Raw genomic sequence first — 124858 nt, 5'->3', positions numbered from 1 at the left:
TGTCCATTGAGTCAGTGATGCTATCTAACCATCTCATCCTCTGCAGCCCTTTTCTCCTTTCGCTTTCAATCTTTCCCAGCATCAGGGTCTTTTCCAATGAGCTGGCTCTTCACATCAGGTAGCCAAAGTATTGGAGCTTCAGGCTTAGCATCTGTCCTTCCAATGAATATTCTGGGTTGACTTCCTTTAGGATTGATTGGTTTTATCTCCTTGGAAGTCTATAGGACTTTCAGGAGTCTTCTCCAGCACTAGAATTTGAAAGCATCAATTCATCAGTGTTCAGCCTTTTTCATGGTCCAACTCACATCCGTACACAACTACTGATAAAAACATAGCTTTGACTATACAGACCTTTGTTGGCAAAAGGGTGTCTCTTGCTTCTTAATACACTGTCTAGGTTTGTCATAGTTTTCCTTCCAAGAAGCAAGTGTCTTCAAGTTTCGTGGCTGCAGTCACCGTTCACAGTGATTTCAGAGCCCAAGAAAAGAAAATCTGTCACTGCTTCTACTTTTTGTCCTTCTATTTGCTATGAAGTGATGTGATCAGATACTATGATCTTAGTTTTCTTAACGTTAAGTTTCAAGCCAGCTTTTTCACTCTCCTCTTTCACCCTCATCAAGAGATTCTTTAGTTCCCCTTTGCTTTCTGCCATTAGAGTGGCATCATCTGCATATCTGAAGTTGATATTCCTCCTGGCAATCTTGATTCCAGTTTGTGATTCATCCAGCTTAGCATTTCGCATGATGTAAAACGGTGACAATATACAACCTTGTTGTACTCCTTTCCCAATTTTGCACAAATCTGTTGTTCCATGTAAGGTTCTAACTGTTGCTTCTTGACATGCGTACAGGTTTCTCAGGAGACAGGGATATGCCCATCTCTTTAAGGATTTTCCATAGCTTGTTGTGATCCACACAGTTAAAAGCTTTAGGGCAGTCAATGAAGCAGTAGATTTTTTTTGGAATTTCCTTACTCTATGAGCCAATGAATGTTGGCAATTTGATCTCTGGTTCCTCTGCCTTTTCTAAATCCAGCTTGTATATCTGAAAGTTCTTGGTACATGTACTGTTGAAGCCTTGCTTGAAAGATTTTGAGCATAACCTTACTAGCATGGAATATGAGTGCAATTGTCTGGTAGTTTGAACATTCTTTGGCAATGCCCTTCTTTGGGACTGGAATGAAAACTGACCTTTCCTAGTCCTGTGGCATCAGCGGAGTTTTCCAAATTTGCTGGCATATTGAGTGCAGCACTTTCACAGCATCATCTTTTAGGATTTGAAATAGCCCAGTTGGAATTCCATCATCTCCACTAACTTTGTTTGTAGTAACGCTTCCTAAGGCCCATTTGACTTCACACTCCATAATGTCTGGCTCTAGATGAATGACCACTAGACTGGGATAAGCCAGGTTATCCAGTCATTAAGACCTTTTTTATATAGTTCTGTGTATTCTTGCCACCTCTTCTTATTCTCTTCTGCTTCTGTTAGGTCCTTACTGTTTCTGGTAAGGACCAGATATTTTGGATTATTTTCCCATTCAGTAGGCTATCTTTTTGTTTTGTTCATGGTTTCCTTTGCTGTGCAAAAGCTTTTTAGATTGATGTTGTCCTATTTATTTTGGCTTGCTTGAGGAGATGCATCCAAAAAAGTACTGCTAAAACCAACATCAAAGAGCATACTGTCTGTTTTCCTTTAAGAGAAATTTTATAGTGTCAGGTCTCACATTTAGGTCTTTAATCCATTTTGAATTTATTTTTGTATACGGAGTAAGAACGTAGTCCAGGTTGTTTTGCATTTAGCTGTCCAGGTTTCCTGACACCATATATTGAAGATGTTATCTTTTCCCCATTGTATTGTTGCTTACTTTGACTTAAATTATGCGTCCACTTAAGTGTGGGTTTATTTCTGGGCTGTCTATTCTGTTCCATTGACCTATGTGTCTGTTTTTGTGCTAATTCTATACTGTTTTGATGACTGTAGTTTTGAAAGTAGTTTGAAATTGGGGAGTGTTAAACCTCTAGCTTTGTTCTTCTTTCTCCAGACTGTTTTGATTAGAGTATTTTGTGTTTACCTACAAATTTTAGAATTATTTTTTTCTAGCTCTGTGAAAGATGCCTTTGGTATTTTGATAGGGAATGTTGCTGAATCTGCAGATTGTCTTGGATTGTATGATCATTTTAACTATATGAATTCTTCCAATCTGTGAGCATGGTATATATTTCAATTTGTGTTGTCATTTTCTGCCATCAATGTCTTATAGTTTCCAGACTGTAAGTCTTTTACCTCTTTGGTTAGATTTATTCCTAGGTATTTTATTCCTCTTGATGCAACTGCAAATAGTATTGTTTCTTAATTTCTCTGATAGTTCATTATTCATGTATTGAAATACAACAGATTTCTGTAATATTAATTTTGTATCCTGCAACTTAACTGATTGCATATATTAGTCCTAAGACATTTTTGGCTGTCTTTTAATGATTTTTCATATATAAAATCATGTCATCTGCAGACAGGTTTACTGTTTCCTTTCTAATTTGGGTTTCTTTGATGTCTTTTTAAAATTTATTTTTATTTATTTATTTCTGATTGCTGTGGCTAGGACTTACAATACATTAAGATTGTCAGTCAATTCCTGCTAAAAAAAGAGAGACAGAGGCTTCCTTGGTGCTCCAGTGAGTAAGAATCCACCTGCCAATGCAGGAGACACAGGTTTGATCCCTGGTCCGAGGAAGAACCCACATGCCTTGGGGCAACTAGGCCCCTGCACCACCGCTGCTGAGCCCGCACTCAGAGCCCGGGAGCCAGCGCTGCTGAGCCCGCACGCGGAGCCCGGGAGCCACAGCTGCTGAGAAGCCCACAAGCGGAGCCCGGGAGCCACAACTGCTGAGAAGCCCGCACTTGGAGCCCGGGAGCCAGCGCTGCTGAGCCTACGCGCCTGCAGTCTAGTCCACAACAAGAGAAGCCGCTGCAGTGAGAAGCCCAGGCACCTCAACGAAGAGTGGCCCCTGCTTGCTGCAACTGGAGAAAGCCTGTGGGCAGCAACAAAGACTCAGCACAGCTGATAAATACATACATTAATTTTTTAGAAACAGGACAGAAAACCAGTGGGTAATTCTCCTTTCTGAATAATGAATCTGAATTATTCTCTTGAAAAAAATTTCATTGAGTTATTGCCTAATTTGTAGTATTTGAAGATAAATAATCTGGTATACATACAATTAAGATTCCTTAAAAATAAATCCAGAATGTGGCCCAGACTCAAATATAAACTTATTATACGTTTATAAGCGATTGAGTTTATAAGTTATAAGCAATTGAGTTGATCTATTAGAGTCCAAAATACTAAGACAATGTTTTGTGCTCCATGTATATAAAAATCTTAGTTTAAGACTGCTCTGCTATTGCCAACAGCACAGCCCTACAGACGCAGATCTTTTCAAGATCTGACATTCCAGGCATTCAAATACTTCCTACTACACAGAAAAAGGAGTCCCCATTAATGGATCAGTCCATGTTTGAGTTTTTAGGTAACATCAATATAAATAGCCTACATAAAAATTGAGAAGCCCAGCACAAATCTTTATTTCTTCTTCAAAGAAATAAATTCAAGGTTTTACTCTCTGTATAATATATATTCGAGAAGTTATAATCTTTTCTATAATAAACCAATTCTACTTGTTTAACTACTAAAAAGAAATGTATCACTTCAGCACAACAAATACAAAAAGTTCTGAATCAAGACTCAGTAGATAGGTTTTGCTTTAGGCTCTGCCATACCTGTATGACCTTAGGCAAATCATTTAACCTCTGCAGGTTGAGCTCTGACCTGCAGATTTCTGAGGTTTAACAGGATGAGCCTGCAGTTAGGTAAAAGGCCCCTAGATGGTGGTAATGTTCTGAGTTAGGCTTTCTATTTCCCCTCCACCCCATAATTACAGTGAAGTATAAAGGAGTAGGTTAGAAAATTATTTCCTATTAAGTTCTGAAAAAATTCACTGCTAAGGATTCAATTAATGACATTCAAAATAGCACTGAATTATGAATCATATGGTCCAGTTACATTTGATATTAATTAAAAGGAATATACCACTAATGATTATATTAATACCAAATATCTCTTTGTAATTAGCCTATATCATCAGTATTTCCTTCTGGGTATATTTATCTAAGCTTAAGAAGCTAAACAAAAACTAAACAATTATTGTTACGAGTAATGATGCATAACAACCCTATAGAAAAATAAAATTTTTTTCAAATGCCAGTTCTAACAAATTCTGATAAATGTGCTGATCTTTTTCATAATGAACATTTCAGACTATTAAAAACCTGTGATTTCCATGAGCACAAATGACATTAATCTCCCCCCCAGTCATATAAGCTAGAGCATCTTTTAAAGAAATCTGTGGTCTTTTAGTGTTCAAAAGGGTAAGAATAACATATTAAATGACTTCTCTAGTTTAACCCACCAAAGGAAAAGGATTTGGAGATCCTAGTTTGCAGTGGCTTGGATGAACAATATTAGGTTTACAACTAAAATTCCTGAAAAGAGCAAGAGTACATTTCTATTTCTCCACTATGAAATTCACTGAGTATAAAAGTCATGGTCAATCAGTATACAGAATAAGAAAGTACCTAAGAAAACTTACACCATGCTATATTTTTACTTCTCATCAGCCGAGTAGGTAATAAATGACAAGCAAAAAATGTAGCATGATGGAGTGGAAGACATATAACTGCAAATTTTGTTTCAACGAAGTTTTTTGTCAGTAAATTAAAGAGGAAAGATATTTGGACCATAGTGGCTCCAAAATAGTATCACTATTACATGAAAGTTATCCCCATCTATCCAACCAACCAACCAACCAACCAACAAGCCTCTATTGAGCCTATATGGTGCAAACAGCTGGAGATAAAAAGATAAGATATCATCTCCATTCTCAAAAACCTCAGTCTAGTATGTAAGAGAAATGGACTTTGAAAGTTCAGTTCAGTTTATTATAGTGTCAAGTAGATACACACCTATTGCACTTATCATTCTGCTGACAGAGGCCAAAATTTAAGAGGAATATTTTTCTCCAATAAAGCTAAGTTTTCATGGTTTTCGATGTAAGATGTTAAGATTACACAGGCAAAGAAATATACTTCATGCCCTATCCCAGTCCCCCCGAGTCTCACCTTCCTGCTGTTACACAAGCTTGCTGCAAATAGGAATTTAGTTGAGACAATGCTTTAAGCCATCCATTTCTTATGAAATTACTCTTGAGTGATATTTGACCAGTTTTCTTTATTCCATCTTCTATACCCAAAACATGTTAAAAAAAATAGCTCCCATACCCCCAAATCAACTGTAACCATATACTGGGAAATGAACTTTAATCAAAGACAAGGTAAGTCTCTCCTCCATTACAGAACCCCACATGGTGTTCACATAATGGTTTCATCACTTAACTGCCTAACTTTTCAGACAATGGAAACAACAACAAAAGCAAAAAAGTGGCCCAGCATATGAAACTCTTCTCAAAAACAGAAGAAAGTTATGAACATTGTTGGGACAGTGTTTTACATTTCCAATGAAATTCTATTCCATTGATCTGTTTGAAAGATTGTCTTCAACCAATATATTTGGCTTCAGCCCATAAGCTGTAATTGATTCAGTTTCACAATGAACCACTTTTTAGCTTTAAGACTTTCATCTTAAGCCTGGAGTGCGTAACAATGCATAGCAGGAAAGTGGTTTTTTATTTACTCTAAAAACTGCAGGGATGAGCTGGGGGGAGAAGAACAACCCCGAAAGTATTAGCCTTCAGATTCTCAAGTTATTTTTAGCTCTGATTATATTTGGAAGAATGAGCTGCGGGTTTGGCATTGTTTCCCATCTTAACAGTTGCTCTGTATTCTGAGATATATATATGTGATTCATAATGTACCACTGTAACAAGACACAGCTTTTATATATTACTGGGGGTAACGCAAAGAAAATGAATTTTTCTTTGAGTACCAGTAATTGTCAAAAGAATGATTACAGAATCAGAAAATGTGCTTTATAATAACCCTGTTAACATAAGGTATACACAGAGGAAAGAAAGAAGTACTGCAGGTATGTGAAAGAGTTAGTTCTATTAGCAAGGCTTTTCAGGGTGGTTTTGGTTCTTATGCATCAAATTTTAACCACTTTCAGACACTGGGACCAAGGGAAAGCATCTGGCAGCACAGGAGCATTTGGTGACTGTGAGCGGCTTCCCCACATGCTCACCAAGGCTCCACTAGTCAATGAGCTGCTCCCTTCTGAAGCAAGGCTTTGCCCTGGTCATAAGGGTAACGCTCTCAAGCTGCTGGAATTAATTTGAGTGTCAAAAACGAAATTTAGGTTACCAACCATCGCCTGAGAGTTACAGCATGTAGAATAACAAATGTCCTCTTCTAAAACTGAAGCGAAAACGGAAGAAGCACGGTTGCTTTACTTGCGCCGATGAACACAGACGTCCAAGTGCAGTGTTCGCTTTGCGAGTGTCCCAGTGCAGCCCTGTCACCAGACGCTCTGCCGGCGGAGGGTCTGCCTGCCTTGCTCCTGCGTGATGTCCTCCTTGGTAGAAACGTGCGCGTGGGTTTCCATGCACATGTTTCTAATGGGAATGAAAGCTAACTACAAAATCAAGATGTTTTCTGCTTTCAGAAAATTCTAGTATACCGTATACAGCATCGATATTTCTTTCCGTTTAAAAAAATAGTGCAAAAACATATCTGATAGTCAAAGTGAGAGTTCAAGTGAGTTTCTGTGCCAGGGAGCACAGTCAAGCATCACCTTTAGCTAACTTGTAAAAACTGAACGTACGTTTTGGGAAATATTCCAGATTTTCCCATCAGTTCTCCACTCATCCAGTCATCATCGACAGATTCCAGCTCTGTTATTACGTCTCCAGCCTGTAGGAAAACAGGAATTGAAAATAATTATTAAGTTTCTGTTGAGTGCCCACGTTAAGCTGCTTCTCTTCCTCAAACCCCATTCCTCTGTCATTGTTGCCTTTGTTGCATTTCCAGGTTGTATTTTGTGCCCCTCAAATTCACCACTCCTAATCTAAAATTATTCTTTAATAAATAAAAATACCAGCTAACATAGTATATATATATAAAATTTTTCCCCAAATAATAGTTATTTATCAGGCACCCACTACGTGTCAGACACTATTCTGGGCACTGGATACAGCAATGAAGGAAGACCTTATTCCAGAGCTGGGAGACGAATAACTGAGCTAGCAGAGGAGGGCGGAAAGTGTGAGCTGCGCGCACTAGGGCAGTCTGGGGAGGCCTCATCCCAGGCGACGTGCAGAGACCTGGTGGCGCGAGGGGGCTGTATGCTCACTGTACGTGTGCCTTGTCCGTTTCCATGTGCTTTATGGGAGTTCACCCATTTATTTTCTTTTTTATCAAACTAAGAATAGTGAAAGTTAACTCATTTAAACAATACTGCAGTCCTAGAAGTGGTGCTATTATTTCCCCATTTTTGATAAATATTTTTATAGATTTCCTTATTTTATAGAAAAGGAAAACTGAAACTCAGAGGATTATGTGACTTGCTCAGTGCTGCATGTCGGTGAGTGGTAGAAAGAGGATTCAAATCTAGAGTGATTCCCGGGCCTATCCAGGAATCATGATGGATAACCTAATGTTAACCATTAGGCATGAGATCACCACATGATACAGTCTACCTTCTTACTTAGGCAGGCTCTTACTAACATTGCCTTTTCTCAGCCTCCTGAGCATCTTGTGCTCTACATCTATTCTTCCACATAACGCATTCTCCTCTGCCGTTTGGCGCATTCCACTCCTCCGTGGCCTCAATATCACACCGCAGCCTCCCTGTTCCTGACTCAGCACGTGATTGTCTTCACTGGGCTAGTCAAAAGGGCTGGGTGTCTCACTCCTGTGTGAGTTATACCATCTCAACAGATGAGGACATAAGTTTTCAAATTATCTCCTGAAACTATTTTGTTCTTTATGGTTTCTAGCCATTTCCTGGAACCTGAATTAAGATTCTGTAATGGTCCAAGAATACCCTGGCTACTTTTAAGGATATCTTTATCAGATTAAATGGATTTATTTGTAGCCCTAGGACACTGCCCTTTGGAAAACTGGTTTGATTTAAGGCCATTCTTAATGGAAAATGCTGACGATCTAATGTCATTAATTTAGTTTACTCTGCTAAAATGTGTAAAGACTCTGGCATCTAAAGTCTCTGTTCTAAGCTCCTTTTGGTTCCTGAGCTATAATCCTTGACTAAAGCTATTTTTCTTGGCTCTGATTCATACACACATATATGCCACATCTGTTTTCTGAGAGCTAGGACAGTTTTAAAAAAGTTTTACTTACTAATATTCTGTGGATATTGAATAAAATACTAATGATCAACAATACTGAAAATGGTACAGCATCCCTTAACTAAAAGACTCTAGAACTATCTTGCTTACAGTCAGGCATTTGTAAAAATGCCTGAAGACAACCTATTTTCTGGATGATTATACTGACATAACCTAAATGAAGGCCAAAACAATACCCCAAAAGTCTGAATCCAGAGGGTGCACTTGCAGTAACATTATACTTGAGGATAAAAGGAATTAATTTTGAGCCATTGACTTTCAAGATTGAAAAGGACTAGGGCAACAGTTTCTAAACATTTGGATTTTATGGACGAAGAAATTAAAAAGAGAGAAAGAAACATATAGGGTTACCAATTATAATTTTGCATAAGAAATATGTATCATTTACTAGTAATATTTTATAATGGAAATGACATTTTAATATGAAAAAGAAATTCTCAGAAGAAAGTAAACTCCATCACAAAACAGAAAAGTTAGCAACCTTATACTGACATATCTCAGCATGCCCACCTTTCTCCATGACTCCCCTGAAGCCTCCACATCCCCAGCCATCGCCGTTTTCCTCATTTTGTTGTAGACAGGTGTAAACCTAATGTGGGTACCCACTGTCTTAAGTCTCATCTTGTCCAATCACTCCTGGATACTTTAATTCCCTCTGTGGCATCCTTGCTCTGAGTATCTCCAATGATGGGGAATTTCCCACTGCCTGACAACTCTTCTGATAGCATCTGGCCCAATACCACAGTACTACCCTGGGTACTTTCCTCTGAGCACAATCCACCTGTGGATGTGGAAACAGGATCATGCCAGCATTCTGTTTATGATTAAGGTTAGGCTTTCGGCTTCTTAAAAAACCCTCCTCAAAGTAACTTAATCTTCTGGGATCACTACCCTAAAATCTATTCAGTATCTCTGTGGACAAGACTCCAGGGCCTTGTGAGGCACTGCTGCAGAGGCCAGCTGTAGTAGGGGCCACCTGACTTCCCCGCTGATTTCAAGACGTGACAGCAGCAGGCTGCAAGGGCCATGCAAGGGATCATCCCTTCTTTACTTTGGCTGAGCTGCGTGGCATCATGGGATCTTGATTCCTGAACCAGGGGTCGGACATGTGGCCCCTGCGGTGGAAGCACAGAATCTTAACCGGGAGACCACCAGGGAAGTCTGAGGACCATCCTTTACTAGGGCTTCCAGTGAAAGCTCCAGCATTAGTGAGCTCACATGTCATAAGGCTGAGGAATAAGGAATTTGTTTGGCAACTGTGGGTCTAGCAATATCAATAAGACTTTAAGTACCTAAATGATCTGCAAATACACATATGCCCTATTCACTTCTCTAATCTCATCCTTAAGAACGAGGGTCCGAGGTCCTTTCATTCTTGATCAATGATCAATACTCCATGCAAGTGTTCACCCTTCAGTGGAAGACATTTCAAAATTTACAGCTGCTTAATGCAGTTACAGAAAAAGATACACATTCTGACCTTGAAGGAAAGCTCATCTTCATTCTCCCCATGGAAATCATACAAGGCTTTGGCCTTCCTCCCCTTCAGTGATAAAGCAGCCATGCCTTTTGCCTCAGCTATGAAGACACGGAAAATTCAAATACAAAGAAAGACATTGACTAAAACACAAATCAAACATTTTAAGAAATCCCCTTGTCATTTCCAGGACATAATATTTTCAATTAATTTTGAATTTAACTTGCAAAAAGATGAAATATGTACTCTTAGCAGAAACAAAATTATAGAAAATATATTCAGGAGATAAAACTAGCCATTATTGATTAAAGGTATCTTTATCTCTTTTCCCCGCATAACTTCAACAAATTATATGCAGAAAGTTTGCATAACCTTATGAATTAACTTTCAAATACAGGCAAACAACTGAAATGGAGCACAGCCAGAGGGACAAGAAATCTGTATCATTTCAAAGGCCTTGGGGTCCCCTTGGCGGGTAAGAGCCTCCCGGGCAGCAGTGGTACCTGGGCAGGGCCTCACGAAGACGGCGGGGAAGATGCCCTCTCGGTCCCGCAGTCTGCCCTTGTACCAGTCGGAGTCCACTCGCTCCAGAATCAGGATCCGGTCTCCCCTCTTGAAGGATAAGTCCTCAGTGGTCTCTGCCATGAAACTGTGCAGAGCTTCGCACCATTCTCCACAAAGATTGTTCTCCTGTTACAAATCAGTTTGGTAAGAAATGTGAAATTTTATTTCAGATTAATTTTCACAAAGCTTAAAAAGTGGTGGCAAAAAAACTAAGGGGTCATAACATTTCAAAGTCTGAGGGCCACTTGAAATCACTCAATACCTAATGTCACTAATGAGTTTCAGAAATATAAGCTTCCAGTAACTTTTTGCTTAAAATTCTAAATGACACGTGATAAAATTTGTGACTTCTGCATTGTGGTCTATGACATTGTGTGTGCTAAGCCACTTCAAACGTGTCCGACTCTCTGCAACTCCATGGACTGTAGCGTGCCAGGCTCCTCTGTCCATGGGATTCTCCAGGTAAGAATACTGGAGTGGGTTGCCATGCCCTCCTCCAGGGGATCTTCCCGACCCAGGGACTGAACCTGTGTCTTTCTTCTGCCTTGGCGGGCGGGCTCTTTACCACTAGCACCAACTGGGACGCCCATGATCTATGACATTAGTTCCACTAAAAAATTAGAGAAAAGCTTATCGTATTTGTATATAATATTTATGACACTACGAAAACGTTCTGGCAAACAGAATTTTCCTTTTTTCTTTTTTTTTGGCCACACGGTGCAGCTTGTGGGATATTTTTTAATTAATTAATTTTTTATTGAAGGATAATTGCTTTACAAGCTTGTGGGATTTTAATTCCCAGACCAGGGATTGAACCCAGGCTCTTGGTATTGGAAGCCCAGAATCCTAACTACTGGACTTCCAGGGAATTTCCAAGCATATAGTTTTCAGTGAAGCTCTTTACCTAAATTAGGAAGGGTCAGAATGGGCAGTCTGTTAATTCCCAGGTCTTTACCTGGTAACTCAGCAATAAAGGATCTGCCTGCACTGCAGGAGATGTAGGTTCAACCCCTGGGTCAAGAATATCCCTGGAGGAGGAAATGGCAACTCACTTCAGTATTCTTGCCTAGAAAATTCCATGGACAGAGGAGCTTGGTGGGCTACAGCCCGTGGAGTTGCAAAGAGTTGGACACAAGTGCGCACACGACTGAGCAGTGAGCACACCACCTGGCTGAGAGGTTATCGGACCCCACGGCCCAAGTCTCCATCAGTCCACACTTCTAATTTTACAAGTCACGGTTCGCTCCACAGCTGGCAGGGTAACCACCTGGGGTGATGGTTCTTGCTCCAACAAGAATGCTTTTTGCTGCAAATGCATCATAAGAAGGTTCTGCTCTGTGACAAGGATTCTCTGCCAACTCAGATGGGAGCCCTGTGTTCAAGAAGCTCAAGCAGGGAGGCAAGGATTACACTGAGATCAAAAGCTTAGAGCCAGTTCTGTCACTCCCAGTTAACACAGGGCAAGACGTTTCACTAGGCTAAGCCTCAGCTTCATCTCAGGGCTCACGTGGGGTCAAACGAGGTAATGCACGTAGACTGCTCAGCACAGTGCCTGGCACATCTTAAGTTCTCAGCAGTTGATGGCTTCAAAGGAAAACAACAACATAAACAGACAAAAACCCTAACCCTGTCCTCTTGCTCCTGCACTTCAGAAACCAACTCTACAGAAGAGTACTTGTCACTCCTGGGAACTAGGGGCCACCATGCGAACACTTCCTTTCCAAGAACTGTGGTCACTTTCTTTCCTGTTTGACAATCAGTGGGGGGATGAAAGAATTGAGACACAGCCCAGTGACCCCTGACGTTGTGACAAACAATGACCCTGTCAGGCTCACTCTTCTAAAATCTGTCACAAAAAGCGATAGAAGTCACTCACATTCCTGTCCAGTTTGAACTTCTGAAGGCATGCTAAACACTAAACATTTTAATACATTTTTTCTCTCTCCCATTATAAAAATAATACAAATGTTCCTGAACATTTGGCAAGTTCGGAAATGTACGAAGAATGGGAAAAACACCCATCTATCGATAATGTTAACCACCTAGGGAAACTGAATGTTAACAACTTACGTACATTTCCTGCTCATCTTTTTATGCTGTATATTCAGTTTCACTATATGTTTTCCTCCCATGACATTTACTTTACAAATCTAGTTTTTCATGGCCTCAGAACATTTTCCCAATAATGGCCATATTCAGCTTATTTCCAATTTTTTCACATTATAATAACACAACTATGACCACCCTTGTGACTAAAACCTTGTCTCATTTTTCATCTTTAGGGTGAGAGATAAAAACAATGATAATAATAATCTGTACTTTTTCTCTTTTAACAATCACATACCTATAATTACTTGTTTGCTGCTGTTGTATTGAATCTTTGGCTAACTAGATATGTTAAACTGAATTTTACTGTTTCCTTACAAGGCATTTCTTTGATTACTGTAAGGTTAAGTAACTTTCTTGGGGACTTCCCTGGTGGTCCAGTGGTTAAAACTCTGTGCTCCCAACACAGGGAGGGTGGGTTTGAGACCTGGACAGGGAACAAAGGTGAGCAGCCAAAAACAAAACAAAAAAAACAAACCTTTTTTACTATCAGCCACTTATACTATCTCTTTCATGAATATTCCAATAATGTCTCTTTCCTCATTGATTTTTATCAGTGTTTGTATGTTTTTCTAATTCATTTGTATGATGAACTCTATGAGCAAGAAAGGGATTAATCACCTAACTATTTACCTCAAATATCTGCTACATGAATTAAAAAATTAAATACTTTTTTTTGATAATTATGATTTTAATAGTCCTCCCAGAGATAAAACTTGGCTTTCACCACAGTTATCTATTCAAGGAGCCTACCTGAGAATTTGCACCAGAATCTTCTTCTTTGGTCTTTGGTGGTACCTTTGTGCCTATATTTTGAAAGAAAAATCAAAACTTCAGATGTAAAGACCACACTGCACTGGGGAAAATCTTTCGGAGGAAAGTAGAAAGTCTGGGATTCCAGATCAGTCTCTTCACATACTGGGTGCTAGCTTTGCCAGGCCAGTACAAACCACCCTCTCTGGGTCTGTTCTCTTTACTGCAGACTGAAGGAGGAAATGCATTAGCTTATACTCTACAGGCCATTTCTGTTTAAAAGTTGATGATTCTTTTTTTTGCCATCTCTAATATGAAGCTTCCCTGATAGCTAATATGAACGGCTTCCCTGATAGCTCAGTTGGTAAAGAACCCGCCTGCAATGAAGGAGACCCCGGTTCAATTCCTGGGTTGGGAAGATCCCTTGGAGAAGGGAACGGCTACCCACTCCAGTATTCTGGCCTGGAGAATTCCATGGACTGTGTAGCCCATGGGGTCGCAAAGAGTTGGACACGACTGAGAGACTTTAGTAAAAAAAAATATGAAGCTACTGCAAATTACCTAAAACACAAAAACCAGCTCTTAGAAAGACTGCCACAATAATGACTATCCCCAAAATGACGAAGACCATTTAAAAATCATTTTTCCTTCTACCTTAAAAACTATGGCAATATGGATTATTATGCAACTTAAGTATTAACCTATTACCTGGTTTATTTGAATTAGGATAGTACGCAATAAAAAACCATATTCTCAATACTCACTTAAAACATTTGTACCAGAAGTGGGATGATCCTCAATGAGTTCCACAAAGTTAAGGGGGAAGATTCCAGATCTGTCTCCAAGTTCTCCTCTCGCCCACTCATCATTCACATACTCTTTAAGAATAATAATTTCTCCCTCTGAGAAACTTAACTCATCCTTCTGGTCTCCAATATACTCAAATCGAGCAACACACCTTGGGCCTCTGAAGAAAGAAGATCACATTTGTGGGTTAAACTAGGCAGTACTAACTTTCAAAATGCCTGGAAACCCTCATTTAATCTTTCAGTGAATATTTATTTTGTATTTACTTTGGAACAAGATATATTAGGCATAATTTACAATTTCCATGAAAAAGAATAAGCTACATTTCTAAATGACAGTCCTTACTTTGTAGATACGAGCCTATCTCACTCAGAAAGGCTAAAGCCAAGTTTCGAGTACATGCAGAATGCCAGATAGGCAGCTGGTGGTTGGTTTAGGTTGTTGCATCTTTTGATCACCTCTTCATGACAGAATCTCCCCAGTCTCCATGTTTTTGTATCCCTGGGCCACAGTAATCCAGGGCCGAGTCTGAACCCTCTCAGTCATAAACGCACTGAGTTGAGAAGTGTTAACCCTGAGGATCTCAGGGCAAGACATCAAACTTCCATGGCAGAAATGCAATGGGCATCAGCTGGGCAGGGTAGATGCTTAAGACATGTTGAATCAGTGAGTTCTGTATATAGATGAATGGTCTTCAAAACTAGGAGGTTCAAGGAAAACACACTCGGCACATTATCTTATAACATTTAATCTTATACCTAATACTGTTGTTTTAAAATGATTTTTGTATCTCCTTTAAAAAGGCTTCATTTCTGAGAATTGGAACAATCCTTAAATGATCTGCAATTGTGACTGATAATAAGATAAAAACAGAGATGAAACTGCATCCCTCAAAGACATGACTGTGTACCAAACCTTCGATTTGAGGCTTCAGAAAGGAAGTTTCAATGGCAATGACTAAGGAGAGGCAATTGCCTGAAAAGAAAAGGTTGGTACTGGCTGCAATCAAAGTCTGATTTAAGTCAGGTCAATGGATCAACAGCTATGAAAGCCCACTTTAAATTCAACCTGCTGACACAGTAAACACTGCTTAAAAACAGGAGAAAAGCTGAATCTGACACAGAATTGAACTACTGTGGCCTCAGAAGTTTTCTTATTTGTGATAACCTTTGCATTTATTTTCTGAAGTCCTCAGAGAGCATATCTTCTTATGTCTGACCTATTCAAAGACAGGTTTACTGTCTTCAGGAGGTACTGAATTCTATTAATTTGCTCATTTAACTGGAATATAAAGTTGCATTGTGGCAATGTTTTAAATCACAAAGGAGTTACAATGATGCGTAAAAGGATACATAAATTGGTCTTCAAACATAAAAGAAGCCTCCTCCAAATTAACTCCTCCTTTACTTTCTTCTAGGTCCTCTCAAAAACAAAACAATACAAAATACCTAGCAGATCTGCAGACTTCCTGTTTCTATTAGGTTTAAATATTTTCTGTTGTTGGAGGAGGGAGTGGGCTCTTGTCGAACACTCGGAAATGAACTCTCTTAGGAGACACATGTGCTGACAAAGCAAGAAGCTTTGTTGGGAAGGGGCACCCGGGCGGAGAGCAGCAGGGTAAGGAAACCCAGGAGGACTGCTCTGCCACACGGCTGGCAGTCCCAGGTTTTATTGTAATGGGGTGAGTCTCCTGGTTGTCTCCGACTCAGGGTCCTTCCTGGTGGTGTGTGCATTGCTCAGCCAAGATGGATTTCAGCAGGAAGGATTCTGGGAGGTTGGCAGGACATATTATAGGCTGGCATCTCTTCCCTCCTTTTGGCCTCTCCCAAATTCTTCCAGTTAGTTTTATAGGACATACAATGGGCAGGCGTCTCCTCCTTTTTTTGGCCTCTCCCAAATTCTCCTGGTTAGTTTTCATGCTTCTTATTGGGACCTCCTATTGTGAGACAACTTGTTCACGTGGTTATCATCATGCCTGGTCAAGATAGGTGGTTTTGGTCAATGGTTCCCTAACACTATGACAAAAATATTTGAACTTTCTAGAAATCAGTTGGTAGATAAATACCGAAGGCCAACACAAAATGCAATGGATGATGAAACCTGTCTATTCAGACAAGGTTAGGCTATGGGAAGCACCAGGACAGACTGTGGCTGTCTATATGCCCTATATTGGTACAGAGGGTTGCCACTATCAGCATGCTGCAATTTCATCAGAATTTTTAAACAAGTCGTTTTCCTCATTACTAAAAAGACATTCTGAGAATCTGAATAATCATGCATCTGAAGTGTTTAAGATTCTTAATTCTTTATGATATAAATGCTCACATCCTTTGTATTTCATGCAAAAGAACACAAGTAAAACTTACTTAACACAATGAGATGAGATGGATTCCCGTTTCCCATTTCCTCCTGGAACATCAATCTAGTAAAGAGAAAAATCAAGGCAACAATTGTATTAATTCAGATTTTCATAAGATAAATTTAAGGCTAAGTAATTAAGCAATTTACAACGGAGGTTAACCAGTTTAGCTAGGTATTAAATCGACAAAACATACCATAGATGCTAAAAAGGTATGAAATCCAGAATTTGGGTTTTGAAAAAACTCCACAACTTGTGATGTGGCCCTCCTTGTATAGCCAATCAATCTTCTTCTTATTTGCTGGAATAAGCACATTATGTCGTTCCCCCCTAACTGGGGCGCTCTCTCTCATATCCCCTAAATTGAAAACCTCAGGTGGGGAGGGCTTAGCATAGGAACTGGGCATAGGTGCTGTCTAGACACCCAGCCGAAGTGCTGGTTGAATTCTGCAATACTTCCATGACCCCAAATGAAATCCTCTCATCAAACTTGTGATTCTCTCCATTTTCACAACTCTGGGCCACTGTAAGCAGGGAAGGAAGAGAGGACTTAACACTCAGGGAGCATCTAGGGGTGAGCACGTTATATAACACCTCATCTACAAGGCTCAGTAGAGCTAAGTTGTGATGAAATATTTGACCATAATGCACTGTTGGAAAACTACTTAAAGCTTTGAGGTTTACATTAAATAAATCAGTGCCCTTCTTGATGAATTCCAAAAGTTTGAAGTTTTAAAACAATTTTTTAAACTTGCAGGCTTAGAAATAACACACCAATAATGCGGCACATGCAGTGTGACTGATTTCAGTGTGGTAACTGTGCTTTTTAAAGTACTGCTACACTGGGCAGAAGAAAAATGAGGAGGAGTGCTAGAGCCAGCATTGTTCTCAATATTAATTCAGAGAATGTGATTGGATTTCTCCAAATAATCGGGGTATTTATACATCAGACAACTTGTAAGACCCACATTTTGTAATTCAAGAGACTCAATCTCATTTATACTTGAAAAATATAGGTTATCTGTTATGTCTGTTTGCTAAGTTTCTGCTGTAATGGAAAATCATTTGCTTCCCCCTCTCAAATAAGCAGTTAATGCTCAACTATTTCGGTACCAATAAGTTATATCAGCAAATGAGTCATTCTCTTCCCATTGATATAAATGCTCGCGTGGCAGTCTTATTTCATCTCTGTGTTTCTCAGCCACCCAGGCTTAACACTCAGGGCTCTACCACAGGGCTCTGCTTTCACCAGTTAGGCTGTGAGGGTGTGTAGAATCCTGACACTGTAATATAATATTTCCCAGTCAGATTTGAAACTATTAAGTGAGAAACCATTCCCTCCAATGAAAGTACTTTAGTATTGCCAAATTTTTTTTTTTAAAGAAGAATCTTTTAATCTGTTAATTTATGGCTGAACTGGGTCTCTGTGCTGTGCGGGCTCTCGCTAGCTGCAGTGAGTGGGAGCTACTCTCCAGCTGCGGCCCACGGACTCCTCACTGTGCTGGCTTCTCCTGCTGCGGAGCACGGGGCTCGCAAGTGGGCTTCAGCAGTTGGGGCCCGTGGGCTCTCGAGCTTGGCCTTGGTAGTTCGGTGCACTGGCTTAGCTGCCCCAAGGCACATGAGATCTTTCCAGGCCAAGGACTGAACCTTTGTTCCCTGCATTGCAAGGTGGATTCTTAACCACTGGACCATCAGGGAAATCCTATATATATATATATATATATATATATATATTTTTTTTTTAAAGATGGAAATAAATGGGAATGGAAAGAATGAAAGAAATCAATAACAAAAGGCACTCCAAAGAAAAAGAGAAGTGGTACCATAACCTCGGAGAACAAACATTCCTATAGGACAATCCAGTATCATTAATTCTTATTTGCTGAATGTTTCAAAGAATTAACATATACCCTCAAGTGCTTATCAACCCTCCAAGAACAGCCAATTCACCAATGGACCTGCAGTAGCTTTTTACCTTAGGATTTCAGATAGCATTTAAGCATTAAGTTCTAATGCTCCATAATACAGTAATAATTAACCACTATTTAGTTGAAGAAACCTTTATTTCTGAATTTTTCAAACACTAAATGAATTAATGGAAGAGACAGAACCAGAAGCTAAGAATCTAGGCATCTGGTTATTTTTTTCAAACTGTGAATTACATAGACTCCACTGAATATGTGACCAATTTCAACATGCACAACCTACTTACAATCACTTTGACGTAGTTGGCCGGAAATACACCAGTCTGGTTTCTACATTTCCCTCTGTACCAATCTGTGTCTATTTTTTCCAGAAGATAAACAATCTCTCCAGAAGTGAGGCTCAGATCATCAGCTTGCTCTGTACGGTAAAATTATAATGATGTATGATCAGTTACCCTGGTTGCAGAGCTGAATAAAGCAGAGCACAGCACAGATTTACTTCTGTCCACCACGGTGGTACGTTCTACCGATTCTGAGAACAGATTATACTAATTGAATTGACTTTTAAACTATATTTTTTTTCTGGATATTGCTATTATGAGTTTCCCCTTTCAAGATCAAATGAGATATATTTACCAGGCACTGACTGATAGGGAATGGTTAAAAACACACACACACAAAACATTGTGCTTGCCAATGATTCTTCCCGTGCCAATATAAACGTCTGCTGAATATATATTTTAACAGTGAAACAATTTTATAGACACGGTATAATATTCATATGATTCTCAACCATGCTTAAAAATCATTTCAATCTCAAAATACGAAGGGAGTCCTACAGCTCTTTAGCATATAAATTTACTCACACTGAAATAAAAATCAGTCTACCAAGTGGACAAAAGAAAAGTTATAAACAAATCTGGAATTTATTTGAAGCCTTGGATATAAAAGGTACTTAAAAATTGATTACAAAAACATATATTTTCACTTCATCAATAATAGCTGAGCTACATATGTTGGTTTTACAAGCCTTAGCAGAAAAGAACTTCACTTATTAAAGCTGAATTAATTTCATTATGTTGGGAAAGAGTTAAACAGTTTTCAACTGGTAGGCAAGTTGCTATTTGTTCCTGTGTAAGGGAAACACTCTCTCCTCTCTCTCTCTCACAGGGAGTCTCAAAAGCAAAGGTACGCAGGTAAGCTTTCTGGCATGGCCGGGTGCAGTCAACTCTTCCTGAAGGTGGGGTGATGGATAAGATGACCTGTCCAGGGCCCCATCGGTACAGAAAGGGAAGACAGATGTCCTTGAGAGGTTAACCTTGGGAAGATGCCCGATACCGGATCCTAAGGTTCTACCACTGTATCATCTGTGTCCTCACCTGCTGGGAAATCATGAAGAACGATAGCATGAGGGGCACCACTGTCAACAGGCTTCTGAGGGCAGCTTGGGTCCTGAGGGAGAGACAGAGCAGTGAATGGAGTGTGCATGATGGATGCTGGGTTCACTACTCACTTGGAGACCTTTTTTTCCCCTCATTGGGGTCCTCTTGACACAATTACATTATGAGTACAAGATGCAAACCACACAGCTGAGCTAAACAAGAGAATCATGACCAAGTGGAAAAGGTGTGAATCCCTGCTGGAGGAGAAGAGAAATAACCCTCAATTATGATACCCCCCCCCGCGCAGAGTCGGACATGACTGAGGCGACTTAGCAGCAGCGGCAGCAGCAGCAGCAGCAGCCAGCATTTTCCTTAAACTGAGACAGTAAACAAAAGGAAATTAAACTTCAGCTTTTGTTGGTTGTTTTTTGTTTTTTAAAGCAGTATCTATTCTACCCTGAGGTAGTCATTTTTACCTCTTTACCTTTCAGGGATCGCTTTTTCCATAAACTATGATCAGGACTAAACCTAAAGAACAAGACCTTAAAAGTACTCTCTTCATTAAGATGGAAAAAGAAGGAAGTTCTGCAATTTACACGCTTGCCTTTTATAATGAAAAGAGCTAACGACTTTTACCAAAGTATAATTCACAAAAAGTAAAATCCATTTCATTTATTACCACTTAACTGAATGTCTTCCCTAATTTGAAAGCCAATGCTACCTCCCATGCCTAGTCTGGATTTTCTATTTAATCTGAATGGTTTATTCAATAGTAATTCTAAGTAAATTAGCAAAGAGAAGTCAATATTCTCCACCCATCTAACCAGCTGCTTAGACTGGCCAGAGGAGAAGCCAAATTTGAAGAGTGCCTGTTTCTCAATGACAAGCACTTGTCATCCACACCGTCTTCATCATCCAATCTGACTGATGGATATTATTTGGAATTATGACTTTATTTGATTCTTAAATGAAAGTGACTTTTTGCGCCTTTCTCGTCTCTTCCTTCCTCTAATGGCTCCTGCCCACCAGGGCCTGCCCCTCTCCTGACCATGGTGTTCAGACCTCAGGGGTCGTGGTCCACTCCCTCCACGTCCGCCCTGCAGCTCCTTTGCACAGCTCTTTTCTGAATCAACTGTAAGGCAGCTGCGGAGGCACGCTGCCTCCTCTCATGTCAGCTGAACATAATACAGGAAGGGCTAAGGCAGCTTGGTGTATTAGTTTACCAAAGCAACACCAACATTTTCTTAGAGGCTGCTTAGTGCTTTTTCTTAAATAAATGGGCATAATGGGAATTTCAGGGATTGTGGAAAGGAACTATGAGATATGTCAAGCCTGGAGGGGCTTTAAAAATTACTATTTACCCAATTTAGTATATGTGTGGTTTTCATTTTTTTCTGATTTACGTCTGTAGACAAAGGGATGACTGCTCCAATAGATGGTGTTAGGCTAGATGGCTTTACATCTGGAAAAAGTGAAATCAGAGGCCTACCCCACACCAAACATAAACATGGGCCTGCAGAAGGACCGAGGCCTACACACCAGCCAAACAGGGTAGAAGTGGGACAGGAGGCAGCCTGTGCCTCCTGCGCCCCCTCCCTGCCTCCTGTGCACGGCTGTCCCTTTGATGCTGCTCATCACCTTGGCCTGGCAGGTGAAGGGTGAGAGGGCAGGTGAACGGGGCTGGCCACAGAGGCAGGAACAACTCAGGGGTAGGAACACACCATTAGAGTGGGTATCCGGGAGGAAAATCTAACATATTTCAAAGTTCTTTCTAGTATGACTATAATAGCTAATACTAATGAGTAATGAGAATAGTTAATATACACTGTTTGCCCACTATGCACTATTCACTATACTAAGCACTTATAGGTGCTAAATTACCTAAATTAATTAGCTCATTTAATTTTTTAAGGATTTTTGAGATATAAGGCACATGCCATAAAATTCAAGCATTTAAAGTGTACCTAATTCTAGCATATTCACAGAATTGTGTGACTATGACCACAATCTCCCGGGGAAGGCGATGGCATCCCACTCCAGTACTCCTGCCTGGAAAATCCCATGGACGGAGGAGCCTGGAAGGCTGCAGTCCATGGGGTCGCTGAGGGTCAGACACGCCTGAGCGACTTCACTTTCACTTTCACTTTCATGCATGAAATGGCAACCCACTCCAGTGTTCTTGCCTGGAGAATCCCAGGGACGGGGGAGCCTGGTGGGCTGCCATCTATGGGGTCACACAGAGTCGGACACGACTGAAGTGACTTAGCAGCAGCAGCAGCAGCAGCACCACAATCTAACTTTAGGACGCATTTATCATCCTCCAGAAGCCTCCCACCCATTGGCCATCACTCCCCCTCCCCCTTCCCCCAGCCCTGGGCAACCATTAATCCACCTTCTGGATTTACCCATTCTGAGCTTTCATATAAATGGAATCATAACGATAAATCAATTCTATAATCAGCTCTGAGGATTCTCATATCTATTTCACACATCTATAAAATGAGGTTCAGAGAGGGCTGGGAGGGGAAGTGAGACCCGCAGCTGTGAGAGCCACGCGCAGTGACGATCCCTGCCTCCCTGCTCGGACAGCCCAGCCTCAGCTCATAACGTGCAGTGTCCTCTGTAGACCAAGGCAGGGGAGAGCGTAACACAGTTTGAGGGATATTTACCTTCATACTAGGCTTTCAAGTAGGTTTTACTTTTCTGAAAAGGGTAATGTTAGCCACGACCCAGAGCCTAAGACAGGCCCCACTTGGGTTTCACCAGCTGTGGGTCACTGGTGGTCACCTTTCGGCAAGTCTATGGCACAAGCATGAGTAAGGTAATGCTCCAAGTGACAAAACCGTGAATGTTTATAAAGAACAACTTGTAATTTTTTCAGCTTCTATTTTTCATCAAGGAAAGCTTTCTGACAGTACAATCCCCGTGGCTACCCACCAGTGTGTTCAAAAGAGAGGAAGAACAGGGTAGACAGACGGGTAATGCTGCCTCAAAACAAAGAGAAAATGAGCAACAGAAGAACTTTCCCCGTGTGAACTGAAGTCAGAAATTTCAACATTCCAGCTGTAGCCAGCATAGCACATATCTTCTCTGCTCTCCAAAATTCGAATCTTTACTTTCTTAGCAAACCTCAAATGACAGACTGCCTTCCAAGAACTGGATGAGATTACAAAAACTAGGATGGATGACAAACCAAACACTTCAACTTGGCTTAAATGACTGACAGGTCTCATTTTTCATGTTTGCCGCATTACCTAAGAGACAGTGAAAATTTAACTGGACACCCTAAGCAGCTCTTTAAAAATAGGCCTCTGTAAATTGTTCAATGGCGTTTTTCTTGCTCAACAAATGACCTTCAATAATCATTGTATTCTCCGAGGCTCCACAGATTTGTTAGGCCTAAATAGTGACTTCAGAGTGCTGTAACATTTCATTTCATTATTTTATGAGCTATGATCAGAGAAACAAGGTCTACACTCATCTTAAATCTCACAGGGAAGCTTTTTAATGTCAGCCTTTATAGGGCCCTCTGTAAAATAATTATCCATTCTGCTAGAAAACCAATCTCTCGTACTTTGGTAAATGTATTTACATTATTTCCAAAGTAAATAGCTCTCACAGTTGAACGTGAACGGCTGCGTGTCCTGGATGCTGTAAGTCAGCGTGATACCAGTTGAACGTGAACGGCTGCGTGTCCTGGATGCTGTAAGTCAGCGTGATACCAGTTGAACGTGAACGGCTGCGTGTCCTGGATGCTGTAAGTCAGCGTGATACGAGGAAGGCACGCCATGCGGTGGTCACTCTGCGTCAGAGTGACTAGTCTGGCAGTGGCAAGGCTCTTAGAAGTAATTTATTCTTAAAATGGAATAAAACGCTACTGTAATTTTTACTCTGGTTAAAATAAACGTGCTAATAAAAACCTGAGGATGAGCTATAATGAACAGTTCTATGAAACGTGCTGCCACGTGTGATATGAGAATGGTACACTATCAATTCCTCACGTTTGGTCTGCTGCTAAGATGCTCATCAAGTGGCGTGACGATCTTCATCTGAGACAGGTGAACTCTGCCGGCATCGTCTCCCTTCCGGCACTCCAAGTAGTTACCTTCTGCCTGCTTCAGTATCACCAGGACGTCCCCACGCTGTAAGGTACAATACCACTCTCTGAAGCAATTATTATTTAATAAAACATTATTACTTTTCCACATTTTAATCTTTGGAGCCTAAAGCATTTAATAATGTGTAAAACAGTAACAGAGGCCAGCAAATTTTTAAAAAAACTTGTCAGTAAAGAAGGAGCTCTCTTTTACCTTACAAGAAAGTTCTCCAGGGTTTTGCGGGATGACATCTTCATTGGCAATTCCATGAGGCACAGACAGCTTGAACATAAACCAATATAAAGGATTATTCATAATCAAATAACTGCGTCCTAAGAGGCCAATCAGGTGGGGATTTGGCACATGTGCCTGCAGCATAACTTCCAGCAGGTAAACTCTTCACTCAGCTTCCGCAAGCTCAGGATCTAGTTGGCGGGGCTGCCGCTTCTCAGGACACGCAGAGTCCTCGGGGGCCTGGGGCTGAGCACACAGGACTCAGGGGCTGAAGGCGGCCTAAGGTGCCCCTTCACAGTCACAACCGGGAAGGCCCACTCCACCAGGTTCCCAGAGCATCATGAGGGCGAATGCTCGGCACTGACCTCACAGCCTGCAGTTCACGGGGACAGACGAGGGACTGGACAGGCTGCTTCTACCTGCCTTTAATCTCTCTCCGTGCAGTCTCTCTGGTGCAAGTGTCTATTTAAGCCCATTTCACTGCCTGACCTCAGTCATTCCTGGTCACTCAGCCTTGTCTGATCTTAGAATGGCTTTTACGTGTCGCCTGTTCTGGCCAGAGGACTCTGCTCCCTGCCTTGGTAAATTCCGGCTGATGAGCACAGGTCAGAGGGCTGTACAGTACAAAAGGTGTACCCAGGAGATGATCACACAAGCTCATGTACAACAAGGAAAGGGAGGCTACACTTGGGAGCAAAGACACAGAGCATAAGTGCGCAGCCCCAGGAGGCAGGGAGGGTGGGGCGGCTTCCAGCAGCTCTGTCAGAGCTCCAGGGTGCCAGAGGTGACCCTGGGGGGCAATTTAATGGTGGGGCAGCCACAGGACAGATGAGGGGTTTAAGGAGTTACTTTGTAAAGAGACATGCTACTCTAATATATCATCATTTTGATTTATTAATTTCTTTACTTTTCTGGCCTGGAGAATTCCATGGACTGTGTAGTCCATGGGGTCGCAAAGAGTTGGACATGACTGAGAGACTTTCACTTTCACTTCACTTTTAAGTTATTCAAATGCTTTATTAATATTATATAGCTATGCTAAGACTGATAAGCAAAATTCGATACCCCCAATGAGGCTCTTAACATGGAACAGCCAGTGTAAGTAGAGACTTTACAATTAGTAACATGACTTTCGTTCTCTTTTTTTGGCTGCACAGGCTGGGCTTTGTGAGAGCTTAATTCCCCGACCAGGGATTGAAGCTGCGCCCCTTGCAGTTCAAGTGTGGAGTCCTAACACTGGACGCCAGCGAAGCCCTGTAATGCTCTTTCCTTAGTGGGGCTTAACGGCAAAGAGTGTGGGCCTAGACCAGTCCGTCTGGGTCCAAACCTTGGCTCCATCATTACTGGCTTTGTGATCTTTCCTTAGTGGGGCTTAACGGCAAAGAGCATGCGCCTAGATCAGTCCGTCTGAGTCCAAACCTTGGCTCCACCATTACTGGCTTTGTGATCCTGGACAGGCTATTTAATCTCTCTGAGTACTATTTTCTTCATCTGCATAACACACATAATAATAGTATCCACTTCACAGGGTTGACGTGAGGAACAAATAGTCGTTTAATATATATAAAGTGCTTCAAACAATGTCTGACTCATGAGTACTCAACATATCACCTGCTGCTTTTATTAAGTAACCCTATCCCAATTAAAATTTTATCAGTTTAAATGAATATGAATACATATGAATATCCTAGCTCCTTCATCTCTGTCTATACCATTCCCTTAAGCAGAGGGAAAAAAATCCTGAATGGTTTAAAATGAGAACAATTTCCAGCTCAATGATGGAACTATAGAACAATATGAAATGAATAAATGCTGTTGTTGTTAAGAGCTACTGTTGTACAATTGTTTAAAAAGTGCCAACACTCCTGCTTCTTATCATTTTAATTTGCTGTAGATTTCATCAGGTTAACCTGACCAAAGTAGAGAGAACACATCAACTCCGAAGACAAAGGCTTAAGGGCACAGGATAAGAAAAACATTCAGAGAGAATAAAATTAATATCTCAATGATCTTGATTATTGATGAAAACTTCCAACTGGTAACTATTAAATGGACCATGATAATCAGATTTTTAAAAGTGTAAAATAAGGGAAAAACCATTTTAATAAGAACTTTCTTTCCACTTCACTTCAAATTTTAGTCTGTGGGCAAGGTAGATATAAGATATAAACTATACTGAGATGTGAATATAATATCTGTCAGATACTCCCATCAGTACAACCTACTGGGTCAGGTTTTTCAGAGTTTCTGTTTGGTCAACCTAGACAGCACGTTGCAATCCCTGTCTGCCCTGCTTCCTTTTCCTATGTTTTTCCTAATAATGAAACTGTGCTTTAAAGACTTAGGTTTTATCACAGCCTACTTCTCTAAAGCACTCTAGCATCACGGGGCAATTATACATTTGTCTCACCAACTTTTTCTAAGGAATAGGGGTCTTATATATACTTTAGGACAAACCTCTGGACCAAAACCATTTTTAAAAGCTACACTTACCATGTACTTCCTGTAGAGAGGGTGTCCTGGTTTGGGGCGCGGGGGCAGTACTGGATCTTGATTTTTAAAGACTTGACTCTTGGCTTTTGAGAGTCCAGGTGCCAAGTTACTTGGTTTTTTCTGAAGATCCATGTCAGAAGAAGACCGATTAAAAGGCAGTTTTTTATTTGATGTTCTGGTTGCTGGAAGTTTAGGGGGAGGTGGTCTCTCAGGGGCCCCCTTGGGAGGAGGCTGTCGAGCTGATATGACTTTTCCATTTACAGGCCTGAAATTCAATGTGGCAGCTGTGAGTCAGTGTTTGATCGATAGTAGGTTCTGCTTTGTCCTTTCTTACACACACACACACACACACACACACACACACACACACACACACACAGAGCTTTCTGCTAATGTAACACCATTTACTGAAACATGCAGGGTATGCTATTTTTCAGCAAATGACTGCTGCATTAAACATTATATTATTAGAAGAAATGCCATGATGTTCCAGCTTCTTCTTATCTTGCACTAGAGATTCATTAGTTCAAGACAAACAAGCATTTACTATCATGAGCTCTCTAAGGCCCCATTTGCTCTTAAACACACCATGACTGTTTCAGAAAACTAAGCACCTTCTACCAAAGCCTGAGATGAAAAGCTTATAATAAGATATCATGGAGATGTGATGGCATCTTCTAGATTATTAGGAAGGAAAAAACAAACTCTAATGTTCATGTCCTAGGAATCATTATTAAAACTCTAATTTAGATTAAAACGAAGAAAGCTAGTTCTGAAAATAGGATAGCAACACCAACTCAATGGATTTGAGTTTGAGCAAACTACAGGAGATGATGAAGGACAGGGAGGCCTGGCATGTTGCAGTCCATGGGGTCAAAAAGAGTTGGACACAACTTAACAACTGAACAACAACAATAGAGATTCGTGTGTGTGCTCTGTGAGTTGTTAGATTGTGTTAAACAAGAAACAGAGATTCCTACAACCTGCTGTCAGAAACAGACTGTGGGCTAGTGGCCTGGGTAAATTTGTGACTTATTTCTAAAAAAAGATAGAAGGGCAACGACATGGGAAAAAAAGTCTGGTCTTGGAGTCATTAGATTTTCTTTAACTGACTTTTTAGAGGTTTTCCCATGCTTACCTACCTGGGTGGCAACCTTGGGGGTCCTCGCCCAGAACCTCCTGATTGACCAGCAATGTCAGATTCCTGAAAGAATCAGAGAATGCTTTTTAGTTAAGGTTAATCTGAAACAAGAGCTTGTCAAGAAGAATTATAGACAAATTTTTGGCTAGATCTCTAAGTGGAAATGTAGCGGAGTTACAGAAAGGAGATTAAAAGAGTCTTCTCGTCTCTGTCCTCACTGTCCAGGTCACAGTGCAACTGAGAACAGAGAGGGAGACGCCAGGGTCTGCTGCTGTGGGCCATGGCCCACCTGATGGCACTGGTAACTACACACCCAGCGTGTTCTAAGGAGGTAAGGATGATGCTTAACTCGTGATAGGTTACACAGCACCAACTTAAGCAGGCACTGTAGGGAGTTATTTTAAAATATGGCATTTATTTATCCCATGACAATACTTAAGATATGCAGTGCTCCTAAGTTTAAAGATACAGTAAGTGTGGTGGTGATTAGTTTGTTTTACCTAGAAAAGCCAAATCTCTCATACTGGCTGGTTTCCACATGGTGTGGTGGGTTTTGAGCTGGAAGGAAGTGGGAACATAACAGAAACTTAAGGAGTGGCCTGAAAGGAGAGTATGTGAGAAGGAACAGACAAGGCTTGAGAAAGCAGAGAGCTTATACCACAGGAATCCCTTAGCAGAGGTGGAGCAGCCCTCATAGTCAACAGAAGAGTCCAAAATGCAGTACTTGGACGCAATCTCAAAAACGACAGAATGATCTCTATTCGTTTCCAAGGCAAACCATTCAATATCACGGTAATCTGAGCCTTTGCCCCAACCAATAATGCTGAAGAAGCTGAAGATGAATGGTTCTATGAAGACTTACAAGATCTTCTAGAACTAACAGCCAAAAATGATGTCCTTTTCATTACAGGGGACTGGAATGCAAAGTAGAAAGTCAAGAGATACCTGGAGTAACAGGCAAATTTGGCCTTCGAGTACAGAATGAAGCAGGACAAAGGCTAATAGAGTTCTGCCAAGAGAATGCACTGGTCATAGCAAACACCCTCTTCCAACAACACAAGAGAAGACTCTACACATGGACATCACCAGATGGTCAACACCGAAATCAGACTGATTATATTCTTTGCAGCCAAAGATGGAGAACCTCTCTACAGTCAGCAAAAACAAGACTGAGAGCTGACTGTGGCTCAGATCATGAACTCCTTATTGCCAAATTCAGACTTAAATTGAAGAAAGTAGGGAAAACCGCTAGACCATTCAGGTATGACCTAAATCAAATCCCTTATGATTATACAGTGGAAGTGAGAAATAGATTTAAGGGCCTAGATCTGATAGATTGAGTGCCTGATGAACTATAGAATGAGGTTCGTGACACTGTACATGAGACAGGGATTAAGACCATCCCCAAGAAAAAGAAGTGCAAAAGGCAAAATAGTTGTCTGAGGATGCCTTACAAATAGCTGTGAAAAGAAGAGAAGTGAAAGGCAAAGGAGAAAAGGAAATATATGAACATCTGAATGCAGAGTTCCAAAGAATAGCAAGGAGATGTAAGAAAGCCTTCCTCGGTGATCAGTGCAGAGAAACAGAGGAAAAAAACAGAATGGGAAAGACTAGATATCTCTTTAAGAAAATTAGAGATACCAAGGGAACATTTCATGCAAAGATGAGCACAATAAAGAACAGAAATGGTATGGACCTAAAAGAAGCAGAAGATATTAAGAAGAGGTGGCAAGAATACACGGGAGAACTATACAAAAAAGATCTTCACAACCCAGATAACCACGATGGGGTGATCACTCACCTAGAGCCAACAATCCTGGAATGCGAAGTCAAGTGGGCCTTAGGAAGCATCACTACGAACAAAGCCAGTGGAGGTGATGGAATTCCAGTTGAGATATTTCAAATCCTCAAAGATGATGCTGTGAAAGTGCTGCAGTCAATATGCCAGCAAATTTGGAAAACTCAGCAGAGGCCATGGGACTGGAAAAGGTCAGTTTTCATTCCAATGCCAAAGAAAGGCGATGCCAAAGAATGCTCAAACTACCGCACAATTGCACTCATCTCACACGCTAGCAAAGTAATCCTCAAAATTCTCCAAGCCAGGCTTTAATAGTACGTGAACCGCAAACTTCCACATGTTCAAGCTGGGTTTAGAGAAAGCAGAAGAACCAGAGATCAAACTGCCAACATCCGTTGGATCATCAAAAGAGAGAGAGAGTTCCAGAAAAACATCTATTTCTGCTTTATTGACTATGCCAAAGCCTTTGAGTGTGTGGATCACAATAAATTGTGGAAAATTCTGAAAGAGATGGGAATACCAGACCACCTGACCTGCCTCTTGAGAATCCTATATGCAGGTCAGGAAGCAACAGTTAGAACTGGACACGGAACAACAGACTGGTTCCAAATAGGAAAAGGAGTACCTCAAAGCTGTATATTGTCACTCTGCTTATTTAACTTATATGCAGAGTATATCATGAGAAACGCTGGGCTGGATGAAGCACAAGCTGAAACCAAGATTGCTAGGAGAAATATCAATAACCTCAGATGTGCAGATGATACCACCCTTATGTCAGAGAGTGAAGAAGAACTAAAGAGCCTCTTGATGAAAGTGAAAGACAAAAGCGAAAAAGTTGGCTTAAAGCTCAACATTCAGAAAACTAAGATCATGGCATCTGGTCCCCTCACTTCATGGCAAATAGATGGGGAAACAATGGAAACAGTGACAGATTTTATTTTGGGGGGCTCTAATATCACTGCAGATGGTGATTGCAGCCATGAAATTAAAAGACCTTTGCTCCTTGGAAGAAAAGTTATGGCCAATTTAGATAGCATATTAAAAAGCAGAGACATTACTTTGCCAACAAAGGTCCATCTAGTCAAGACTATGGTTTTTCCAGTAGTCATGTATGGATGTGAGAGTTGGAGTATAAAGAAAGCTGAGCACTGAAGAATTGATGCTTTTGAATTGTGCTATTGGAGGAGACTCTTGAGAGTCCCTTGGACTGCAAGGAGATCCAACCAGTCCATCCTAAAGGAAATCAGTCCTGAATATTCATTGGAAAAACTGATGCTAAAAGCTGAAACTCCAATACTTTGGCTACCTGATGCGTAGAACTGACTCGTTTGAAAAGACTCTGATGCTGGGAAAGGTTGAAGGCAGGAGGAGACAGGGATGACAGAGGATGAGATGGTTGGATGGCATCACCAGGAGTTGGTGATGGACAGTGAAGCCTCGTGTGCTGCAGTCCATAGTGTCACAAAGAGTCGGACACACTGAGCAACTGAACTGAACTGAACTGAACTATACAATTAGAGCAAAGGGGTTGGATGCGCTGAGAAGATTTTTGGAGGAAAGAGCAAAGGCGGTGTTGTGAAAAACAAGAGAGGGAGAGTTGGAATGTTTGGTCTGAAAGTAGATAAGAAAAATTGGAAGTGTGGAGATCAACAGGAAGACTTCTCTAGGAGAAGGGGTTCAAACTGTGCTAATTAAATAAGTTTTCTGATCATGTTATTGCCCAGGGACTGGGTAATGAATATAAAACATGGAAAACTTTTTCAGATCATCTGTTGAATGAGAAGTTAAAGGCTCTTAATGCCAAAACTTCTATTCTTTAAGGGAAAAGTCCTCACTAAATTCTTTTAATTCTAAGTGAGTCTCTTTTTTTCAACTTTCCTACTTTTTAAGCTCTGACCACTGACATCCAGGACATAATATTTTTCCAATACCACCTGAGGGGAGGGGAATGCTAGGTCTTCAAAATGACGTTCCTTTTTTTTTTTTTTGGTAAAGGAGATACAGCTACAGATTGATAATCTTTGGGCTAATTTGGTCTCTTTTCCCCCTTCTCATCTTACTAATGAGTTAAAACTCACTTCTGTGGTTTGTAATTCACACTGAATATTTACAACTTTTCCTTAAATACCAAATGATTAATTGCTAATAACTGTGATCATCTAAATATGTTTCAATGTTTTATAATCTCATTGTAAAAAACAAATTAAGCTTGCCCTTAAAACTTGGTTTCACTAATGAGTTCAGTTAATGTGGTGAGGCAAGTCACCAGCTCATAAACCCTGCAATATTACAAACCATCATCCATGTCTTATAAATACACTGCCTATATGCCTTCCAACAAATCCTGCTATGATACCTGAAAAACTCATTTACTTCTTTGGCCACCTTTAAAATTGAAACAAAGAGAAAAACACTCTAGCAGATAGGTAGGAACTCATATCTTTTCTTCAAAATTAGTTAATAATTAAGGGCAGATTAAAAAAGATGCATAAATTTGACATGGAAAACTATAGACGATGTACTTTAATAAAGACATACCACACAATCCTAACCTTCTACCAAATATTAGCCGTAGTTTTCTCTGGGTGGTTTATATATCTTTATGGGAGATCTTAAATATCTTCTTAGTTTCTCAATTTTGAATTATCAGCAAAAATAAATTACAGAAAAAGGCAGTGTACTTGAATCCTCCAGGACTGTTAGGCACATTCCAAAGGCATTGCTGCACTGGACAGCCTTCACATGCTGAGAGGAGGGGCTTGGTTCCTGCAGGAGTCACGGTCTGAGTGTCTGGTCAAGTCCAGGCTTGCGCACAGCTTCTGCTGACAGCCTTTGGAAGATTATTCATTAGGGATTTCCTGTTCTTCAGTATTCCACACATGCATGGAGCTTCTCTGTACTTGCATTTAGCAGTTTTTTTCTAGCTCTGACATCCCTGAACTTTGACTTTTGATGTGTTTGGGTAAGCATTTTAGTTCTGGGCAAAGTTGGTTTCTCTATTTGTACTGCCCCACAGATGCTATCTTTTTGTTCATCTTCCTTGGGATGGTTTCTTATGTTCAATTTAAAAATAATTCCAGTCCCCTTCCCCCTTTCTTGCTGTATTTTCAAAAGACGGACATTTCTTCCAAAACCTCATTCCTGTCTGCTGGGATCACTGAGCAGCCTCTGCAGATGTGCCTTCTCTTCTTGAGGCACTGATACCACTTCTCACGTCCTGAACTCATCAGAGAGCTCCTGGGCTGCAGCCAGGACGCCTTCCACCCTCTGGGCCACGTCCCCCAACTCTCTTCCTGCGCTGGCTGGCAGAGGCCCTGGATTTCCACGGAACAGTGTGCTCCCATGACAGAGTGGCGCCACTGCCTCCTCATGTTTCTCACCCTGGAGTCCTCTGTCGTTTAAGTGAGGACTGAGATTTTGCAGGGACAGCCATCTTGTCATGAGACGGACAATTCCCTGGCTCTTAAGGCAGGAGAAGCAGTAGAGGGTCTTCGTTCTGCACCTCGTTACAAGACTTACCTGTCAAAGGCCCTCTCCACACGGTTCATCACACTGGCGAAACATTCTTTCCAGAGAGCTTTCCCTACACCTCAAGCCTTTCTGGCCTCTGGTCTAAAATGCGCTCGGTAATTGTAATTCTTAAAACAAAAGGAATTTCTCAGTCACAGATCTCTCGCTCTGGAAATCTATGTGCGTGACTTCAGCCAAATCATTTACCCTGTGATCTCTTTCTTGTTTCTTCTTCCTTCAGACCCAGCATGTCTATTACATATGCATTCATTACCGCACAGCACAGGGGGCTCTCAGCTCTCCCTCCCCCACCCTCTGTAAACACTGCCGGACGGGATTTCTGTCATGCTATTCTCTTCACGACCCAGATAATCACGATGGTGTGACCACTCATCTAGAGCCAGACATCCTGGGATGTGAAGTCAAGTGGGCCTTAGAAAGCATCACTACGAACAAAGCCAGTGGAGGTGATGGAATTCCAGTGGAGCTATTTCAAATCCTGAAAGATGATGCTGTGAAAATGCTGCATTCAATATGCGAGCAAATTTGGAAAACTCAGCAGTGGCCACAGGACTGGAAAAGGTCAATTTTCATTCTAGTTCCAAAGAAAGGCAATGCCAAAGAATGCTCAAACTACCGCACAATTGCACTCATCTCACACGCTAGTAAAGTGATGCTAAAAATTCTCCAAGCCCGGCTTCAGCAATACGTGAACTGTGAACTTCCAGATGTTCAAGCTGGTTTTAGAAAAGGCAGAGGAACGAGAGATCAAATTGCCAACATCCGCTGGATCATGGAAAAAGCAAGAGAGTTCCAGAAAAACATCTATTTCTGCTTTATTGACTATGCCAAAGCCTTTGATTGTGTGGATCACAATAAACTGTGGAAAATTCTTCAAAGGATGGGGATACCAGACCACCTCATCTGCCTCTTGAGAAATCTGTATGCAGGTCAAGAAGCAAGTTAGAACTGGACATGGAACAATAGACTGGTTCCAAATAGGAAAAGGAGTACATCAAGGCTGTATATTGTCACCCTGCTTATTTAACTTCTACGCAGAGTACATCATGAGAAATGCTGGGCTGGAAGAAGCACAAGCTGGAATCAAGATTGCCGGGAGAAATATCAATAACCTCAGATATGCAGATGACACCACCCTTATGGCAGAAAGTGAAGAGGAACTAAAGAGCCTCTTGATGAAAGTGAAAGTGGACAGTAAAGAAGTTGGCTTAAAGCTCAACATTCAGAAAACAAAGATCATGGCATCTGGTCCCATCACTTCATGGCAAATAGATGGGGAAACAGTAGAAACAGTGTCAGACTTTATTTTGGGGGTCTCCAAAATCACTGTAGATGGTGACTGCAGCCATGAAATTAAAAGACGCTTACTCCTTGGAAGAAAAGTTATAACCAACCTAGGTAGCATATAGAAAAGCAGAGACATTACTTTGCCAACAAAGGTCCGTCTAGTCAAGGCTATGGTTTTTCCAGTGGTCATGTATGAATGTGAGAGTTGGACTGTGAAGAAAGCTGAGCACCGAAGAATTGATGCTTTTGAACTGTGGTGTCAGAGAAGACTCTTGAGAGTCCCTTGGACTGCAAGGAGATCCAACCAGTCCATTCTGAAGATTAGCCCTGGGATTTCTTTGGAAGGAATGATGCTGAAGCTGCAACTCCAGTACTTTGGCCACCTCATGCGAAGAGTTGACTCATTGGAAAAGACTCTGATGCTGGGAGGGATTGGGGGCAGGAGGAGAAGGGGACAACAGAGGATGAGATGGCTGGATGGCATCACTGACTCGATGGACGTGAGTCTGAGTGAACTCCGGGAGTGGGTGATGGACAGGGAGGCCTGGCGTGCTGCGATTCATGGGGTCACAAAGAGTCGGACACGACTGAATGACTGAACTGAACTGAGCTGAACTTATTCATGTGAGGAATAAACAGTTATGAATAAAGTTCCCCCTCCAGATGGTTTAGTTTATTCTAACTTACTTTTCTTTCTTCTTTTTTTTTTTCTCCTATGTTGGAGTTGCTTTGTGGATTGCTTAACACCAAATGGAATAATACTTAATATTTTAATAGAGCTTTATGGTTGATAAAGCCCATGACTCAGTGAATGCTAAGTATGTCTACTTGTCATCCTATCACTCCATTCTACTACCCTTTAGTAACCTCCTCAAGTAACTTTTTCTCCATGGAAATATGGGATTTCCCCCATTCGACAACTCTATGGTAGGAGCTCTATCATCCTCTTTTGGGTTTTCTTGGCCCAGTTTTAATAAAAATTTATTACCAAGTACTTTGAAATGCAAGTGATCACTAAATTTTAATCCAGCCTACAGGAAACTCTCATTAACTTAATATTGGCTAATTCAATTCAATGGATCCATCAAAGAAATTTCTCTTCACTAGATGATTAGATCAGTTTGCATGTATAATAAGCAGAGTTAATTCACAATGTAAAACTATTATGAAATTTGAACTGAAAATTTGGCTCAAAGACTTTAAGAACTGGTTTCTTTTGAAACAAACTATAAAGATAACCTAGGAATTTCAAAAAGTATGGAAAAATGGTATTGAAGTTGGAATTTTTTTTTTTAAATGTGTGTATAGTTAACCTTTTGACCACCATCTGTTAATAAGCACATGCTAAAGCACTATTTTTAAAATTAAAAAATAACTTTCTCCTAAATTTCAGATGAACAAATGCTCATGATTATCTTAAAATGATGTGATTCATCCAGTATTTCAAATATAATCTGATCACTGAACTAAGTCTGTTTTCACAACAAAGACCCAGTACAACCAAAAATGTAAAAAAAAAAAAAAAAATTTTTTTAGCAGACAATATACTGGTATAGGGCAAATTATTTTATGATGAAGTACAATGAATTAGCCTAAGTCTTTTATCCTATATGAATTTTTAAAATATTAAATAAGTACATGGAGCTTAGAAAATGGTTTGTAATAAAGGTTTTATCTGACCAATAGTAAAATAATTTAGACATCAGCTGAGTACTTAAAATTAGTGTGTAGCTTAGGACAACCTATAATGACAACTTACCAAGTTTCTAGTTCTGTCAACATTACCAAGCTTTCCAGATACTGTGCTGAAGGTGTTTCCAATAGGTTTTTCAGTAGGGAGAGGAGGTGGGCTTTGTGGATCCTCTTCATGTAAACCTGGAAAAATAGCAATAATTAATCAGTAATTTCTAGTCTTCGAGGGTTTCACAGGATGGAAAAACTGCAGCTTGCTTCCTTAGGAAAATGTCTATACACAAAAGAATAGATAGCTGAGCTAAAGAGAAAGATCTCCTGACAAATCTCTGAAAATTGATGGGTTAGCAGCCATCAGTTAATTTTACGCAATGTTTTATCAAGAGTAAAAATGATACTAAATAATTACAACAGTAAGCCAGCATTTGTTGGAACTTTCTATGGACGAGGCATTAAGTTAAGGCACTTTATTCATATGCATTTCTCTAACCAACATCTATCTAAGTGCTAGATCTGTTGAGTCCACTGGCTAGTAGCCACATATGGCAGTTTGAACTTAAATCTTAATTAAAATTAAATAAACAGTTCAGTCCTGCAGTTGCATGGACCACACTGTAAGTTCTCAGTAGCCACATGTGGTTGTTGGCTACCATGTTAGACAGCACTATGCTAGATACCCCTGCATCCATTTGACGGATGAAGAAACTGAAGCTGAGAAGAAAACAAATCAACTATCCAGGTCTTGCTTCAACAGTACACGAACAGAGAACTTCCAGATGTACAAGCTGAATTTGGAAAAGGCAGAGGAACCAGAGGTCAATTTTCCAATATCTGCTGGATCATAGAAAAGAGCAAAGAAGTTCCAGAAAACATCTACTTCTGTTTCATTGACTATGCTAAAGCCTTTGACTGTGTGGATCACAACAAACTGTGGAAAATTCTTAAGGAGATGGGAATACCAGACCACCTGTGAAACCTGTATGCAGGACAAGAAGCAACAGTTAGAACCGGACATGAAACAACAGACTGGTTCAAAATTGGGAAAGGAGTACGTCAAAGCTGTATATTGTCACCCTGCTTATTTAACTTATATGCAGGGTACATCATGTGAAATGCTGGGCTAGATGAATCACAAGCTGGAATCAAGATTGCCGGGAGAAATATCAACCACCTCAGATATAGAGATGATATCACCCTAAAGGCAGAAAGTAAAGAGGAGCTAAAGAGCCTCTTGATGAAAGGGAAAAAGGAGAGTGAAAAAACTGGTTTAAAACTCAACATTCAAAACACTAACATCACGGCTTCTGGTCCCATTACTTCATGGCAAATAGATGGGGAGAAAATGGAAACAATGACAGATTTTATTTTCTTGGGATCCAAAATCACTATGGATGGTGACTGCAGCCATGAAATCAAAAGACAGCTGCTCCTTGGAAGAAAAGCTATGACAAAGGTAGACAGTGTATTAAAAAGCCGAAGCATCACTTTGCTCACAAAGGTCTGTATAGTCAAAGCTATGGTTTTTCTAGTAGTCATGTATGGATGTGAGAGTTGGACTATAAAGAAGACTGAGTGCCGAAGAATTGATGCTTTGGAATTGTGGTGCTGGAGAAGACTCTTGAGAGTCCTTTGGACAGCAAGGTGATCAAACCAGTCAATCCTAAAGGAAATCAAACTTGAATATTCAATGGAAGTACTGATGCTGAAGCTCCAATATTTGGCCACCTGATGTGAAAAGTCAACTCATTGGAAAAGACCCTGATGTTGGGAAAGATGGAAGGCAAGAGGAACAGGGGATGACAGAGGATGAGATAGTTGCATGGCATCACTGGCTCAATGGACAAGAGTTAAAGCAAACTGCGGGGGATGGTGAAGGACAGGAAAGACTGGCGTGCTGCAATCCATGAGGTAGCAAAGAGTTGGACATGACTTAGCAACTGAACAACAAAAACATCCAGGTCTCGATGCTAGTAACAGTCAGACCACAGCTTTGAACCCAAAAGTCTATTTTCATTGTAATAAGCCTTGCTGCTTCCTAATAGGTGGTGTGTCCAACCCTCCCCCAATTCAAATAATTAAATGTGCTTTCCAATTCATCAGCTCCAGATTAATGGGCTTAATTGCTCTCATTTCCACAAGCAATATCTTTACATCCAAGTTATATCCTTAACCCAGAGATAGTGTTCCAACTTAGTATAAAAAGAAGAAAACAAAGATGACCAGGCTTAATTTGTGACATCTAATTAAAAGCTGTGTGCAAAATATTTGGAGCGAGGATGATGGTAACATACTAAAGGAGGCTGAAGCCACCTTTTACTGGTTAAGGCATTTAAAGGAGATGGGAATTTTTCTCATTCAAATTAACACTGTCTGCTTCCATTTCACATGAAAAACTTACAGCAAGAGGATGAGTTCCTGTTTTATTCACAGACAGGGAAACACTCTCAAAGGAGGAAAGTACCTAGGCCAGCTACTAGGAAAACAGTGACACAGAGACAGGCAAGCCTTCTTAGTGAGAGGCAGGGCCGCCATACAGAGACCGGCCATCTCAGCTGCCGTCTTGAAGACTCCCTCTGTGTTGTAGTTTCCTTATTCTTACACAGAGATAATGAATCACTTAGGATATGTTGTCGTGACAAAAAACTGAAGGGTACAGAGTAGTAAGAACATGAAAGTAGAGAGGAGATAGCTTACTAGAAGGAAGGGACATAGTAATTATCTGATGTGGGTATGTGGGGGAGGTGGAGATTTTCGATTTCAAATAACATGGTCAGTGGAGGCCTCAATGAGAAAAGTGCCATTTGAGCAATGACCTGAAAGAACAGTGAAGAAGGAAGCTATGCAGATATCTGGGGAAAGGACATCTTAGTCAGAAGAAACAGGTCTCCAGGGGAAGAAGCTCACAGGTTCAGAGGAAGGAGTTTTGCACCACAAAGCTGTTTGTTTCTTTTCTTATCAAGTCTTATTTTTTTTTCCTCCACGGCATATATGCATTGCTTACTAATTGTAATAATAAAATTTGAGGGGACTGTTCTTTTTTTTTTGGCTATGCCTTGTGGCATGTAAGATCTTAGTTCCCCTACTAGGGATCAAATCAGTGTCCCTTGAAGTGGCAGCACAGAGTCTTAACCCCTGGACCACCAGGAAAGTCCCTGGGGAACTAGTTTTTTATATAAATAGAAATAATTCTGTAGGAACTAGCCCTTCCGTTCTCTTACATACAGCAGTACAGAACTCAGCTTTCTAATAGTTCCTGGAGCTTTGTCAGGATAATAAATAAAGGTGCTTCTTCAATATGTCTTTTTCAGGCTTTCAGGACTACTAGCCCAATTTATCAGTGTATAGAAAAGAATAAACATCACAGGACTGAGTTACAAAGGTGGCCCTTGATGGCCTAGAAAGTTGGATTTTGGGAAGGTTCCCACCATTTCCAGAACAGATAAAAGAATACGGTTTATGCTGGACACCCGCTTTCCTTCTGGGAATCTGGAATTTAGGTACATAACAAAATTTCTAGAGGTGCCCATGTAAACAGCCCCCAACAAAACCCCTGGGTACTGAGTCTCTAATGAGCTTCCTTGATTGACATTTCACAACTGAGGAGATGGAGGAACATCCTGTGCGTCCCAGCTAGGAGAGGACCTCCAGAGGCTCGTGCCTGGTTTCTTCCAGACTTTGCCCCATGCACCTTCCTCTCTGCAGATTTTGCCTTCTGATAGATCGCAGCTGCCAACACAACTAGATGCTAAGTTCTGTGAGTCCTCCTAGCAAATCACCAAACATGGGGGTTTTGGGGACCCTGACACAACAGGAGAATACATTTCAATGTACAAGTTGTATTCCTTGAAGCCACATGAGCTTTGGACAATATTTATTATCATTATATCTCACGCGGCTTATTAAAATCCCAAACACTTTATAATAAGGTAACAGCAAGCAAGCAGACAACCCAATGAGCTGTCAAGCGGGCTATATCCGTGGGTTATATCATGCTGTCAAAAGAAACACCTTACCAGTTCTTTAGCCTAAAACTACTTTATAACTTCCTACGAAGCTTCAACAGTACGTGAACCCTGGACTTCCAGATGTTCAAGCTGGATTTAGAAAAGGCAGAGGAATCAGAGTTCAAATGGCCAATATCCGCTGGATCATCGAAAAAGCAAAAGAGTTCCAGAAAAACATCTATTTCTACTTTATTGACTATGCTAAAGCCTTTGACTTTGTGTGGATCAACAAACAAACTGTGGAAAATTCTTAAAGAGTTGGGAATACCAGACCACCTGACCTGCCTTCTGAGAAATCTGTATGCAGGTCAAGAAGCAACAGTTAGAACTGGACATGGAATAATAGACTGGTTCCAAATCATGAAAGGAGTATGTCAAGGCTGTATATTGTCACTCTGCTTATTTAACTTATATGCAGAGTACATCATGAGAAATGCTGGGCTGGATGAAGCACAAGCTGGAATCAAGATTGCTGGGAGAAATATCAATAACCTCAGATGTGCAGATGATACCACCCTTATGTCAGAAAGTGAAGAAGAACTAAAGAGCCTCTTGATGAAAGTGAAAGAGGAGAGTGAAGAAGTTGGCTTAAAGCTCAACATTCAGAAAACTAAGATCATGGCATCTGGTCCCTTCACTTCATGGCAAATAGATGGGGAAATATTGGAAACAGTGACAGACTTTATTTTGGGGGGCTCTAATATCACTGCAAATGGTGACTACAGCCATGAAATTCAAAGTCGCTTGCTCCTTGGAAGAAAAGTTATGGCCAATCTAGACAGCATATTAAAAAGCAGAGACATTACTTTGCCAACAAAGGTCCATCTAGTCAAGACTATGGTTTTTCCAGTAGTCATGTGTGGATGTGAGAGTTCGACTATAAAGAAAGCTGAGGACTGAAGAATTGATGCTTTTGAATTGTGCTGTTGGAGGAGACTCCTGAGAGTCCCTTGGACTGCAAGGAGATCCAACCAGTCCATCCTAAAGGAAATCAGTCCTGAATATTCATTGGAAGGACTGATGCTTTGGCCACCTAATGCAAAGAACTGACTCACTGAAAAAGACCCTGATGCTGGGAAAGATAGAAGGTGGGAAGAGAAGGGGATGACAGAGGATGAGATGGTTTGATGGCATCACCAACGTGATGGACGTGAGTTTGAGTAAACTTAGGGAGTTGGGATGGACAGGGAGGCCTGGCGTGCTAAAGTCCACGAGGTTGCAAAGAGTCAGACACGACTGAGCAACTGAACTGAACGAAGTGAAAACCCACTAGATTTTGGTACTGTTAACTTTCTCTCCTCCTCATTTTCCATAGCAACTCTGTTCAATCTTCTCACTACTTGGATTAGAGCCATTCGTTAATAAAACCATCAAGAGACTAAAACCAATATGATTCTTCTAGGTAGTATTTTATAGAGAGAGAGGTCAAACCCCTAAGCTAAAGGGGTTTCATAGCATTGCAGGGTATGCCTACAGCGTAACCCTGGGATGCTGCAGGCAAAGGACTGGTATACTTGCTCTGCTGTTGGCAGGAACGCAGTGGCAGGGTCTCGTTAGATAGAGGCAAGGATGCCTCCAGGCTACGCAAAAGCGTTAGAGGAAATGAAATGAAAGAGGCTCACAGAGAAAGTGTGTGATTACCCTGGAACCCACTGTATGTCATTTGTGTACATACATCTCACACACTTTTTCTCTTGGCCCTGTAGGAGTCTCTCTTATAATAATATCAGATTTGTTTTTGTTTGCTGTACTTATTAAAACCCATCCAAAATCTCATGTAAGAATGTGAGAGTGGTTAGGGCTCTGCACTTCCAAGCCAAGAGCCTGCGTTTGATCCCTGGTTTAAGGAACTAAGACCTCGCAAAGGCAGCCCCCCCAAAAATATCAAGTAAGGAAGTTTATAAAACATGTAATGTTATACTAATTTAAAAGTCTTTTTATACATTGTTACGTTTTTATAACTTTTGGTTATTTCCCTTCAGACAATCCACTCATAGCTATATTTAGATTATGCTGACTGGAATAATATACTCCAGTGTTCTTTGGAAGGAATGATGCTAAAGCTGAAACTCCAGTACTTTGGTCACCTCATGCGAAGAGTTGACTCATTGGAAAAGACTCTGACGCTGGGAGGGATTGGGGGCAGGAGGAGAAGGGGACGACAGAGGATGAGATGGCTGGATGGCATCACCGACTCGATGGACGTGAGTCTGAGTGAACTCCGGGAGATGGTGATGGACAGGGAGGCCTGGCGTGCTGCGATTCATGGGGTTGCAAAGAGTCGGACACGACTGAGCGACTGAACTGAACTGAACTGACATATACAATTGTATCTGCTATCAGTTTCAAGTACTCCTCCACTCTATCTTTATACTGGCACTAACATAGGGTATTACACTTATTCTGAGTTTAAGCCTCCTTCTAAACTCTCTGCCTAAAAGGATGTTAAAGAGAAGTAAAATCTAACTTAACCGTACTAACTGTCTAGAGAATTATGAAAAAACAACTTGCTTTTATATGTTCTCAGCTATGAGTAATAATAATAAATGGCTGATTACAAATAATTTCAGAAGCAAACATTGATAAATTAGCATATATTTCTCCCCAGCTCCTGGAGTAAAAAATAAATGAGGCAGAGAAGTGCTCACCTTTTCCTGGTTTGGCTGGAATTCGAATCACAGTGGGCTTCCTGGCGGGTGCTGGTTGAACTGCTTGTTCCTTTGTCGGCTCTGCTCTGGTGGGGAGCTGAAAGGGATCTAATGAAAAACAGTTGGTTTTGCACGTTTTAGTTACTGTGGACTCAAACAAAAAAACCTCATTCATAATTAAACAGTCATATTTCTCATGCCCTAGGGAAAACTATTCACGGATAAACAAAATCTCAGTTTGCAGAGACAAAAACAAAATCAGGGCTCATGAAAGGAAACAACTTGGAGCTCTGTAAATAATTTATACGGCTTTGCTTCCTCTCTGATGAGAGAGAGCCAGGACAATCTTCAATTATGTAGAAGGTATCTTTCACGGGAGTGTAATCATTTTATAAGTGTCTCCCTGAAAATGAGGGGCAACTGAAACAAGGAGCCCGTTTCCCCGCACTGTGAAGCCTCCCGGATCCTCCACTCCCATGCCTGTGCTAGAAAGCCTCCCCCGAGGGCCGCCAGGGCCTAGAGGGGGCGCTCCGCTGTCTTGGATTGAATAGTCAGGTAAAACTACACCTCACTAACATGAAACGGAAAGCGTCTTATCTTGGAAGTAAGGTAAGACGTCTTCCTTCAAATATTTAATTTTGGGGCAAGGAGTGAGCATTCCTCCGTCTTAACTCATTCATTTAAAACTGGGCAGTATGTGCTTAGGGAGGGTATTTTAAACAAAAGCGTAACCACCAAACTTCTTTTCCCCTTTTCTCTGGCCACACTGCATGGCTTGTGGGATCTTCACTCCCAGACCAGGGACTGAGTCTGGGCCCTCAGCAGCGACAGCATGGAGCCCTAATCGCTGTACCGCCAGGGAATTCTCCCACCAAACCTTTTTACTGAAAGAAACAGTCTTTTTTTCTTTAACGCAAATGTTCTTTTTAGTAGCTTGGAAAGATGACCATAACTTTTTAAAAGGCGAGAAATCTAAAAATAAATAGATTAGCAAAAGTAAAATCAAATGCTGTATGATGCATACGTATACTCTGCACAGCACATGGGATCTCATGAGGCTGCTTCTGCCTTTATTCTGCAAGAGCCAGAATGAATGTAAGTTATATCTGGCACCTGTCCTCTGGATCTCACCTGTGGGGAGATGCTCCCTGTGAAACAATGCACTCCAAGCATTCGTGGTTGGCCTGTTACAAGCTGCTGTTCAATAAAGCACCTTTTGCTGACCAACTCTTTTCAGGATAGATGAAAAGCTGAGCTAAGGATAAGAAGAGCCCTTTCAGCTCCCCGATACTCGCCTTCCCTTCTACCCAGCTCTCAGGACACCCCACTCTCAGACCTGCCACCAGAGCTGCACCCACTCACTAGTCACTTGTTCTCATATCTGCCTACCATGTGCTACTCACAGTGAGAGGTGGGAGACAGGCCCGTCAAGTACAATCCTACTTTACGTTTATTATCTACCACCTACGTAAGACCCCCAGGTGGCATGCTAGATAACACAACTACTATTAGGCTACTGGGGAAAAAAATTAGATGACCCCTCTATGGAAACCTATTAGTAGCACATTAGTGAGGCGAGTCTTGTCTATGTTCAAAAATCCAACTCAACATCGTCAAAACAATGTCAAACTTTCAGAAAAGGCTCTTACAATATAACCCCAGAAAATAAACAAAGCTCTTTTAGGTCTTAACCAAATTCTTTAATCCTTTATTTTGTTATAGCATTATTTTTCATTTCAAAAGTAATAATTATTGTAAAAATGGGAAACATTGAGAAATATATGATAGAAAATCTCCTGTAATCCCATCCCTCTAGTAATAATTATTATCTAAAATTTGGTGTATCTGTCTACAGATTTTTTTTCTATATCGCATTGTAGATATTTTTGTTGTTTTGGAGTTTCTGGGCTGCAGCACATGGCTTGTGGGATCTTCCCTGACCAGGGACTGAAGCTGGGCCACGGCAGTGGAAGCGCTGAGTCCTAATCACGACCGCCAGGAAGATCCTGATTATGCAGGTATTTTGAAAAACAAAAGGAGAATCGTTTGGTATCTATTTCTTTGTGAGACAGGCTGGGACCTGGGACTCTCTGCTGCAGGGCTGCAATGCGTGCACCTGGACACACCCCTCCTCAAGCAACTAAGAAACTACAGGAGACTAAAATAACTGCATGCATTTGCGGTTGCTGCAGATTCTGGACAAAAGATACAAAGAGACCAAAGAACCCAACTGCCACTTCTGAAGAACCCCAAGCAAAAGCAGGGTGCGGCACAGGCCCCCTGCACACAATTCCGCCTAAGGGGTGGGAAAACATCTATGCTACCCCTCCAGCTCAGAAGGTAAAGAATCTGCCTGCCAATGCAGGATATCGGGCTTCAATTCCTGGGTCAGGAAGATCCCCTGGAGAAGGGAATGGCCACACACTCCAGTATCCTTGCCTGGAGAATTCCGTGGACAGAGGAGCCTGGCAAGCTACAGTCCATGAGATCACAAAGAGTTTGGATATGACTGAGGGACCAACACACACACACACACACACACACACACACACACACACACACACACACACACACACATATACTCCTCCAGCTGGACCCATCACTCACTCCATATCAGGAACCAGCTTGGCCCCCCTGGGGAGCCAGTGAGCAAGGGAAGCTGTCGCTTGTTCTTGCTCCCCCACTGCTACAGGAGGGGCCCCGATAAAGCCTTGCCTAAATTTCTTGTCTGGCCTCTAGTCAATTTCTATTGATTAAGGAACCCAAGAACCTGGGGGGTAGGTAACATTTGTAACTTGCTCTTTTACTTTTTTTCATTCAGTGTTGATTGAGTGCATGCTACGTAACAAACGCTGTTCCAGGTCCTGGGGATATGTCAGTGAACAGAACAAAGAACTCTGCCCTCATGATGCTTACGCTTGGGCAGGAGATGGAGACGGCAAACAATAAATATAATAGAAAAGTGATCCGTGTGCTATATTACAAGGTGAGCGTGCCACTGATAAAGGGAGATGAAGAGCAAGGGGGGCTTCAGGTGTGGGCTGAAGGGAAGCAGGCTGTAGGGGAAATGGCAGAGCAAGGGCGTGTGCGCAGTGGAGGGCTCCAGGGCCCTCTTTCAACAACTGGATTTTACATATTCTAACAGTTCCTCCAAGTTGAATAATACACATCTGGTCTTTGGAAAACAGCAGTGCTCAAGGATAAAAAGGGGTAGGTACACCGATATGAAAGCCCATTATTGCAAATATTACCTGAACCTGAACTCCCTGGACGTTTCATCTGAGTACTGCTGCCTAAAGCGGAAGAATCTGAAGACCCTATGTAATCTGGCGTACATTTTATTCAAACATAGGAATATCCTATCTTTCCCGTGCGCACAGCTCTCCTTCCTGTTCGTCTCTCTCTCCCCTGCTGTTGCCCCTGCTGTGCCTCCGTAGCCCTCGTTGGAACCTGCTGACCGCCAAGGAGTGACCCCTCCTGTGGCTGTGGCACAGACTTCACCATCCCCAGCCTGCAACTGTGGCTGTGACGGCCCATCCTCTCAGAGCTGTTTCCTCCTGGGAAAAGGACCAAAACTCAAGAAAAGGATTAAGACTGATAGCCGCTCTTGGTGCTCTCCCATTCAAGTAGCATGTCTGCTCTAACAGCTGCTTTGGGGCCTTATAAGCTGTTGGTTATTAGGATAAGTGTTTAGTTGGTGAGTTTAGGGGGTGACTGTGGAGGGAGAAGAAAATCTTGAGTGTGGCATCACTTCAATCGTTCCCCAATTCATCTGAAATTCTGGGCTAGGAGACCACCTACGCTCTTTTTCACATTCCGGGAGTGAGAGCGTGAGTAAGGTGGGCAGGGAAGGAGAAAGAAGCCACTCAAGCGCTCTCGGTGGACTGGGCACAGGGGCTCCCAAATGTGCCTGCTCTTGGAGGACTGGCCTCAGGGAACCCCGTCCCAAATTCTGCAGGTCTCACCAATCACATTAAAGGGTGGTCATTCTTTTACACTTGCTGGGTTTAAACTTAAATACAAAGTATTCAAAATATCCTAGACATTCACTTTCTCTCTTCTTGGTCCTTATTTTTAATTTAATTTAATTTAAAGCTACTCTTTATTTTAAAGCTGCTGCTGCTGCTGCTAAGTCGCTTCAGTCATGTCCAACTCTGTGCGACCCCAGAGACGGCAGCCCACCAGGCTCCCCTGTCCCTGGGATTCTCTAGGCAAGAACACTGGAGTGGGTTGCCATTTCCTTCTCCAATGCATGAAAGTGAAAAGTGAAAGGGAAGTCGCTAAGTCGTGTCCGACTCTTAGCGACCCCGTGGACTGCAGCCTAACAGGCTCCTCCGTCCATGGGATTTTCCAGGCAAGAGTACTGGAGTGGGGTGCCATTGCCTTCTCCGATTTTAAAGCTACTCTTTAATAACTGGCACTCATATCATGGGTAATTATTCTACTATATGTGTCTCTGGAAAAAAATTTTTTTCTCAATACAGAGAAGCAAGGCAGTCTTAGTGTTCCAGCACTGTTGTTTGGCGGGAGCGGGTCTGCTGAGTGACCTCCCCTAGCTGACTCCCTAAGTCAGCGAGCTCGGCATCTGCCTCTCTGTCCGTGCTGGCCCGGGCTGCCATCCAGAAGAGGTGTGCAGATAGGTGGGGAGGGCACACGGCATCACTGCAGTGAGGAGGTGGGGCCAGAGGCCTGGTTTTCATCTTGATGATGCTGTGTGAGTCTCTCTCTAGATACACCATATGTTTACTTTTTATGTCTTTTCATGAGGGGGCTATTTTTCTCCAACAGCAATGTAAGTAGGTGACCTAGAAAGCAAGGGTGGCACCTCATGTTTGGGAACTCCTGGCAGTGCCAGGCAGGAAACTGTCCACTATGGCATTTTTTTGTAGCAGCAAATTAATAAATAAATAAAACAAAACAACCTGAAATGTCCATCGCTAGAGGAAACATTGACTCGAACATGTTGTGCCCATCCCAGGGAATATCAGGCAGGTGTAAGGAAACAAGGGTCAGACTTAGATCTACAGGCCCAGACAGAAGACCTTAAACCTCAGTACTAAATGAAAAAGGCAAGCTGCTGAGTAATGGGTACAGTGCGGTAAAAATTTCTGTAAAAAGCAGGAAAAAGTTTATATATGTGTACACATTTGCAGGCTTTCGTTTGGAACATTCAAAGGCACCAAAAGCTACATACAACATGGTTCACACTGGTTACTCTGGGGATTTGAGTGGATTGGAAAGAGATTAATTTTTTATTTTACTAAATGTTTATATTGTTTGATTCATTACAACTGTTACTTTGTAACTGAAAAGAAATCCAATAAAATAAATTTAATCACATGAAAAAGTTACAAAATTAAGCTGAAATAAACACCTGTGCCAAATAAATTGAAACAAAAAATCACTTAGAAATAAAAGGAAAAAAACATGAAAATACTTGTCCCTTTAGTTGCTTTTTCAAGGTAATAACAGCCCTAAAATTTTCCATAAAGTAACCAGAAAAACAAAAACTCTTTTTTATTGGGCTATTACTCCTCAGTGATTCTATTTAATAGGAAAGAATGCAGAGAAGTATTTTTGAATTTGCCTAATTTAGACATATTTAGTTCATAATAATTAGCTTTTATTTGAACTTTGAATAATATAATTATTTAGAAACATTGTAGTTTACTATTTTAAAAATTTATTTATTTTTTAAAATCCTCAGCCTGTCATGACCCACAGGCTGAGGATCAGTGCAGGAGGCCATTTTTCCTCTGGGGCAAAGACAAGCGATATCTCTCTTAGTTTCTTTCATCCTAATTCTGCTTATGTCCAGCTATTTAAAGGCCAGGTTCCCCCAACCTCCCCTGACTACCCAGTTCCCTCATAAAAGACAACCTTTGTTAGCATTTTTTACATGGCTTCCAAAGACACAGCATATTTGCATGTAAATATGTGTTTTAACACCAACAATAGCTAAAACATCATGAATACTATCTATACTTTGTATTTTTCACCTAATAATATCTTGGAGATTGGTCCATATAGAGGATAACAGGTGTCTGCCTCTTTTTAAGTTACTGCACAATATTCCATTGTATGGATGCATCAGAATTTATGTAAGCGGTCCACTGAGGATTATTTCCAGTATTTCATAGTAGAAGTCCTTGATCTGGGGTGAAGAAAAGGCCCTTGAGGCTCTGGAAATTGTACCTCCAATTGTGCATATATGTCAAAACAGTATTTTCAAGGTAGTAAAAGATTCATAGGCTAATCAGATTCTCTGACTTCTGTGACCCAGAAAGGGTTAAGAACCTCAGGGTCATAATTTTCTCTATCAAAGACTGTTTCCTCTTGCTTCTACAGAAAAAATTACAACTGTCCGCAAAAGCATCTCCTAACCAAATCTAAGGAAAGTCCACGGCATCTTTCTCTACTGTTACTTGCAGTGTTTACTCGGCCCTCCTTCCAGCCCCTCACACCAATGCTCTACACCTGCTGCCAAACAAGCAGGCCTCTTTACACCTATACCCGCATGGTCTTCATTACCAGGTCGAGAAAAACATGATGGTAATGTAGTTTTCTGCCCATTACCTGTCTCTAATAATAGGCTTGTCATCATAATTGGTTTCTCCATCCCTGGCTTGCTTTTCTGTCATTTTTTCCCCTTGAGTTCTGTTAATAGCAGAAATTGGCTGCTAAACTATTATTCTGGTCTGTGTAATGGGGCTGAGAGCAGAAGCATTCTGCTTTTTTGACAACTGGGTATGATTTGTAAAGGTGTGAAGAGGAACTGCTAATGCTTCTCGGCTCCATTACATTAACCTGGAAGGCATTCCAGCTAAGAAATGAATCCAATATTAAACGCCTGGTTTATGAGTTTCCCCTTAATAATTTTTCTAATCCTTACAATGTTTTCATAGCTTCAGTATTTTCTGATCTCTATTTCCTGAGATTAATATGGCAACTTCACTTTATGAAAACTACTTTATTGGATTTTCTTTCTTTTTGAGGGGAGAGAAAAAGAAGGAAAGGCCTATTTGTGAGTTTCTTGCCTTTCTCTTGGGTTCCTCCCCAACTTTATGGCTAATGTCAGAATGATTAGGCAAGTTTTCACAAAGAGACCATAATCCTTTACTTACAAGGACAATATTATTAATATACCATCAAAAAGTCACAAAGCCTTACGGCATAGGGAATACAGTCAATAATATTGTAATAACTTTATATGATGGCAGATGTTAACTAGACTTATGGTGATCATTTTGAAATACTGAATCACTAGGCTATGCACATGGAACCAACATAATGTGGTAAGTCAATTATACTTCAGTCTAAAAAGTGTGTAGGGCTTCCCTGGTGGTCCAGTGGTTAAAAATCTGCCGTGCAATGCAGGGGAAACCAGTCTGATCCTTGGTCCAGGAAAAGCCCACATGGCAACTAAGCCAGGGCACCGCAACTCCTGAGCCTGTGCACCACAAGGAGAGAAACCACCACAAGGAGAAGCTCCAAAGAGCAGCTCCCACTCGCCACAACCAGAGAAAGCCCGCGTGCAGCAACGAAGACCCAGTGCAAACAAAAAATCGTTTCCCTCTCTGAAAGAGTCACAAAGCCCCAATCATTAAACAAAAATCCCCCTACATTTTGAAGAATTCAGAGATAATCCTGAATGCCTCTGGAGGCCAATAAGCAAGGAAGCAACAAGGTCCCATGTATGCTCTAGAAACACCCCTTGGGTAAGCATGGTATATAGTTGATGGTGGTTTAGAAGCAGAAGCAGAAGCTCAAGTTATCTGGACCTGAAGATTAGAAAACTGGGCCAGTAGCAGGAGGGATGGAAATGAGAGAAAGAACTACTCTTAAGGTAAAATCAGCAGGACTTGGCAACTTATTGGATGTGAAGGGCAAGAAGTAAGACTAATAACCACCACTTAATGAGCACACACTGTGTTTCAGACAATGTGATAGAGCTTTCCTGCATAATCATATTTAATACTTGCAATGCCTCCACTAGGAGTATTATGATCATGTTTTATAGATTAGGAAACCAAGGCACTATGGGGTTAAGTAAATTGCCTCTGGTCACCCAGCAATTAAGTGGTGGACCCCAGCCTGCTTGACTCTAAATTCAAACAACTAGCCACTGTGCGTGACAGGTAGGGAGGCTCAAGCATGAGCTATAGGACTCTTTAGGAAGGCTGCGGTGTAATGGAGAAGCTAGGACAGGGGCAGAATACGGAAGGGGAGCAGGCTTAAAAAGAAGACAGAGGGGCTGCCCCGGTGGCCCAGTGGTTAGGCCTCGGCACTCCCAGGGCAGGGGGCGCAGATCCAAGCCCCGTTTGGGGAACTAAGCTCCGGCATGCCATATAAGTAAATAAATAAAAATAAAAAGAGGACAGCGCTCAGTTCAGGATAACTCCACAAGCCAAGAGCAATGGTTAAAGCAGCCGGGCAGGGCAAGCAAATTACACCTTTTACTGAAAGGTGCCTCAATAATTAAACGTTGTACAGAAATCAAGGAACAGAAAAGGCTGAGTAGGAAGCTCGACACTATGCTCGTGTTGATGGATGCTGTTGACCTTCCTTTTTGAAGATGACTGTAATTATCTGCTTGATGACATGGAATAAATTCTCAGCAATTATGAACCACATTGCCATCGGCACAGACTCTAGCAGCTTCAGAAGGGGGTGTTACTTTGGCTTGTACTTTGCCACCCCTTCACAGCTTGCTGGTGTTGGATCTAACCCTCTCTGTCCTGCTCGGAACGCTGTTAACACCAAAAAGGTTTAAATAAAAAATGCTATAATGAAGACTTGAAAAGTTTTTAATGTGTTGCCTGGTTTAAGGATTCATGAAAATGTTGAGGTGCAACATGATAGAGTAAAAAATAAGCTAGACTTAGAATAAAAAGATGCAGCTTGAATCCTGCTTTGGAAAATTATTAGTTTTATGATACTGATTAAGTTAGGTGTTTATCTCAGTCTGATATTCTTCATATGTAAATGAACCACGATGCCTTGCTGAGGGTTACTGTGAGGATTAAATTCAATAATGTATGTCTGGGATCTAGCAGAGGGTTTGGAACACAGCAGAAACTCAATATATTCTACCGTTTTTCTTTTCACTTCTTATGGACAAGAGGCACGCTACAGCCAGTTCCTACATTGTGTGCATAGTAAATATTTAATAAGTATATGGTTGTTATGTCTGAAATACATCTGTTGTCTGCAGAATTTGGTTTTGTATTACAGAGTTTATATCATTTTGATGCATCTTAAACATTTAGAAGATAACAGCTAACCTTTTGAAAACAGTATTATGCTTACATGTTCATAAATTCTATCCAGATAAGTAAACAGCAGTAAATGGAATCTGATTGATGGCAAGTAGAGCAGCTTGGTTTGGCAAATCAAAGATAAGCTTTACCATCACACTCTCCATCTGAACAGTGTGAGGAAAGGAAAAAAAAAAGACTTCTGCCTCTTGGGAAATCTAATCGTCCTAATTTTGGCAGGAAACTTACAACTGCTGTATTCTATTTACAAAACTTTAGCATTCCCAAGGGAAGGTGTTCTGTGAAGACTGTGGAACAACATTTTGCAACATATTTTGCCAAAGTCCTCCGCAGGGCTGGCCCCTGTCCCGGCACTCCCCCAGGGCTCAGTCAACCCGAGGAGTCCTTCTGGGGCATGACTTCCCATCTCTGAGAAGTTTCCCCTACATCATCCTCGTGCTCCAATCTCCACTTGCCTGAGGAAGGAGCCAGCCTCTCATCTAGTTAAGTCCCTGGTCCCAGTCAGCTTATTCCTGCCTTGATGACAGGAATCGGCACATGTGGGACTGCCCTGGTGGTCTAAGACTCCGAGCTCCCAATGCAGGGGGTCCTGACATGATCCCTGGTCAGGGAACTAGATCTCACACGCCGCAACTAAAGATCTCACATGCCGCAACTAAAGATCTCACATGCTGCAGCTAAGATCTGGCACCGCCAAATAAATATTTTTTAAAACCCACGCATCCCCCTCTATTTCTCTATCTCCCCACCTCAGATTTTCCCTTCGCTCTGATTCTTCCTGCCACCTAGCTCCTTGTTTCTTAACCTCACTGTTCCTCCCTGTCTCTACACACACATGCATGCATGTGCACACATGTGCATGTCCACACCTCAAGAGCTCACGCGCTGGAAATGAAAACAGGTGCCATTTCAAGATAACTCTCTGAGAAGCTTAGATTCCTCTCTCCTTCTGGGTTTTACTCACCCAGAACCATGTCTGGACCAACAGAGTCCTCAGCCAGGGTCCCAGACGGTGCGGGTAAAACATCATCGTCGAAGCTGATGAGGTCGATGTCCCCCGGAGGCTTGCTCTGCTGAGCAGGAACCGGGGGGCTGGCTGGGGGTCCCTCTCCCAGTGACCTGAAGGCTTTGGCTTGTGACGCCACTGAGAGTCGGGGAGGCACAGTGACCGGCTTCAGCAAAGCCACAGAGCAGGGCGCGTTTTCTGAGGACACTGATTTCTTGGGCAGTAAAGGCCGAGGAGCGGGAGTCGGGGCTTTCTTCCCACCGTTGGGGCTCTCAGCCGTGGGCCCTCCGCCCAGACTCTCAAGGTTAATGCTCCGGATAAGGCCAGGATTTGGTTTCTTTGGCAATTCGGGTTTGGTGACAGGGCTGCTCCTTGCTTCCTTCGGCGGAGAGTGTGGGGTGGGGCCCCCCCTGAGTCTGCTTGCGGTCCAGGAGTCCCATTCTCCAGAGGCTCTGTTGGCTGCAGGTTTGGGAGCCACCGAGGGTTTCCCTGAGGAAACAGCAGGTCTTGGCGGGACTGTGCGGGGCACAATTTCTGGCTTCTTGGGCAGTCCCAAGCTTTCTGTACTTGTCTGGCCCTCAAGTGCTTTGATCCTGGAAACGACAGTGCTGCGGCCCTGCTCTGTGCTCATCGTGTTCATTGCGGCCTGGCCCTCGGGGCGGCTGGCACCTTCCCACAGAGGCAGGGGCCGGCTCGGGGCTGCCTCCTCCTGCGCGGCTACCGGACTGCTCCGGGAATTCTGCTCTTTAACATGAGAATCTCTGGCCACTGGTCTGAGGTTGCTTTTTGTTCGTGGTTTTGGCACTGGACATCTTGGAGCACTGGAGTTTTGTGGACAATTCTGTTCTTCAGAAATATCAAAGACTATTAGAGGCCCCTCGTTTGTTGGAGGGTGCCTGGCTGAGACGGCTGGGGAAGGCTGGAGGGGTTTCAGAGGTGCCTGCAGGGCTGACAAGACCAAAATGAACAGAAGCTGCAATGTGACAATTTCAAAGAAAAAAGATACACGGATTTTAAAAATATACATATAGAATAACAAGAGATTTTGGTTTCCTTCATTAGTAAAAAGTAATTCTAAAATCATGGCAGAAATGTTTATATTCAGCTTCCTGCAGGAGGGTTCTTCAGGTTGCATTTATTCATTTAAGAAATATTCATTATATAATATTTTAAAACATCATTAAATTCCTGATTCTCAGTAGATGTATCAATAAACGATCTCTCTTCTGCTTTACTTTTCCAAGGTAACTTACTCTCATCAGTTATCCTAATACGATGGCCCCCTCTTTCTTTCTGCCATGTGGCATGTAGAATCTTGGGCTCCCAGACGGTGCAGTGGTTAAGAATCCACCTGCCAATGCAGGAGATGCAAAAGCCTATCCCTGGGTTGGAAAGATTCCCTGGAGTAGGAAATGGCTACCCACTGCAGTATTCTTGGCTGGGAAATTCCATCAACAGAGCAGCCTGGTGGGCTACAGTTCATGGGGTTACAAAGACTCAGGCACCACACACACACACACACAGACACACACACACAGACACACACACACAGACACACACACACAGACACACACACACACACAGACACACACACACACAGACACACACACACACAAACACACACACACAGAGACACACACACACACACAGACACACACACACACGCACGCAGGATCTTAATTTCCCAAACAGGGATCAAACTCCACACCCCCTGCATTGGAATGCAAAGTCTTAACCACTGGATCACCAGGGAAATCCCTACAAGGGCTTTTAAAAAAGCCTAAAAGGACAACTTTTAGCATCCTACCAAGTTTAAGTTGCTAAATATAACAGCTTTCTCAATGGAAATAAAGGGCATCAGCGTGAGTTAAAAGGATGATGTTTTTGTGATATGAACTAGGATGAACCCTAGAGATCGGGGCTGCAGCTTGTGAGAATGATCTATTATAATAATCACAGCAAGGCCAAATAAAGCAAGCACACAGTGATCACATACCGACTGGAAATCGAGCTCAGTGAATTATGCACAAATTGCAAACTATTTTAAAGGCTGGAGTCTACTGATTACTTCCTGAGAACTAGGTCGGAAGGAAGGAAGACAAATTACTCGCATTACTTTGAGGCAGATGGTTGTCTATTTCTTCTGAAAAGTCAGTCTGAGTTGCTGAAGTAATAGTGTGCCGTGGAGTGGCAGCAGCATTATTATTATTTGTAGTGTTAACTTGAACTTGGTTGATTTCTTTTATGACTTGTTCATAAGATGGTGGGAGCTGCAAAAGAAGAATGAAGATTTTAAATAGCTGTAGGCGATAGCCAAGGTTCTTATCTTTGAACTTCATTTAAAAATAAAATGCAAAGAGGTAATGCGATATGTACTCACCTCAGCAGGAACCAGCTCACTGGGCCTCCAAGGGCCTGCTGCAGAAGCCGGGGGAAATGCCAGCCCTGGGGGGTGGGCTCCTGGAAACCACGAGGTGGGCCTCAGCGGCTCAGCTGCCACAATGGTGATCTCTGGGCGCCTGGAAACAGACAGAAGCCTCAGTGAGGTTTTGTCTATTTGCAAGTGTTCAAAGATTTATGAAGATAACTATCAGCCGAGAAAGTGACATAAAGCCTGCCAGTCACAGAAATGACCTGTCTGGCCTGGGCTGTCTCTACCAGTACACCCAGGCAGGCTTTGAAGGAGCAAATGACAGCCATCTTCCGAGACACTGGCCTCAGAGAGTTAGAGATACACCTCGAGCACACTTCACTCTGCCTTCGTTGGTCAGAATTAAGGACCAAGCCCCATACAACCTCGTTCTCCGAGGGCTCTGCTATCCAGCCTATGCTACAAACATAGGTGCATCATAAGCTAGGAAAATGCATTGGTCAAATGGAAATGGTCCGTCTCCTGTTATTCCAAGTACATACTCTGAAGCAACACTATATGATTAGAAGAACAGCTTCTTCCTCCTCACTCTACCTCCCTCTCAGTCAGAGCTATCTTTAAGTGTTTACAGTTGGCACGTTCACTTCTAGACCCTGATGTGTGCTTCTGTGTTCCTGGTCAGTTTGTATGTGAATCTGATGATTAATCCTCAGTCCTGAGGAGCCACAGTGATTTAGGTGTGGCTTCTTTCATTATTTTCTTAAGCTGATTCTCTGATCTCATGTTTAACCTTCAACCTGCTTTCATAACAAATACCAATTGCCTGACTCTGAGCAAACTCATCAACCTCTCTTGAGCCTCACTTTTCTCATCTAACAAATAAGTGTGATGATGACCTGCTCTGCCTTTCTCTGGTACTCTATGGAAAATAAAAATAAAATGCACTGCCATTATCAAAACTGCACATGCACGCACATTCTCATGCTAGCTTGGGAAACAGCAGAACCTGCCCATTGATTTTGTTTGAACTGTATTCCCTAAGAACCTCTGCTTACAGCTTTTAAAAATTAAAATAATAAGAATTATTTATTAGGACAAATAACTGAAATAAGAACATATTTCAATGAGAAAAATGATTAAACAAAGTATATGATCACCTCACAAATATTATTTAATCACAAACGTCATATATTGGAAGAAATTGCATTGACAAAGGGACCTATAATTACCAGATCTAATTATGAAGAAAAGCCAGGTTCTGAGGTGTGTATGTACAGAATCTAGCTACCTATCTTCATAATCTGGAATGTACTATTCAAAGTTACTAACTGTTGCTGTCTTTACATAGGAGAGTGAATAAGCTGTGTTTTATTCTTCATATTTTTCTTAGTTTTCCACTACTTTCTGTAATGAGCATGTATTAAGGGTTAGAAAAATTGCTTCACAAATTGCATTTAGCCTTTAGCCCTCTTAGATATAACGCTAAGTGCAGCACAATTAACTTTCACTTCCCTCTGTGGAATCCAAAAGAGTCATTTCAATGTTTGCTGCTGCTAAGTCACTTCAGTCGTGTCTGACTCTGTGTGACCCCAGAGACGGCAGCCCACCAGGCTCCCCCATCCCTGGGATTCTCCAGGTAAGAACACTGGAGTGGGTTGCCATTTCCTTCTCCAATGCATGAAAGTGAAAAGTGAAAGGGAAGTTGCTCAGTCGTGTCCGACTCCTAGCGACCCCATGGACTGCAGCCTACCAGGCTCCTCCGCCCGTGGGATTTCCAGGCAAGAATACTGGAGTGGGGTGCCACTGCCTTCTCTGATTATATAGCTTTTATCTAGATAGTGAGCTACTAGTTAATAAATGTTAACCACTATACATGTATTAGCCCTCATGCCAACCCTATGATGTATTTTAAAGGCGGGGATCCACAAACTAAGAAAGGTTAAGGAGCTTGCCCGAGGTCACAGGGTGAAACAGCGAAGTCAGGATTTGAACTTGGTTAAAGTCCCTGTTTATTACACTATATTTTAAGAAATTTGAAAGCAGGGACAATAAATCTACCTTTCTACTCATCTGCCTGTCCACCCTCCCACCCATCCCACCATCGGTCCATCTGTTGGTCCTTCCTTCTATCTGTACAGGGACTCACTCCTCCCTGCTCCGCCACCCACCAGTCATCTAGCCATTTTTATTCATTTGCTATCTATCTAGCTCACCTGACTTTTCCTTTCTTTATCTTTCCTTTATTCAGTTTTCTATCCTGTCATCAGTTCATTCATCCATGGGATATTTATTAAGTAACTATGAGGTACAAAGCATATCACTGAAGCATTTATAGCAACGCTTTCCATATAGCAATTGCTTAATAAACATTTTGAAACTGACTTCAGTAAATGGTTACTGTCAAGAGACCATTTTCAGGCTTGTACTGCCTCTTTTCTCAAGAGAAACCATCATTCAAACTTGTAGATTAATTTAGAAAATGTATTGATGAGGTAGAACACTGTAATATACTGTTTATGAGAAAAATATACAGTTTGTTAACTGATGATACTTTTACTTCATAATTAGCAGAATATATGTCCTCTACTATAAATATAACCATACCTCCTATCCCGATGAAGCTCACTCTGAATAGAAGTCCGAGAAGCTACAAAAGAAACAATACTCTGATATAGTACAAAATTCATACGTTGAACAAAGGTTTAAACTTTTACAGGATACAGTTTTGGAAAAAGTTAGCTGATAATTGACATTAGATAGAACATACGAATTTTATCACCCATAAGTAGAAAAGCAAATCAAAACAATTCTCTCATATGGCATAAAGTTAATTATAGTTATATATTTGAGTTGCATAAGAAAATATAGATTTCAAAAACATTCCAAAGCACGTTCTGTGGTTCTGAAAATAATTTGAAGAATCAACAAAGCAGACAGCTATTAAGTAGAAACTGCCTGGTAAGAGCATTATGATGACAGGAAATAATGATGGGCAGAAAAAAATTTTAAATCTCTATTCTAATCCATATGAGTATGCTTTTGTGATATTTGTTTATAAGTCTATTATAATGAGAGTGGAAGTGGTCAAATTTCCAACTATTTTCTCATTTTTTCTTGAGTTTTACGAGGTTAAGTTGTTTTGTTACTTAAATTAAGAGATAATACATGCAAAAAGTGTTCAAATCACTTTTATAAACATGTTTAGAGACTATTATTGTACATGCAGCACTAACTTTTCCCTTAAACCTCAAACTCTAAAAACTAGATGGATTACATTTTTCTAAATTTTATCTAAAAATTAAATTCTGTATTAACCAGATGACTTGGAAAATGTGTCACACATGGGGTCACTATTACACACACATGTGTAACAGAGAACAGTATTCCTATTTTAAGAAGCACATTTAAAAGATACCTTAAAAAAAAATCAAATAGTGTATGGTAAAAAATTTGTGGACAAAGGGGGATTTGTTTCAGATATCAACTATTTCTACTTCCTATGTCTCTTTGCTATTCTACTTTTTTAGTTCTTTTGATTTGAACAGGTTGAAGGTATGAATCTTTCTTTCTCCTGTTAAGTTCTGGTTCTCTCTGATCCAGGAGGCTGCCCAAGCAGAAGGCAGGGGCAGAGATGGGAAAGGGGATGAAATTTAGGCTGGGGCTGGCGCTGTGACAGCAGATCCTGCATGGGGTTAGCAAAGCAAACCTAACACCTGAAACCAAAACCCTTGGATCTCGAGTTGGAGGATGTTCTGACCTCCTGTCATCAACCGGTGTGACCGACTGGTACATGTCTATCAAGAGTTAAACCAAGTTGAGGTATATTTTCTCTACTGCAAAAAGAGTACAGAGAAGCTGAAGCTCTGAGCAGCAGGTCTGATTTGTAAGAATGGTTTCATTAAGTCAGAGGCTCACCAAGTAAGCTACAATCACATCACCACGATCACTAAAGCCAGAATCAGCAGGCACAGCACTTTTAAAAGACATCATGTTATGTATCATCACAAACATACCTCTTCCACGGGGCATTTTTGCCGTGTACTATTCATGAATGCTAAAGGAAAAAAAGAAGGGGTTACAGAAGAAGAAAGGGAGAAAAAAGAGTGAACCCAGTTGCCTAAGCTCTACAAGGAATTCAGCAGCAAAACTGTCTTGCCATGCCACTGTTTCTCCCCCTCTGCATTTCGAGAAAAAGGAAAAGTTGATGAACCGTAGTCTCAGAGACTGAAGAATTATGTTGCAGGCAGGATATCCACACACATAACCACGGGGCGGGGGTGGGGTGGGTAAAAAAGTCTTCCTACAGTTTTTAGCAAAAAAAAAAAAAAAGAATCATTTTACAAAATCAATTTGCTACTTCAACCGGGATCAATTTTAAAGTATCAATAATATGTAAAAGGTAATTCAGTAGTCAATTTACATCTTTCAAATCGGTGGCTTTTCACTTGACTCTGCCCCTTCACACCAGCGGTTGTTAGTAACGCCCCCACCCCCACCAAGCAGACTGGAGCTCCCACACTGATGGAGCAGGACGAGGGGACTGAAGGCCCCCTAATCCTACTTACAGGCCTCCTCCACAGTCTTGCAGAACCACTCCTCTCCCCTCTCCTGCTCTGAATTTCCCCCCTCACACTCCCTCATCTTTGAAATCTTTTTTCAGTCTATAGGATGACTGGCACTTTTTGTCAGTGAACAAGTTTAGCAGCTAGAAACACTTCAGATTTTCAAGGCAGATTTTCACATAGTGCCTCACAATCTTCCTGTTAATTTCTCAGCTGTCTGCTTAATCTCATTCTCATTTCACCAGATTAAACAGATTTGATCTGGTTGTTGCCAGGAGAATCAAATTTGCCACCATGGCCCCCACAGAACGACATGCTCCTTTTGACCTCTGCCACACACTGCCAGTCTTGCGTGCATTTTGGATTAAGGCCACAGAACTAAGGCAAGGTTTTCTTAGTGAAACGCCTATTGTTCCATGAATTATTCACCAAGTTTTCAGTTCATATGGCTAAATTCTCAGTACAAAGGAAATTCATATCCAGCTGTTTATAAAAGATTGAGCTCTGGATTTGCAATATTATTGCTAATAACGAACTCTCCTAAATTCCAACAGGGTCATACATCTGGATGGACCCTTAATGACCATCCTTCTCCAACCTCACAGATGAGGAGAATGACCAGTTAAACTCCTTGCGGAGCCAGGAGAGCTGGATGCTAGCCCTCATTCTAAATAATTCAAAATTATCAACTAAATGATAGGCAGGAGAAATAAACATATAGAAGGATTATATTACCAGCATCTTTGCTATAGTACTACCTTCCCAATAAAAATCACAATAATAAAAATACTAACTACATTTCCTTCAGACAGAGTATAAACTAGAGGCATCTGACATGATAACAGGAATGCCCTTGGAGTGGAAAGCTCAAAAGGTCCTTGAAGTCAGGAAGTCTTCATGACCTATCTCATAAAGCCATTTAATCTCCTAGACTCAGTATCCCCATCTGTAAAATGGGGTTAACTCCCACCATGCTGGCCGTTATTTTATAATGTAAATGAACAGTTGCTGACTCATAGAAAGCAATGAATATTAGCTACGTCTGTGAATTTCAAAGAATAATTTCCTCTTAAAAAGTTAATGAAAGGAAAAGCATGAATTTCCACATGTATCCGCATAGAACACATTCAAGAACTCTGCCCAAAATATTTAGTGTTCACAAGAATGAACACAAAAAGAAGAATCTCAAGACTTGACTGGATCCAAAATCATTATGAAAGAATTTAAAATACAATCAGTTAAGGAATATTGCTTTCAAAATATGATAAGGTCTCTTCCTTGTCAAGAATAGATGACTAAGTCTAGGATAAGAAAGCAAACATTTTATTGGGTTGGGTAAGACACAATTTCCACTTCATGGATCACAGCCTTGACATAGCTAAGGGGCTTGTATAACACAGTGAAGCTATGAGCCACACTACCATGCAGGGCCTACCAACACGGACGAGCCACAGTGAAGAGTTCTGACAAAATGCGGTCCACTGGAGGAGGGAATGGCAAGCTACTGTAGGAAAGAAAGCACGCATGATGTGGATGACTTTGATTTGCTCAGCATATAAAATGAAGAAAATAACACCTACTTTATTAGGGTTGTTTTAAGGATATCCTTCACAGATCACTCCCTTATCGTTGCAAAGGGGCGTACGTAACTCAGTGCAGCTATGAGCCATGCCATGCAGATGGGTCGTAGTGGAGCGTTCTGATAAACATGACCCACTGGAGGAGGGAATGGCAAACCACCCCAGTATTCTTGCCTGGAGAATCCCACAGACAGTATGCAAAGGAAAAAAGATATGACACCGGGATGAGCTCTGCAGGTCAGAAGGCCTCCAATACGCTACTAGGGAAGAGCAGAGGGCAATTAGTAATAGCTCCAGTAAGAATGAAGCAGCTGGGCCAGAGCAGAAATGACACTCAGTTGTGGCTGGTGGTAAAAGTAAAGTCTGATGCTGTTAAGAACAATACTGCATAGGAATCTAGACTGTTAGGTCCACGAATCAAGGTATATTGGATATGGTCTAGCAGGAGATGAACTAAAATGGATGGGAATGGGTGAATTTAATTCAGATGACCATTACATACACTACTATGGGCAAGAATCCCTTGGAAGAAATAGAGTAGCCCTCATAGTCAACAAGAGTCCAAAATGCAGTATGTGCATGCAGTCTCAAAAACGACAGAATGATCTTGGTTTGTTTCCAAGGCAAACCATTCAACATCACAGTAATCCAAGTCTATACCCCAACCACTGATGTTGAAGAAGCTGAAGTTGACTAGTTCTATGAAGACCTATGATACCTTCTAGAAATAATACCAAAAAAAAAAAAAATGTCCTTTTCATCATAGGGGATTGGAATGCAAATGTAAGGAATCAAGAGATCCCCAGAATAACAGGTAAGATTGGGCTTGAAGTACAAAATGAAGCAGGGCAAAGGCTCAAAGAGTTTTGTCAAGAGAACACACTGGTCATAGCAAAACCTTTTCCCAACAACACAATACTAAAATCAGACTGACTATGTTCTTTGCAGCCAAAGATGGAGAAACACTATACAGTCAGCAAAAACAAGACTTGGAAGTGACCGTGGCTCAGATCATGAGCTTCTTATTGCAAAATTCAGACTTAAATTTAAAAAAGTAGGAAAAACCACTAGGCTATTCAGGTATGACTTAGATCACAGTGGAGGTGACAAATAGATTCAAGGGATTAGATCTGGTAGCCAGAGAGCCTCAAAAACTATGGATGAGGTTCGGAACATTGTTCAGGAAGCAGTGACCAAAACCATCCCAAAGAACAAAAATGCAAGAAGGCAAAGTGGTTGTCTGAAGAGGCCTTAAAAATAGCTGAGAAAATAAGAGATAAGAAAGGCAAGGGACAAGTTTAGTTCAGTTCAGTTCAGCCGCTCATATGTACTCTGCACATAAGTTAAATACGCAGGGTAGTAATATAGAGCCTTGATGTACTCCTTTCCCAATTTAGAACCAGTCCGTTGTTCCAGTTCAGTTCAGTTGCTCAGTCATGTCTGACTCTGTGACCCCATGGACTGCAGCACGCAGGCTTCCCTGTCCATCACCAACTCCCAGAGCTTGCTCAAATTCATGTCCATCGAGTCGGTGATGCCACCCAACTGGTGATGCCATCCAACCATTGTTTCATGTCTGTTCTAACTGTTGCTTCTTGACCTGCATACAGATTTCTCAGGAGGCAGGTAGGGTGGTCTGGTATTCCCATCTCTTGAAGAATTTTCCACAGTTTGCTGTGATCCACACAGTTAAAGGCTTTGGCATAGTCAATAAAGCAGAAGAAGACATTTTTCTGGAATTCTCTTGCTTTTTCTAGGATCCAACAGATGTTGCCCACAGTAGTAGATGTAATGGTCATCTGAATTAAATTTGCCCATTCTGATTCATTTTAGTTCACTGATTTCTAAAAGGTTGATCCTCACTTTGCCATCTCCTGTTTGACTACTTCCTTGATTGATGGACCTAAATTCCAGGACCCTACGCAATATTGTTCTTTACAACATGAGATTTCACTTCCATCACCAGTCACATCCAAAACTGGGTGCTGTTTTTACTTTGACTCAGCCTCTTCATTCTTTCTGGAGCTATTTCTCCACTCTTCTCCAGTAGCATACTGGACATCTACCAACCTGGGGAGTTCAGCTTTCAGCCACAGGACTGGAAAAGATCAGTTTTCATTTCAATCCCAAACAAGGGCAATGCCAAAGAATGTTCAAACTACTCTATAATTGCGCTCATTTCACATGCAAGCAAGGTTGTACTCAAAATCCTTCAAGCTAGGCTTCTGTATTATGTGAACTGAGAACTTCCGGATGTACTAGCCGGGTTTCAAAGATCCAGAGGAACCAGAGATCAAGTTGCCAACGTCCGTTGTATCACAGAAAAAACAAGAAAGTTCCAGAGAAGCATCTACTTCTGATTCACTGACTACACTAAAGCCTTTAACTCTGTGGATCACAACAAACTGTGGAAAATTCTTAAAGAAATGAGAATACCAGACTACCTTACCTGCCTCCTGAGAAACCTAAATGCAGGTCAAAGCAAGAGTTAGAACCAGACATTGAACAACAGACTGGTTCTAAATTGGGAAAGGAGTACATCAAGGCTGTATATTGTCACTCCGCTTATTTAACTTCTGTGCAGAGTACATCATGTGAAATGCCAGGCTGGCTGAAGCACAAGCTGGAATCAAGATTGCCAGGAGAACTTTCAATAACCTTAGATAAGCAGATGACAACACCCTTCTGGAAGAAAGTGAAGAGGAACTGAAGAGCCTCTTGATGAAAGTGAAAGAGGAAAGTGAAAATGCTGGCTAAAAACTCAACATTCAAAAAACTAAGATCATGGCATCCAGTCCCATCACTTCATGGCAAATAGATGGGGAAACAATGGAAACAGTGAGAGACTTTACTTTTTTGGGCTCCAAAATCACTGCAGATGGTAACTGCAGCCATGAAATTAAAAGATGCTTGTTCCTTGGGGAAAAAAAGCTAGGAGTAACCTAGACAGCATACTAAAAAGCAGAGACCTTATTTAGCTGACAAAGGTCCATCTAGTCAAAGCTATATTTTTCTAGTGGTCACGTATGGGTGTGAGAGTTGGACTATAAAGAAAGCTGAGCACCGAAGAACTGATGCTTTTGAACTGTGGTGTTGGAGAAGACTTCTGAAGGTCCCTTGGACAGGCAAGATCAAACCAGTCCATCCTAAAGAAAATCAGTCCTGAATATTCATTGGAAGGACTGATGCTGAAGCTGAAGCTCCAATACTTTGGCCACCTGACGCGAAGAACTGACTCATTAGAAAAGACCCTGATGCAGGGAAAGATGAAGGCAAGAGGAAAAGGGAATGACAGAGGATGAGATGGCATCACCGACTTGATGGACAAGAGGATGAACAAGCTCCGGGAGTTGGTGATGGACAGGGAAGCCTGGTGTGCTGCAGTGCATGTGGGTCACAAAGAGTTAGACAACACTGAGAGACTGAACTGACTGACTGACTGTGGGCAAGGATCCCTTAGAAGAAATGGAGTATCTCTTATAGTCAACAAAAGAGTCTGAAATGCAGTACTTGGGTGCAATCTCAAGAATGATAGAACGATCTGTTAGTTTTCCAAGGCAAACCATTCAATCCAAGTCTATGCCAGAACCATTAATGCCAAAGAAGCTGAAGTTGAACGATTCTATGAAGACGTATACAAGACCTTCTAGAACTAACACCAAAAAAAGATGTCCTTTTTGTCATAGGGGACTGGAATGCAGAAGTAGGAACTCAAGAGGTACCTGGACTAACAGGCAAGTTTGGCCTTAGAGTACAAAATGAAGCAGGGCAAAGGCTAACTCTTTCGTCAGAGAGTTTTGCAGTCGTCAGAGCGAACACCCTCTTCCAACGACACAAGAGACGACTCTACACATGGACATCACCATATGGTCAATGCTGAAATCAGACTGATTATATTCTTTGCAGTTGAAGATGGAGAAACTCTATATAGTCAGCCAAAACAAGACTGGGAGCGGACCGTGGCTCAGATCATGAACACTTTATTGCCAAATTCAGACTTAAATTGAAGAAAGTAGGGAAAACCACTAGACCATTCAGGTATGACCTAAATCAAATTCCTTACAATTATACAGTAGAAGTGACAAATAGTCAAGGGATTAGGTCTGATAGAGTGCCTGAAGAATTATGGATGTAGGTTCGTGACATTGTACAGGAGGCAGTGATTAAGACCATCCCCAGGAAAAAGAAGTGCAAAAAGTCAAAACAGTTGTCTGAGGAGGCCTTACAAATAGCTGAGAAAAGAAGAGAAGTGAAAAGCAAAGGACAAAAGGAAAGATATACCCATCTGAATGCAGAGTTCCAAAGAATAACAAGGTGAAGTAAGAAAGCCTTCCTCAGTGATCAATGCAAAGAAATAGAGGAAAACAATAGAATGGGAAAGACTAGAAATCTCTTCAAGAAAACTGGAGATACCAAGGGAACATTTCATACAAAGGTGGGCACAATAAAGGACAGAAACAGTATGGACCTAAAAGAAGCGGAAGATATTAAGAAGAGGTGGCAAGAATACACAGAAGAACTGTGCAATAAAGATCGTAATGATCCAGATAACCATGATGGTGTGACCACTCGCCTAGAGCCAGACATCCTGGAGTGCGAAGAAGTCAAGAGGCCCTTCGGAAGCATCACTAAGAACAAAGTTAGTGGAGGTGACAGAATTCCAGCTGAGCTATTTAACATCATAAAAGATGATGTTGTAAAACTGATACACTCAATATGCCAGCAAATTTGAAAACTCAGCAGTGGTCACAGGACTGGAAAAGAGATAAACGGAAAGACAAACCCAACTGAACATAGAGTTCCAGAGAATAACATGGAGAGATAAGAAAGCTGTCATTAATGAACAATCCAAAGAAACAGAGGAAAACAACAGAATGGGAAAGACTAGAGATCTCTTCAAGAAAATTAGAGATATCAAAGGGATACTTCATGCAAGGATGGGAACAATACAGGACAGAGACAGTAATGACCTAAGAGCAGCAGAAAAGATGAAGAAGAGGTGGCAAGAATACACAGAACTGTCCAAGAAAGATCTTAACAATCAGGGTAAGCACAATGGTGTGGTCACTCCCTTAGGCTGGATATCTTGAAGTGTCAAGTCAAGTGGGCCTTAGGAAGCATTACTATGAACAAAGCTAGAGGAGGTGATAGAATTCCAGCTGAGCTACTTAAAATCCAAAAGATGATGCTGTTAAAGTGCTGCACTCAATATATCAGCAAATTTGGAAAACTCAGCAGAGGCCACAAGACTGGAAAAGATCAGTTTTATTCCAATTCCAAAGAAACGCAATGCCAAAGAATGTTCAAACTACTGTGCAATTGTGCTCATTTCACATGCAAGCAAGGTTATACTCCAAATCCTTCAAGCTAGCCTTCAACATTATGTGAACGGAGAACTTCCAGACGTACACGCTGGGTTTCAAAGAGGCAGAGGAACCAGAGAACAAACTGTCAACAGTCACTGGATCATGAAGAAAGCAAGAGAGTTCCAGAAATCACCTGCTTCTGTTTCACTGACTATGCTAAACCCTTTGACTGTGTACATCACAATGAACTGTGGAAAATTCTTAAAGAGATGGGAGGGTCAGACCACCTTACGTGCCTTCTGAGAAACCTGTATGCAGGTCAAGAAGCAACAGATAGACCTGAATATGGAACGACTGGTTCAAAATGGAGAAAGGAGTATGTCAAGGCTGTATATTATCACTCTGCTTATTTAATTCATATGCAGAGTACATCATGTGAAATGCCGGGATGAATCAATCACAAGCTGGAATCATGACTGCTGGGAGAAATATCAACAACTTCAGACACGCAGATAATACCACCCTAATGGCAGAAAGCGAAGAAGAACTAAAGAGCCTCTTGATGAGGGTGAACGAGGAGAGTGAAAAAGCTAGCTTAAAATTCAGCCCTTAAAAAATTAAGATCATGGCATTCCGTCTCATCACTTCATGGCAAATAGAAGAGGAAAAAGTGGAAGCAGTGGCAGATTTTATTTTCTTGGGCTCCAGATGGTGATTCCAGCCACGAAATAAAAGACACTTGTTCCCTGGAAGAAAAGCTAAGACAAACCTAGACAGCATATTTAAAAGCAGAGACGTCACTTTGCTGACAAGGGTTCGTATGGTAAAGCTACGGTTTTTCCAGTAGTCATGTATGGATGTGAGAGAGTTGAACCATAAAGAAGGCTGACTGCTGAAGAACTGATGCTTTTGAACTGTGGTGCTGGAGAAGACTCTGAAGAGCCCCTTCAACTGCAAGGAGATCAAACCAGTCAATCCTAAAGGAAATAAACCCTGAATATTCTTTGGAAGGACTGATGCTGAAGCTGAAGCTCCAATACTTTGGCTACCGGGTGTGAAGAGTCGACTCATTTGAAAACACCCTGATGCTGGGAAAGATTGAAGGTAAAAGGAGAAGAGGGCAACAGAGGGTGAGATGGTTAGATAGCATCACCAAATCAATGGACATGAATTAGCAAGCTCGGGGAGATAGTGGAGGACAGAGGATCTTGGCGTGCTGCCATCCACAGGGGTTACAAAGAGCCAGACATGACTTAGTGACTGAACAACAGCAACAAAGACAAAATCTGCTTATGCCTTTTTCTTATATGATGGACAAGAAGGGGAATGGAGAGGGGATGACACAGTTATTCTGCATTCTGTTTATACGGCAGCACCCAAGGATCTGCTTGCCCTTCTCGCCTAAACAGCAAAAATAAATATAACCACCACAGAGTTCCTTAGTGTATACAAAGTGAGTGCTACATTAAACGACAACTGGGTTATTATTTTTTTTAAAGACATCTTAAAGCAGGCATTTCCCTATGTTTTCTCTTCTCCCTCCTTCCCTCTCCTCTGGGGCCCTGCTTCATCTCTTCCTCTCCACCCTTCTCCTCTACAGTGTGGTCTCCCCACCAGCTCTTTCCTCGGGGCCTACAAACATCTCCAAGCTTCTTTCTAAACAGTCTATACATGTGCACAGATCTCTCTGCTTGACCCGCCATCCTTCTCCTTCTCTTTCTACCCAGTTCATGAAAGAGGAGCCTTTCCAGCTGCCCCCACTTCACATGCTCCATTCACTGTTGAAATGAAGTGCGGCTTCCAGCTTCAATATTCTCCCAAACCTATCTACTCAAAGTTCACTTCTGGCCTCTTGACCACCACACACACCCTAGTCTCACCACCTGTCACCTCACCTGCTGCAGCAGTAAGAGCTGTCTGCGGTTTTCACTCATTCTTTTTGAAAACCTCTCCTTCCTTGGCCACTAACATCCAGCTGTCTCCGAGTTTGTCTATTACTGGCATCCTTCTTTTTCAGCTTTCTTTGGCCCCCTCCTCCTTAGCCGACCTCTCCTAAGCCTTGCATGGTACAGAGGCCTCAGGGTAAGCAAGATCCATCCTGGAGGATCTATAGGAAATCAGGTATGGATTACAAATCCAGCCCAAAAGAGGTCTTGAAATCCAACAGGGAGAGAACAAGGTAAGAAGTCAGAGAACAAAGGCAGGAGTTGGCAGACAAGACTCCTGTGAGAGGAGGTCACATCTCTCTAGCTCTACAGAACCTTAAAGGCACGGCTTGATCTCAGATACCAATGTTTCACAAGATTCTGTCTTTTTCACCTTCTCTATTTCTTGGTTTTTTGTTTCATTTTTTCTCCCACCTTTTCTATTGATTGTCAACACTACCTTCCTAAATATTGAGCTACTTCCAGGGTTTTGCTTACACACAGATAACCTTAATTACCCCAAGTTATACCTTTAGCTTGTCAAGGCTATGGTTTTTCCAGTGGTCATGTATGGATGTGAGAGTTGGACTGTGAAGAAAGCTGAGCACTGAAGAATTGATGCTTTTGAACTGTGGTGTTGGAGAAGACTCTTTGAGAGTCCCTTGGACTGCAAGGAAATCCAACCAGTCCATTCTGAAGGAGATCAGCCCTGGGATTTCTTTGGAAGGAATGATGCTGAAGCTGAAACTCCAGTACTTTGGCCACCTCATGCGCAGAGCTGACTCACTGGAAAAGACTCTGATGCTGGGAGGGACTGGAGGCAGGAGGAAAAGGGGATGACAGAGGATGAGATGGGTGGATGGCATCACTGACTCGATGGACGCGAGTCTGAGTGAACTTCGGGAGTTGGTGATGGACAGGGAGGCCTGGCGTGCTGCAATTCATGGGGTCGCAAAGAGTCAGACACAACTGAGCAACTGAACTGAACTGATACCTTTAGCAAGAAACTCTTACCTAATTTCGAAATCCTATTCTTCTTTCTAGATTCCTTTCCTGCCCCATCTCCCTCACTTTCCCCAAGGGCTCTAAGGCATGTACAGCTATTATAAACTTTTCATTTCATATATGAATTCCCACCAACATCCACTGTGGCATTCCCACACCTTTATAATTCATGACCATCATCAAAAAATTAAATATGGGAAATGTGGAATACTTTTCTGTGTTGTCGCCTGACAAAGTATTCACTGCAATGGTTCAAATGCATGCTCTTCACACCTGTGTGTATCCTAAATTCATACTAAATATTATAAGTTATGTTTTTTAAAAACAGGATACTTCTCCTCAGGGTGGTGACCTCAGCTCAAATAATGCAAAGAACATTTAATATCCCTTTCTTATCTTTTTTTTTTGAAATAATTCAGGTTAATTCAGGTGGTGCAGTGGTAAAGTATCTGCCTGCCAATGCAGGAGATGCAAGAGACGTGGGTTCGATCCCTGGGTCAGGAAGATTCCCTGGAGAGGGAAATGGCAACCCACTTTGGTATTCTTGCCTGGGAAATCTCACGGACAGAGGAGCCTGGTGGGCTACAGTCCATGGGGTCGCAAAGAGTTGGACACGACTGAGTGACTGAGCACACACCATCTGTGTTCTATTTGGAAAAGAGATGTTTGCAAAGCCTTTTACTGAAAAGAATGTTGAACTCTTGTGCCAACAGCAAATTTTAAAGCTTTAACCAAGAAGTAAAGTCAGGAAGTATGAATGCACCATTTTAGAGAGAGTTCTGTTACAGTACTTCTGTCATGCATGTGGAAGCGTAAGCGGAACTCCATAAGCATTTATAGAGTTAAACAAAAATAGCATGGAAGCAAATCAGTAAAAAAGTACAGGATCTGATGTTTTTGAAACCCATCAGATGTCTCTACCTATGGAAAATAGTTACAATTTATATTAGATCATTAAAATTGACTAGATAATACATTTGTTAAAAATAGGTGCGTTCTCTAAAAGAAAAATACTGTTCTCAGGAACTGGTTTATAAGTAAAAGTTGAAAATAATCTTGAAAACCTAGCTGCTTGTCTGAAATGGTTTATTACTCCTTAGGAGAAGCTACTCTTGTCAGATTATTTGTAAGATTCATCAAATACAATCATTTGCTGGAAATCTAAATCATCATTTAAAATTATTTCAGTGGAAAATACAGAGCAGGAAAAATAAACTTACATCTCTTGATTACTGCTCTAATTGATGACAAGGGTCCTTGGCTAGAAAAAGAAAGAAAAAAAGTTATTACACATTCATTCATTAATCTTTTTAAAGCAGAATCATTTATAATGCCAGATCATTTCTGGGATGCAAATAGCTGCAAGCAGCCAGTTTGATATATTAGTTACTGGACTATCATATTTATAAAACACAAATTAAACAACTTAAAAAATTGCCTTTGAGGGACTTCCTTGGCAGTGCAGTGGTTAAGAATCTGCACTTCTACTGCAGGGGGGCACGTTTTGATCCCTGCTCAGGTAACTAAGATCCTGCACGTCTTGCAATATGACCAAAAAAAAAAAAAAAATTGCCTCTGCTATTTAAGATGCTTTATGAGGACTGAGGAGGCTAGCAGAAGTAAAACTTTGCCTTAAAACTTTTTAAAAATTTTTTAAAATATTTATTTTCATTTTTGGTTTCGTTGGGTCTTTGATGCTTTGTGCAGGCTTTTCCTAGTTGCAGCAAGCGGAGGGCACTCTTCGTTGTGGTGCACAGGTTTCTCCAGCCTCTGTGGAGCACAGGCGCTAGCTGTGCTTCAGCAGCTGCAGCACATGGGCTCGGTACTTGTGGCACATGGGTTAAGTTGCTCTGCGGGATGTGGACTCTTCCTGGACCAGGGATCAAACCTGTGTTCCTGCACTGGCAGGTGGATTCTTCTCCACTGTGCTACCATGGAAGCCCTTAAAATGGTTTTCATACTTCTGCACAGAGAATCTTCCAGTAAAATTCTGGACATAGGTTAAAGTCAGGTAGTAATTACATGGTGCCCAAAAGAATTTTGACCTGCTATATCTCTTTTGTGTTTTGACATTAGAATTCCTGTCTTCTACATCACATCAAAATAGATCATTTTTATAGTCAATTTGCTGTGGCTCAGATGGTAAAGAATCTGCCTACAATGTACAAGAGCTGGGTTTGATCCCAGGGTCGAGAAGATCTCCTGGAGAAGTAAATGGCTACCCACTCCAGTATTCTTGCCTGGAGAATTCCATGGACAGAGGAGCCTGGGGGGCTACAGTTCACTGGGTCGCAGTCAGACACAACTAAGCGACTGACACTTTCACCTTTACTTTTTTATTGACCTAGAGACCAACAGCGCTTCTTCCTAAGATTAGAATTACAAACATCACTACCTAGAAAGAACAGTCTTCTGCTTGCTCTGGGTTTTGCTCAGTAGCTGGTTGGTCCTGGCTGCCCCTGACTATGCGATCTTGGCTGAGTCACAGAAACCTTGCGAGCCTCATCTTACTGGTCGAAACCATCTGGCTGCAAAGAGTAATACTATTAACACTAGTTTGTACTGTTGCTTGTTCATTTGTTTCTTGTCTTTATTCAAACCAGCTGGACTGTCTTTGGAATCATTTAGAAAAAATATACAACCCTGAAATTTTAATCATACGATTAAGGAAAAAATACTTGTTTAAAAATTCCTCGTTTGTTTAATGCTTTTTAAAAGATTTATACTTATTTTCCAGTTTTTGCTCTTTTAAAAGTTTATGCCTGTAGTAATCTATATAAATCCCCTTGCTAGATAGATAAGATAAAACTTTAAGAAGATACAATGTTATATCAGTTCAGTTTATGGGAGGAATACTTTTAAGCATATACTGTTATAACAGAGAAGGAAGAAAAAAAAAAAAACCACTCCAGGAGGTCTCCAATATCATGATGGTAGGACCATAATTAAAAATATAGTATTTTCAGCAATATTTATTTTTTTAAATAAAGGTTCTTGAAGGCTTTCTGTAAAAAACTACTTGAATAAAGATTGATATATGGTGACATAGAAGTGATATTAATAACAGCACTAAAATAAAAGTAGGTTGACTGAACTTTTGAGAAGAAACTTCTCGGTGCAAAACTGGAGAGACTGCATGTTAACATCATGCTGACTTAGATATTAGAAATGAAAAGGATCAGAATCAGTACTTAAGAAACATGTGTCCAGGCAGGGTATAATGGATATAATCAAATGTCTACATGTAGTAATCTCCTTATTTAATACCACTGATTTTATAGGATGTTAGATGCTAAAGCTGAAACTCCAGCACTTTGGCCACCTCGTGCAAAGAGTTGACTCATTGGAAAAGACTCTGATGCTGGGAATGATTGGGGGCAGGAGGAAAAGGGGACGACAGAGGATGAGATGGCTGGATGGCATCACCGACTCGATGCACGTGAGTCTGAGTGAACTCCAGGAGATGGTGATGGATAGATAGGGAGTCCTGGTGTGCTGTGATTCATGGGGTCGCAAAGAGTCAGACATGACTGAGCGACTGAACTGAACTGATGACACTTTGTTATCTATGTAAAGGAGAAAGGCATATTGACTGGGGTGGAACATGGTAGGGGGTGTTAGGGTTAAACTGTTCTCCCCTCTCCAACCAAAGAACATGTTGAATTCCTAATCCCTGGTACCTCAGAGAGTGACCTTATTTGGGAATAAGGTCGGTACAGACGTCGTTACTACAGCCAAGATGAGGTCACCCTAGAGTGGGGTGGGCCCCTGATTCCAATGTTGCTGGTGTCCTTACAGGCAGCCCACGTGAAGACGGAGGCCCAGACAGGGAAAGTGCTGCGTGACACGGGAGACGGGGAGCCGCTGCCAGCTGAGGAGTGCGAAGACACCGCAGACCCCCAGGAGCTAGGGAGACGCAAGGGAGGACTCCCCTGTGGCTCTCAGGGGAAGAACGACCCCTCTTGACAGGCTGGATTTCAGTCTTCTAGACTCTGGAACTGTGAGACAACACACTTCTGTCGTAAGTCACCCAGTTTGTTAGGGCAGCCTCTAGAGTGCTGAGTGGGAGTGATAATTCATGGAGCTGTATACTTCGTGTATTTTTCTGTATGTTAACATTGAAATTAAAATGTGTGTCAGGAATTCCCTGGTGGTCCAGTCCTTCAGACTGTGCTTTTACTAGCAAGGGTGAGGGGTCAATCCCTGGTTGGTGGACTAGGATCCCACAAGCTGCTGTTGGGGTGGAGGGTGGGGGCGCTGGAAACCTTGTTATAAAATCGAATTCTGACTGAGATGAGCTCAGGTTCTACAATTCTCAAGACTTGCAGCGTCATGTTTAGGCTAGATCTAGAAACCAACCAACATCTTATTTCTGGTTTAAAGTTCTGCTTTAGTGGTTGGTCAAATGCAGGTCCATGGGAATCAGTTTTGGGAGATGCTGGAGTAGCCTCCAGGCTGTGCGGTGCATACAATACAATTTCTGAACCTCAAATGTAGCTGTGGTTGAAAAGCTCGTGGTTTTGCAGATGCCCCCTTATCTCCACCTTTCTGCAGAGCCCAGGCTACAGGTAAAGGTGCCACTCCATAGCCTTAAAAGAAGACCTTATGGGAATCCTGCTCAGCACAGTTCAGGCTCCTGCCCCAGCGGGGAACACCCAGGTAGGAGAGCCGCCACGGAGCAGCAGGCATAGTCACCTGACCTCTGATTAAAGAAGGGGCAGCAGAGCCTGCTGTGGATCCAACGGCCCATACTCACTTCCAGCACCTCCGCTTGCCAGCTGGTGCAACTCTGTGCGGTTTAAATTCCTTAGCTTCTCCAAGGAACCTTATTTCCTCACATATAGAAGCACAGATAACTCAACTCCCTCACTAGGTTGCTGTGAAGCATAAGAGGGAGAAACCATTAAAGCAGTTGACTCCAGCCTCCAGAATCTAGTGTCTGATGATCTGAGGTGGAGCTGAAGGAATAATAATAGATATAAGGTGTGCAATAAATGTAATATGCTAGAAAAACTCCCAAACCACCCCACCCCACCCTCCCCTGCCCCGGGTCCATGGAAAAACTGTCTTCCACAAAACTGATTACTGGTGCCAGAAAGGTTGGGGACTGCTGTATGGAAGCATTTGATACAATGCCTGGAATGAAGTGTGTGTTCATTAAATACAAGTTGCTGTGAGCATGATTCGTTTGTTCATAATCTTTGGGGGCATCACAAAACATCTGACAACACATATAAACCTTGACAAGTTTTCACTTTGGGGTCTGATAGCCTATAGTGAGTAGGCCTAACACTTTACGTTTTTAAGAGATTGTTTTCCTCGAGGCTTACTTTGCTCTCCTCTGATTTCTGCTGTTCAGACAGAACCTGAGACCAGACCGACTTCTCCATGACAAAACACAGGACTGCAGAGGTGCATCTTCACTCCATTTTAATCTTATAAGCCTGTCCTGGCCCCTGGCAGAGCTGACCCAGATCTTTTGCCTTCTGCTTTTCAAGCACTGCTGCCCTATTACCAGGAGTCCTTGCTCTCAGTGCAGCGGATAACCCAGTCCAGAGTATGAGAATCATGGATCTTCCAGAGGAAAATGAAGGGTTGGGGAAATGGCTTTTGGATCCTGAGGAGGAGAACCAAAAGTTTGGGTCTGAGAGAACTGTCTCAGGCCTGACTGCTGCTTTGGATTTCTCTTCCTCCAGGACTCTGGGGGTCCCCTTCCATCTTTTCATCCCACTTTCCCCCCAAAGCCCCTCTTGGCCTGTGCTGTAGGATCACTGTCTCCTGATGCTTTTGCACAGAACCTTGCCTAGTGGTTAAGAAGGTGCTTTTAAGAAAGAAAATTGCATTTTAAAAATGAGTTTCTCAGCATAATGAGATTCCAGTGATGAATATAATGATGAGAATAGCTTATTATCATGTGTGCCAAACATAATTTTGAAAATGAGGGGGAAACAGGCTTAGGGGTTAGGGCTTCAGTCACACAGCTGGAAAGTGACAGAAAGTGAAAGTCGCTCAGTCGTGTCCAACTCTTTGCAACCCCATGGACTATCCAGTCCATGGAATTCTCCAGGCCAGAATACTGGAGTGGGTAGCCTTTCCCTTCTCCAGTGGACATTTCCGGCCCAGGAATCAAGCCGGGGTCTCCTGCATTGCAGGCGGATTCTTTACCAACTGAGCTATCAGGGAAGCCCCAACATGAGGGAAAGTGGCAGAGGCAGATGTGAACTCACTGCAGTCTGATTACAGTCCAGATATCTCTTAATTCAGGCTTGGGTTGGTGGGTAAAAGTTTCTGAGTATTCCACAAAGTTCAGTATGTAGGCAAATTACTTCTAGGTATAAAGCCTGCCCCCCAGATTTCATACAGATTCTGTAGATACGGGAAAGAACAAAATAAAACTTGCTAAGTATGACGTTGTAATGTTGTCAACAACAACAAATGGTCATTCTTAGTCTCATATAAGAAAACCCAACCTCTCCTTATTTTGGGTCACATTTTATTTATTAATATAACAGTAAAACAGATTCTAAAAAATATTTACACAACCTTCAAAGTAACAGTTTGTTCCTAGGTTTAAATCCATCCCTCTCCCTCCCCCTCACTTTGCTAAGGAAAAAAACCATTTCCACAAATCCAGGAGCTGCTGGATTTGGTTTGTTTGGTAAACAAATGAGAATGATGCCCGCAGGTGCCATCATCATCACCATATGGGTTTTGGGAGCTTCTCTGTCTTCAGAGGGAACTGAAAATATCTCTAAAAATGCATTATTTATAAAAACCCTCAATACATGCCATGGGCATATTATTAAAGTACCAGTCAATAAAGACATCAGCTTAACAAGGAGTTGAGTTAATGTGATCCAGAGATACAACCCTCCAGTCAACTTGATAAAGCTGCCACTGAATATAAACTTTATCTCATGGTAACATCTTCTCTGAAGGCTCTCAACATTTGGATGGATTCATCTCTACCTCCCAGTAGAAAGGTTTAACCAGATTGGTGTGATTTTTGCAGGTTGAAAGAGGTAGTCTGTCCCATCCATTCACTCGTACATTCAATATTTATTACATGTATATCATGTATCAGGCACCAGACATGCCTTGACAGCGCAGACTCTGACCTTGGTGAGAAAGACAAATATCAGAGGTGCTCTGCTATTCATAGTATACAGGGGTGGGCACAACGTGCTCTGAGTGCAGAGAAGGCATACATCACTCGATCGTGGCATCTAACACAGGACATGTATCTTGACTGAGCCTGAAGAACGTGAGAAGGAAAGCAGGAGTGAAGTGACAGCTGCGCATGATCTAAGCACAGCATATGAAGAAGCCACGGTAAGAGAGAAGAAGGATTTGGAATGCAGACGCCATGCTGAAGGAGGTGGAACATGCTGGAGGGAACTGTTGACGCCAGCATGACCAGTCAGGTTAAACACTAAGAGTGCATGGTCAGGGATATGACAGCAAATTGTTTCAAAAACAAGGAGGAATGTGTTTGGGACATCTCCCTAGAACAGACACTGTTGACTCTAGCTACTCTGTAGGCACCAGCCATGATATTATGACTTTTCATGAGCTCATGAATGAATCCTGGAAGGCTGGTGTTATATGTCTCGAATTGTGGAAAGATCTACATTTTTATGGATGATAAGACTGACATGTTAATATTTTAAAAGATAAGTAATGAGTAGATTTAGGAAAAAGAAGATAAAAATGAGCAAGACTAGATTTCTGAAAGGGCCAGAAATACCCTGGAGTAGTCTAGGATGCCTTATTCAAAACTATGTTTATTAACTTATGAAGCTCTAGCTATGTACCTGGCATTCTGCCACAAACTGGGGATACTAATGTTGATAATACATAATCTCTTCCCTCAAGAAATATGCAGTCTTTTTGGCAAGATCAGCAGATGAAAGATATAAACAGAATGTGACAAAAAAAATGTTATGCAAGGTATTATGGGAGCTCAGAGGAAGGGTGTCTAAATTGAGCCCTGGGAGCTATGAGGAAGACACAGAGCTGATGCTTGAATAGAAATTAATGAAAGTTTTCTCAACTTTGGTACTATCGACATTTGTTAAAGGGGCAGGCGTGGGGGGTATCCTGTGTGTAACAGAACGATTAGCAGCATTCCTGACCTATACCCGCTAGAAGCTAAAAACATATGGTCCCCTACCCCCAACACTTGTGACAGCCCCAAATGGCTCTGTTGTTGTTCAGCCACCCAGTTGTGTCTGACTCTTTGTGACCCCATGGACTGCAGCATGCCAGGCCTCCCCTTCACAGATAACTGCCTTGCCCTGCCTTTTCCTGGCGAAGGGGCTTGCATAACTCAATGAAGCTATGAGCCATGTATGAGCCTTGCGTGTAGGGCCACCCAAGACAAAGTGTTCACTGCAACGGTTCAAATGCATGCTCTTCACACCTGTTGGTATCCGAAATTCATACTAAATATTATGTTATGCCTTTAAAAAGAGAAAAATTACCCTCAGTTGCACTAGTAGGCCAATGACAACAAAATAGAGTAACGGTATTTATATGGATGGGAAAGAAGTTGGCTTTGCCATTTCCAGTTGTCAAGCTGATGGTGGCAGCAGTGGGATCAAATGGGGATGGGAGTGGAGGCTCGGTCTGAGGGGACAGGACAAAGGCAGCTATTAGAAGAGAAGAAAGAAGAGAAATTTCTAGCACCAAGAGCAGCCTTTGAAAAGTGGTGCTGTCACCATGTCAGGTGAAAAAATTAGTCTTACTAAGAAGGAACATAAGAAGTCAGTCATTCTATGAGCATAACCTTTTTAAGTCAGGTGTTTATAAACCAAGTCAGGTGTTTATGTGCACTGCTTTTTTTAAATGAAATTCATTTCAGGACCACAGTAAACCTTCACTTGCTGTATAGCAGGAAAAAAATCATTATATATACTTTTATAAGCAGAGCATTGGGCCAACCTGTATTTTTCTCTTAAAACAGAAAGTAATAGTGTTATAGAATAACAAAAATACCTGTGCTTTCATCTTTTGTGTGTATCATTCAAATTTTTTATCACCCTACATTACCTGCTAGATTAAAACACTATCATGTAATAGGGAAATAAAGTATGAGTTAGTAAATAACATTTACCACTAAGACAAATATAAAGCTATGATGCCATTTTAAAAGTGTCTAAGTTAATATTATGATCACAATATGTAGGGCCAAATCTGATAAACTGTGGGGAATGGAAAAAATAAGTGTAGTTACCTGAAACTAATGAAAACAAATTATGTTTTAGCTCTAAAACTCTAATTAGCTTCCATAAAGTTTGGGCATGGCAAGGGGAATGAGTTCCTTCTTCAGACTTAGGAAATAAAGATTAGTAAAGAAAAATTATTGAGATCTAATTAGAATGGTTTTTACTAAAGTTAAAAGCTATAACAAAACTACAAAATACTTCTATTATTAATAATACTGTGAAAGCCTTACAAAAAGTTATGAGTCCTGAGTTCATTTGCTTTTTCATAACATTGACAGCTCAACTATAATCACTGAGATCTATAACATAACATTGTTATATCAAGTTATTTTTCTATTGAGTCTTTTTAAAGAAAAGAAAATCATTTGTACAACCTTTATTTATATTCTTGGTTTCATGACAAAAAAAGTACATATTTGAATGAGTTTCACTGATATACTTCACCTACTATAAAATTTGTGAGATGAGTTCTATTGACAGTGTAGCTGTGAGCATGACCAACACACAGATAGAGAGAAAGCAAACAGGATGCATGATGTACCTCCAGGGCATCGTGACTGTAGTGGGAAAAGGAAAGAATCTGGAGCCAGCCAGAGGCCTGCTTCGGAGAAGGTGATGGCACCCCACTCCAGTACTCTAGCCTGGAGAATCCCATGGACAGAAGAGCCTGGAGGGCTGCAGTCCATGGGGTCGCGAAGAGTGGGACACGACTGAGCGACTTCCCTTTCACTTTTCACTTGCATGCACTGGAGAAGGAAATGGCAACCCACTCCAGTGTTCTTGCCTGGAGAATCCTAGGGATGGGGGAGCCTGCTGGGCTGCCGTCTATGGGTCGCACAGAGTCGGACACGACTGAAGCGACTTAGCAGCAGCAGCAGCAGCAGCCTTTCCTATTTGTGCACATGCTTAGTTGCTCAGTCGTGTCTGACTCTTTGCAACCCCATGGACTGTAGCCCGCCAGGCTCCTCTGTCCACGGAATTTTCCAGGCAAGAATACTGGAGTGTAAGTTCAGCCTATGTACTCACTTACTGGAATTATTTCTTATCTGTAATATATGGATACCAATGCCCATCTTTTGGCTTGTTTCTAAAACTGAATGACCATTAAAAAAAAAAAAATAAACCTACATAAAATATACAGCACAGTGCTTGGCACATCTGGGACTTCCCTAACGGTTTGGCGGTTAAGAATCCGCCTTCCAGTGCAGCGTATATGGTCCCTGGTGTGGGAACTAGGGTCCCACATGCTGCAGGGCAACTAAGCACACATGCTATACTCACAGAAGTCCGAGGACTGCAATGCAGAGCCCACACAGCCAAAAAGGAAAAGTAGGCTCTATTTTTTTGCCCTACTTCCCAGTACACAAGTTTCTGGAGTCCATAATTATACCAAGCTATAATTTTTTGGAGAACATCAGTTGAGCTGCCCAGTAGTTATCACAACCCTACCTTATAAATTCAAATAATTGACCATTCACATTTCAGTTGCAATTATTATTCACAACTTACAACCATTCTGAGCTTTACAATGCATGCTTCACATGTACCTAATCTCTTCTGAAGCTGAAGCAATAATAAAGCCGAGAGAACAAAGCAGATCTACAGGCTTTCTTGAGCACTGTATTTTCCCCACAGAGAACACAGATCCCTGCTCCTTTAGGTCATCCTTCCCATAATGTTTTTCACCAAATGGGCATGGTGATCAGTGGCTCTGCAGTTTCATATTTCTTTAGCTCTATTAAAAAAGAAATCTCACAAAAGTGTTCAAAGATCCTAGAAGAGGCTTTTAACTTTACTATTAATAACTAAAGTACATTTAAGATTAGAATATGTTGCCCCATCCTTTCCAACGTTTTGTTTTTTCTTTTTTTTCCACAGCTGCATGTCTTGATTTCCTAATTACACTGTAAACTTCTCAAGGAGAGACACGATGATCTTCCACTTGGTTTTACAGTGCAGCTTCGTGGAGTCACAGGCTCACTGAACTACTGAGAACTCAATCCTACTCACAGGGAGAAACACAACAGCGTGCATAGCACAGGTGATCCCACCCACAATCTACTAATAAGCAAATCCCCAGAAATAATTTCACTGCTGGCTTTGTTCTGCTTGTTTGTTACATCTTATTGTATGCACATCTTGCCAAAAGTGTCTGGGTCTGATGCTTAAAAATAGGAATTTTTCATACAAAATGTCACCTTGATAAGCATCTGGTGTTCAGTGAAGAACAGAACTCTCTCCTAACAGTAGATGGAAAACTCTCTTATTAAGAGATGGTATCCATCGTGGCACCTAATTTGGCACCTCTGTCAATTAATGGAATTTTAATGGTAATTCTGCCTATTCACAGGTTTTCACCATATGCTATCTTTAGAATCTGTCTCTTTTATAAGTTAAGCCTCTGAGAATTCCCAACCAATAAGCAGCACATCACTGGTGTGCTGCTAAACTTCAAACCATGACCCATACACAGTAGTACACAGTGATGTTAAGCAGATGCAACCGCGAGTTATGTCACTTGATGCAGAGCATGCACAACTTGCCCCAAGAAGAGGAACAGGCGTATTGTCAAGTCAGCACCTAAGAAAGGTGGCATTAACTGCAACATGTAAGGACAGGATCTTCGGCACGATCTTAAGATGCTAACACAAAAAGGTTGAAAACTTCGGGTTTGATGTATAACTGTGTTCAATAAACATCTATTGAATGAATCAAGGAAATAGTAACCAGAATAAATCTTTTCTGGTTTATATCTTTCTTCTATAGTCAACCTAAAGTGATCTATAGAACAAGTTTACATAGAAAACGTGGGCTTCCCTGGGAGCTCAGAGGGTAAAGAATCCGCCTGCAATGCAGGAGACCCTGGTTCAATACCTGGTTAGGAAGACCCTCTGGAGAAGGGACAGGCTACCCACTCCAGTATTCTTGGGTTTCCCTGGTGGCTCAGGTGTTATTAAAGAATCCACTTGCAATGCGGGAGACCTGGATTTGATCCCTGAGTTGGGAAGATCCCCTGGAGAAGGGAAAGGCTACCCACTCCAGTATTCTGGCCTGTCCATGTATAGAATGTACGGAATGTCATGATCCCATTCTATATAGTCCATGGGGTCGCAGAGTCAGATGCAACTGAGAGACTTTCATGTAGAAAACCTAGAAAGACAAAAAGGGCTAAAATTTACTCCTTCCTTTGCTGTATATATAGCAATACAGGAGGATTAATTTTTATGATTAGAAGTTATTTGTTGGTAAAAGTATGAAATTCCAGAGAAACATCTACTTCTGCTTCATTGACAATGCTAAAGCCCTTGGCTGTGTGGATCACAACAAACTGTGGAAAGTTCTGAAAGAGTTGGTCTTGGGAGTACCAGACCACCATACCAGTCTCTTGAGAAACTATGTGGGTCAAGAAGCAACAGCTAGAACCAGACATGGAACAACTGACTGTTCAAAATTGAGAAAGGAGTGCAACAAGGCAGCATATTGTCAACCTGCTTATTTAACCCCTATGCAGAGTACATCATGTGAAATGCCAGGCTGGATGAATCACACACTGGACTCAAAATTGCTGGGGAAAATATCAACAACCTCACATATGTAGATGATACCACTCTAATGGCAGAAAATGAAGAGGAACTAAAGAGCCTCTTGATGAGGGTGACATAGGAGAGTGGAAAAGCTGGCTTAAAACTCAACATTTAAAATATTAAGATCATGGCATTCAGTTCCATCATTTCATGGCAAATAGAAGGGGAAAAAGTGGAAGCAGTGACAGATTTTACTTTTTTGGATTCCAAAATCACTGTGTTCAGTGATTGCAACCATGAAATTAAAAGATGCTTGCTCTTTGAAGAAAAGCTATGGCAAACTTAGCATATTAAAAAGCAGAGATATCATTTTGCTGAAAAAAGTCTGTGTAGTCAAAGCTATGGTTTTTCAGTAGTCATGTATAGATGTGAGAGTTGGATCATAAAGAAGGCTGAGTGCCAAAGAATTGATACTTTTGAACTGTGTTGTTGGAGAAGACTCTTGAGAGTCTCTTGGACGTAGATCAAACCAGTCAATCCCAAAGGAAATCAACCCTGAATATGCATTGGAAGTCCTGATGCTGAAACTGAAACTCCAATAGTTTGGCTACCTGATGTGAAGAGCCAACTCTTTGGAAAAGACCCTGATGCTGGGAAAGACTGAAGGCAAAAGAATAGGGCAGCAGAGGATGAGGCGGTTAGATAGCATCACCGACTCAATGGACATGAATTTGAGAAAACTCCGGGAGACAGTGGAAGACAGAGGAGCCTGATGTGCTGCAGTCCATGGAGTCTCAAAGTGTCTGCCACGATGTAGCAACTGAACAACAAAAAAAGCATGAAAAGATCACAGCGTTCTAAAAAAGTGTCCATGATATGCCAGGACAGAGTAAGGGATAATAAAATGTTGAACATGTGGCAGTTTCAGCTTGAAGCACTGCAAATATCCAGAGACTGATTTTGCAAACTTTTGTCCTATTAGCTGATGATATCTGTATTTCTGACCAAAAGACAGGTATGTACTCAGTTACAAAGAGAACAATTTTAATTTTCAACCGAGAACTTTAATGCTTCTTTTATCCCAGGTATTATGCTAGATATCAAAAAATAAGATCTATGGCTAGGACATGATCCCTGGTTGTAAGATGCTCATGGTTTAGTCAAAAGCCTGTGGACTGAAGCGCACAATATGTACTTCTGATTTCCTTAAAATGAAGTCTTTCATAGACTGGGCACTTTTATTAGAGGTATTCTGTTACATTATTTCCTCTCCGAGTCTATAAATTCCTTCCCAGGCAATGTACATATTGGAAAGGTGTTACATATAAACCTTAAATTAAAAAAAATTATGGACAATTAAAAAAAAAAATTAAGACAACTTTTAAAGTACCTTTGGCATGTTCAGATTCCATGCCATAAAATATTTCAGATCATAAGTAAAGAACAAGTCTCCTAAAGACTAGTGACTACTATAGTTCTTGTTGTTGCTCTTCAAGCTTATTTTTATTTTCTTGAAGTAACACATAATATTACTTTAGAAACCAGATAATCTTAGAAACTTATTAAAATACAAAATGACAATCCCCTGCCCATGCCCTCTCTAGAATTTTCTCCAGAGTCCCACTGTCTTCTAGCTCCACTGGCACCACAAAGAAGCCCGTTGTGACCTCTGCTCTTTTCCCTTGGAGGTCCCCGGGTTCCCTGTTATCTTTGCAGCCTCTCTGCATCTGCCCATCCCCCTCGCCGTACTCGGGGTACCCGGGACCCAGGCAGCCTGGAGACATGCCCTTCATCCCTGGGAAAGTGTGCTGTGTTTTCTCTTTGACAAGTTTCCTCTACTGTTTGTCTTCCTGGAAAACTTACTAGTCCATGTTTAGCTTTCTGAATTCATCCTTCAATTCTCTTCTTTCCTTGCCTGCCTGTGTGACTCATGCAATTCTGCCCTATTTAACAATGACTTTTAAAGCCTTTAAAGAAAAGTTCTTTGTAAACAAGAAAAAAGAGAAAAAGAAAATCCACACTCTTCCTTAAAATCTATCATCCTGGTTTAAAAAACTCTATGCAGCAGAGCTTCTACTAGAAAAGGTTGCCATTTCCTTTTGGATACTTCCTCAGTGGATGTTCCAGGAAAACCTGGGATAAACTCCTAGGACAGACACGAGACTGGCAGGGGTCTCCACCTGGCAAGAGAAATTAGGACACAGGGAGTGTGGTGGAAATCCAGAGTCACCTGGTCACATTACAGAAAGGAAAATTAAAGGCAGATGTTTCCTACATCACAGACCATATACAGAGTCCTAAGGCCTACTTAATAAGAAGCAAACACGAAGTGACAACCTGCTACTCAGGGATGAAAAAAATGTACAGGGAGACAAGAGGAGGAGGAAAAGTTTCTCATAACTGATTATTTTATCACCTACCTAGAAACATCTGCGTTTTGGTATAAGTTTGTTCTTTTTATGATGGTTCTCATCAGGCAATATAATCTATTTTTCTTTTATCTTGGTCCCATTATGCAAAAAGATGGAAGAGGGTGGGATCCAGAAAGAGGATGATGTAGAATGATGCCACCCCCTCCACTGCCTTTGTAAACTCAGAGGCGTACCTGGCAACATTATATGACGTGTCAGTACGGAAACAAGCTCTTTTCTAATATTTCTGGCGATAGCTTTTAGTTACATTTTTCCTTCCTTAGTGCATGAACAAATCTAGCATTTAAAAAACAACCTGAGATTGACTGTACTCAAAGGAATAAATATGTAGATAAGGAAGTGAGAGTATCTGATTAATAGATTATTTGAAGTTTAGGTCATATAAAGGATGTAGGAGGACATGGCAGGAAGGATGGGAGGAGGAAAAGAGGATTTAGACTCTATCCACAACCTGATAAATCTATCTCAGTAAAAGTGAGGGGATTCATTTTCAGTGGGGGTACAATTAGTATAGACCATATTTTTGGCTTTCACCTTGACATTCCTGACTGACTTTGAATAATTCGGGATTGAAACCTAGAAAAGATAACAGCATAGCATGGATGCTTAGTGTCTCCTGATGATGCAGCAATCAAAATCAGCAACCAAACTCAAAACTTTCAGAAGCAGCTAATATCTGTTCTGGGCCAGCAACAAGATGTGTGCCAAAGGGATGTGTGTAGGCATATGAGTATCTGAGAAGATGCCTCAGTCTCAGCTTGTGGTGGCTGTCAAATGAAACCAAACTGATCTCAATTAACCAGGGTAATATTCTTTTGTAAAAAATAAAACCTTACTACTATCAATAAAAGCATATGAAAAATCAGTGGGTTTAGTAGAAGGCAGCAGGGAAAAGAAAAAAGGTGAGAAACATGAGTTTGCATTTCTCCATTCTTTATGGTATGAAGGAAAAACTGCCACAAGGGATGATAGTTTGCTATTTTTCATTGCAAAAACAAACACATATTTTAAGCATCTGTAACTGATCAAAATTGCACTCATCTCACAAGCTAGTAAAGTAATGCTCAAAATTCTCCAAGCCAGGCTTCAGCAATATGTGAACTGTGAACTTCCAGATGTTCAAGCTGGTTTTAGAAAAGGCAGAGGAACCAGAGATCAAATTGCCAACATCCACTGGATCATTGAAAAAGCAAGAGAGTTCCAGAGAAACATCTACTTCCGCTTTATTGACTATGCCAAAGCCTTTGACTGTGTGGATCACAATCAACTGTGGAAAATTCTGAAAGAGATGGGAATACGAGACCACCTGACCTGCCTCTTGAGAAACCTATATGCAGGTCAGGAAGCAACAGTTAGAACTGAACATGGAACAACAGACTGGTTCCAAATAGGAAAAAGAGTACGTCAAAGCTGTATATTGTCAGCCTGCTTGTTAACTTATATGCAGAGCTCATCATGAGAAATGCTGGACTGGAAGAAGCACAAGCTGGAATCAAGATTGCCGGGAGAAATATCAATAACCTCAGATATGCAGATGATACCACCCTTATGGCAGAAAGCAAATAACTAAAAAGCCTCTCGATGAAAGTGAAAGAGGAGAGCAAAAAAGTTGGCTTAAAGCTCAACATTCAGAAAACGAAGATCATGGCATCTGGTCCCATCACTTCATGGCAAATAGATGGGCAAACAGTGGAACCAGTGTCAGACTTTATTTTTGGGGGCTCCAAAATCACTGCAGATGATGACTGCAGCCATGAAATTAAAAGATGCTTACTCCTTGGAAGGAAAGCTATGACCAACCTAGACAGCATATTAAAAAGCAGAGACATTACTTTGCCAACAAAGGTCCATCTAGTCAAGGCTATGGTTTTTCCAGTGGTCATGTATGGATGTGAGAATTGGACTGTGAAGAAAGCTGAGCACCGAAGAATTGATGCTTTTGAACTGTGGTGTTGGAGAAGACTCTTGAGAGTCCCTTGGACTGCAAAGAGTTCCAACCAGTCCATCCTAAAGGAGATCAGTCTTGGGTGTACATTGGAAGGACTGATGCTTAAGCTAAAACTCCAATACTTTGGCCACCTCATGCGAAGAGCTGACCCTGGAAAAGGGTGCTGGGAGGGATTGGGGGCAGGAGGAAAAGGGGACGGCAGAGGATGAGATGGTTGGATGGCATCACCGACTCAATGGATATGAGTTTGGGTAAACTCCGGGAGTTGGTGATGGACAGGGAGGCCTGGCGTGCTGCGATTCATGGGGTCGCCAACAGTCAGACATGACTGAGTGACTGAACTGAACTGAATTGATCAAAATATTAATTGATGCTTCCAACAAGATAAAATAAGTCAGTTTGAAACCCTGTCTTTAAAAACTTACAAAGGTAGGGACTCCCCTGGTGGTCCAGAATCCATCTTCCCATGCAGGGGACTTGGGTTTGATTCCTGGTGGGGAAACTAAGATCCCACATGCCATGGGGCAATTAAGCCAGTATGCCTCAATAAGAGATGTCCACGCACTGCAACTAGAGGGGCTGGGGCACAGAGGGCCCACGCACCACAACAAAGAGCCAGTATAGCCAAAAAAAAAAAATTACAAATGTATTACTTCTAAAATGTTAGCTCCATTTTTTTATTTGAAACAGTGAGGCAGATATTTTTTAAAAGCTAGGTTTAAATGTTATTCATAAAAAGGTGTAAATTATTTGTTAGAAGACACTACAAGATTTTTTTGAGGCCATTAACTTTTTAAAAATCTCTTTAAAAGTAAATGTTGCAGCCACCCATTACTTAGCTTCATCATCTTTTGATCAAAGGTTTTAGGTTGGCTAAATTCTTCCATTAGAGTTTCCTTCCGCACTACATTTCTATCTTTTTACCAAATCTCAGTGATGTCTAAGTCAGAAGAAAATAGGCTTCACCAATGGTGGAGGAAATAATAATGAAGCAATAAACATACAAAACAGAAAAACCTAACCAATGTAATTTCAAATATTAAAAGCCTAAAAAGGCTTTTATTTTGCTAATAAAAACAAATACAGTAAAAATCATTTAATCAAGTACTTTAAAAGCTGGCAGTTCTTAGTTTCTGTTGAAGCTTACAACTTTGACTAAGAATGTAAAAGAGAACAGAGACAGCTGAGCTCATTCTAACAACTTGCGGATTTGTTTTCCTTTGGGAATTAGAACAGACCTTCAACAGCTTGTAGGGAGGAAAACTTTAACTGCAAATATTCAACAATTTTTCCATCATGTAAGGAGTGCAAGCAATGCACTTACCAGCTATTACATATCTTGTTTTTCAAATCCACTGGAAATCTTTTTCATTGGAAAACAAGAACGTATTTGGCAGGCAAAGGACTTTAAAGGCATTTATAATGATGACTACCAGGAGTTATATAAAATTAGCTAAGAAGTATAGTAAATTTTGGGCTTCCCAGGTGGCTCAATGGTAAAGAATCCACCTGCCAATGCAGGAGACGCAGGAGACGCGGGTTCGATTCCTGGGTCGGCAAGATCCCCCAGTAGGAAATGGCAACCGACTCCAGTATTCTTGCTGGAGAATCCCACGGACAGAGGAGCCTGGTGGGCTACAGTCCACGGGGTCGCACAGAGTGGGACACGACTGAGCACACACATATGAAGGCTGTAGACCCCGAGCACAACTGCCCTCAAGTATTAATAGCAGTTCTGTCTTTACAGGACATTTAGAAAGATTCACAGAGTAAATCTATCTATAAGCATTAGAAAAAAAACAGAAAGAAGGGAAGCAAGAAGATGCAGAAGAAAACACAGGAGAGAATAGGTCCAGCGGTACCGTGGATGAGCAGAACTCGAGAGTTCTCAAGGGAAGGACTCTGCCTGAAGCCTGAGGCAACACCCAGGGGCACCATGCTTGGATCTAACGACCTGCTCCACTGGAGATTCATGCTGCCGCTTTCACACTATCCTTTCTTCTTCCCACCCGCACTGGAGAGGAGAGGCACTGCATTCAGCCATTCTCACTGAGCCTCACCGGCTATGCCAGTGAAGTGGCCGAAAGTGCAGTCTGAGGCGAAGCAACAGCCATGACCAATACAAAATTTACTTCTATAAGGTAGATAAATGGATCCCCAAGCTGAATAGTCCATGTGACCCCAATCTTATTTTTTAAATCTCACCCAGAAAACCATATATATACATATATATGTACACATTGTGTATATATATATACATATATAATTTATATAATTATACATTTTATATTTATACAAGAAAAATGAGAATGAGTCTACCCAGTGGTATGCTGGAACCAGCTTATACTAGCTCCTGAAAACAGACAATTAAATTTTCAGAAACTTTGCAGACCAGGTTTTAAAACATAGCTACTATTTAAAATTATATAAACATTTAAATTACATAAACTTACAATTAAACAAATTACATAAAAAAGGTAATCCTGGGTTGATCAAAAAGTTAACCTGGACGAACTTTTTGGTGAGCCTAATAAATACTCAAAACTTATCATTTCTTACTTATTTTACTACATTTTATCATTATCTATGCTCTTGAGATGGTTTATCCCTATGATTTCTGAGTGGTGGAAATACTGTATAAAGATGTACTACTGTGCAGTTTTTCCCAATTCATCATCACTGAGGTCATGATGGCCAACAAAAAGCTGGCAAACCAGGGTTCACTTTATTGTTTTACTGATTGTCTAGACATAAGAAAGTGACTGAGAAAATGTTAATAATGCAGATTCAACATAAAAACAAGTTGCAGCTGTTACATTAGGAATATCACAAAAATTTGAGGAAATATTCTTCCAGGATTTGAAAACTATTATCTGAATCAGCAAACAAGTTGCTCAAGTCATTGACAAAATCTGACCTAAGTTTTGGTTATTTCACTTTCATCTTACTCATTAATATAAACAAAGATATCAACCAACATTCATTGGAATTATACTTAGCTGGTTGTTAAACATGTAAAAGCACATCACTGCATATGATTTTATCTACCTATATTTCTATATTTTCCAAGTTTTAAATAATGAACACTATTATTTCTGCAATTTGTAAATTATTTTTTAAGAAAGATTCGTTATGGCAAAAACCAAAAAAGTGATTGGTTCATATCAAATTTATGGCTTTTTTTTAAAAAGAGTTTTTAAATGTGAATCATTTTTTTACAGTCTTTATTGAATTTGTTACAATATTGTGTCTGTTTTATGTTTTGGTCACAAGGCATGTGAGATCTTAGCTACCTGACCAGGGATCAAACCCACATCCCCTGCAGTGGACTTAATCACTGGACCACCAGGGAAATCCCAAATTCATGACTTTTTATTAATAAAAATTAATCAATCACTCTATGGAAACAGCAGGCTAAGGTCAAATCTAAATGCCATTACTTGGATGAAAGTACCCCAGAATCCTAGTATGAACAGCAGCATGCATACAACTTCAAAACAGGCTTCAAAAAGAAAACAGCCTATGTATTTTACAAACGTCTATGGATCTAGTGCAAAACTTTTTAAAGAGTAGTTAATAAACACACAGAAATCCCTTGCATTCCTATACACTAACAATGAGAAAACAGAAAGAGAAATTAAGGAAACAATTCCATTCACCATTGCGATGAAAAGAATAAAATACTTAGGAATAAATCTACCTAAAGAAACAAAAGACCTATATATAGAAAACTATAAAACATTGATGAAAGAAATCAAAGATGACACAAATAGATGGAGAAATATACCATGTTCATGGATCAGAAGAATCAATATAGTGAAAATGAGTATACTACCCAAAGCAATCCATAGATTCCATGCAATCCCTATCAGGCTACCAATGGTAGTTTTCAGAGAACTAGAACAAATAATTTCACAATTTCTATGGAACTACAAAAAACCTTGAATAGCCAAAGCAATCTTGAGAAAGAAGAATGGAACTGGAGGAATCAAACCTGCCTGACTTCAGACTATAGTACAAAGCTACAGTCATCAAGACAGTATGTCACTGGCACAAAGATAGAAATATAGATCACTGGAACAAAATAGAAAGCCCAGAGATAAATCCATGCACCTATAGACACCTTATCTTTGACAAAGGAGGCAAGAATATACAATGAAGAAAAGACAATCTCTTTAACAAGTGGTGCTGGGAAAACTGGTCAACCACTTGTAAAAGAATGAAACTAGAACACTTTCTAACACCATACACAAAAATAAACTCAAAATGGATCAAAGATCTAAATGTAAGACCAGAAACCATAAAACTACTAGAGGAAAACATGGGCAAAACACTCTGTGACATAAATCATAGCAGGATCCTCTATGACCCACCTCCCAGAGTAATGCAAATAAAAGCAAAAATAAACAAATGGGACCTAATTAAACTTAAAAGCTTTTGCACAACGAAGGACACTATAAGCAAGGTGAAAAGATAACCTTTGGAATGAGAGAAAATAATAACAAATGAAGCAACTGACAAAAAATTAATCTCAAAAATATACAAGCAGCTCATGCAGCTCAATTCCAGAAAAATAAACAACTCAATTAAAAAATGGGCCAAAGAATAAACAGACATTTCTCCAAAGAAGACATACAGATGGCTAACAAACACATGAAAAGATGCTCAACATCACTCATTATCAGAGAACTGCAAATCAAAACCACAGTGAGGTACCACCTCACCCCAGTCAGAATGGCTGCTATCAAAAAATCTACAAACAATAAATTTTGGAGAAGGTGCGGAGAAAAGGGAACCCTCTTACACTGTTGGTGGGAATGCAAACTAGTACAGCCACTATGGAGAACAGTGTGGAGATTTCTTAAAAAACTGGAAATAGAACTGCCATATGACCCAGCAATCCCACTGTTGGGCATACACACCGAGGAAACCAGAATTGAAAGAGACACGTGTACCCCAATGTTCATCACAGCACCGTTCATAGCTAGGACATGGAAGCAACCTAGATGTCCATCAGCAGATGAATGGACAAGAAAGCTGTGGTTCATATACACAATGGAATATTACTCAGCTATTACAAAGAATGCATCTGAATCAGTTCTAATGAGGTGGATGAAACTGGAGCCTATTATACAGAGTGAAGTAAGTCAGAAAGAAAAACACCAATACAGTGTATTAATGCATACATACGGAATTTAGAAAGATGGTAATGAAGACCCTATATGCGACACAGTAAAAGAGACACAGATGTAAAGAACAGACTTTTGGACTCTGTGGGAGAAGGCAATAGCATTGAAGAGAACAGCACTGAAAATGTATATTATCATATGTGAAATAGATCGCCAGTCCAGGTTCGATGCATGAGGCAGGGCACTCAGGGCTGGGGCACTGGGACAACCCTGAGGGATGGGATGGGGAGGGATGCAGAAGGGGCATTCAGGACGGGGGACACATGTACACCTGTCACTGATTCATGTCGATGTATAGCAAAATCCACCACAATATTGTAAAGTAATTAGCCTCCAATTAAAATAAATAATTTACCAAAAAAAAGTAGTTAATAGTCAAATTATTATATGGGCTTCCCTAGTAGCTCACCTTGTAAAGAATCTGCCTGCAATGCAGGAGACCCAGTTCAATTCCTGGGTTGGGAAGATCCACTGGAGAAGGGATAGGCTACCCTCTCCAGTATTCTTGGGCTTCCCTGGTGGCTCAGCTGGTAAAGATCCACCCACAATGCAGGAGACCCGGGTTCCATCCCTGGGTTGGAAAGAACCCCTGGAAAAGGGTTTGTCTACTCACTCCAGTATTCTGGCCTGGAGAATTCCATGGACTGTATATTTATGGGTCACAAAGAGTTGGACACGACTGACCAACTTTCCCTTTCATATACTTTCAATCAAATTAAATGAACACAAACATTTAGAATTTAAAAATCATTAATGTGGGACTTCCTTGGTGGTCCAGTGGCTAAGAATCCACCTAGGAATGTAGGGGATGCACATCTGATCCCTGAGCGGGCAACTAAGATCCCACATGCCACAGAGCAACTAAGTTCACAAGCCACAACCACTGAGCCCGTGCACTGCAAGTAGCGAATCTGTGGGTCACAAGGGGAGAAGATCCTGAGTGCCGCAACTAAGACCAACGCAGCCAAATAAAACAATATTTAAAAAAATAAAAATGAAAATCAAGAATGTAACTATTATTTCCTTAGCGTATTCTACATTCCAGAGATTCTCCTAGGTACTAGGGTCAAGAGTATAGGAAATGGCAACCCAGTCCAGTGTTCCTGCCTGGAGAATCCCAGGGACGGGGGAGCCTGGTGGGCTACTGTCTATGAGGTCGCACAGACTCGGACACGACTGAAGCGACTTAGCAGCAGCAGCAGCAGCAAGGACAAGAGTAAAAATGATGCGCCCTGGCACTCAAAGAGCTTATAGTTAAGTGGAGAAGATACATAAGTAAACAGGCAAGATCTTTTAAAAAAATTTAATCAGGCAATTTTAATACATATTAGGGGGTGAGGGAAAACCTAAGGATATCTGGAGTCTTTAGAAAAATAACATCACAAATATAAAATAAGTCATGACTATCAATTCAAATGAATAAAAGGGTGAAGTATAATCAAACTTTAAAAAATCATAAACTGGATTGCAAGTGGCAAGACCATGCAGATATGACCAGTAAAGTTAACCTCCTTGCAGCAGCCAAAGTCAGAGATACTCCTCAAATTCCCAGGTAGCTCAGGGCTGGTGTTTCCAGAACAGGCTTGGCAGAGAAGTCCATCCTAACTCAGATTTCTAGTGGCACCCAAGACCATCCTGCTCAACTGCCACCAACGCCTATGTCACCTTAAGAACACCGATGAGATATGGCAATTGTTCCCTGGGCCATGGCTCTTCCTGTTACAAGAATTCCTAACAACAGAAATCAACTGAAATGAATGTGCGCATGGACAGATGGATGGATAGGCAGGTGGGTGGACAGACAGGCAGATGGATGGGTAGATAGAATTGTTTTTTCCTTAAAACCCTTACTTTCAAAACAGAAGATACATTATTTAGTAATTCCCACTCCCTGTATGGCCTCCTTATTTAGGTAGCAAGTATCATTCCTGTTTTATTGATAGAGCAGTGAAGAGAGGAAAGCATCCAAACACCCGAAGCTGGTATGATAATGCCACATATTTTGCTTCCAGACACTCTGTTAAACCTGGGACCACAGTTTTCCTGGGACAGATGTACAACTGTTTCAGTCTGAGTTGAACCCCGTCAGATGACATTTTAAGATTTTTCCTGGAATTTCAAGAAAAGAAGAAAGAAGGAAATGGAGACAAAAGAGGAAACAAACGTAACTACAAATGGTGAGGTTTGGATCTAAGACATTTCCAAGTTCTTCTCCTAATCCCACCTCATTCCCACAGGCCACAGCCCTGACAGCAAGGCCCTGAGAAAGACAGGATGGGGTTCCTGTGACAGAAACCCAGAGTAGCAGCAAAGGTTCCCTCAGCATCGCCACCAGCACTTGTGGGACTAGCCTTGGTGGTGGGGCAGCAGGGCTACTGGATGGTTTTAGCAGCCTGAGAAAACAGCAATGTATATAGACAATCAACACACAAGTACAAATCGGAAAGGTTATTTTCTTTCAAACATGAGTTATTTACTTCTACAAGTATCTTCAAAAGGGCATATATTTCTTGAGATCCTGAGATTTCTAGTTATTTCTAGTTCATTTGCAAGTGTCTCCTCTCAAATCAGAAAACACTGATCATCTGTCATGTTACCAAACCTAGAGATGCAAAGATGAACAGCTGCCTTCAGGTGGTGAGCCAGACTTATATAATTATGTACTATATTACAGGGTAGTCTGTGCTCCAGACAGAAGTATGCCCAAGTAATTAGGACCCAGTCTTTAGTTGGTTCTGTGATATCAAATGTTTCAAATAGTAACTTTAAGCCCCTTTTTAAAATTTTAACACAGAGATTGTGTTTTTTTTTTTTTCTCTGCTAAACACAGAGATTGTTAAATCTCTTATTCCCCCTTTAACTCTAACATTTCCTTAGAAATGTTTGTTCTCAAACTAGGACTCTGTATAAGAATAGTGATCTTTCTCTTATTCAAGTAATTCAGGCTTGATCATTTTATCCTAGATTATCTGGTAAAACAGAATAAAAGCTGCTTACTATGCTAATATTGAAAGGAATGATGCTAAAGCTGAAACTCCAGTACTTTGGCCACCTCATGCGAAGAGTTGACTCATTGGAAAAGACTCTGATGCTGAGAGGGATTGGGGGCAGGAGGAGAAGGGGACGACAGAGGATGAGATGGCTGGATGGCATCACCGACTCGATGGACGTGAGTTTGAGTGAACTCCGGGAGATGGTGATGGACAGGGAGGCCTGGCGTGCTGCGATTCATGGGGTTGCAAAGAGTCAGACACAACTGAGTGACTGAACTGAACTGAAGCTAATATTGAATTGCTGTAACTTATTTTGTCACAGTAGTTTTATATGTATTTTGGGGGGTAAGATTTTTTAAAAAATAAATTTAAAAAAATTTAAGTTTTTTTTAATAGAAAAGCTGTGAAGATTAGTTGTTTTCACACACCCCACATCCGTTCCCCTCGTTATTCACATCTTACATTAATATGCTAAGGTTATCACCATTATGCAAGCGCTTTTTTTTTTTTTTTTTTTTTTGCTGCACTGGGTTACATTGGTGTGCATATGCTTTCTCTAGTTGTGGTGAACGGGTGCTGCTCTCTAGTTGTGGTGCTCGGGCTTCTCACTGTGGTGGCTTCTCTTGCTGCAGAGCACCACATCTAGGGTGAGCAGGCTCAGTAGTTGTGGCTCACGGGCTTAGCTGCCCCATGGCATGTGGAATCTTCCTGGGCCAGGGATAGAACCTGTGTCTCTCACATTGCAGGGTAGATTCTTAACCACTGGACCACCGGGAAGTCTTGTGGTTTTTAAACACTCTGATTATGCAAACTCTGCTTTTCATGTTTTATTTGTAAGAGACTGTAGGCAGTACTAGAAAAGATCCCCTACAAGAATTAGTGTAATGTTGTCAAAACCCAAATATTTGTTTCTCACGGTGAGGTCCTGTCCAGAATGAGGAGTGAGGTCAAGCAGGCCCAGCTGTGGGGCTCACCACGGTGACTAGTGTCACTAGAAAGAGCATCTGGAGTGCTGCTTTACAGAGAAGAGCAGACCAGCAAAAGGAGGACTGAAAGACTGCCCACCTTAACAGAGTTAAAGGGAAATTAGGGAGAGCTAAAATTCCTACAGATTGTCTTTTAGGGTTTCAATTCCCCAGATTTAGTATAAACTACCTCAATCCTCTATAAATGCTTATCATACACAATAACTATTTGGTGAATGTACGTGAATCCCACTTTCAAACATGGCATCATAAGAAGCCTCACCCTGGAGAAGGAAATGAAAACCCACTCCAGTATTCTTGCCTGGGAAATCCCATGGACAGAGGAGCCTGGCAGGCTATAGCTCATGGGGTGGCAAAAGAGGTGGACATAACTTGGTGACTAAACAACAAACATCGATGTACAAAATTTTGGTTGGGTATCTTTTCATTTTTCTTGGGTAGATACCTAAATGTGGAATTGCTCAATTGTAGGGTAAAGTGCCAAAAATTAATTTTTTAAAAAAAGAAACCCCAGTATATTCATTTGATATCAAATTTGCATTCATTGATGTTTCATAGAGATTTTTTTTTTGTCATGACACTTCCTTAACATGAGGCCTACCCTAAATGCAAGTGTGGTTTTGCTTCAGGCTTAAGCAAAACAAATCTATGGGCATCTGAAGGCTATATTCTCAACAATCGCTATTATAAAACAATAAAGGGTGGTATGTTATTTACACCAAGATCAAGTCATTTACACCAAGACCATGTCTCTATGCAAATAAGGGCCAAATAGAAGAGTGGAGAGGGGAGAGGTGACTCACCCTTGTACTTAAAAAGCATCTGATAGCATTAAGGCTGTAAGTGAATCCCGGAGACACAGGGCATGTAGGGCTCAGGACTAAGGATGCTTCTGAAAGTTGTCAGACACAGAGAGTGGATGCTGAGAAGAGTTCAGAGGTTTGAGGTTCAGGTACAGCCATGCCACAACTCTGAGCATAACTGCATCATTTAATGTCAATTTTCTCATCTGTCATATAATAGCATTTGATTGGATGATCTTTATTCTACCCTCCACTATAAAAATTTTTAAATATGAAACTTAAACTCCAGTTCCACTTGGTAAGAACTAATTGCTTAATCTAACTGGAGGGAAGGACATTAGAGTTGATAACTAGTCCATTCCAATGGCAATAATAGCTAGCCTGGGTGACCTTATTGAGCACTGCTCTAATGCCTTACACCTTTTAACTCACTTATCCCCACATCCACCCTTACCTTAGGGGAATGTATCAATACTATTGTGACCCCAATTTTACAGTTGAGCAAAGAGTTTATGTTCAAGTTCTCACAGCTTGTAAATGATGAAGCCAGGATTTAAATATTGATGGTCTGGTTCTTAGACCTGAGTTCTTAGCTGCTGAATATCACTCCCTCACCTATAGCCAAATTTTGAGAGGAAGTCACCAAAAACAAAACAAAACTTAAAAAAAATTTTAAATAAGTAGAAATTGTGAATTAATTACCAAAGAACTCTGAAAATTTGTCTTTTTTCATGGACTCTTCATGACTGGAAGATTTAAATCAGAGGAAGGGGGAAAAGATCTTGAAGAGTATTAGAAGATGATTTAAGACTTTTATCACTTCTGGGATTTATTCATAATATATCACACGTCAAGGAGTATATGCAAATAAATGTTTGAAAATTCATGCATCTGTCTGTATTTGTGTTTTAGGAGATCCCACATCAGAGAGAGGTATTTGGGGGCTGGGTTTTTTTTTTTTTTTTTTGCCTTTTGTTGGTAGAAGAAAACAAGGCAAAAAAAGTCTTCTATTACTCACCAAGGCATAGATCTGCTGTCAGTGTTCATAAGACAAGCAATACATTTTCCTCTTCACACAATATATTTGTATGGCAAGGATCTGGTTTGTACATAAATACTTTCAAGTACTAATCTGCACTGTTCCTTCAGCATTACTCATGATACCCTAACCCAGGTGGAAATAAATCCTAGAGTCAAGGATATAGTTTAGGATAGTCCTAAAGCCAATGTAAGTAAGCAATTTTCATTTTTAAATTACAATATTGTTGAGATTCCTTAGATGTTATTTTATTACCTTGCGAAGTTAAAAGCAACTGAAACCCTTTAAATGTGAATTTAATAAATGGGATTTTAATTCTGAGCATACAAGGGTATCTTAGGAATTCCCATAAACAGGAAGTACAGCTGAGCTTCATGCAGCACTGAAAACAAAGTAGGTTCCTACACAAGCGCTCTTCTGAGACCATACCATCCTAGCTTCTCTCTTTAAATTTGCTACAGTTGGACCCTTTCAGTTTAGTCATCAGTATACCTGGACAGTGTTCATCAGTACGTATGCCCCAACCAACCCCAAATTTAAATAATTTTCAAGAAGAAAATTCCAAAGAGTGATTTCAGCTGATAGGAATTTTTTTCTGCTGAGAGTTTCTCTTTGGAATCTGTAACCAAAGAGAAAGCACTGGGCAAGAGATGGTGATAAACGTTTAGGTCTGCTTGTCATTCCCTGGCACATACCTGGACTGCCTGCACAAGGCAGTATCCGAGGGACAACTTTATCTCCAGGAAACGAGTTTACAATTGATGGGATGTTTGTAGTTTAGACACAATCTTACTCAGAAGCATTCAGACAATCGATATTTTCCTTGTGTTCTTTTCTTTTCTTAATTACCAAAGGGCACTGACTCTCAGACCTCCTTTCCAAAAGAAGAGAGAGTCACACACAAAGTCCTTCTTTGGCACTCCTGCCTTATTTTTGCTGCACTTAGAATTGTTGTGCAAGGGTGGGCAGGCTCACTCTGCATCTTCTGAGAGCTGCTCTACAACCGGAATGTGATGGAAAGTGACAAAATCTTGTCATGGGGCAGAACTGAATGTTCTGACAGTGTCCAGAGGAGTCCCTCATCAAAAAGGAGATGCCCAATCCTGAAATTATATTTTTGGGACCAGGTCTGATTTCCAGTTTCAAGACAATATGGAGTTTCCTTAAAAAACTAAAAACAGAGCTACTATATGATCCAGCAATCCCACTCCTGGGCCAGTATCTGGAGGAATCGGTATCTTGAAAAGATACATGCACCTCACTATTCACTGCAGCTCTATTTACAGCAGGGAAGATATGGAAGAAACCCAAGTGCCCATCAATAGATGATTCCTCAGCTATAAAAAGAACGAAATATTGCATGTGAAGCAACATGGATGGATCTAAAGAAAATCATATTAAGTGAAGTGAGCCAGGTAGAGAAAGACAAATATTACATGTATGTGGAATCTAGAAAATAATATAAATGAATTTATATACAGAACAGACTCACAAGCATTGAAAACAAACTTATGGCTACCAAAAGGGGAAAGGGAGAAGAGGAGAGAGAACTAGAAGTATGGGAGATATAAGCTACTATACATAAAATAGATAAGCACCAAGTATCGCTATACAGCACAGGGAACTATATTCAATACCTTGTAATTAACCTATAATGGAAAATAATCTGAAAAGATATGTGTGTGCGTGTGTGTGTGTGTGTGTGTGTATGAATCACTTTGCTGTATATCAGATATTAACACAATAGTGTAAATTAACTACACTTCAATTTTAAAAAGAGACAAAAAGGAAGGGTTTTATATATGAAACGACCGAATCTGGATCAACAGTAGGGTTCTGTTAATGACACACCAGGTCATTGGGCTTCTAAGTGACGATTTAGCAATTCTGTCCACACTAAGATTCTTCCAGGAATTAGTACACTTTTATGGTTTACAGTCTTATGCAATACATTTGAAGAATGTGACACATGCTCTGCCAGTAAGGGAATGCATGTAAATAAAAAGTTAAAGTCCAGTTGTACAAGGACATTTATCAATTGGGGTGAAATCATAACCTAAGGGCAAACTGAAATCCAAAGATGGATACAAAGTTCACTCAAGTAAAGGCTATTTAATACAGCTTTTATAAGACTGTGTAGATAACTACTTCTAAATTATATTGCAGGAAAGCAAAGAACTGACATAAAATATAATCCAAGGGAAAGAGAGAAAAGAATTAGGATGAAAAAATTTAAGAGCCAGGATATCCATGAGCTCCTTGGATGCTGAGAAGTGGGTGGCCACACATGTCAGTCTTGAGGAAAAGCAGCAAATACAGGACCAGCTGCTGTTCCAGTGAACTGCCTGCTGATAGTTTAATTTGAAACAACTTCAGAGAAGCCCCCATACTAAGCAGTACGGCAGTGGTAGGCCAGCTGATAAACCTTTTCAATTACCCAACTGACAGACCATATCAATGCTTCATTTTCATTCCCATCACACTAGGGGAAAATGCTAAAGTCACATTTCTGAAAGCCATAGTAAAAAATACATATTCTCTGTAGAATGACATAAAATGTTAATAATCCTTTCATATCTCTGATTGCAAAAAGATTTTTCCCTACAAAACCTGTATACACTGTAATTTTTCACCTTGTTTACATTACAGATGCTACAGCAAAAAATGATACTTCTCTTGTAGCTTAGAAAACATAATGCCAAAAAGTAATTACACACAAGCTATAGTTTATAGAGGTACAGGAATCAAAACATATGGGTAGGGAAATGCGATAGAATTATACTAGTTAAACTAAGCCCAGTGGAGCATGACATTTTAATAGACATATAAGCAAAAACAAGTTAAATCTTTTGCTTTTAGCTAATCTATTTAAACCATAATGTGATAACGGTAAAGCGTCAAAATAAAATCCTAACATCTTTATAAGACCAACAATAGGGTTGTTGTTCAGTTGCTAATTTATGTCCAATTCTTTCTGACCGCACGGGCTGCAGAATGCCAGGCTTCCCTGTCGTTCACTACCTCCCAGAGTTTTTCAAATGTATGTCTATTGAGTCAGTAATGCTGTCTAACCATCTCATCGTCTGCCGCCCCCTTCTCTTTTTGCCCTCAATCTTTCCCAGCATCAGGGTCTTTCCAGTGAGTCGGCTCTTCACATCAGTTGGGCAGAGTACTGGAGCTTTAGCAACAGTCCTTCCAATGAATATTCAAAGTTGATTTCTTGTAAGCTTGAAGTGCATGGGGTCACAAAGAGTCAGACACAACTTGGAGACTAAACAACAACAACATATACATCTACACTACACACAGATATAACCTCATTTCTTCTAATATTTTATTTCAGTATATACTAAATATATGTATAGAAAGTAGACTAGGATAAACAATGAACCAGTCTCCTTTATGGAGAAGGCAATGGCACCCCACTCCAGTACTCTTGCCTGGAAAATCCCATGGATGGAGGAGCCTGGTGGGCTGTAGTCCATGGGGTCGCTAAGAGTCGGACACGACTGAGAGACTTCCCTTTCACTTTTCACTTTCATGCATTGGAGAAGGAAATGGCAACCCACTCCAGTGTTCTTGCCTGGAGAATCCCAGGGACGGGGGAGCCTGGTGGGCTTCCATCTATGGGGTCGCACAGAGTCAGACACGACTGAAGCGACTTAGCAGCAGCAGCAGCAGCAGCAGCAGTAGCAGACTCCTTTAATAACAGTTGCTTGTAGAACAAAGACAGACACCACATATTTCTGTACTACTAGAAAGTGTTTTCAAGTGTTACTTGTTTAACTCTTGGGTAAAAAATCAAAATAAGGTAAAAACCCACAGAGCAATAAATAGTGCCTTTAGTAGATGGTAAAGGAAAGATAAGAATGCCTTCCTCAGTTATTAGTACAAAGAAATAGAGTAAAACAATAGAATGGGAAAGACTAGAGATCACCTAAAGAAAATTAGAGATACGAAGGGAACATTTCATGCAAAGATGGGTTCAAAAAAGGACAGAAATGGTATGGACCTAATAGAAGCAGAAGATATTAAGAAGAGGTGGCAAGAATACACAGAACTATACAAAAAAGATCTTCATGACCCAGATAATCATGATGGTATGATCACTCACCTAGAGCCAGACATCCTGGAATGCAAAGTCAAGTGGGCCTCAGGAAGCATCACTACGAATAAAGCTAGTGGAGGTGATGGAATTTTAATTGAGCTATTTCAAATCCTAAAAGATGAGGCTGTGAAAGTGCTGCACTCAACATGCCAGCAAATTTGGAAAACTCAGAAGTGGCCAAAGGAAAAGCAGTGGAAAAGGTCAGTTTTCATTTCAATCCCAAAGAAAAGCAATGTCAAAGAATGTTCAAACTACTGCACAATTGCACTCATCTCACACACTAGTAAAGTAATGCTCAAAATTCTCCAAGCCGGGCTTCAATAGTACATGAACCATGAACTCCTAGATATTCAAGCTGGATTTAGAAAAGGCAGAGGAACCAGAGATCAAATTGCCAACATGGGCTGGCTTATCAAAAAAGTGAGAGAGTTCCAGAAAAACATCTATTTCTGCTTTATTGACTATGCCAAAGCCTTTGACTGTGTGGATCACAAAAAACTGTGGAAAATTCTGAGAGAGATGGGAATACCAGACCACCTGACTTGTCTCTTGAGAAACCTGTATGCAGGTCAGGAAGCAATAGTCAGAACCAAACATGGAACAACAGACTGGTTCCAAATAGGGAAAGAAGTACGTCAAGAGTGTATATTGTCACTCTGCTTATTTAACTTCTATGCGGAGTACACCATGAGAAATGCTGGGGTGGATGAAGCACAAGCTGGAATCAAGATTGCTGGGAGAAATATCAATAACCTCAGACATGTAGATAACACCACCCTTATGGCAGAAATCAAAGAAGAACTAAAGAGCCTCTTGATGAAAGTGAAAGAGGAGAGTGAAGAAGTTGGCTTAAAACTCAACATTCAGAAGACTAAGATCATGGCATCTGGCCCCATCACTTCATGGCAAATAGATGGGGAAACAGTGACAGACTTTATTTCTTTGGGCTTCAAAATCACTGCAGATGGTGACTGCAGCCATGAAATTAAAAGATGCTTACTCCTTGGAAGGAAAGTTATGACCAACCTAGACAGCATATTAAAAAGCAGAGACATTACTTTGTCAACAAAAGTCCATCTAGTGAAGGCTGTGGTTTTTCCATAGCTGAGCATGAAGAATTGATGCTTTTGAACTGTGGTGTTGGAGAAGACTCTTGAGAGTCCTTGGACTGCAAGGAGATCCAACCAGTCCATCCTAAAGGAAATCAGTTCCGAATATTCACTGGAAGGACTGATGCTAAAGCTGAAACTCAATACTTTGGCCACCTGACTCATTTGAAAAGACCCTGATGCTGGGAGAGATTGAAGGTGGGATTAGAAGGGGATGACAGAGGATGAGATGGTTGGATGGCATCATCAAGTCGATGGACATGAGTTTGAATAAACTCCAGGGTTTGGTAGATGAACAGGGAGGCCTGGTGTGCTGCAGTCCGTGGGGTCACAGAGTCGGACACGACTAAGCAACTGAACTGAACAGAGTAGAGGGAACTACAGGTGTAGACCATGAGTAGAAATGGGAGCAGTGTGTGGTCATGGTTTTTTTTTTAATATTCTCAATTACTTCTTCCTTTTCATTTTCCTCTTTCAGAAATAATCAAAGAAAATTTCACTCAATTTTATGCTCCTTTCCTGTAAAAACACTATTATTGGTGCCACAGAATTCAAGAAAGTCCTCTTAAAGGTTTTTAAAATTAATTATGAAATTTTTCAGGATTCAAAAAGAGTTTAGATAAACAAAGCCCAAAACTGAGCCATTTAATATACACCTGACGCTCCCTGTGTACCCCTTTTTCATCCATTCCTTGGATAAGCAATGTCCTAAATTCACTATTTATCACTTCCATATGTACTTTTTTAATACTTTTAATTTACTTTTTAAAGTTTTTATTTTGTATTGGAATACAGCTGACTAACAATGTTGTGATAGTTTCAGGTTAACAGCAAAGGGACTCTGTCATACATATACATTATCCATTCTCCTCCAGACTGCCACACCATACTTTTACTTTAAAGGTACACATATACAAGTTATATATGTGTAGCCATAAAAATATACAATAACGAATACGCTGCTTGTGTTTCACCTATGACAAAGGGAGTCAGCAAACTGTTTTTTGCATCTGGAGTTGACAAACTTTGTCTATAAGGGGTCAGAGGCTTAGAGGGCCCTGTGGCTTCTGGTGTAACTAGTCAGCTCTGCTGCAGTGATGTGAAAGCAGCCATAGCTAGTATGCATACAAATGGGCGTGGCGGAGGTCTGATAAAACTATTCACAGAAATAGGTGGCAGGCCAGATTTGGCCCGTGTGCTGACCTCTGGTTCATATATATGGTATCATACTGAGCTATCTTTCTTTTATGACTTGCTTTTTTTGTTTTTAATTGATGTATAGCTGATTTATTGGGTTGGCCAAAAAGTTCATTTGGGTTTTTCATAAGATGTTATGGAAAAACCCAAATGAACTTTTTGGCCAACCCAATACAATGGTGTGCCAGTCTCTGTTATCCAGCAAAAGTGACTGAATTTTACACATATATATGATATATTCGTTTGTAAACACTCTTTTTCATTGTGGTTTACCCCAGGAGACTGGATATGGCTTCCTACACTTTACTTTTATCACCCACAATTCTGTTTTTGAGATTTATATATGCTGTCACATACAGCTGCAGTTCCCTCAGTCCAAGGAGTCCTACTCCCAGCATTCCTGGACACAGCTCCTTTGGCACAAGTGAAAAGTATTTCTCTGGGGTACTTAATATCTGCTGGGTTATATGGTCTGGCATTTCCAACTTTACCATAGAGTGCTCAGTTACTCTCTAAATATGCTGGATCAAATTATTCCCTCACACACTTGTAATTGTCAATCTTTGAGATTTCTGCACCAACTCAATGGAAGTGAAATGAAATCTCATCATCACACTGGTACACATCTTCTTAGTATTAGCAAGCTAAAGCTTCTTAGGATTCATCTTTTCTGAGCTCCCTGCCCTTGTTCTCCTGAGCTATTTGTCTTTTCTTCCTGATGTGTATTTATATTGGACACTAACCATTGTTACCTGTGTGTGTTTCGGTAACAACTTGTCTTTTCACATGCTTTTGCTGTCTTCATGTGCATAAGTTTTAAAGTTGCACATAGTCGAATTTGTCCATCTTTTTCTTTATGGTTTCTACTTGTTTAAAAACATATTCCCTACTCCAGCATCATAAAGATATTCTCATGTATTTCCTCAAAATGTTTTACTTTTATGTATTTAGATTCCACCTCACATGATAAAATAAAGCAAATTCCATCTAGAATTTTTTTTTTTAATACAGGTAATCAATTGCTCTTGCACCACTTGTTGACATGTGCACTTGCCCCACTGACCTGTATTGCCAGCTCCATCACAGCACCGGACAGAACCGTGCATGCTGTGCTCAGACGCTCAGTCGTATCCAACTCTTTGTGACCCTACGGGCTGTAGCTGGCCAGGTTCTTCTGTCCATGAGATTCTCCTGGCGAGAATACTGGAGTGGGGGAGCCATTTCCTCCGTCAGGGGACCTTCCTGACCCAGGAATAGAACCCACATCTCTTATGTCTCCTGCGTCAGCAGGCAGGTTCTATATACCACTCACGCCACCTGGGAAGCCTAGGTGTATCTTCGCTGGGCTCTGCATTCTGTTCCTTTGACCTGTTTCTCCACTGACAAAACAGTCTTAATTGCTTGCAAGAGTCCATCTCCCAGTTTTGATCGTCAAAGTTGGTTATTCTTGTTCTTCCTTATAAATTTTAGAAAATTTTATTTTTGTCTAATTTTTGAATAATTTTTGTAAATTTTCCTGAAATTCCATCAATCTTTATAAACAGGTATCAAAGGCTTTAAAAAAGACTAAGATTCAAAAGATAATTTCTGAGAAACAGGTTAAGGGTTCTCTGTTCTGCTGCCTTATCTTTTCTGCTATAAATTATTTCCTTGCAGTATGTAAAACCTTTAAGACAAAGTAGCTTATTTCTCAGTCGCCATAAGTCATTGGGTCCTATTATTCAGACCTGCTGGGGTGGTAAAAAAAAGTTCCTAATTTTCCATTGCTGGCACTGATTACCACAGGGCTTAACTTTATTGTCTTTAGCTCCTACTTCCCTCTCAATTAGTTTCCCAACTGCCATTCCATAGTATGTTTTTCTAGATGTTATTAGTGCCTGTGTCTGGGAAAGGAAGTTATAAATTCAGAGAAATTTTAAAAATCCTCTATTGTAAGTTTCTCACTTGGAGTTTTATAATGCATTTCAGTATATCAAAGAACCTCAGTAAAAAAATATGTCTAATTTTGTTTTAACTCACCATTTTCAAATTTTTTCATGCAGTATTTATTTACTTCTTGCATACTGATTAATATCCTACAAAGAAAGTTCCATGGGACATCAATTTGGGAAATGGTATATTTAAAATAACAAGGAAAAAACAAGAATTCAGATATTTCTGACTTCTACACAACAAACCAATCAAAAAGCACCCAGCAAGCCTCTGGGAAATGCTTAAGTGATGCTTTTTTTAGCCTGGGGTCTTAGTGTTGACCTATACCTAATAAAACTTTTCCTTTCATTTGACAAAAGTTTTACTTTCCTTTTTATTTCAGCACTGAAATGAAAGAACAGGCAGCCGTCCCAGATTTATTCACCTCTCACTGTGAAAGCTATAGGAGTATTTGGCCTTATAAAAACACAAACCAAAGGAATGCATCTCTCTTATGCATGCTGGGCATTGAGCCCATGTTCTTGCTGCCAAGTGGCCTGAGGAGAACCAAAAAGCACACCAAAATTAAGTGACTTTTGTTTATTTTTTTCTCCCCTCTGCCCTGTTTATGCAGCAGGTATTAATCTGGTTGATGCACTGCTGGACTGGCAGGGTGGCCCTGCTCAGCTAAGGACAGCAGGGGAAGAGCAGGTCACTGCCAGTCTCAGCAGACACCTCAGACAGAGGACACTGGCCTTTCCTGGAAAACACTTCTTTCTTACAGGGCATACTCCTCACTGCTGTAGTAACAAGCACTCAACAGCAGTCATGTGCAAGCTTTTGAGAGTCAGGTTCTTTCCAGTCAACAAGGAAAAAATATTGGCATTCCCTGTCCCTCTTCGAACTACATCTGACATTTATTCAAAAATTTTTTTATTAAGTGCTTACGGTGAACCAGGCATGTTACCATGACCAGTATCACAGTCCCGGAGGGCCTGAAAGTATAAATTAGAGGTTGAAGGCTGAGTACCACGAGCACCGCCCGAAGTAGAACTGCAAAGACTTGGATCCTGACGTGAGCGATTGGGAATGTAAATCCCAAACAATGGGCACTCTGTGCTCCACAAAGCTGGAGACCTTTCCTTGCTTTCTGCGGTATCCTGAGCCTGGATTAGGGTCTCGCAACAAATATTATCGGCTATTGAATGAGCAAGGGCTGGAGCCGTCTAGAATCATGATTTAGCTATGCATGAAACTTCTCCATTTTATCCCCTCCACTAGCTTGTCCAGCTTTTCCTTGACAGTGTCCCCCACAGATTCCATTCCATCCTTGACCTGCTATGTCTGGAAATCCTTCCTCACATTGTGCAGAAATCCACTCTCTCAACTCTGCACCCACAGATGTATATTTTACCCCCAGGACAACACAGGCCGTACAGACCCACTCCCTCACTGCACTGTGTGTGCTTAGTCGCTCAGTCGTGTGACTCCGTGGACTGTGGCCCGCCTCTGGCCACGGGGATTCTCAAGGCAAGAATCCTGGAGTGGGTTGCCATCCCCTTCTCCAGATTCCCTCCTCTACTACTTCTTGTGAAATTTCAAGTCTACAGAAAAGCTAAAGGAATAGTACAGTGAACACCCATATATACATTTCACCTATTCACCAATTATTAATATTTTCCTGTATTTCCTGTTACATCTTGCTGTTTTTAATGTTCATCAATTATTTGAGAGTATGCTGCACACATAAGCCTGTGTCGCCTCTAATACATCTGCTTACATCTCCTAAGAATAAGGACATTCTCCCACATAACAGCTTTCCAAGATACACCTAATCAAAGAAATATTAACCAAAAAATCTAAAATAAATTTCGTATTTAAATTTTCTTAATTATCCCCAAAGCATTTTTTTTAAATCTGGATTTTAAAATTCCAGATTAAAAAAAAAAATTGTCTTTTAAAATCTGAAATATCTTTCTAGCCTTTTTGTATTTTTTCATATTATCTTGTTTTGCCCAGGGTTCCTATGACATAAACGATATCTATGTGCATTGCTAAAGCATCAGCTGGAGTTGGTTGTCTCACCTGAGAGTGAGACAGACGGTGATAGGTATACAAGCTGACCACTTGATTAAGAATGTGATCACCAGATCTCTTCACTGACAAAGGTACATTTTTCCCTTTATAATTAAAAACTTAAGTATTTCTTCTTCTATTTGGATTTTTAAAAATCCAGTGTGTTAGAATCTATTGTCATTAAAAATTTTTGCTACTCAAATTGTCCCATATTTGGACAATTGAGCCTCTTAAAGCTGCCTCCTAGGCCTTTTTGACATGACCCCGCTGGTTGAGCACTTCCTACCTTCCTATCAGTAGGGTCCAGGCTTACCCAGACTTTCCCTTTCCCAGGATCTGGGATTACCTATTCCTCCAAGGATCCCTTGTTCTTCCTAGCAATTGGGAGCTAATGCTGGGAACAGCAATTATGAGAACAATTTTGCTAGTCTCTTCTACAGCCCTTCAGGTGTTTGAATCCAGTTATTTCTGTCTTATACCCCTTCCCAAACTTCCAAACCATGGCTAACTTCTCCCAGTTCCTTAAATAAGTCTTCCTGTGACTTAGCTTTGACTTCTACCCAGCTCTTCTCTTTCACTTTCCCTCTCCCAGCTCAGCTGTGGTCTTCTATCCCAGTGGTTCCCAACCTGGCTCTCCATCAGAATCACCTGCCACTTCTTTAATATACAGATTCCCATGATCTACTCACTCCACACCTACTGAATGGGAATCTCTGGAGTAGATGATAGGATTCTGCTTTTAAGTACCTCAATATTGACAGAGCCAGTGCAACGCACACTTCAATTTCTCAAAGCCTTGTGGGCCCAGAATTGAACAGCAAATCAAAAGTGTGGTCTAGAGCTATCACTTTTCTTATACTGGACATTATAGGTCTTTCAGCATAATTAAATCAATGCCGACATTTTGGGGGAGGTGGAGGCAACAACATGAAATTTTTGACTCTTAATGAATGGATTTATTTATTTATTTTGTTCCTGTTGGCTGTGCTGTGGAGCTTGAGGGATTTCAGTTCCCTGACCAGGGACTGAACCTAGGCCATGGCAGTGAAAGCCCAGAATCCTAACCCCTAGGCCACCAGGGAACTCCCCTCATGATGAATTTATGAACAATTAAATCCTCAAGGTTTTTTTCAAAAATATTGTTAAGTCACCTCTCCCCTACTTGTTCATGCTCCATTGATCTTTCAGCCGTAGGGGTAAGGATTTACATTTGTTCCAATTAAAACTCATATTGCTTAATTCAGTCAAACCTTCAGTATGTCAGAGGTCTTATGGATCCTGATTTTATCATCCTAACTATTTTTTACCCTTTCAACTTTATGTCACTCACAGTCAAGCATGCTGTCAAAGTCCTCTTACATTCTTTTTTTCTATTAAGTATTTAAAAAAACAATCTTACACATTCTATGATTATGGCTATCTAACTGTATGTGTTTGTCAAAACTCATAGAAACACACACCAAAAAGAGTGAATCTAACTGTATGTGTTTGTCAAAACTCATAGAATCATACACCAAAAAGAGTGAATTTTAATATATGTGAATTATACTCCTCCCTAAAAAAACTACCTTACATCCCAAACACTTAGCTGTATTTTCCTCCCAGATTAGATCTCAGTAACTTACTTTGATTGACAATCTCTGCAAAATGTACTGGAGCTTCCCTGGTGCCTCATATGGTAAAGACTCTGCCTGCACTGCAGGAGATCTGGGTTTGACCCCTGAGTTGGAAAGATCCCCTAGAGAAGGAAATGGCAACCCACCCCAGTATTCTTGCCTGGAGAATTCCATGGACAGAGGAGCCTGGTGGGCTACAATCCAAGGGGTCGCAAAGAGTCAGACACGACTGAGCGACTAATAACACTATCACAATATAAAATGCAAAGAAAAAGTGATGAAATGTGGAATAAGGTGAAAATGATATTAAAAAGTTACAATCCTTCACAGAACTAGGTTAAAAAATAAAAAAAGATCTGTCATTCTTGCCTAGAGAGTGGAAGTTAGACAGTTTTCCACATATAAGTTTGACAAGTGTTAGTTGCTCAGTTATGTCCGGTTCCTTGTGATCCCCAGGACTGTAGCCCCCCAGGCTCCTCTGTCCATGGGATTCTCCAGGAAAGAATACTGGAGTGGGTTGCCATTCCCTTCTCCAGGGGATCTTCCCAACTCAGAGGCTGAACTCGGGTCTCCCAGAGTGCAGGCAGACTCTTTACCATCTGAGCCCCTTCCATCCCATAAGTTTGACAGGGATTTCAAACACACTCTTCAGTGTTGGTGAAGCTCTCATAGGACACGCTTCTCAGTGTGAATAACGGGCTGAAGGGGCAGAACTTTCCTGGCCATTCAAAACTGTCTAGTAAGAACTTAAAGAATTCAACTGCAATATATATATATCTATATGTGTGTGTGTGTGTGTGTGTGTGTGTGTATTTATACCAATAAGCTCTAGAAAGAATTAATTACATCAAATTTTTAGCAGTAGCCAGCCATTTCCAGTTGATGAAAGACATTCTGTTTTTTTTAATGATTTCTACTTTAAAAAATAATTTTTAAATTTCTATAAGCCCATGCTAGCTTTATACATAATTAGAAAAAAAGCAGTACACATTTATAAAAATACCAATTAAAGAAAGTGGAGGGAAATAAACCACAGAAGAAAAGAAACAGGGATAAAATAATTTTCTGTAAAAATATACCTGTCATTGATACAAATTCTCAAAATAAAACATGTCTTCCAGGTAGTCAATAATTTTATAAAGAATGTTTGTTCTGAGAATGAACAGTATGTCCCTTGTGAAGCCTGAGGGCCATGGAAGATTCAAAGATACAGTGTTTCAAAAAGGGACACTTGCACTTCTTCCAAATAATATTTCCTGAAAGAAAAGCTTTATACAGTTATTAAATACTATAACTATAAATTCATACCTTGAAGAACGGTGCTCTGGTTTATTTCGTTCGTTTCGATCTGTAAAGAAAGAAGAGAGTCACATTTTAAAATGCTCTTTAGAAGTCTTAGAAAAGAAGTTCTTAAATACCAGCTGCCATACCATCAGATTTCACAAAGGACTGTTCAAAGGTTGCTGTGTCTTCCCCTACATAAGACTCTCCTTCAGAGTTGAGAGGATTTGTCTGACAGAGGAGTTATGAAAGATATAAAGAAGGACAGGCATATAAAGTTTTTACAGTTTGTTAAAAATCATCTACTTAGAAAATATATCATTACACATATTATTTCATTTTCAAAGATCTTTGCTGTTTTAAACACTTTGCTAAAACCAAAACAAGTTTAGCTGAGGAAAGAAAGTAAGGAAACTGAAAAGCCACAAATTACTCAGCTCAAAAGAATCATTCCATGAATCATGGTTGGCAAAAGCTTCTAACAGGATGGGGAGGGGAAAGAAATGAGCAGTCGGCTACATCTGCAAATACACTGAGACCAGTGCAGCCTCCTCCTTAACTCTCTATCACCCAGAACTTTTCAGAAGTTGGATTTCCATGTTTCACAGAAAATTAGCTCTAAAGGGCTATAGGGCAGTGGCTCTCAACCAGGGGCGATTTCGCTCCTCCTCCCCAAGGGGACACCTGGCAATGCCAGGAGATGGTCTGTGGTTGTCACAGCTTAGGAGGAAGGAGCTACTGGCATCTGGTGGGTAGAGACCAGGGATGCTACTAACCACTACAAGAAAGAATAATCTCACCGAAAATGTCAACAGTGTTAAAATGGAGAAATCCTGCTACAGAATAAGAGGCCAGAGCCTAGCTGCTAGACGTTTTCAGAAGTGCCTCTACGTACTACTCTAAAATGTGCTTCATCAACATGAAGACGATTATATATAAGAGAAAGAACCACAAAACTCATAGGTTGTCCTTTTTTTCTGACTAATGATTTTTCCTTCAGTATATGCTTAAAAATAAATGAATGAAGTAGAAAGATAGCAGTGTTATGAAAAAACTAAAAACAGAAAGCAATGGGTAAAAAAAAAAAAAAATAGAAGCAAGCAATGTGTAAAACCACAATAAAATCCTATAGAATGACTTTTAAAAATCCTATGCAAGATTATCAAAAGGTAGTTTTCGAAACTATCTTCTGAATTAACACTAACATGATACAATTCAATGGCTAAACAAGATTAGACTGGAATGCTTTCTTCCCCCCTTAATTTTACTGCTGACGCAGCAGCATAAGGATAACGAAAACATTCTCTAAAAGTTCTGAAGAAATTTTATGAAAAAATTATGAAAGAATACGAATCAGATTTACATAGTTAAATATAAATTCTTTCTGAATGAGTACTTAATAAAAAAGAAATGTCTTTTTAAACCAAGGAGTTAGCACACAAGAAGATACTGTTCTCTGAAACACTGACAAGGAGAAAGATCCACAATAAAACATATTTGTTTAGCTAGAAGGCTCTCCCAGACACATGAGGTTAATAGGCTTCTGGTTCCAATTTCTCTACACAGTGACTTAGTGTTACTGCCACTTTTAAAACTTTTAATTTAACTTGGTTTACCCCTCCTCTAAATAAAAATCTAGTTTTTCATTTGTTGAGTACTATAAAATTTAAAGTCAGGAATACAGCGCACATGTTAAACCATTTTTTGACTGTTCCTCTTCAGCTTTTAGCCTGTTAGTTTTGCTAACAAAAGTAAAGTATACTGTCTCAAAATAAAGCCAGAAACTAGATGCACATCAGCTATCCTCATAACAAAGTAACAACTCTTACCTGTAACTAAGATGAGCTAAGTCTGCCCGAAATACAATTTGCTGTGGCTGGTGTCTTAGTTTCATACAGCTTATTTAGGCGCGTAATAGTGAATTCCCCTACAAATCTTCCTAGACATACAACACAAAGGAGGAGGGGAGAAACAGAGTCACGATGCAGAAACGATGCCTGTAAACAAGACTCGGCCTCCAAGGTTCCCTGCAGGGCCTGCTCTGATTGGCAGATGTGCTGTGATCAGTCTGCACAGCTGGAATGCAGCCATTCAGGAAGCAAATGGCTCATAGTTCTCCTTCATTCTTGGTTAAAACAGGAAATTCTACCAACATTCTAATATTTTCTGCTCTAAGAAAATACAAATATCTTCCCACTGTACTTCCCTACGGAGAAGTAATTAAAATTGGAGAAATTAACTTGATAATCTGTTGGAGGACATTTTAAACGTTTCCTCCCAAATTCACTCTTAGTGTACATGTGTTACATTTCCGCATAAATATGCATACACAGTGCTTATAACATGTTACTCCTAAGACCCATATATTTGATCATTTGAGGGTAAGGGTAAATTATCCATTACTTATAGTATTCCCTCATCATGGCTCTTGGCAATGGAAAACAAGATTCATGTTCCTGGCTTAATCTTTTTTCTTAAAATACACAAATAACTGGACTTCACATTTTTCCATAAGCCATCTTTTAGCATGCAAACATATAAATATGTACTGTGTGCGTGTTGTGTGTCTACATTTTAACATACTTATTTTAAGCAAAGTAATTCTCATGACAGCCGAGACTATTGTGCAATTGTCAAGAAATACATTAGTGTTAATGCTGAATTTCTGGCAAAATAATAAGTGGTTATTTTGATCCAAAAGCTGAGACTGAACAAAACAAAGCACTGAGGGCAGATTCAGAATCTGGATCTTGCCAACGACAATAAAACATTTGGATTAAAATTCCCTTAAGAGAAATGAGAACAGATCTATCGCAAACATGGACATTTCATCTTGACTATATACAGTGCTTTAAGCATATGGTTTCTATTTATTCAAATCAAGTATACTTTAGCATATTCCCCCCAATTTTTCAGAGTTCTAAGTTTTCAATAATTATGAGAGAAAATACTTGCAAAGGCTTCCCAAATCTTTACATACTTAGATAACTTACTAGCCCAAAGCCTCAGCATTTCCACAAAGAAAAGAGTTATTAAAAATAAGAATGGCCTTTTTCAATTATGGTTTTCTCAGGGTATATGCCCAGTAGCGGGACTGCTGGGTCATATGGTAGTTTTATTTCTAATTTTTTAAGGAATCTCCATACTGTTCTCCACAGTGGTTGCATCAATGTACATTTCCAACAACAGTGCAAGAGGGTTCCCTTTCCAGCATTTACAGTTTGTAGATTTTTTTGTTTTGGAAGACAGCCATTCTGAACAGTGCGAGGTGATACCCCATTGTAGTTTCAATTTTCATTGGCAGAAGCCAACACAATATTACAAAGCAACTATCCTCAATTAAAAATAAATTCAAAAACAGAATGGCCTAACTCGAAAATTTAGTTACCCCACGCTGCACATTTCCTGTGGACAATGCAGTAGCTCCAGGGACTGAGCAGGCTGGCAGTATACTTTCAAGGTGAAAGTTAGCATGGCTGGATGGCTGTGTGAAAGTGTGCAGCTCTGTAGGCTTAAGTCACTCATTCTCTTTCTCTCTCACACACACACACATACACGCCATGCAAGAGAGAGAGACCTTAGATTTCCTGCTCCCGCTCATCCACACCTCCTGGTTAATAAAGATAATTGAGGAAATGGAAGAACACCCTGAAAGAACAGCAAAGGCAGAACACAGGCAGAACTGGTGCAAAGGGTGTTCAAGACGGTGCATGTGTGGATGGTGTAGGGACAACTGAGGAAACAATGGGCACATCAAGAGGGCCAAGAATCAGTTCAGCACTGGGAAGCTGCCATGGGTCTGAGCACTCCAGGTGACCAGATTTTCCTGCCATGATGACTCCTGGTCCTAAGTAATCTGGACATGCAGGATCCCAATGTTTACATATTTAGATGGTATACCCCATTGTAGAAATAGGCCCTGATACTGGCAGGGACAGCGTTTTGGAAATGGAAAGACAGATTCTACTGAGGCTAATTATTCAGGGTGATTCTGAATCTAATAATATAACACTTTGAAATGAAGATAACAAAAATGTAGATGTCCTCTTTTGCTTTGATTACCATGGCCAACTCAGAACTTAGTAGAATCTACTCTAAGAAACGTGGGCTTTGAGGATCTGGCTCTAATCAATTAACTGGAGAGAAAAATCAAACCCCATTGGGTCAGGACTTATACTACTAATTCAAGTGGGAGACAAAAGGTCCTAAGTCATTCTTTGAAATTAGTGGGAAGACTCAGTTCCCAGGAGTGAAAATACATAGTCACACTCAAAATCGAGTAGGAATCTCTCTTGTATTTCATGTTGGAGTGCTAATATCTCTCTTTAGAATGACTATTATTTGTGAAGGGATTACGCATCAGACTTCCAAGCATTACTTACACATTCCAGCTTGGGAGTATATATGAATAGTTTTATGTTATTTTAAAGAATGATTAATGCTAGTCAGTATTAACTGAAAGATCTACATGTTCTGAAGAAGAATTCTTTGAACCTTATGGCAAACAGAATAAATAAAACAATGAATTCCTCCATGAGAAGAGAGAAGATAATCAGGGTTCACAAATCTTACTTTAATGACTCTTTAAAAGATGGCAAAACTGGTTCTCCTCAATAGTACATGGAACTTTACATGTCTCAGATGAGAGTTTCAGAGGCTCTCCTAAAATCTTTAAATGTCATTTCCTGAGAAAATGACAAATATGTCTATTTAGAAAGAACCCAGGATTCATTGTACAAATTACTGACACCAGCTAATACCTAGTTACAATTCTAATTAAAATTCCTCACCCTTGTTCAGGTGTTTTTCCAAACTGATTTTTAGCCACTTTTGAGACTTCCACAGTGACTAGTATCACTTCAGTTGCTCAGTTATGTCTGACTCTTTGCGACCCCATGGACCACAGCACGCCAGGCCTCCCCATCCATCGCCAACTCCCGGAGTTTATTCAAACTCAAGTCCATTGAGTCAGTGATGCCATCCAATCATCTCATCCTCTGTCATCCCCTTCTCATCCGGCCTTCAATCTTTCCCAGTATCAGGGTCTTTTCAACTGAGTCAGTACTTCACATCAGGTGGCCAAAGTATTGGAGTCTCAGCTTTAGCATCAGGCCTTCCAATGAATATTCAGGACTGATTTCCGTTACGATTGACTGGTTGGATCTCCTTGTAGCCCAAGGGACTCTCAACAGTCTTCTCCAACACCACAGTTCAAAAGTATCAATTCTTCAGCCCTCAGCTTTCTTTATAGTTCAAATCTCACATCCATACACGACTACTGGAAAAACCATAGCTTTGATTAGACTGACCTTTGTTGGCAAAGTAAGGTCTCTGCTTTTCAATATGCTGTCTAGGTTGGTCATAACTTTCCTTCCAAGGACTAAGTGTCTTTTAATTTCATGGCTGCAGTCACCATCTGCAGTGTATTTGGAGCCCCCCAAAATAAAGTCTGTCATTGTTTCCACTGTTTCCCCATCTATTTCCCATGAAGTGCTGGGACCAGATGCCATCATCTTAGTTTTCTGAATGTTGAGTTTTAAGGCAACTTTTTCACTCTCCTTTTTTACATTCATCAACAGGCTCTTTACTTCTTCTTCGCTTTCTGCCATAAGGGTGGTGTCGTCTACATATCTGAGGTTATTGATATTTCTCCCAGCAATCTTGATTCCAGCTTGTGCTTCTTCCAGCCCAGCGTTTCTCATGATGTACTCTGTATATAAGTTAAATAAGCAGGGTGACAATATACAGCCTTGACGTATTCCTTTCCCGATTTGGAACCAGTCGGCTGTCCCATGTCTAGTTCTAACTGTTGCTTCCTGACCTGCATACAGATTTCTCAAGAGGCAGGTCAGGTAGTCTGGTATTCTCATCTCATTTTCCACAGTTTATTGTGATCCACACAGTCAAAGGCTTTGGCACAGTCAATAAAGCAGAAGTAAATGTTTTTCTGGAACTCTCTTGCTTTTTTGATGATCCAATGGATGTTGGCAATTTGATCTCTGGTTCCTCTGCCTTTTCTAAATCCAGCTTGAATATTCAGAAGTTGATGGTTCATGTACTGTTGAAGCCTGGCTTGCAGAATTTTGAGCATTACTTTGTTAGCGTGTGAGATGAGTGCAATTGTGCGGTAGTTTGGGCATTCTTTGGCATTGCCTTTCTTTGGGATTGGAAGGAAAACTGACCTTTTCCAATCCTGTGGCCACTGGTGAGTTTTCCAGATTTTCTGGCATATTGAGTGTAGCATTTTCACAGCATCATCTTTTAATATTTGAAATAGCTCAACTGGAATTCCATCACCTCCGCTAGCTTTGTTTGTAGTGATGCTTCCTAAGCCCCATTTGACTTCGCATGCCAGGATGTTTGGCTCTAGGTGAGTGATCACACCGTTGTGATTATCTGGGTCATGAAGATCTTTTTTTTTTGTATACTTTTTCTGTGTATTCTTGCCACCTCTTAATATCTTCTCCTTCTGTTAGGTCCATACGATTGTGCCCATCTTTGCATGAATATTCCCTTGCTCTCTAATTTTCCTGAAGAGATCTCTCTAGTCTTTCCCATTCTATTGTTCTCCTCTATTTCATTGCATTGATTGTTAACAAAGGCTTTCTTATCTCTCCTTGCTATTCTTTGGAATTCTGCATTCAAATGAGTGTATCTTTCCTTTTCGCCTTTGCCTTTCGTTTCTCTTCTATTCACAGCTATTTGTAAGTGACTAGTGTATTGTTCTTTTAAATGGTAAACTTCCAATACATATACTGGGTTGGCCAAAAAAGTTGGTTTGTATTTTTCTGTAACAGCTTATGAAAAACCTGAATGAGCTTTTTGGCCAACCCCATATATCTGTTGTTGTTGAACTTAAGAAAGTTACTACTCTCTTGATCCAAGGAATGAATGACGTCTGTAAGTGACGTTTACACAGCACTGCCCATGCTTCTAGGGGTAAGCAGAAAAGTCTGGCTGACAGCACTGCCAATACTGATGACTTTCATTAATTCTAATTATTAAATGCCTCAACTCATGCAAAGGCAGCACAATAATCACAGAGGGGGGGAAGCAGAGACAGAAGTGTTTTCAACATACGAGATAGGTTTCAGTAAAGAAGCAGACTGTCTCTGGGATGTTTTCTCCTTCCCATGCCCACTGCTTTTGCCTACATTTCAGGTTATGATCAGCACTTGTCTGGATGGTGATGTCTTGACTCAATTTTTTGGTTCCTGTCTCATCCTCTCCAATTCAGCTGTATTGCGTGGCCAGATAAATCCATGCCTCAGAAAAATCACAAACCACTACGTGCCCTAGACCCTGAGAGAATTCCATGAGGCAGTGACAGATGCCTCCTTAGAACCTTGCCTGTACATGGTGAGCTCTCAGTAACTGTCAGCTGCCACCTAGGGTTAAAAGGACAGCTCTTAACTAGAAGTAGTGACTAGTAAGGAGCAGCGGCTGCGCTTTGCTGGAGCAGCCATGAAGAGACAGCCCACGTCCAAGGTAAGAGAATCCCTAGGAAGACGGTAGGTGCTAAGAGAGGGCATCAGCGGGCAGACAGACTGAAACCACAATCACAGAAAACCAACCAATCTAATCACATGGACCACAGCCCTGTCTAACTCAGTGAAACTAAGCCATGCTGTGTAGGGCCACCCAAGATGGATGGGTCTTGGTGGAGAGTTCTGACCAAATGCGATCCACTGGAGACAGGAATGGCAAACCACTTCAGTATTCTTGCCTTGAGAACCCCATGAACAGTAAGAAATGGAAAAAAGATAGGACATTGAAATATGAACTCCCCAGGTCGGTAAATGCCCAATATGCTATTGGATACCAGTGGAGAAATAACTCCAGAAAGGATGCAGAGATGGAGCCAAAGCAAAAACAACACCCAGCTGTGGATGTGACTGGTGATGGAAGCAAGGTCCGATGCTGCAAAGAGCAATATTGCATAGGAACCTGGAATGTTAGGTCCATGAATCAAGGCAAATTGGAAGTGGTCAAACAAAAAATGGCTGGAGTGAACATTGACATTTAAGAAATCAGCGAACTAAAACGGACTGAAATGGGTGAATTTAACTCAGATTATATCTACTACTGTGGGCAAGAATCCCTCAGAAGAAATGGAGTAGCCATCATAGTCAACAAGAGTCTGATGCAGTACTTGGATGTAATCCCAAAAATGACAGAATGATCTCCGTTCATTTCCAAGGCAAACCATTCAATAGGATGATAATCCAAATCTATGCCCAAACCAGTAATGCTGTAGAAGCTGAAGTTGAAGGGTTCAATGAAGACCTACGAGATCTTCTAGAACTAACACCCAAGAAAGATGTCCTTTTCATTATAGGAGACTGGAATGCAAAAGTAGGAAGTTAAGAAACACCTGGAGTAACAGGAAAATTTGGCCTTGGAGTACAGAATGAAGCAGGGCAAAGGCTAATAGAGTTATGTCAAGAGAACACACTGGACATAACAAACACCCTCTTCCAACAACACAAGAGAAGACTCTACACATGGACATCACCAGATGGTCAACACCGAAATCAGACTGACTATATTCTTTGCAGCCAAAGATGGAGAAGCTCTATATAGTCAGCAAAAACAAGACCGGGAGCTGACTGTGGCTCAGATCATGAACTCCTTATTGCCAAATTCAGACTGAAATTGAAGAAAGTAGGGAAAAACCACTGGACCATTCAGGTATGACATAAATCCAATCCCTTACAATTAAACAGTAGAAATGAGAAATAGACTTCAGGGACTAGATTTGATAGAGTACGTGATGAACTATGGACAGAGGTTCATGACATTGTACAGGAGACAGGGATCAAGACCATCCCCAAGAAAAAGAAATGCAAAAAAGCAAAATGGTTGTCTGAGGAGGCCTTACAAATAGCTGTGAAAAGAAGAGAAGCCAAAAGCAAATGAGAGAAGGAAAGATAAACCCATCTGAATGCAGAGTTCCAAAGAATAGCAAGGCGGGATAAGAAAGCCTTCCTCAGTGATCCATGCAAAGAAATAGAGGAAAACAATAGAATGGGAAAGACTAGAGATATCTTCAAGAAAATTAGAGATACCAAGGGAACATTTCATGCAAAGATGGGCTCGATAAAGGACAGAAATGGTATGGACATAACAGAAGCAGAAGATATTAAGAAGAGGTGGCAAGAATACACAGAAGAACTGTACAAAAAAGATCTTCATGACCCAGATAATCATGATAGTGTGACCACTCATCTAGAGCCATACATTCTGGAATGCGAAGTCAAGTGGGCCTTAGAAAGCATCACTACAAACAAAGCTAGTGGAGGTGATGGAATTCCAGTTAAGCTATTTCAGATCCTAAAAGATGATGCTGTGAAACTGCTATATTCAACATGCCAGGAAATTTGGAAAACTCAGCAGTGGCCACAGGACTGGAAAAGGTCAGTTTTCCTTCCAATCTCAAAGAAAGGCAATTCCAAAGAATGCTCAAACTACCACACAATTGCACTCACCTTACATGCTAGCAAAGTAATGCTCAAAATTCTCCAAGCCAGGCTTCAGCAATATGTGAACCGTGAATCTCCAAATGTTCAAGTTGGTTTTAGAAAAGGCAGAGGAACCAGAGGCCAAATTGCCAACATCTGCTGGATCATCAAAAAAGCAAGAGAGTTCCAGAAAAACATCTATTTCTACTTTATTGACTATGCCAAAGCCTTTGACTGTGTGGATCACAGTGGCAAATTCTTAAAGAGATGGGAATACCAGACCACCTGACCTGCCTCTTAAGAAATCTGTATGCAGGTCAGGAAGCAACAGTTAGAACTGGACATGGAACAACAGACTGGTTCCAAATAGGGAAAGGAGTACATCAAGGCTGTATATTGTCACCCTGCTTATTTAACTTATATGCAGAGTGCATCATGAGAAACGCTGGGCTGGATGAAGCACAAGGTGGAATCAAGATTGCCAGGAGAAATATCAATAACCTCAGATATGCAGATGACACCACCCTTAGCAAAGAAGAACTAAAGAGCTTCTTGATGAAAGTGTAAGAGGAGAGTGAAAAAGTTGGCTTAAAGCTCAACATTCAGAAAACTAACATCATGGCATCTGGTCCCATCACTTCATGGCAAGTAGATGGGGAAACAGTGAAAACAATGACAGACTTTATTTTTGGGGGCTTCAAATATACTGCAGGTGGTGACTGCAGCCACGAAATTAAAAGACACTTACTCCTTGGAAGGAAAGTTATGACAAACCTATACAGCATATTAAAAAGCAGAGACATTACTTTGTCAACAAAGGTCCGTGTCGTCAAGGCTATAGTTTTTCCAGTAGTCATGTATGGATGTGAGAGCTGGACTATAAAGAAAGCTGAGTGCCGAAGAATTGATGCTTTTGAACTGTGGTGTGGAGAAGACTCTTGAGAGTCCCTTGGACTGCAAGCAGATCCAACCTGTCTATCCTAAAGGCGATCAGTCCTGAGTGTTCATTGGAAGGACTGATGTTGAAGCTGAAACTCCAATACTTTGGCCACCTGATGTGAAGTACTGACTCATTTGAAAAGACCCTGATGCTTGGAACGATAGAAGGTGGGATAAGAAGGGGACGATAGAGGATGAGATGGTTGGATGGCATCACTGACTCAATGGAAATGAGTCTGAGTCAACTCTGGGAGTTGGTGATGGACAGAGTCACTGAACTGAGTGACTAGCACTGAACATTAGTGATTACACACTAATCCTAAACCTCAGTTTTCTCATCTACAAAATGGGAAAGAATGGTATCTTTATAGAGTTTTTGTGTGGATAAATGAACTAAAACGTATAAGGAGGTTAGCTCAGTATCTGGAAGACAAACTTGATGACTCTAGTTCTGTTACGAGTTTTCTTACTGTCTTCCAGGCCTGGCTCAAGAACTACCTTCTTCATGAAACCATCCTTGACTCTTCTTTCTCTTCAGCATCCTTGTATTAGTTTCCTATCAGTGTTGCTGAAGCTACAATACTTTGGTCACCTGATGTGAAGAGTCGACTCATTATAAACACCCTGATGCTGGGAAAGATTGAAGGCAGGAAGAGAAGGGGACGACAGACAACGAGATAGTTGGAAGACATCACTGATGCAATGGACATGAGTTTGAGCAAACTCTGGGGGATGAGAAGGACGGGGAAGCCAGACGTGCTGCAGTTCACAGGGCCGCAAAGATTGGACACGACTGAGCGGCTGAGCAACAGTAACAACAATCACTGCTGTAAGAAATTAACTTAAAACTTGGTGGCTTAAAACAACAAAGATGTATTTATTATCTTACAGAAAGTTATAATAGCTTTTACTAGGCTAAAATTGAGGTGTGTGCGTGGCTATATTCCTTCTGGAGTTTCTAGGGAAATGTCAGTTTCCCTGCCCTTTTCAACTTCTTGAGGTCACCTGCATTCCCTGGGCTTGTGGTCTGGTCCCTTCCTCCAACAATGTGGCATCTTTGAATCTCTGACTTCTGTCTCCCTTTTCCAATGTATAGATGCCTTATTATTGATTACATTGGGCCTACCGGGATAATGCAAAATAACGTTACATCAATATCAGTGGATAAGGAACCTTGTTCTTTGCCATGCGATATAACACAGTGACAGGTTGTCGGGATTAGACCATGACATCTTCAAGGGGGAAGTATCATTCTGCCTAACACATCCTATCAGAACTCTTACACAAGCTCTACCATTCACTTGACATTCAGCAATACTAAATAATGCTGTATTAGTCTTTAGCATCAGGCTTGCGTCTACCACCTTTCAGTGTGGGTGAGGAGAAGAGGACTCAGACTGCTTCACAGTCACCCTCTGCAAATGTTTGTTGATAATGGTAACACCCAGAGCCCTCTCAATTCCTTCCACCTGCATCCTTCAGCCTATAGTTGGCTCCTTGATATATCTGACATTGCTAAAAAAAAAAAAATGTGTCTCCTGAAAATTCCTATTTTAAATTCCCAGGTGGCACCAGTGGTAAAGAATCCGCCTGCCAATGCAAGAGATGCTAGAGAAGTGGGTTCGATCCCAGGGTTGGGAAGATGCCCTGGAGAAGGAAATGGCAACCCACTCCACTACTCTTGCTGGGAAAAGTCCATGGGCAGAGGAACCTGGTGGGCTATAGTCCACGAGGCCACAAAGAGTCAGACACAACGGAGCACACACACACACACAGCAGTCCCGTAATTTTCACAGCCTGGTGGTTTGACTCTCTGTACTAAAACGACCCACATTTGGTCTATTCTTCTGTCTCAGAGTAGCTCTCAGCAAACCAAACTCCACACAGAAGATAAAAACCTACACAGCACATTTGAACTGGAAGAAGAATCAGCTATTTGATAACAGGCTGCTACTTCTTTTTAATAATTCTTCCTTCAAATAGTTCAACTGAAACATTTTGATTGCTGAGTGCAACTCACTACTTTTTCTGATTTTTATCTTAGTTTCAGAGGTGAAACTGGAGCCACCATCCGCTCTGCCCCTTTTCACCCCAGAGTGAATTCAGCAGAAAAGTTAGGAAGATGGGCATTTCATCAGGGCCACCAAGGGCCTGGGGGGAAGGCGACGAGGGGAGCACATGGAAGCAGGCTCCGCAGCAAGCGGTCCTCATCCTCACTGCTGCTCCCTCCGCAAGCCCCTGCTGAGTCTCTTAGTACTTACTTTCATAACTCTTCTTGTTACAGAATCTCACTTTCTTCAGCAGGTGAAACTTGCGATTTAAGAAGGGATAAAGAGACCTTTCAGTTAAGTATAAATCTCTATTCCCCCTATTGCCAAATTAAAAATATTAGACCCATATTTAAAATACTAGGCCACTCCCATGGGCTTTTCTGAAGTGAAATGAAGTCACTCAGTCGTGTCCGACTCTTTGCGACCCCGTGGACTGTAGCCCACCATGCTCCTCTGTCCATAGGATTTTCCAGGCAAGAGTACTGGAGTGGGTTGCCATTTCCTTCTCTAAAGGAGGTATAAATTTTACCTGGAATAAGTTATGCTTCAAGAAAGGTAACCTGAGGAAGTGACCCAATAACAGGGATTGCTTTCAGTAGTTCCCAATTTATTAATATAAAAACCTCTAGGGTAGCTACAAAGTATATTAGTACCTCAAAGGCTCTAAAAAATCTTGCAATTAAAATTTTTGTTTACCTTTGTTTAACCGGCATTTCCCAAACTAATTTTAGGGTGAAACGTTTCTTACAAAATCAGACGTGATATCTGGTGCCTTAGTATGACCAGTGTTATCTCATTATCACCATGACCTCCCCTGGGAACCCAAGGTTCCTTTACAAAGCTAGTATTTGCAGCTCAGTGTCCAGCACCACATCCGACATGTGGGTGGCACTTCTCTAATGAACTGAACTCCAGCTGGTATAGGGCCAGACATGGTACCCAAACAGGTCAAACCTTGATCTTTGAAGATTATAGTAAATGTGTCCTTTCTTTAAGCCCATCACTTACTTATCTTTGACTCTGCAATGTTTGGGTTAATTTGTGCATTTTAGAATTAGAGGTTCCACAGAAAAAGGTGACTGCATGTAGTGCTTCTGGGTCTCTACTAATGAGTCGCAGCCATGATGGGAAATCAGCTGCTATTTCATGATGACAACCTAGACAGAGGTTAAGAGCAGAAACTCTAGATCAGACAGGCCTTGTTTTGAGTTCTCATGCCACTGTTTATTACCTGAATGACCTTAGGAAGGTAGTAGCCTTTGT

General features: G+C 40.9%; 1 protein-coding gene across 1 annotated transcript; it reads right to left on the bottom strand.

Moving 5' to 3' along the window:
* Positions 1-4969: 4969 nt before the first annotated feature.
* Positions 4970-113083, bottom strand: SH3D19 (SH3 domain containing 19). The gene is made up of 22 exons (XM_052654378.1): positions 112974-113083; positions 111172-111211; positions 70926-70966; positions 59341-59381; positions 57932-57974; positions 55337-55475; positions 55073-55226; positions 52915-53904; positions 42673-42780; positions 36088-36203; positions 27714-27775; positions 26572-26836; positions 24058-24126; positions 23749-23889; positions 19745-19817; positions 18653-18783; positions 16448-16503; positions 14039-14241; positions 13275-13327; positions 10355-10541; positions 9855-9952; positions 4970-6920 (listed from the first exon to the last, which is right to left on the bottom strand). The coding sequence occupies exons 4-22, from the start codon at positions 59354-59356 to the stop codon at positions 6804-6806; spliced, it is 3021 nt and encodes a 1006-aa protein (XP_052510338.1). The 5' UTR covers positions 59357-59381; positions 70926-70966; positions 111172-111211; positions 112974-113083; the 3' UTR covers positions 4970-6803.
* Positions 113084-124858: the final 11775 nt, after the last annotated feature.

Source organism: Budorcas taxicolor, chromosome 17 (assembly GCF_023091745.1).
Source record: "Budorcas taxicolor isolate Tak-1 chromosome 17, Takin1.1, whole genome shotgun sequence".
Taxonomy (NCBI): Eukaryota; Metazoa; Chordata; class Mammalia; order Artiodactyla; family Bovidae; genus Budorcas; species Budorcas taxicolor.
The sequence above is the reverse complement of the archived record's forward strand: the minus strand, read 5'-3'. Positions and strand labels throughout refer to the sequence as shown.

What these genes read in the sequence shown, in the direction of transcription:
- SH3D19 (XM_052654378.1), bottom strand. An exon ending in CTCTCTACAGGAAGTACATG is followed by an intron (nt 24,127 to 26,571) that starts GTAAGTGTAGCT and finishes TTTATGTTCAAG; the next exon opens with CTGTCTGTGCCTCATGGAAT. An exon ending in ATTCTGGTGCAAATTCTCAG is followed by an intron (nt 10,542 to 13,274) that starts GTAGGCTCCTTG and finishes GATTTGTAACAG; the next exon opens with GAGAACAATCTTTGTGGAGA.